General features: G+C 37.3%; 4 protein-coding genes across 7 annotated transcripts; all 4 read right to left on the minus strand.

Moving 5' to 3' along the window:
* Positions 1-11161: 11161 nt before the first annotated feature.
* Positions 11162-16764, minus strand: LOC112043131 (uncharacterized). Its single transcript, XM_024078411.2, has 4 exons — positions 16239-16764; positions 15444-15792; positions 14707-14956; positions 11162-13617 (listed from the first exon to the last, which is right to left on the minus strand). The coding sequence occupies exons 1-4, from the start codon at positions 16762-16764 to the stop codon at positions 13312-13314; spliced, it is 1431 nt and encodes a 476-aa protein (XP_023934179.2). The 3' UTR covers positions 11162-13311.
* A 10-nt stretch (positions 16765-16774) lies between these two features.
* On the minus strand, positions 16775-17456 carry LOC112043132 (protein cornichon homolog 4). The gene has a single exon (XM_024078412.2). It carries the CDS (start codon positions 17246-17248, stop codon positions 16775-16777), a length of 474 nt encoding a protein of 157 aa, XP_023934180.1. The 5' UTR covers positions 17249-17456.
* Positions 17457-19115: 1659 nt separating this feature from the next.
* On the minus strand, positions 19116-93986 carry LOC112043133 (proline-rich protein 36). Of its 2 annotated transcripts, none has more exons than XM_052885764.1 (6): positions 93614-93986; positions 33725-33974; positions 32661-32803; positions 28481-28546; positions 26883-27016; positions 19116-26674 (listed from the first exon to the last, which is right to left on the minus strand). In XM_052885764.1, exons 3-6 carry the CDS (start codon positions 32785-32787, stop codon positions 24581-24583), a joined length of 2421 nt encoding a protein of 806 aa, XP_052741724.1. In that variant the 5' UTR covers positions 32788-32803; positions 33725-33974; positions 93614-93986; the 3' UTR covers positions 19116-24580. The 2 variants fall into 2 exon arrangements, with proteins under 2 accessions (XP_052741724.1, XP_023934181.2); XM_024078413.2 differs by lacking the exon at positions 93614-93986 and adding an exon at positions 90419-90597.
* A 1080-nt stretch (positions 93987-95066) lies between these two features.
* On the minus strand, positions 95067-113235 carry LOC112043134 (ethanolamine-phosphate cytidylyltransferase). 3 transcript variants are annotated; one of them, XM_024078414.2, is made up of 9 exons: positions 112991-113235; positions 110819-111069; positions 109177-109243; positions 107084-107161; positions 106223-106300; positions 105223-105382; positions 103616-103804; positions 102496-102654; positions 95067-102098 (listed from the first exon to the last, which is right to left on the minus strand). In XM_024078414.2, exons 1-9 carry the CDS (start codon positions 113041-113043, stop codon positions 101913-101915), a joined length of 1221 nt encoding a protein of 406 aa, XP_023934182.1. In that variant the 5' UTR covers positions 113044-113235; the 3' UTR covers positions 95067-101912. The 3 variants fall into 3 exon arrangements, with proteins under 3 accessions (XP_023934182.1, XP_023934184.1, XP_023934183.1); XM_024078416.2 differs by lacking the exon at positions 106223-106300 and having other exon boundaries at positions 105223-105379; positions 112991-113233; XM_024078415.2 differs by lacking the exon at positions 106223-106300 and having other exon boundaries at positions 112991-113230.
* Between the last annotated feature and the right edge of the window lie 3037 nt (positions 113236-116272).

The raw sequence follows: 116272 nt of genomic DNA on the forward strand, positions 1-116272 counted from the left end.
ACCTCAATCGGGCCAGCTGGGGATCGAACCCAGAACCTCCGTCTTGTAATTCCATCGCGCATACTGCGCCACGGAGGCCGGCAAAATTCTGACTAAGAATTTGGTTAGGCTTCTCGGTATATAAATTCATAGTTTTCAGAAAAGTATATAATATAGGTACAATAAAAAGATAAAGTAAACTTAATTAAATCTGTTCTAAGATTAAATGAAAGCTCGCTCTTTAATGATGCTTCGTGTACAGCCGATCAAACTTTATAACTTGTACCTATAGGTTTATTACAAAACGGTACCTAGGTAGTTGATAGCCTGTCGCACTTTACAATTGAGCACGAGTCTTCTCTCAGAAAGCGAGGGGTTAGGCTAATAGTCCACCACGCTGGCCCAATGCGGATTGGCAGACTTCACACACCTAGAGAATTAACAGCACTAAACAAAAGTCCTAGAACGCGTCGCGCGACCACTTTTATTTAGTGCCCCATATAAATTCATACTACGCAGTGGGTCGCGCGGTCGCAGGTTGCTGTCGGGCGTCGCGGTCACGGTCGCTAAGAACGGAAAGCTACCTTTAGTAATTTTTAAATCACGCGATTCACTATTTATTTATTACTAACTGACCAAAATTTAAATTATAGTTAAAAAATGTCACCCGGTGCCTACTGACAACCCATGGATATCATAGAGTAGGTAGATAACATTGCCCAGTTGACATTGTGATTTTTGTTAACAATGGAACTTTACGGAATACGAAAAATGCGGTTGTTATTATTTTGATGTTAATTATATTAAATAGCTACTAAATACCTACGTCAAAGTTAGTGAATTGATTAGCAGGAGTACATTGACATTTACTTTTTAAGTCTCAATGTATCAAATGCACAGATAAATATACATTTTTTTATTCTCTACAGGTTAGCCCATAACTACAATCTCACCTGATGGTAAGTGATGATGCAATCTAAGGTGGAAGCGAGCTAACTTGTTAGGAATAGGATAAAATCCACACTCCTTTCATCCAGTTACATAGTCTGGAATAACACGTTTTTTCCTGACATACCCACTGAAGCGGGAACTACAGATGAAACCGCAGGGCACTGCCAGTAACAGATAATTTTCATAGAGTTAATAGACACTTGTCATCGCTCTATTCATAAACACAATCGCGTGCGGCCGAAAACGTACCTTCAGCAAAATGACAAAGACCTCCCACATCAGATAAAACCTAATGAGGCGCGCTAAAGTAATTATGGAGATATTAGGCTTAATTAGGCATCATGTTTGGCTGCGAACAATCGCAGGGAATCGCCGTTGTCGAAAGGAAACTCAACCTAACACCTGTATTCATAGAAGACAATCACATTGCCGAGGCAAAATGCACCGTCCAAAGGTTGTTCCGTGATAACAAAAAGATCAATTTATGAGTACTGAGCCCACATCGATTTAGCGCAACGCAGTCGTAACTGTTTATTAATTATCCAATTTATCCAATTTATATCCAGATTTATTTTATTTTCATTATTGTTTAGGGTTCTGTTCAAAAAGAAAATACTGAATCCTTACTTTTCTCCGTCCGTTAAAATCCTAAAGAACGCATGAAGGTATCGAATTTAAAAAAGCATCTTGTCTGTAGCCATGAGGCATGTCGATTATCTTTCTACAAACGCTAACTTCTTCAAAAACTAAAAAAAATATGGGAATGATAGACTCGATAGATAAATAATTGATCACGTAACCTGTCGATAGCAAATGTCATTCATGGGAATCATCGCAAACGCATCGAAAATTAAGAAATGTATAGACATTTCTTAATTTTCGATGCGTTTGCGATTGTACTAAGAGAATGGACGTGCCACATGGCTATAGGCCCAGATTTATACCACTGAAAGTGTTGCAATTTATAATCAACCAGCTGACGCCGCACGGTTTTACCCGCGTGGATCCCGTTCCAGTAGGAATACGGGGATAATATATAGTCTAAAGCCTTCCTCGATAAATGGGCTATCTAACACTAAAATATTTTTTCAAAACGGACCAGTAGTTCGTGAGTATTCGTATACTAATATTATGAAGCTGAAGAGTTTGTTTATTTGTTTGTAAGCTGACTTCGAACGTGGCTACTTACCTAACTAACCACAGCATTAACCCAGGGCATAGAATAAACGATAACGAGTAAACTGCACCATCACTAAACATTAGATTAGACAGTAGTCTAGCGCTAAATTGTGGTGAAATATATAAAATAAACAAAAGATAAAGCAAGGCCTATCGATTTACTCGTAGTAGTTAATGCTATAACCGTAAATACAAAACCGACGTTTACAACAATGATAAAACGGGATCGGATCATTAAACTTTCTAGGTTGGTTTTCTACGGAGGCCCAGTTTTCCCTGCTCTGTGCGGTTTCTTTACGGATAATGCAGCTTAGTCGGGCATGCGACTCTTGTTTGCACTGAATCTCATTGTTATGACGGACGTCAATAGGTTGTGTGTTTATATCTACATGATACCAAGAAATGGAATCGAAGTGTATCCGTAATTCAAAAATAGTGCCAACATTTAAATGAAAACTAAGTAATCGTTCATAGATTTGTGTAAAACGAAAACTTAAAATTAAAGTTACGAGGGTTCCAAACGCGCCTTGGTTCGAGAAGAGCCCAAAACAAACTCAGCCAGGTTTATCCTTTTTTAGTTTATCACCATTTAACAATAGGTATATAAGTAGTCTGTCATGTAATACATTTATTTCATTTCCAAGCAATTTTGTCGTTTACGTAATCATTGACACTATAATACGACTTTTCTATAAGCTTACGTTTAATAAAAACTTTGAACTTATTGAGAGACATACCAGTGGTTTTACCTACAGAATCCTAAAGTGCGCGTGGCCCGACGCGCACTTGGCCAGTTTTTTATTTTTTTTTTGTCGCGTTTTTGAGCAAAAACCCCTTTATACACAAGAATACAAACATAGGTAAACATACCAAACGTCCTTTTATTGAAGTTGGTTAAAAATAAACGAACCGTTAGTTAAGAGTAACATAGCAACGTGCGTGGATGTCAGGTAAAATATGCACGTTTTTATATTGCCGCTCGCTAATGTGGGATACTTAAATATCCCTTCACGACCGATGTTCGCGCAATAAACATACCGGAACGTTAGCGAAATTAACATTAACTAAACGCACCTTCCTGGTTAAGCTAATTGGTCGTGTACAACCTTATACGATGACCGTATATGAAAATCGAACACAAACACATAGACATGTCGTTAGCGGATTTTGTGAGGATTCTCAGATTGAATTTTTACCAATTTAAACCTCCCCAGTTGTCGTTCCGTTGCTTCGAGATCTCCCGAACGCACGGTATCTTCTTTGTACTATATAAGACTCGTCTCTTAAAGTGGTTTTACAGACAGCGTGACTGTCGCGCCTGTATGACGTTCATAATACTTACTATTATCGAGAATCGCGGAAACTTTCAAGAGTAGAACGAACTGTCACCCGCATTTACATGAAACGAACTGTAGCAAATAAGATAACATTCTGTTTTTTTTTTTGTATTTTAAAGTGGCGTATAGTGGCAAGTTTTTAACTATAGGAGGCATTATAAAAATAGTAAAATGTATAGAATTCCTGCTCGTTTTGAGTAGTCAGGGTATTCTTTTGAGTCACAATGAGAGAAGGTCATCATCAAGCCTCTTCCAAGCATAACGGTCTCGAGCCGCCAGCATCCAGCGGTTTCCTGCGATCCGCTTGATGTCCTCGGTCCACCTAGTGGGGGGTCGACCAACACTGTGCTTTCCGGTGCGGGGTCGCCATTCCAGCACTTTGGGACCCCAACGTCCATCGGTATCGGAGAAAGTATTTGGATTAAAAAAAAAACATACATACAGCCGAACGTAGAACCTCCTCCTTTTTGGAGGTCGGTTAAAAACTACATAGTACCGCTTACACAAGAACTAGTATAATTATTGACTTCTCATTTGAAACCCTTGACCGCTCTGTAGCCGGCTGAAGACAATATTTCCCACGTTGTAAACGAGTCGCATTTCCATACTTGAGAAAAAAATTGTAATATCCACACGAGCAGTATTCTTGGGAAGTTTTTCTGATTGTGTGCCTATTTTCTGGATACTTTATGGGACCGCAGCAAAGTCAACGGTTTGTGCTAACGCAAAATCTCTGCCGGAGTGATACCCGAGGGATAGAAGAACGTAGCGTAAGGGACATCTATATGGATATCTATTATGACTCAGAATTCAGCATAGAGGAACTGATGGACTGCAAATTAAATTTTGACTTTAGATACAACGACTTCGTGGTGGAAATCTACGTTTTATGACGTAAGAAACCAGAAATCAGGGCGAAGCTGTGCATGAGGTTAATTTGGTCTTGGCAAGGGATTTTAAGCATAAAAATTCAGAAACTTAAAGTGCAACGTGCGTTTAATCCATGTTGTCAACCTCTCGATGTTGATTCATACCATATATCCCTATACTGAGGCTTTCTATAAGTTAGGATAATATAATTAAAAATGTAGGTACTTATGTAATTTACTGAATGTATTTAAATGCCAAGATTGTTTTGTAATATTACGTTTATTTCCTAGAATTTTTCATAGACATTTGAGACTATCAAATGCAAGTTCCTAAAACTTGTTTGATAGCTTTTAAAAAGTTGTCACTTTGTTACGTAAAATCATTATTTCTAAATAATCTTTGTTCCGGCATTATAAATATATATTTTTTATGCCGGATCTGGTACAAGAAACACCTAATACCTGTGTACAAAAATACATACTAGATATTAGAATCCAGAGAGATAGAACCATTAGTACATAAAACATAGGCAACGGAACACATGATGAGCGTATGTTAATAACATGAGGCATGAGGCATGAGGCACAGTTATGAGGCAGCGGTGGCCACAGCTGGTAATTATCGGGAGATGGAGCCGTGGCGAGCCGGTGAGGCGTGGGACTGGACCGAGCTAACTGTCCCCGACTCATCATAGTGTAAGAGACAGATACTGTAGTTTAGCAGTTAGAAAATGGTAGATTACTTAATGTTATACATATATCATAGAATACAATTTAAGAAAACGCTCGCAATTTCGTAGTTGAAATGAAATTTTTCTTTTTAGGGATTTGTGGAAATCTGAACCTATCCGGGTTGTATTACAACTTTAAAAGTATAATATGTTGCGCGATAACCTCCTCTTTTTTTCAGCTAAAATACCATCAAAATCGATTAAGCCGTTTCAGAGACAATCAAACTCGTCACGTTATCAACCCATATTCGGCTCACTGCTGAGCTCGAGTCTCCTCTCAGAATGAGAAGGGTTAGGCCAATAGTCCACCACGCTGGCCCAATGCGGATTGGCAGACTTCACACACGCAGAGAATTAAGGTAAATTCTCTGGTATGCAGGTTTCCTTGCGATGTTTTCATTCACCGTTTGAAACACGTGATATTTAATTTCTTAATATGCACAAAACTGAAAAGTTGGAGGTGCATGCCCCTATTTTGAACATACCGTACGTCGATTCGTATAGTAGACCTTACAGGCCTATAGTTGTTTTAGTAGTCACTATACCTAGTTATTCGATATTTCTAGCCTTTTGCGCAATTTATTTTGAACAATGGGTGACGAAAATAATTAAAGTTGCAAGAAATGACCTACTGCGTACTATAATAGTTAAATTGTCCTTTGGTATCTCTATAGGTAGGTAGGTATTGCACGCTACGCTTCTTCTGTCCATCAAACGCTGCTGCAAGAATAGTGGTAACCTTGGATTTAAGTATTACGAGAAATTAACACATAATAGATATAAAAATAATATTTATTACATAATAAACTGTGTGTCGCGAATCAAAACAATTAAAATCGATGACGAGAGTTTCTTTAACGCAATTCCTGCGAGTCGCTTGATGTCGTCAGTCCACCTGGTGGGGGGTAGACTAACACTGCGCTTTCTAGTGCGGGCTCGCCATTCCAGCACTTTGGAACCCCAACGTGCAGCAATCGAATATACGATATTTATAGTATAAAATATCGTAACTTTTTCCTATCAAATTAAAGTTAGCAGGTATTTGGAGAACTTTCATGATGAAAATTTTATAGAAAAAATGTTCAACAAAATTGAAAAATAATAACTTGATAAATAATAAAATTTCGATTTGAGATTAATCGATTAACTGTAGGTAATGTGAATATATACCTAATGTGTGTCTTGAGTTATAATTAATTACTAAATTAAACTAATACTATACCATAATATATGAAAAATGAGTCAATAGATTAGGAGATTAACCTCAAACTACAAAATATATAAACGGCTTTCACAAACCGTGCTAACCAGAGCTTTGAAAATAAACGAACCTTACACAGTTATAAATAATTAAAGAAATACAAACAATAAATAAATATGTAATACAATATAGAGGAAAAGAAAATGAGGCCTTAAAACAATCATAGATACTATGACAATAATAACTTGGAACACCCAGATTGTAATGTAGATACTTAAAAGATTTCGTATGCAGAAAATGTACAAAGGTTGGTATAAAGGAGGTATTTTTCTTTATCTTAAAATAATAAATAAATAAAATATATTGATGTTTGTTTAGAAAAAAATGCTAGTCAAGCTTCATGCCCTAGCCCTACGTACTCGTAGTAGAGGTAAGATACACATATCTATATAGTTTTAATTTATATTCCAAGAAACGGCAGCTTTCTACGATAACGGACGATACTTGCAAGTCGATACTACGAGTGTGAAATCTCTATCTATACAAAAGTGTGAAAATCACGAATATATATTTATGAAACTTTTTGTATGATTTTTAATCAGTATCGTATCGGGGTCAATTTAAATTGTATTTTGTCAGAAACTTCATCTGCGAAACTTATTAACTTATTTCAAGTGGAACAGGCACAGCGATGAATTAACGGGATTTTTTACAAATTAAAAAAATAAAAATATGTAGTTACTTAAAATAAATAATTTAAACCATGGTTTAGCTTTGAAACGTTCAATGTTCTTTAGAAAAGTATAATTTAAATGTCTTTTAGTTAACAAATAAGGATAAAATCACTTAAATATATTAAGTGATTATTTCAATCCCTAAGTATATTATGATCCGATTATGTTTAAAAAAATGTATCTACCTGTATATGAACTAAAACCATCTACGTAATTCTACATTTTTGGACTATTTATAAACATAGTTTGAAAATTTAGACCTCAATTTTCTTCAAAATAAACATTAAATTCAACATATCTAAGTACCTATCTCACGTTAAATTATTAATTAATCACTAACTATATTTATTTATTTTTTTGTATAAATTTATTTATATATAAAAAAAATACATTCGTTTCGATAAATATTAGTATAATACAATCCTCACCAGTAACAAAAAATATTCAAACTGATATGATAACTTTTCTATGAAAATTGTCGCGATAGTAAACGGACGATTTGCCGCGTGCGTTCGATCGAGCGGATCCACTGAAGCGAAAAGCTCGAGAAAAGCGTGCAATCGACGGAACGTACAAGCGAGCACTGCCGCACAAACTTGCGGAGAGATGGACTACGGAGAATGGCTCCGCAATTTGGAGAGAGTAGATATCATCCGTGAAATATGCAGGAAATATCGCTTAGCTACGTAAATTGTTACGCGATGGAACTTTTTTGAGCTTATTTTCATAGTTTTAGTATCAAGTATATTTATTTTGACGGCCTCCGTGGCGCAGTAGCATGCGCGGTGGATTTACAAAACGTATGTCCTGGGTTCGATTGAGATTTTTTTTATTACTTTAGGTCTGGCTGGTGGGAGGCTTCGGCCGTGGCTAGTTACCATACCGGCAAAGACGTACCGCCAAGCGATTTAGCGCTCCGGTACGATGCCGTGTAAAAACCGAAAGGGGTGTGGATTTTCATCCTCTTCCTAACAAGTTAGCCCGTTTCCATGTTAAACTGCATCATCACTTACCATCAGGTGTGATTGTAGTCAAGGGCTAACTGGTAAATAAAAAAAAATTTAAAAAGAAATAATAACCTCCGACGCAAAAAGAGGGGGGTTTTATGTTTGACGTGTCCGTCTCTGGCACCATAGTTCCTGAACGTATGAAGCGATTTCAATTTAGGTAAGTTCTTTTTGTATGAAAGGTGACTTATGCGCGAGTGTTCTTAAATATGTTTGATAAAATCGGTTGAGCCGTTTAAAAGTTCTGGGGGTTGAAAGTGGGGAAGTATGACCGAATGTCTGCAAAAATATTCAAGATCCCAAATGAAAGCGCACTGAAAGAGAATATTGATGACTTGATCGAGTGTGTAATTAATAATGTCATGACCTTTTGGGGGTTTTTCAAAATTTTCAATTATAATATTCATTTAGCTACTATCTAGGCTAGGTTTCACTGGCGTATATAAATTATCGCGTAGGTACGGCGATTTTAGCCGTAAGCTATAGTGCTAGTAAAATGGTGATAAAAAAATCCCTGGCTGAGTTTGTGGGGCCGAACGGTTGGTGTAGTGCTGGTGGTTTAGTGTAAACTCTTCTCGGACCTTGGCGCATTTGGAACCCTTGAAACTTAAATTTTAAGTTTTCGACTTTAATTATCACCATTATCTAATAACATTACCTGAAGACTCAAAAGTGCTTTTAATTTTGATTTCACAATACTAAATTAACGTTAAGAACAAAATTAAGTACTTTTGTAAGTAGGTACTGCAATATATTTCTGAATTAATTATTAAGTAATAGCGTCGTTGGTATTGTGGTTGGAAAGTGCGGCTGCGAATTATGATGTTCTGGGTTCAAGAAGCAGATCAAGATTTAAGATACTTACATACAAAAAAAAATCTTACTCCCGAGAAATTTTCCTATTAGTCCACGAGTTGCCATGTTGGTGTTTCTTCACCTCATGTCGCAGAAAACAAGTCGACGGTAACGGTCATTCATCATCATCATCATTATCAACCCTTATTCGGCTCGTTGCTGAGCTCGAGTCTCCTCTCAGAATGAGAGGAGTCCACCACGCTGCCCCACGCTGCATGAGCCTTCTTTGTAGATGGACCAACAAAATAAACGTTTAGATATAATATGCCTACCTAATATAGTGCTGCTAAATATCATTCAAATCCGTTCAGCCGTTTTCGCGTGATAGAGTAATAAACATCCAGACAGACTTTCACATTAATAGTATTACTAGAATGAAAGCATTAATTAACATCGTACTACATATACCAAGCAACGAATGAATATACCTAATTAATTATTAGGGAGATGAACATTTCAAACGGCAATTACAGTCATGCAAGAAATTTTCTCATGAAGTCATGATGTCGATAAGATACACATACCACATAGGCAAAGAGCCCAACAACTTAACTACTAGGCTCAGCAATGAGACGCTCCCACCTACAATGGACGGCGAACAAACATTCGATTAGAGTGTGGTGATCGCTGGCAAGACGGGGTCACACTTCATAGCCGCTCTGGCGGGTAATTTTTTCTGTGCGTATTCCTTATTTTTATAAATTGATTACAAAAGTAATTCTAAGTATTATTATTTAGAATTACTTTAGAAGAAACGCACACTTTCTATAAAGTTTTAGAGCGCTTAAAACGTGAATGTCCCCGTCTTGCCCCCTTCCCCATAATGCGTATGAAGCGCCGCACTGATGGCAAGCCAGCGAGGGTGTCAGTTTCGCACGGCCCTCTAAGCCGAGGCTCGAGTCTCAGAGAAGACGCCCTTAGAAAGTCGTTCCGCCCATCTAATCTGCTACTGCCTTCGGATCTCATCAGGCGATGCTTCTGCGCACGCCCAAACCTCCCGCTGAGGATCCATTAAAGAGCCTACAAAAAGAAAAATAAATATGCCAGTTTCGCTATTTGCTAAGGATACCTAGCTACATTCCAAGACAGCTGTGAAACCAACTGGAATGTTAGCGCTCTGTGCTTTCTCTATATAGGTAGGTATGATCCCCCAAGGAATGACCGAATCGTCACGACAGTTCAAGTGGAATGGTGGAAAGTCAATCACTCAGGAATTATAACGAATTGGTATTTATTACTAACTGACAGACAAAAAATTTTTAGATTTTTCCAGCCACTATTTAGTAGGCCCGTAATGAAACAATTTAGTCAAGTATTAGATGCGACTATAAAGATCAACTTTATATTCTCATCTGGGCTCTTGGACTTAAAAACTTTATCTATCTCGACCATGAATGCATTGAATGTCATAATGTGCACGCTATTCCATACACACGTTAGTATGTGATCCAAAAACAAGTTCAAGACTTGGAAAATTGCACTAACTCGTGATAGCCCAGTGGATATTACCTCTGCCTCTGATTCCGGAGGGTGTAAGTTCGAATCTGGTTCGGGGTATACACCTCCAACTTTTCAGTTGTGTGCATTTTAAAGACTTAAATATCACGTGTCTCAAATGGTGAAGGAAAGATTCGTTCATCGTGTGAAAACCTGCATACCAGATAATTTTTCTGCGTATGTGAAGTCTGCCAATCCACATCGGGCCAGCGTGGTGGACTATCGGCCTAGCCCCTCTCATTCTGAGAGAAGATCGAGCTCAGCAGTGAGCCGATTATGGTTTATAGTGACTGACACCTAACTAGGTAATAAGTATAGATATGCAAACTTTGACTTTGTATAGGCGTGGTTTCCTAGATTTCGTCTCTTCTAGGGAAGCTAGAATTTTTGTAACCAAGGCCATGGAACTTTTTAAAAATAAAAATAAATCATTGTAGGACGGTTTACCCGTGTGGTAATGAGCATTACCAAACGACCTGTAGGAATTAATAGCTTTTTTTTCCTGTTGAGTAAAAGTAAGTTAGCATTAAGTTGGGAGTGTAATTACAGGCCTCAACCACTAGTTGCTTGGGATGGATGGCAGCTCTGTCGAAATAGTTTCGAGAGAGCTGTTTCATGTAGTATGGAGGTCGTTATTACGTACAAACCACGGTGCGCCCGTGATTTGCCGCAGGAATCGATTTTGCAGAGTTTGAAGCGGCTTAAGGGACGCTTTGGGACGATAGGCAAACACTACACTAGCGTAGGTGAATAGCTTTTGTTAAGGTTTAAGGTTTTATATTGAGTACATTACGAAATGGGAGTAGAAAAAAATACTTCCATAACAGTTTTTGGTTATAATTAATGAAATGACATATGTATAAACTAAAACAATGCAATACATTGAAGTATTATGTATGTCACGGTCCGTACAAAATCAGTTGATTGTGCAGGGGTTGCATTTGATGCAACAGTACCTACAGTATATCTATACTTATAATAAATCTGTAGTGAGGTCAATTCTGTACATGAAATATATTTCCAAAATAACTATCAGGGGGTTTAGTGATCGATACTGATGCCAAAAATGCAATCAGTAAATTTTTTGTCTGTCTGTATGTATGTTCGATAAAGAAACAAAAACTACTAGACGGATTTAATGAAACTTACAATTGTTCTTCATACTCCTGGGCAGGTTGTAGTATACTTTTCATCACTACGATCAATAGGAGCAGAGCAATGAAAGGAAATATTGGGAAAACGGGAGAAGTTACTCCATCGTTAAGCTTCCGTCGCGAGTGCAGCCTTAATGGGTAGGTTAGGGATAGAGTAGGGTAGGGTAGGGTAGGGTAGGGGTAGGGTAAGGGTAGTTGAAAGTTTACATCGACTTTCACGCGGATGATGTCGCGGGCGTCCGCTGGTTGATACTATACTAAACTTAATTTCTACTACACCTCAGATCCAATAAATTCGCACATCTCTACAATTATATGTATGATAAAAAAGTTTTACAAAGCTAATTATAATCTACACTTGCAAAATAATTATCAATTTTGTTCAATTTCGGCTATATGCAACTTAACCTAACTTAAATCTACCCATATAAAAAACTTTTTATTAAGAATAAGTATATCTACCTATAATAATGACTTAAATCTATAAACTTATAGTTCACTTAAGTGTAACATCAATAAATATTGTACCTGGATTCCAATGCAATATGTTACTCTTAGAATTATTTATGACAAAGGAAAAACGGACGTCGAATGTTGTGAAATTAAAAGTAATATGCAGTTTTCAAAACTAAGCAAAAGACATTTCTTTGGTATTTACAATAGTTTTCATTTGGAAGTAAATTCCATATCACGGTTACGAAACTACACGATGTTTCAAGCGATTTTAACATGCGCCGCTAACCGACAAGCGGACTTTCAAGCGTCTGACATGACGCACTGTAACTGTAAGCTAAGTAAAGTCCGGCCGCTCAGAGATTGCGTTTCTGATCGGTCGAATGGGCGATTTAACATGAGATGATTGATTGATGAGAGAGAGTGAGAGAAATATATAGATAGACAAAAACACGAGGTAATTGTAATTGAAAATGTTTGTCCCATTCGCACGACTTGGCAGAACCGCAATCGGCCGGACTTTAACGTCTCGTATTTTAAATCTGCAAGGCTCTCAATATTTACAATGTATTGCACCAATAAAGTATATTAGGAATTATATAATATATTTTGAATTCAGAAGTTTTTGCTATTTTTATTATATAAAAATTTATACAAAAATTGTAAATAAAAATATTTTTGCCCCCATTCCATTATCGGCAGTATATAAACTGACGAACGATCTGCTTTCTAAAGAAAGATTTAGTTAGGTCTTTTAAAATGACTCGACTCTGGGAGCAAAAACCACTGAATTAGAAGCAGTGAATCACTCTCTTTAGTTCGTTATCTCAGTAGCTAACTTCTTAGTTAGCTACTGAAAAAACTACTAAATGGCGGTACAGACCTTCAGTTTTCACTGCGCAATTTTAACTGTACAGTTTTATTCCATCGCTAGTTAATAGTTAAAACTGCAGGTCTAATAGGATATTACTAACACAAATGATGTCTACGCGTATACCTACTATGAATATGCACTTCAGCAGCGATTAATTGTGGACACAAACACTAGACGAGAGAAAATATAAATGCAGAGAGTAAGAGAGCTAAATGATTCCACGAAAGTGACAACAAGAGTGAATATAAAAATAGTATTGCAAATAAGCACTTTGTATAGTGCGTGTAAACACACATACTTGACTATATTGGTATTCTTTTGACGATTTCAGTGTTTTATTTTATTTTGTTTGCTGTTTGTACATTTTTGGAGAGCAGCAAAATGATATAAACAACATTTATTTCGTGTTAAAACTGAAAATACATACACACATGAAATAACACACAACAAAAATTGGTTCTTTTCAATATTATATCTATGATTCTCTAGTTTAAGGTGGTCCATTGGACAATATCTTCCCCCACCCCATGTAAACAAAAACAGTAGAGTACGAATAGACTAAGCCATGTCGAGGGTTTGGTGCTGGACAAGGTTTTTTCACTTGTGGATATGGTGACGCGTCGGGTTTCGGTGGGTGGTCAACGCCTAACTCTCCGTTTCCATAGCAACCGACGAGTCTCGTATTCGGGAACACGGCACGGAAGCAATCTTGCTCCCATTTGTGTTTCTTGTCCCGACCCACGCATGACAGTTTGACTACTACACTGTATTCAAACTGTGGCACTCTCTTGGAAAACTGCAATCAATGAAAAGAAAATATGTAATGTTGAATATTGAAGGTTGACATTTAACTTAGGTTACATATTTTTATGTTTAGTAAAAATACAGTTTACTTAGTTGTACCTACTAGAAGTCATCATCATCATTATCAACCTATATTCGGCTCACTGTTGAGCACGAGTCTCCTCTCATAATGAGAGTTAGGCCAGGGTACCAGAAGTATGGTTCATTTACACATAAGATTTGTATTAGAAACGACCTTCACCCATCTGTTTAATGGATGAAAGTGTTTTATATCATATTTATGTTGAAAATACAGGAAGAAATTTTTTTTAGTGCGGATATTTTTATATTTTGTACATAAACAAAATTTAATGATCACGTATTTTTTCTTTTTTTTTTTAACTCAAAAATAACAAAATTATCGTTAGCTAAAGTTATTTACTTTTGAACAGAATTTTAGGGTCACCCTATTGTGCGTTTATTTTATTTTCGTTTGATACCTAAAGGACGTCACCAGATCACTTTTAAGCTGAATATATCTTGTTTAGTAATAATATGTACATTATTTTGTTATTTTAGAGACATAAATTAAAAAAAAAATTACATAAAATGTATCGAACTGTTTGTAGATTTATATTCTATTATTGATACAGAACCACGAAAAAAAATATCCGCACTAAAGACCGAATCACCCTGTATATTACGAGTAAATATGTTGTCTCAAAAACTCCTGGCTAAACTATCATTAATACTAATGCACTTGACAGAAATGGCAGTGTCATAGTCAACTAACCACGGTGGAAGCCTACTGACAGAACTATGCCAACTTGAAAAATGTAGAATTTATATCAGATTTTTAAATACACTCCAGTCCTAAAATGCGCCCAACGACATATCTCGTGAAGGGAAATAGACAAATATCAACCAACAACAGTACCCTGAAATATCACAATCTCTTTCAGGCCTGACACACTTCTCGATTTAGCAAAAACATACAAGTATATGATCAAACCACTTTAAAGCGGCCAATTTGATTATGAACAATTTAAGACCATTTAAAAAAAAGTGTCAAATAGCCTATTCTCATCTTTCTATTACTTACATCATTAATAGTTTGCTGTATCTTCACTTTTGACCACACTGATGATTCAAGGACAACAGAATACATATTGAAGTTACACTCATTGCTCTGTGGGTTCTTAGGTATAGTGAACATGCTGATAGAGACCAAATTGCCACTGATGAAGTCCCGGTGTTTGTCAACCCGTTTGACCACTCCTTCAAGATCACTGTGTTTGAATAATGTGTCCTCTATTATACAGCCTCCTAAGGCATATGGTATGTCTGGTTGCCTGAAAAATAATTTTTAATTAATGCTAACTGACCATAGTAATGACATCAGCTGGCTTATTTCCTATTTTGGTCTTATTATCAACCTTATTTAAATATAAAATTTTTCTTATTAAAATGATAATAAAAATCAATTCACAAAAGGTCATCTACACAGTATGATACAAAATACAAATGTCATCCGGTGCTTACTGGTGGATATCATATAATATGGAGATTTTTTATTTTAATAAGTTGATAATAAAGACCAAAATATCATCATCAATCATCTACATATTCACATACATGTTTAAACGGGCTATGATGTTAAATTCATTAACTTCCCAACTCTGGGCTGAGAATAAATTTTTTTGTGATTATACACAATATCTTTACAACTTCATGAATTGGGAGATTCATAATAACAGGAAGACACGTAATAAAAGGTCTGGGAAAACATTATATATGAGTAAATATAAAGAAAACTCTACAGTTATAAAAAATACTTACACTTCTTTAAAACGGTTCAAGAAAAAGATGTCTTGTCCAGAGTGTAGAAGGTACCTGTCAGTTACATAAACAAATATACCTTTAAAAATTCTATCCTCTGATATATTTTGGACAACTTCATAAAAATCTTGTTGTATATTTGTTTTAGATCTTATGTTGATAGTATGAAACTTAACATCTGGTATGACTGGTATGGACAGGCCCACCAAGTAAGGTTTGGTACTCAGGTGATCGATGATCAGTTTGTAGGTCACTGAGGTTGGTACTGGCATGTATGAGATGTAGTCCGATCGTATAATATTTACACATTCTTTAGGTGCACATGTGTATTTTTGTATTGCATCAAGCACTGAAACAGACAAAAAAAGCAATTATTCTACTAATATCTACATTTATATGATGCATTTTGAATAATATTGTCTCAACAGTACAATACTATAGTCTGGCAAGTTTGTTGATGACACTCCCATGTTAAGCAGCCGAGGGGGGGAAATACTGCGCAGGTGTGAAATCGTGCATGAGGGGAAGTGAGGTGCATCCCCAACCCGTGCAGACCATCGGGAGGGTTACGAATGAAGTTGCCAAGCTATGGATGGCACTGTATTGGCCGAAAAGGCTGAGTCCAAAATCATAATTATTAATTACATGCATAGATTTTGTACTAATGGATTTTCTAAACTTTGGTTTCTTTATATCTGAGAGCAATATTCATCACCATGAAAAGAAACATACAAATAATAGCTGATTTTATTTAAGTGCGCTATAACTAAATTTGATAAATAAAACAACACTTACAGTTATGAACATCAAAACATGGCACAGAGCAAGGTGGGGGATAAATTGATTGACACAATCTTATCATGCTTAACCCAGCACCGTTGACAAACGTCATAACTACCAACGGCTCATTTACAAGATCACTAGACGTCGCCCAAATGCTAGATGACAATAGGGAGTCCATAGAGAAGTCCATAGGTGCCAACTGCTCCCTCCTCAAAGCCTGCACTGCAGAGTGCCATGTTGTGCATACTTGTTTACACAATAACTTATCTCGCCAATGCATATTACTCATAATCTGCTTAACAATAAGATAATTTGAAACCACTTTGTCCATAAGTTCGCTGCTACAGTTTAGACATTCAAACTGTCGGTCCAAATTCTCTTTCTTTAAAAATGCTCTAATATGGTCATCCAGAGACAGTTTAACACACCCAGCCGATCTCGGTGAACCATTGGTGGATAGTACCGGTATGATTTCATTGTTCATGGGCTCACTGTCCTCCGAAGAGGTATCGCTCTGGGATGTTAGTTCGTCTGACATTATAGCTTTGCTATATTTCTGTCACAATATCGTCATCACTTCCGCGTCGGATAGGGTCGCCTTTCAATAGCGCTAATATGAAAGAGTAAAGATAAATGAAGAAAAATATTAAATAGTATCCAATGTAAATCATAACATCCCTCAGGTGCTTCTTCAGTTGGCCTCTGTTATTAATTTCAGTTGGATCGTAAGCGCCCAGGTTACCTCTCGGCACTGTGAAATACTCAAAAGTTGTCCATATAAACATGGGCAGGTTTAACATGAAGAGTAAAATCTGGCCATGGAATAACAATAAAAAAGTTATAAACGAATGGGCGATATACTTCGGGAGCAACCAGTAGTTCAGTTTCTCGCAACACTCCTGGGCGTTCAAGTAGTCACATTCCAGATCAGATAGTGTAATGATGTAGTAAATTAATAAGAACAATATAGCGCCACAATCGATCAGAGCCAGAGCAAACAACAGCGTTTCAGCTAATATCATCACTAGAGTTGCGGACTTGCGGTGTCCTGCTCGAATCTACCTATGTTTATATAAATATTGATGTACTTCGATTAAATCATACCGAAATTACAGAATAGATTATTAATTATTTAATATGAAATAATTGATAAATCACAATTCGCAATTTCACACCAATAATTGTTTTTTGAAGTCTGACAGTTGACTTGACAGTGACACTCATAGAGTACATTGAATATAGGGTAGACACTGAAAGAAATGGGGAACGATTACCACAAACAAAGCACAAACGTCAAAATTTATTACACAGATTCACTATGAATCAAGGAACATATTTAATGAATGTATTAAAAATATCCTATGGAGGAGGGTAGAGTAACAAAGTTGTTTCTAGCCAGATGTTTTTCTTTCTGTTGATTAATTAATATATATACAACTTACCAGCCACAATCTATATCTATATCTATACTAATCTATACTAATATTATAAAGAGGTAAAGTTTGTAAGTTTGTAAGTTTGTCACATTTTTTAAATGGGGTAATCTTCGGAACTACTGGTCCGATTTTAAAAATTCTTTCACCAGTAGAATGCTACATTATCGGAGAGTGCTATAGGCTATATTTTATATTGGTATCATATTTATTAGCCGAGTTATCACAGTTTTTGTCATACAGGTCGGACTAAAAACCTTTTAAACAGACTTATTCGCATGCGCTGCCTTAACCATTGTGTAAAATTGAAATTAATGTATAGAGACTTTATGTATCTTTAAAAGTTCTACAAAAAAGTCCGCGACGTCATATATCTATCTTCTATATATTAGCAGATATAGTACCTTTTGTATTTTAAAAATTATTAATTTTATATACATAGGTTTACTTCACTATTTATACAACTAAACTTTAATCCTTATTAAAATAAATTATTTAATAATCACAAGGATATTATGGAGATAAGATTTGCCCTTTACAGTATGTTAATTACTTAAATAGTTTCGGAGATAATACAAAATTTCTAAAAGACGCAGAAATTCCGCTATATGACGCCCGGCGCTTTCATTTACGTAGTTCCCGTTCCCGTGTGAATATGGGGATCAAACATAGCCTATGACACTCGCAAATAACGTAGCTTTCTATTGGTAAAACAATTTTCCAAATCGGTCCAGTAGATCCAGAGATTACCTCCTACAACCACACGAACTTTACCTCTTTATATTATTAGCATAGAAGTCTCTATTTCTCTTGGTCATACCACCACTCTCGAAGGACTGGACCGATTTTGCTAAGGGTAGGAGTAAGATAGAGAATTTATAGAGTAGGGTAGGGTACGGGTAGGGAAGAGTAGGAGTAGTGTAGGGGTAGGGTAGGGGTAGGGTAGAGGTACGGGTAGGATAGGGAAGTGGTAGGGTAGGGGTAGGATAGGCGTGAGATAGGGGTACGGGTGGGATAGGGGTAGGAAAGGGATAGGGTACGGGGAGAATAGGGGTAGGATGGGGGTAGGGTAGGGTAGGGGTAATTGGGGTAGGGTAGGGGTAGGATGGGGGTAGGGGTAGGGTAGGGTAGGGATTGGGTAGGGTAGGGTTCGGGTAGTGGTAGGGGTAGGGTAGGGGTAGTAGTAAAGTTGACATCGAAATTTACGCGGACGAAGTCGCGGGCGTCCGCTAGTATAATACAAATTGCGTGGTACATTATCTCGTTCTGACGCTCTGAAATTTTTATTTCCTGGTAACTCAGTAAGCTACCAGAATCAAAAATTCTCGTAAATTAAAAAGTTTATCATCTCATCAGGATGAAGCTACTCACGAAAAATTAGCTTGTTAGTAATCAGGTGTACAAAATGTTCTAGGGATCCCCGTCTATAAGGTTTAGGTAAATAAATAAAACAACATTTATCTCAAAAGTTTTGTTCAACAATTCCTTATACATACTAGTAAAGGCTTGGTAATTATTTACAAGGCTTCATTATATGCAAGGTAAAAAAACTATTAAATTTACAGGGAATTGCAATTGTGAATTTCTGGTTCAGATATAAATAGTTTTTACACAATTACCTATTGTTTGCCTTTGATTAATACAAGTATATTATTACACTATGTGTTGCAATGATATTAACATCAAAAATAATTTAAAACGGTAGACATATGAGTACAATACAAGAATACTTGGTTAATATACAAGCAATATAACGAAGCCTATCGATATGCTATCCTATCTAGCCTATCAATATACTAGTATTTACTGTAAACAGCTTAAATTATTCAAATTCAGCACTGTATATCACTTCCAAATATAAACTACTAGAAAACAAATATTAAAACTCTCCTACAATAATTTACAACAATAACAAATATGCAGATACATACATACATAGGTACACTATAATCAAACTTTAATCTCACTTCATATTTCCTTGTGTTAAATTATAAATTTAAACTAACCCTCAAAATTGGTATACCAAGCTTACAACACACTCAATTAAGGAAATCTTCAAAGATATACCTGCAAAATATGTCTTGCATAGGTTTTATATATCTTTAAAGAATTAGTATAATTGGCTAGAATGGATAGGTACAATTTGGCTGAGCAATTAGAAAATTAATTAGTTTTAATTTACTTAGATAATGGAATATTACTTAATTTTAGTAAAGCGAAAACAAAACGAAACAATCTTATAATAATTATACTCAGTGATATATCACTTAATCATTATGATGACAATATGGGAAATTAAAACTTTTTAGCATCAACTGACGAACACTTCATCAAGTTAATGTTTACATGTTTAATAATAATGACTGTTAAGTTTTATGCTGTTAATTATATTATAATTATATAAATGTATTTCAATATATTTTACTTACACATATATAGCACCAAACCATATGTGAATGTACTTTGGGATTATGTTATATCCCAAAGTACTAGCACATATCTATCAACATTAGTAACATTCAGACCACTGGCAAAAGAAACCTTATCAAATATAACAATAAAGTACTTATGGAAATATGTATTTGAATTTTTTTTATGTATGTATTGTAACATTGGCACATTGGGGCAGTGAGGCCACATTCGTTGTCGCAAAAGGTATTTTATAAATTAAAAAATATAAATGCAAATAATGGCATACACATTTTGATTTTGCAGTTTTATCAGCCAAGATGAACGCAACAAAACACATCCCAACTAATATGAGAATACTAATCAATACACTCGAACAAAATCAAGTAGGTACTATAAGGAAAAATAAATATATATTTTTTTTAAATTACCTAACAAACAATTATGCAAACAATCTTTCATTGTTGAGAAAAAAAAATATCCATAAAGGTGCACCTATCCTAAGCTTTAGACAATATACTGGAATGATACATTTTCAAGAATGTTACGTTTATGCAATATTTATGATAATTTATTATGATTAAAATAAATATTAAACAAATTAGTAAAACATTGTGTTGAATCATTTACACCACACTAACACCAAACTTTACGAAGGGTCTACAGACTTAAACAATAAGTGGAAGATGTAGGTACAAATTACAAACAATGGAGTAAGGGTGCTTGCATAATTGTTTGTATTCATGGAGCCTGCTCCCTACGTTAACTAAATGAACCATATTAATTTATTATGAAACACAGCTAAAACTCATGTAATACAACGTCACAGCATGCCCAACAAGTTTGTTTGGATCGTGCCGCGTTGCAAGAACCAGCTCATGACTAAGGGCATACTCTGACATTGTATTGTGTGAGTTTTAGTCGTGTTTCTTAATAAATTAATATGTATAACACTCACGATAGTTTAAATTCTAAATGAATCATATCTAATATTGTTCCCGAGCTGGTCCCACCCATGACGATGGCTTGTGAACGTGCACTTTGCTCTCCCTCAACAACATATGCTTTACGAGCTTAAATAAACATATTTTTAATGGAAATATTTTATCATGAAGAGGGTACAGATGTGTCACAAGTTGCACTTCAACAAGACTGGAATGTCATTTATTGATTTGGGAAACTTTGCAGAATTTGCAGAGATAGACTGTCAACAACATTTTATAGTACAAGATCCGACATAAGAAATTTATACCCTCATCTGTTTTTTAATTGGCAAAAGAAAAAAAAGATGGAAAATATTCACATTGACACATTGCACATAGCTTGTCTAGTTAAATTGCGGTTGAACAGTATTAATTTATTTTTTTTAATTTTTTTAATCTTCTTCGCTCATTTTTTAATCAAAAAAATCGTACACTATAGTATGCGCGTTATCATCTGAGTCGTCCGGTCATAAAAGTCAAAAAAGATAGGAATGTGCAGCGCGCCTACCTGCGCACCCTAATTATCGATAAACGGCTACCTGCGCACGTGCTAATGATGAGTCAATAATGATTTGGACGATTCTGATTGGTCGGTTTCTAATGTAATTGCATTGCGTATTTTTTTTGCTATAAATGTGTTTACTGCAATTAAATAAATACATTCATGTGTTACTCGTTGCGCACTATGGATACTTTATTTTCTAACGTTGATCTGAAGAAATTACATGGCGATATTAGCCCTCAAGCTCGAACACTGATTCACAACGTATTCCTGTTTCTCAATGAATTGAAAAGTGATCCGAATAAAGTGGCTTCTCTAAATTTCAACAAACCACGTGAAATGGCCGCATTTGTTTGTGGTGTGAGCAGAGCGACAGTGGACCGAATCAAGACGGAAGTATCACAATCAGGCAGTACCTGTATACCAAGAACAAATTTTAAGAAACCACAAACCGTCACTAATATTGACGATTTTGATAAAAGTGTGTTGAAGCGAACTGTAGCTTCATTTTATGAGAATGGAGAGTATCCATCCGTGGCGAAAATTTTAGAAAAATTCCGTGAACAATTACCCGATTTTAAATGCGGCAACACTTCAATGAGAATACTACTGAAGGAGGTTGGGTTCCAGTATAAGAAAAATAGCGAAGGACGTAAATATTTAATGGAAAGAACTGATATTGTTTGTGCTAGAATGGACTTTTTAAGGAAATTGGATTTACTTAGAAGAACTAACGATCAGCGACCACGTTTCTATCTAGACGAAACATGGATTAATCAAAACCATGCAAGAAAGAGGATGTGGCTTGGAAGCAACGATGAAGGAGGTTTCAAGAATCAGCCTGTGGGAAAAGGCCAAAGATTAATAGTTTGCCATGCGGGTTCTGCAAGGACTGGCTTCGTTCCAGATGCGAAGCTAATATTTAAAGCGGTGAAATCAAAGGATGCTGATTACCACACAGAAATGGATGGCGAAACATATATGGCATGGTTTTCCGAATTCCTGAATCTACTTGAAGAGCCCTCAGTTATAATTGTCGATAACGCAAGCTATCATTCGATACAGTTGGAAAAGATACCCACAAGAAACACGAGGAAAGCTGAAATTCAAGAATGGTTGACAAAGAAAAAGATTCCATATTCCAGCAACGAAATTATTGAAGAATTAATAAGAAAAGTAAAAGCCAGTAACCCGCAGAAGGTCTACGCTTTAGACCATCTGGCAAATGAACGAGGTCATGAAGTAATAAGGCTCCCTCCATATCACTGTCAATATAACCCAATAGAATTAATTTGGGCACAAGTAAAGGGAGAAGTTGCGAAGAATAATAATACCTTCAAGATAGCAGATGTCGAAAATCACCTCCACCGAGCCATAGAAAATGTCACACGAGAAGACTGGGCCAAATGTGTTAGGCATGCCGAAGAACTTCAAAACAAAGATTTACAAAAAGCTCTAATTAGAGATCACGCGCCGCTTATAATAAATTTGGCAGAAGACGAAGATTCTGATGATGAAGACTCAGATGAAGATTAATTTTATTTAGTTAATAATTATATAATATGAAATATGTATTATATTAAATCAAATATTGTTAATTTTTTTAATTTTGTGAACAAGATACGATAATAAACTTTACTTATCGATAATATGTCTTTCATTGTTACACCCTTCACTAGACGGCTCCATAAGACCCATAAGTGCAAGCGAGATAGATATAGAGAAATGATTTATGGCCCTAAGACTCAGTTGTTAACGCGCGTACTATAGTTATTAGAATATACCCAAAAGTAAAGGTTGCCTGCTTTCACACTGCAACTGTGGGGTTGCCAGATATAAAACATGTTATTTTTAAACCCACATCAGTTATTCCAATGAAAGCTTATTTTATGCTTAATTTAACTGTATTAGGTTGCCTTTTTAGTCATGGTTTCCTAGATTTTGTATGAAAAATGTATGAAAAATTTGCAATGCATCACTGTGAACATTACCTATCATTAATATCATAGTACTAATGAATAAAAGATGAGAGTATATATTTCTAATGCCGTATCTTAGATCATTACCACTGTGCATAGACACAGCCGCCACACTGTTTCAAAGATGGTTCCATCTCCTCAAACACGAGTATCCCTTACGATATTTTTCCCCTCAGTTTTTAGTCATCGGGCGGAATGCAGTTAATCCACAACTATGTTGAGTATTTTTTCATAACACATTCATTATATACATAAGTAGATATGCCTCAGTAAATAATATGGATTTATCATAAATACGTGAGCCGAGTGTGTCACTGTCACTCGACGCTAATAAATAGAACACAAATCACTTAAGCTACATTAACATCTAGCGATACAAACATACGTATCATATATTAAGTACCAAATAATATCCATCCGGTCCACACATCACTTCAAACACTATGTGTTTTAATTTTTATCTAATATTACGTCTAGTCTTCACTAACTGTGGAATTCATAGATGTTATAAAGGCACCCTCAGGGTATCATTCACCCGCTGAAGTATCAAATTCACAAACAGAGGTTAAACTAGACAATCAGCGGCTGAATGAGCCCCTGGGGGTGCCCCTACAATGTCTATGAATTCCACTGTAAGTCACCAACATGGAAGAACGCGAAATCGAGACTAGCGTCACATCATTTAACTATTTCACTTTAAAACTAACTCCGCTATGTTATTCCATTCCGGTGGCACTGAATAGTTTTCCGAGCGGGTAACACTGGCGACGTGATGTACTAAGAGATCATGGTATGGGCAAAGATTTTCTACTATTAGATATGTTACGTGCCTACAAAATCACCGCAAAATGATCCAAATACAGCGATCAGCTACTCCACCGAGCGCAGGCATGCATAAATTTTGTATTCACTTTCACAATATACTTATGTATATATAGTTTTTACACTTCCTGAACACACTGCCTCAGTTTTGACATATCTATAGTATAAAATCTTTGGGTGTGGGTGTAGTCAGAGAGCTTCAGTGTCTGGCACGAGCGCGGGCGGGTCAGGTGGCGTCGTACTCGATCTTGTCCCAGGAGTAGTGCTTGCGCGCGGGGCGCGGCGCCGGCAGCAGCACGCCGCCCAGCACCGGGTCGCACTGCGGCACGTGCCCACGCCCAAACAGGTTCGGGATCAGCTCCGCGTTCATGTAGTCGTAGCTGTCCCCGTCCACGTTCATGTTCATGTTCGCGCCGAGGTCGAAGTCCTTGAAGTCGAACTCGCACGGCCGAGGCTCGAAGTCGTCGTGGCGCGACTCCTCGTGGAACGACGGCAGCGACAGCTCGTTCATGTCTACGAACCCGGGCCGCGAGTGGTCCAGGATGTCGCCGGCGAGCGGGGTCATGCTCATCCTCTCGGGCGCGTCCTCGTCTACGTCCATCGCGCCGGGGGCGGTTTCACCGAGGAATCTGCCGAAAAAGTCGTCGTGATTCGCCGAAGTGGAGTCCGAGCCGCCGAAGTTGGCGTTGAACTCGTCGTTGGCGAGCAGATCGACGTTCAGTTCGTGGTCCACGTCGGTCGCCGACGAGTCGACGCAGCGGTCGCCGATCGCGTTCAAGTCGGCGTGGCTCATGATCTCGTTCTGAATGTCGTCCAGCTCCCGTTGCAGCTCGTCCGCGGCGAGCGAGTCGCGCACGTGCGAGTCGCCGAGGATGTCGTCGCTCAGCACGTCCGTCGGGCTGAACTCGCCCGAGCCGGCGGTGAGGTAGCCCGCGTCCACCGATCTGTTCGGCGTCACGTCGCCAACCGCAGAAGCCGGCAGCTCGCCGTTTTCCACCAGAATCTCGAGGACGTCGTCCATGATCTGACTGTCGTCGGTCTCGTCGTGCAGCATCGCGGGCAGGTGCGCGACGGGCGGCGGGGGCGGCGGCGGCGGCGGGGGTGGCGCGCGCTCCGGCTCGTAGTGCGTCGTGGGGAGGATGGCTATGGGCACGACCTTGACGCCGTTGAGGATGTACGCCTGGTTGGACTTGGCGCCCGTCGCGTCCGCGTCGGCACCCTGCGCGGAGGGCGGCGTGACGGTGAAGAGGCGCACGAGGCGGTCGGGCGCGGCGTCGGGCGCCGCCAGCACGTAGCGCGGCGGCGCGGCGGGCGGCTGCTGCAGCGCGTCGAGCTTGGCGCGCAGCTGCGTGACGCACAGGTGCGCCTGCAGCAGGCGCCGGCTCTGGTCGCTGGCCGCCGCGCCCGCCGCGTCGCGCCTCACCGCCTCCAGCTGCTGTCGCGACTCCTCCAGCTGCCGCTCCAGCTCCTCTATGAGGCGCCGCTGCGACTGCACGATGTCCTCGGACGGCTCCGAGTCCGCCTTGGACTCGGGCGAGGCGAGCGAGACGGGCGAGCGCGGCGCCTCCTCCTGCATCTCGAGGTAGGGGCGCAGGCGGTCGATCAGCTGCGGCTTGGGGCCGGACACGCGCAGGTTGCGCCGCTTGCACTCGGCGCGCAGGTCCGACACCTTCATGTCCTCGAAGCGCGCGGCGGCCAGCGACACCGGCGTGGCGGCGGGCGTCGGCGGCAGCGGCGGCGGCGGCGGCGCCGACAGCGCGCACAGCACGTCCGACGTGTCCGACGCGACGGAGGCGGCCGACGAGCCGGCGGGCGACGCGGGCAGCATCAGCTGGAGCAGCAGCTGCTGTTGTTGCAGGAGTAACTCGTACGGGGTCTCCGCGGAGCCCGGGGGCGAGGAGGCTTTCTGAGCGTTCGGGGGGCCTTTGTACTCGTGGAACTTGAACCGCGACTTCGGCTTCTGCTTGCACTTCTTGCGGTACTTGTCCTTGCCGGGCGCGGGGTGCTGCGGGCTGGCGGCGTGCGGCGCGACGGGCGAGGGCGCGGCGGGCGGGGAGGGCGAGGGCGAGAGCTCCTCGGGCGGGCCGCAGTAGGCGGAGGGGTGCTGCGGGCGCCCCGACGCGCCCTCGCTGGTGGCCTTGAACGCGAGCACGCCGCTCTTGACGGCCGTCTCGATGTCCTCCTCCGTGTGCAAGATGTTCTTCTTGATGAGCTCGAGCGGCCCGGGTCGGTGCGACAGCTGGTCGTTGAGCTGGTCGGCCAGCCGCGCCTTCTTCAGCATTCGCTGCTTCTCGGCCAAACTGGGATCCACATGGCTTTCCTGGAATTTCATATGTCAATATAAGACTTTTTATTTATTTATTATAATATGGCGTGTTTTAAACTTGTCTAATAACTAAATGTGATATTTTTTCATTGTTGCAGTCACCACACCGAACCCACACCCTCCGAAATCGGGGGCAGAGGTCATATCCACTGGGCTATCATGGCTCTAAAAATATAATGCAAATAAATATAATTGTACACACTTGTTCCAGTATATGTCTTCGCTCCAGTTCCTGGCGATCTGGGCGACTTTGTATTTTTGCTTTGAGCAAATCTCCTGTTTTTGCTCTCTCCAACTGCACCCGTTGCTTGAAATACGCTGGTGGGGTTTTCAAAGCTGTAAAACGTACATAAAAAATAGTTGTAAATATATTTTTTTTTCAAACTTAATGTCATTTAAATTTAATTTTACTAATTAACATTGGTATCAACAATCAACATTAATATATAAAGCTGAAGAGTTTGTTTGTTTGTTTGTTTGTTTGATTGAACGCGCTAATCTCAGGAACTACCGGTCAGATTTGAAAAATTCTTTCACTGTTAGATAGCCCATTTATCGAGGAAGGCTATAGGCTACATTTTATCCCCGTATTACCACGGGAACGGGAACCAAGCGGGTGAAACCGCGCGGCGACTACTAGTTTGTTAATAAAATTAGTTTATAAGTTTTTTTTAATGTTACAGTGTCTAACCAACCGACTTAAAAGTGTCACTATAAATTGCAAATGCAAAGGAATGAGCACGATTAGAAAATCTCATTAACCGCGGCGTTTGGACCGTAAATAAAATTCCTGCGCCCACGCGCGCGGCGCTCTTGCGCAGGCGGTTGGGCGCCTCACCAACATTACATTTACATGATTGGCTCATTGCTAATTGTTCTGCTTATAGTCATATTAGTTATATATAGTTAGTTAGTCATTTATTCATAAACTAGCAGACCCGGTCAAGCTTTGCTTTGGCTCATTCAATACTACCCTCCCACTACCATACACCTACCCTACCATACTCTCACCATACACCTATCCTACCATACCCTTACTCAACCCTACCCCTACCCTACCCCTTCCCTACTTCCACCTAACACCTACCCTACCATACCCTACTCAACTCCTTTTCTTGAGTTATAAGTGTTGTAACAAACCCGACTTTTAATTTTTTACATTTTACAATTAAGTAATTAAATATCATAAAATGTAATTTTCTAGGAATTCGAACTTGACTTTAAAAAGCCTTCTCGACAAGCCACGCTTTCAGTTTGTTTTTAAATGTGTTAATACTTGTTGTATTTTTTATACTTTCAGGAATATGATTAAAAACTGCTGCCATCTCTGTCTTCTCTGTCACTGCCATCATGACATTTTTTAGTCTGTGCTATTTGTTAAAAAGTCTATTGTGGTACCTCAAATTACAGTTCGTTCGTATGGAACCCTTCTTGCGCGAGTCCAACTCGCACTTGGTTAGTTATTTTTCTCTTACGCTCTAGTATAATTTAATAACACGATCTAATTTGAAGTGGTTTAATTTATATAAAAAAAACTAAATGAAATAAGCGATTAAGGTGCTATTTTGGATTTTCAACAGGAACAGACTAGCCAACGCCCCACGATTTCACCCGCGTAGTTCCCGTTCCCGTGAGAATACCGGAAAAATATATAACCGGTTACATCCACAAACAACATGGCTTTTAGTGGTCAAAGAGTTCTAAAAATCGGTTCAGTAGATCCAGAGATTAAAACCAAACAACACCACAAACTTTACCTCTTTATTATATTAAGTATAGAAGACGTCAGTAAATACTTACGCGGCATGATTCCCTGCGCCACCAACTGATTGAAGGGTCGTCGCATCATGAGTTTCACCTTCAGCGCTGCGGAACAAACAACACAGTGTAAAACAGCGAAAACATTGATATGTCAATTCAAATATTTCATTAAATCAAATAACTCTCTGTAACACGTTTAAGGAAACTAAGGAATTATTGCAACGCATTAAAAAGATATATATAATAATAATTTTCCGCATCCAATTGTTGTTCGAGTCGCATATCAAAATCGAAAACGATCATACACAATTGAATGCCATATGGGATACAACAATAAGAATTTATTAGAACGTTATGACGTAGTAGCGTAGCTTGCTTTGGAAGGGCCCTTTATCAAAGTTAGTTGAGGGAGCAAATTCCCGAAAATCTCTTGTTTTATTTCCTCCGCGAAGCACCAATTAAGTGAGATTGTGATTTAAATATTACTAATTTTGCACTGTTACATCTGGCCCATACTTGTATACGTATGTGAAGCCTGTACAGTAAAAGAGGACATCAGGAAACGTATAGAAGCGTTCGAAATGTGGGCGTTTAGACGCATGCTAGCTATCAGTTGGACTCACAAAGTGACGAATGCCGAAGTTCTGCGACGCGTCAATCAGAAGCGTGAACTTTTGCAGACCGTCAAGACGAGAAAAGTCGCGTATCTAGAGCACGTGCTACGACACGAGAGATATGAGCTTCTACAGCTCATCTTGATGGGAAAGGTTGCTGGTAGAAGAAGCGTTGGTCGCAGGAAGAAGTCTTGGCTGAGAAACATCAGAGAGTGGACCGGGATCGCGAGCGCCGCACAATTATTTCGCCTCGCGAAGGATAGAGACGAGTTCAAGAAACTGACTGCCAACCTTTGCTAGTCGGAGAGCCACCTTAAGAAGAAGAAGAATTCTTTGGCTTTCCCACTTAAGGCGCCCCTGGAGCCCAGGGTGCCCTTAATATTTATATGGCCGATGCGGTGATAGCTACGCCCCTGTTATGACGGCAGTGGAAGTTTAAAGTTGTTATGACGGCAGGTGACGAATTTTGACGTAACTCGCCGAGTAATTCAGACATCTACGTGATCGATACGTCGATCGATACACTATAGTACACAGGGTAGGCAGAAGGGCGTAGGCGAATAGAGAATATAATATATTCTATGTTAGTAGACGAGGGAGCCGGGAGCGACGGGCGGACAACGCTGGCGCGGCGCCAACACAAATAAACACTGCACAAGGAAACTAGTGTTATGCCTCGACCGTATTCCAGACGAAACATTCACTACCACTGGGCCGAATATTGTGGGTTACTAGGCGTAATGAGCTTTATATCAATTTCCCTTTATAAATCTCATATATTAGATGCAACTGACCCGATGTCAAATTGTACGAAATGTTATAGGTATGATCAAAGATTTTATACTAGAGATATGTCACTAGCGTTAGCACTAGATAATATGCCTACGTCGTATTCCATAAAGCCCATTGTTAACAAAAATCACAGTGTAAGTGGCCAATTTCTACCTACTATATGATATCCACGAATTGTTGTCAGTAGGCACCGGATAATTTTTTCTTTATAAACAGTAAATATGAAATTACATGACTTCAAAATTACTAATAATGCTGGTTACAATAATCCACTAACATACGTCTACTAACATAAGTTAGTGAATTGGCCTGCTGGCCCTGTAGCACAACGTGTCGCGAAGCTAAGTGGCAATGATCGAAGCATAAAGCAGGTGGGCTGACGACACCAAGCGAGTCCCAGGGATTCGCTAGATGCAGGCGGCTCATGATGTTTGGAAGTGTCCCTACAAAAGGCCTATGTCATGCAGTGGACGTCCAACAGCTGATATGATGAATACTGTCCTCAGCGTAGACAGCGCATTATTGCATCTATGGAATGCAAGCCACTGATATGATTAACATTTTAGAGGCGCCTTAACTGTATCCGCGTGCTAGTGTGACGCGGGGACGCAATCAAAAAATATATTCTATTTTAACGATGTCGTTTGTCGACTATATTTTCTCGTGTATATTCCCGTAATGTGTTTCACGAACTTTACAAACATTTTTATCGTCTTTCGTATAAACTGACGTTGTTAGTGTGTAAGTGAATATTTTAAGAACAGGATGGCAATTTTAACCAGATTACGAGCATGTTTATATTATTTCGCACGTCTTGGGATTATAATGATGAGATAATCTGTATTACTGTGAAAATCTCAAGACGATTGCAAGGGACTTAGCTATCTAAACTTTTCTTTAAGGAGGGTGATGGCCCCTGTAGCGTTAAAATGGGCTGATAATGATTATTAAGAATTAGGTTAGTTTAGAATTTTTGTTTTCACCCGGAAATCCAATGATATTAAATACTGTTAGATGTGTTACTAGCACATGAAAAATGAGGCGCTCAAAAGAGGAAATTTATACACAACTAAATGTTAGTTGTGGTCAACAACGAACGTTATTTAAAGAAATAATACCTAAATATCGTCTACAATCTCGAGTTATGTGTTCAGGGAGTGTAAAAACTATATATACATAAATATATAATGGAATTAAAGACAAAATTGTGCATGTATGTGTTGCAGTCATGTTTAGTATTGCAGCCTATTATTCGGATCACTTTTTGCGGTGATTTTGTAGGGACGTAACCGATCTATTGTATACAATTATCATTGCTGAAAACTGTGTATTGCGAGCTGATTGTGTGTATTGCGAGTCAAATTTATAGTTGTGTGTAGTGTATGGACATAGAATATTTTTAATGGTGTTAAATATTTTCGATGTGTAAGTTTACCTCGTCCGCCTCAAAAAACGATAGACAATTTTGTTAGTGAATTTTAGTGCGATGCATGTCCATTTTCTAATTCCTCTATGTTTATTGGCGACGCATGCGCAACTCGCAAGTACCGCCGGATGTGAACATTGCGCGCCGCATTCTGATGCGCGTATCATACGAGATCTGACAGTTACTATGTGAAAATAAACAAGTGAGCACAACTTCTCGCTAACTGTAAATCATTTCGAGCTCATATACGACGCGATCTATCGACTGCCCATGCGGATAGTTAAACTCGTTGGAGTGAACAACATTGAATTTTACGACTGGGAATAAGGATAACTTGGAACCGCGTAAGAAATCTTAAAGATTTCATTCTTAAAAAAGTAACCATTTACTAATAAAAGTATTATTTGAGTATTTGATGGCAGAACGTTGATGTATTGTCGGCCTAAGGGATTTGTTTGGCAGCCTCTTAAATAATCCCATATTATAACTTTGGACTCTGCAAAAGGAAGTTGGTTTCAGAACTTGCTGAAAGGTACTATACTAGTCGTTTTAACGGCATCCGTGGCGCAGTAATATGCGCAGTGGATATACAAGACGGAGGTCCTGGGTCCGATCACCGGCTGGGCCGATTGAGATTTTATTAATTGGTCCAGGTCTGGTTGGCTGGCCGTTTCTAGATACCACCCTACCGCCAAGCAATTTAGATGTCGTGTAGAAACCGAAAGGGGTGTAGATTATCATCGTACTCCTAACAAGATCAAGGCCCGCTTCCATCTCAGATTGCATCATCACTTACCATCAGGTGAGATTGTAGTCAAGGGTTAATTTGTAAAGAATAAAAAAAAAGGTTAATCAAAGAGATGTGGAATCAGCCATCAAAGTGATATAGAAATTATAGTCTGCGGGCGACAGAGGGAAAGACTGCGCGGGTGTGAAATTGTGCATGCGGGGAAGTGACATGCATCAGTCGTGGGGGTTTTCATTCTTCGCTGCCCGCCCGGCTTGCGCGCTACATCGGGAGAGTTACGAACGAAGTTGCCAAGCTAGTTTTTCTGGTGCATAGTACGTTCACAGTAAGACGAAGTGAATATGTATGCAGTAACACTGACGGCCGCGTGGCGCAGTGGGCAGTGACCCTGCTTTCTGAATCCACGGCCGTGGGTTCAATTCCCACAACTGGAAAATATTTGTGTGATGAGCATGAGTGTTTTCCAGTGTCTGTGTGTATTTATAAATTATATAAGTATTTATATGTAGTATATAATTGTATATTAATATTATAATATCAACTATCTTAGCACCCATAACACAAGCTACTCTGTATGCTTACTTTGGGGCTAGATAGTGATGTGTATTGTTTAAGTATATTTATTTATTTAACACTTACACTCCTTGTGTTTGCCCATGGCGGGCTGTAGGGGGCTGTCGTCGACGACCACCTTGGGCGGCGAGACGCGCGGCGGCGAGCTCGGCGGCTCGCTCGCGCCGCTGCTGCTCGCTTGTCGGCCGGCCATCTCCTCGGCACCAGAACTGTAATACAAACAAATCATAACAATTACAACTTCGACAGGTAATTTCATTGAGCCAGAAGTAAGCATATTTTTGACGGCCTCCGTGGCGCAGTGGTATGCGCGGTGGATTTACAAGACGGAGGTCCTGGGTTCGATCCCCGGCTGGGCAGATTGAGATTTTCTTAATTTGTCCAGGTCTGGCTGGTGGGAGGCTTCGGCCGTGGCTAGTTACCACCCTACCGGCAAAGACGTACCGCCAAGCAATTTAGCGTTCCGGTACGATGCCGTGTAGAAATCGAAAGGGGTGTAGATTTTCATCCTCCTCCTAACAAGTTAGCCCGCTTCCATCTTAGACTGCATCATCACTTACCATCAGATGAGATTGTAGTCAAGGGCTAACTTGTAAAGAATAAAAAAAAAAGTATTTAGTGGGTCATCATCATCATCATCATCAACAACAGCCGATCGACGTTCACACGTGGTTATTCAATTGTCTCTTGCATAGACTTCCAAAACGCCACCATTTAGTGTTTACGGATCATAAAGTCGTATAGGTCATTTCCTTTATACATCAGTTCGTTGAGTTGGAAATTACAATTCCCATAAAGTCTTTGGTTGTTATCAGGGCTACCTACTAATGTAGCATGTTCATGAACATTGTCTCTTTGACACACTAAATAATCCAATTCTGTTCATTGGTAAATGATTCACGAATGGCGGTTTTGGGATCATAATCTTGGACCATATATCCTTGCATTCAATCATAGTTGAATCATTGATATGATCGAATTATAAGGAAATGAATGTAACACAGCAGAGCAGGCTTCTCCTCGCGAACGATCAAGCGAGGAGTACAGGCTTCGAGGCATTACCTCCCTGCCTGGGTAGACGCGGGACATTGTATAGCAGAAGTTGTAGAATGTAGAGGTTTAATAAAGACCTGAAGTTGTCGTCCTCGGGCGGCGTGGCGGGTGAGGCGGGCGTGCGCGGCGAGGCGGGCGTGCGCGCCGGCGAGTGCGCGGGCGAGTGCGCGGGCGAGTGCGCGCTACGTTCGCGGCGCGGCTGCTTGAACCACTCGGGGTATATGGCGCTGAGCGTCTCCACCAGGTCGTGGTCCAGCGTCACGCGCCACGACGCGCGCCCCGCGGAGCCCTCCGACCCACCACCTCCGCCGCACACAGAACGACTCTCTGCAACCACAATATACTAATATTAAAATAAAAACTTTGAAAAATTCCCAAAGGTACCTAATAAATAGTTATTAAAAACCAACCATAATAACATTATAAATGCGAAAGTAAGTCTATAATAGTCCTTATTTTTAATTCTTTACAAATTATCCTATGACTATAATCTCACCTGCCCCCCTAGCCAAGTAGCTCTTTATACGATCGCTAACGCTTCGATAACTAGAAAGATGTATGGGAATGACATTTGCTATCGACAGGTCACGTGATCAAGATCTGTCATGATGAGACTACTGCCTATATCATGAAAGTTCTTCGACTGACTATGTACCGTTTATACCTTTTGCAAATGCTTCATTTATTCATGTTAGGTGTACAGACAGACATTTCAATGTTATTTATTGAATAGCACACCTAGCTATTTATTTTGGAATATCTAGTATAATTATTATAGACATGAAAAACACTGTCGGAAGAACGCATGTTCTATAGATCACTATAGGTGTGGCTGGGTGGGGCAGAGTGATTGATTTGTTGGGAACCATTGATTCGAAGGTCCCTAATGTCATAAAAAAAACCCACACGAAATACCGGAAACGTTATTTTAAAATCAGACAATACGAAGTCCCTTATAATAGTGCTTAAATAATTTAAAACTCAGACAATAGTTTTAAAAAATGCCTTTTTAAACAATTACCTCCGCGCTGACAAATTTCATGACGAGTTCTTAGATAGAGAAAAGCTCATTATTTCATAGTCTGACCCAAGACTCGAACCCAGGACATTGTGATCCAAATAACTGCCTCGTTGGTCCAGTAGTTAGTATATACTTAATGTGTGGCAAAATTATATACTTAATCTATACTAATATTATAAAGCTGAAGAGTTTGTTTGTTTGTTTGATTGAACGTGCTAATCTCAGGAACTACTGGTCCGATTTGAGAAATTCTTTTAGTGTTAGATAGTCCATTTATCGAGGAAGGCTATAGGCTATATATTATCCCGGTATTCCCACGGGAACGGGAACCACGCGGGTGAAACCGCGCGGCATCAGCTAGTTATTTATATTAATGATATTAATTCTAAATTAAATTAAGTTAGCCCGCTTACATCTTAGATTTCATCATCACTTACCATCAGTTGAGGTTGTAGTAATACATACAAAGTAATAATTTGCAGTACAGCTGTATGGCAACTGTTTGTGGGTTGTTTGGGAAGCAATTTAAAAATCCATTTAGCTGTTATTTTGGCAAGAAGTGCAACATTGCAATAGCTCTAATGATTCACTGTCACACTGACTGACTGGGCGCCATTTTTTGTAGCCAGCTATTTCTATTTTCGGATGTATAATTACCGACTAGTTGACAGCCAAACTGGTGCATTCAGCCAAAGTTAAGTGAGAAAATTAATTAAAAGCGATGTATGCAAACTAAAATAGTAAGTAAAGATGACACCTCTTCAATTAGTTAACAAAAAATATTTATTCAGTAGAAACGTAAACATGTTTACTTTTCTTTAAATCAAATAGAAGAAAAATACTAGCGTGTGTGACTAGGGCAGAGCATAGTCAAAATTTATATTTTAAGTGCAGAAAATGGCACAAAAGAAGGAGAAATACAAAAAGACCAATAGTACAAATATTCAAATTAATAATATTGGTTAAAAACAAAAAAATAATATTGAAAGCGTCTATACCTAAATAACTTGGGCCTTTAGTCTTTACATAGAAAACGGACCTGGAAAATTCAACACACAACAGAGCTGTTGAACTGTGCGAGATAAATATCTTTTACTGATAATGTTAAAGGATTGCTAACTAAATCATTATTTACCACAACTCTAAGCGATAAGAGTCCAAGACTCTAAGCAATAAGAGAACAAGGCACCCAATATTACAACCACTGTATTGCTAATAGACTTTCAGTCTGTCTATGAGCTCACTTTACAAAAGAGTATTTTTTTGACATTTTCGTATACTTAGTTTAGTTTCCATCGAAGCGATACCAAAATCTATGAGCCACAAAAACAGCTTTTCTGAAGTACTTTTAAGCATCACCGCTAATGTAAACGCAGCCTTAGTCCGCCGTAGCTACGAGCATATCTAAGCTCACATTCCGTAGTGCAGTGCAGTGCATTCCATATAGTTGAATTGATAACAGCTAATTAATATAACCCACATTAGTTGCCGTCTGTCCGGGTCATCTATGCCCGTGTATTTGCTCATGAAAATGGCACAGAATAAGGAAAAAACTAAAAAATATCAATAGATCTTCTTTCATTCTTTTTTAATTTGATTATTTGTATTTATTCAAATTAAAAAGAATAAAATCTAAAAAAAAATATAATTAATTTACTTAAAGTGTCTGTACTAACATTAAGCGTACCCTTTACATAGAAAAACATGTAAAACGTACCCGGAAATTTTAAACACGTTCCAGCCATGGAGACCAGTTGAACTGTGCGAGAAAAATATCTTTTACTAATGATGTTAATAGCTAGATAGCTAAATAATTACCACGGCTCCAAGCAATAAGGGAGCAAAGCAGCCCAATATTACAACCACTGTATTTATTTTTTGTAAATACCGTAGTTGTATATAGACTTTCTTTCTTTCTTTATTTATTCTAGGTTACAAAAACAGTATTCTAAAGTAGTTTTAAGCATCACCCGCTAATGTAAACGCAGCCTTAGTCCGCCGTAGCTACGAGCATATCTACGGTTACACTCCGTAGTCTGTCACGCATTGTACAGTTCTACAGTAGAACGCAAATTGACATTACGATTAACAACTGGGTACACGAGACACGCATTCCATATGATTGGATTGATAACAGCTAATTAACCCACATTAGTTGCTGTCTGTCCGAGTCTATGCTCGTGAACTTGGTATTTTAGGGTAGGCTCAGGATCGTGATGTTTGGAAGTCCCTACAAAAGGCCTACGTCCTGCAGTGGACGTCCATCGGCTGATATGATGATGATAATAAGGGCATTCACGTTTTCTCACGATGTTTCTCCTTAATCGATTCGGACACGTGATATTTAATTTCTTAAAATGCACATAACTAAAAACCCGGACCGGATTCGAACTTACGCCCTCAGAATCGTAAGCAGAGAATTCTTTAATTCATTCATTATCAACCCATATTCACTACAGAGCTCGAGTCTCCTCTCAGAATGAGAGGGGTTAGGCCAATTGCCCACCACGCTGGCCAATGCGGATTGGCAGACTTCACACACGCAGAGAATTAAGAAAAATTCTCTGGTATACAGATTTCCTCACGATGTTTTTCCTTCACCGTTTGAGACACGTGATATTTAATTTCTTAAAACGCACACAACTGAAAAGTTGAAGGTGCATGCCCCAGACCGCATTCGAACCCACCCTTTGAAATCGGAGGCAGAGGTCATATCCACTGGGCTATCACGGCTCTTGTATTACTTTACCATATTTTCCCTATCACCGACTGGATGCGGCCTTGACAGTCGTTACACAAGACCGTTATAACATAAATCATATGTTACACTTCTTAAAATGTTACAGAATCCAATTTTGTAAACAAACAGGCACGTGCGTACCGCGGCTGAGTCATACGGTTGGTGCAAATTACGACGGCAGATGTATGTACTTCGGGCCAACCAATTAAAACTGAAATGTTGGTCAAATTATGCGTGTTGGTCGCATGATATATTATTATCATAGCATTTATAATGTTCATATTTTAATCACATATATCTGAAAAAGTCGTAAAGATTATAAAATACTTGCGACCCGTCACTGTTTCGGCCTGGTTGAGAAATGTTGGATATTAAAAAAAACAATATTTGCTGACGCCCGCGACTTCGTATTCGTAAAATTCAGTTTGTAAACTGTAACTGTAAAATGTAAACAATTTCCGCGGGAATTCTCTCCGGGACAAAAAGCAACCTATTTGTTGCTGTATTACCTCTGTATTTTAGTGTAAGTTTTAACAAAATAGATTCAGCCGTTCTAGAGATTAGCTGGACAAATAGACAGACATAATAAGTTTTAAAAATGTTTGATTGTGTTTTAGTATCGTGTAAAAACTATGAACACTTGAGAAAACAAAGTTCTACAATGCGGATTGTCAGACTTCACACACGAAGATAATTCAAAAAATTCTCAAGTAGGTATGCAGGTTTCCTCACGATGTTTTTCCTTTACCGTTGGAGTCACGTGATATTTAATTTCTTAAAATGTACATAAATGTAAAGGTGCATGCCGTGGACCGGATTAGAACCTACGCCCTCCGTGTCGGAGGCAGAAGTGATATCCACTGGGCTATCACCGTGTACCGTATGTGTTGAGTATGAATAATATTGATACGAGTATAGAACTCATACAGTATCAAGTGTTATTTTGGTTGGTATTTCGTTGCATTACGTGGCACTTTGTCACTTGTGTATGCATCACAATGTCCTGACTGTAGCATTGTTCATAGTGAGGAAATGGTGCCAATTTTAAAACAATGAAAGTAAGCATTTGAGAAATCTTCCAGTATAATACGTCAACGTCTACAATGAAATTACCTATGTGGTGCTACTATGGAATTAAAGTACGACCCTTCTCAAATTGTTACCCAACTGCGACAGAAGGAGGGTAATGTTTTTGTACCAATTACTCAATTGAAATGCATATTTCGTTGTACGTAATCGTAATCGAGTATATTTCAACTTTATACAAAATGCGACACTGATTGTTCGATTTCTTTGATTTGTTCTTGCTTTTCCAGGCTAAAACTTCACAAAATGATGGTGACCGTAAGCTTAATTCGTCAATTATTATTAGTATAAAAAAGAATAAACAAAAATTGTATGTAGAAAGAAAGAAAAAAGCTTTATTAGTGAATTTCGCCACACAACACAATTTGTTCTTTATGTCTATACTAACATTATGAGAGCCGTGATAGCCTAGTGGATATGACCCCTGCTTCCGATTCCGGAGGGTGTGGGTTCGAATCCGGTCCGGGGCATGCACCTCCAACTTTTCGGTTGTATGCATTTTAAGAAATTAGATATCACGTGTCTCGAACGGTGAAGGAAAACATCGTGAGGAAACCTGCATACCAGAGAATTTTCTTAATTCTCTGCGTGTGTGAAGTCTGCCAATCCGCATTGGGCCAGCGTGGTGGACTATTGGCCTAACCCCTCTCATTCTGAGAGGAGATTCGAACTTCGAGCTCAGCAGTGAGCCGAATATGGGTTGATAACAACGACTAATATTATAAAAAGAAAAGATTTGGAACTGAAACTACTGAAACAAGTTGAAAAATTCTTTCACTGTCGGGAAACTACACTATCCCCGGGTGATATAACTTTTTTCCCATATACCTAATGAAACCGCGTAACCTCTGCTAGTACCTAATAAAATATGTGGGGTTTGGCAGATATATCGCATATCTATCGTAGAGATTTATCGTTTTCGTAGAGCATTTGAAACAAGGTTTGATTTTCGCAGTATGGCTTTTACGAATGAATGATAAATGGACATTATTAGATCAATAAACTTCTTTACGAACGAATGATCCATTCGTTCAGGAAGTAGACAGCACACACACACACACACGCACACAGCAACACTGATGTCTACCATAAAGCAGCGAGGATATCTTTTTTCACATCGCTCATCACCTCTATTTTAAAATACGACGTTAGCAAATTCTTCAGTGGTCAGTCAGTGAGTGCGTTTCTAGAATAGCATTGAATAAATCCACATCTACGGAGTGGCCTTCGATTCACTTACCTACTTAAAAGCATAGCTTTTAACGATGCCAAATCTATTTTTCCTCCGTTTTTCTAATCGTTCATACGCATTATTCTTACATATCGTAGAACATCTACGCATTCTAGTCACGCGTTTACGTATTTTTTAACTACCTACATAATAAGCTTTTGCTATTCTTATAACCATTAGGTATAAGAATATCAAATACTTCAGCAATATTTGCAACAGTACGTATATACCTACTTCTTATATTTGATTTAAAACTTATTATTTCTTGTTAGTATTTCATTTAATAAGAAATGTTAAAACAAATATATTATAGTAAATTAAAATTACAAAATAATTAATTTTATTTGTATAGAGACTCATAATTTAACTTGTCAACTCTCATAAAATTCATGAGTTAGTTAGCCCTTGACTACAATCTCACCTGATAGTCGGCAAGTGATGATGCAATCTAAAATGGAAGCGGAACTTGTTAGGAGTAGGATGAAAATCCACACTCCTTTCGATTTCTACACGACATTGTACCGGAACGCTAAATCGCTTGGCGATACGTCTTTGTTGGTAGGGTGGTAACCGCAGCCGAAGCCTTCCACCAGCCAGACCTGGATCAATTAAGAAAACCTCAATCGGCCTAACCAGGGATCGATCCCAGGACCTCCCCGTCCATTACTTTGCTCTGACATATTATTTGTAGCGTTTATTTATAACGAGCGTACGGATAAGAAACAAGGAGTGCTATGACGTTGTAATTGATAAGCTTGTAATTTAATTTGCTACACAGTTCGAACGCACAGACGATAATATCCATTATTAGATATACATAGATAACAACTTGGCGCCAGTTTGCACCTTATTCTCGAACTGATGGCGAACTATGTGATTTATTTTTCAATTATAAACTGAGCATTTGCTAGTGTTAATAGGCTAATTATGGGCGCTGATAGTGGCGCGATGGATATAAAAGTCGGAGATCCTGGGTTCGATCCCCGGCTGCGCCGATTGAGGTTTTTTTTAATATTGGTCCAGGTCTGGCTAGTAAGACGCTTCGGCCATGGTTAGTTACCGCCCTACCAACAAAGACGTACCGCCAAGCGATTTAGCGTTCCGATACGATGTCGTGTAGAAACCGAAAGGAGTGTGGATTTTCATCCTCCTCCTAACAAGTTAGCCCGCTTCCATATTAGATTACATCATCACTAACCATCAGGTGAGATTGTAGTCAAGGGCTAACTTGTAAAGAATAAAAAAAAAAATTAAATAAAATAGAATTGAAGTGTTCATTTGTGATTAATAAGCAGCTCTGTAAAGAAATCGCCAACGCTTCCTGTGGTCTTTGCATTATGTATTTTTGTATTATGTAGGTATATTGTATTGCGAAGGTAATAAACTAGATGCTATTACGAAAATGTTGAATTTGCACGTGAAAGCACAAAACGAACAATATCAAAGAAGAGACGTTAAAAGCGTTTTCTGTTCTGTACAGGGAGTGTATGAAAGAGAATATGTATAAGAAATAGCCTGAAGAAGTAGATTACTTACTACACTTATGAAAAAGTAAAAAAAGCAAGATTTGTGACAATCGCACTTGTCGTAGGCTAAGAAAAGTGAAAAAGTTAAAAATTATTGGACTGCATTATGAACTGGACCTCAATATCCGTCGCCGAAAAACGAACTAGCTGAATGAATGATGCATTTAACAATGAAGTAAATGATGGTCACTATCAAAGGGCGTAACGGAGCTTTGTAGTTGTTGACATCAATACTAGACATTTTAGTAGCGGCGACCTCTAGTTACAGATGGTAGATCTCTTATCAAACCAGCACTAAACGAAATGGTAGTAAAAATAGTTTATTTTTATGTTACATACATTGTTGGTCTATTACTACAATGGTTGGTCAATATGTAAATTAACTTATAAAGATGAAAATACAATCTAAGTCACTATGAAAAGTATTGAACATAAATATGGAAACTGAACAGATTTTGAAAATTCTTTTACCACTAGAAAGCCACTTTATTTGCGAGTGTCATATTTTAAGAGAGGCTATATTTTATCCTCTTATTCTCACGGGAGCGGTAACCGCAGGGCGTCGGCTTAATAAAATCTATTTTGATTGTGCTAACGACATTCTTAAAAGCGGTCTATCCCCAGACAACCTTAAGTCTGCTTTTGTTCGGTTACTTGCTCGTCTATTTGTACTAAATGATAATTAATACAAAACTCCATTTGCGCATCAGGAATGTACCTTTTAACCAGTCTAAAGTTCAGATCAGCCTGTCTGGATTAGATAATTATGTTATGATTTATGGGCACCAATCATCCACTGTAGTTTACAATATTTATAGCCAACCTTGATTGCATATGCAACCGTGCGGCTGATATGAGATAAAATCTTGCACAAGTCTCCATCCCAGTTAAGGCCGTGAAATGAGCCAATAAACTTTATAGTCTAAAAGCCGGTGAACCCCAGACCTTCGTAATTTAATAAAAGCTGAAAGTTTGCAGCTCATGCTCCTATCATAAGTAAGTAGGGTAGCTTATTATGGAGTTTGGACCGTGGTGGCTTTGAGAGGTAGCAGGTTTTAAGGATCCAGACCCTCAACCGTCTAAGTATAAAGTGAAATTTTTTCATGGTTTCCCTTGCATAATATGAGAAGTGATATCCCTGTCGCCAGTCACTTAGCTTCGCGGCAACCCTTTCGAAAAACACTATTTAATTTGAAACTTCAAGGGTCTTAAGCGAAAGGTTGCCATCAAGCAAAGTGTCTGGCGAATGGGGATATAATTTTTTTTATATTATGCCGATAATATAAAAAAAATTATACTTGGGTGGTTGATGGTCTGGATCACTGAAACCGGCTATCTCCAAAGCCACCACGGTCTTAATTCCAAAGTTGGTTACGGTACTTATCTATAGTAGGATCATAAGCTGACAAACATTCAGCTTTTATAAAATGATAATCTCTTTCAATCAATTTAAATTTCAGTTTAAAACGCCACAGTTCGTAATATTTGTACGAGCTAAAAACAGATTTTAAAACACAAAATGATATTTCTCGAACGCCAAATATAATTAATGAAAGTAAAATTACGAAAGTATGGCGAAAAACACTCATCCGTTCACCGTCGGGCCCGTCAATCAAAATGTCATCGTCAAAAACACAAGACGCCGTACCACCGTACTATACGGGTTACCTATCTCAATTCAACATCGTATTTTTTTAGGGATCCGTCGTAAAACTTAGAACACAATTTTACCACACATCTATCGGTAATACAGAAAAGCTGACAATCACTTAATATTATTCATCATCATCATCATCATTATCAGCCGATGGACATCTACTGCTGGACATGTCTATGTCCATCAGTGGACGCAGAGGCCTTGTATAGTCTTCCAAACACCACGGTCTCGGGCCGCCAGTATCCAGCGGCTCCCTGCAACCCACTTTATGTCCGCGGTCCATCTAGTAGGGGATCCACCAACACTTTCCGGTGCGGGGTCACCATTCCAGCACAATGGGACTACAACGTCCAATAGTATTATTATAGTATATTATATCACACATATTTTGCTGTTATTTTATATACATTTATATATTATACGAGTACATCTGGTACTTTACTCCCAGAAATATTATCCTAAAACTAAAACTTTGCTTGCACACGCCATTTTGGCTTTAGAAGTAATATTAGTAAGATGACAGCACAAACACGAAAATGTGTGTGAACATCTTACATCAGAATAGCATAAATTATCTGTCAACTAATTTGTAAGTGACGGATGTGTCAACGGAACCCTTCGGACTAGTGGGCCGAAACACACTTAGCCTTTCTTTTTATTTCAACACTCGCTGTTGTAAACAATGTTTACGCAATCGCAGCCCTAGTCATCCAAACATTTAGTTTACATTCATGGCCAGCGCAGACTGATTTTAAACTTCACAACTAAATAAATAAAATAGCGGACGCTTGACGCCTGACTTCGAGTGATTCGCGAATTTTTTTTCATTTTAAGGAGAACTTTAACCGTTTACGCAGCTCATGAAACGGTAGGTAATAGTAAAGGAATCCTTCTTGATAAATGGACTATCCCGCATTCAAAGCTCTTCAGCTTTATATTGGGCATTATCCAGCATCGACACAGCACCGTATATAACATGTTGGGAGGTTACCGAGGCAGTATGAAAAGAGTGCTTTGGAGGATATCGAGGTAGCATTGATGAGCCTGTTTTTTATCAAGGCGGTAACGGCGGCATATGCGCTGGAGTTAGGTTGAACTTGTTTCAAAAGCAAATTAAGTTTTTCGTAATTGTAAATATTTTTGACAATGCGTTTTATCAAGTTGAATCTCTAGAGGCACCAAAGTGTCATCGTCATCTCCTTTCCCTTATCCCACCAGTGGGGTCGGCAAAATATGTCAATCTTCTCCATTCGTCTCTATTACTTGTCAACTCATCATCCTCTCCCTTTGCACACATGTCCTCTTCCACACACTCCATCTTCTTTGGCCTTCCTCTCCTAGAGGTAGGTACCTAAGTATCCATTAATATTGATGGCATACAAACGAAACGGAACTTATTAACTTCCTTATCACAATGACGTTATAGTAGGTGACTGGGTGAGTGGGATATGCTAATTCGAAGTACGTCTAATAAACAACCTAGCGTGGCAGTGGGCGGGCAGGTGGCGCCCACGTGGCCAGTGCCGCGTGCACTACTGACATCACCCGCACAACCTTCTAATAAACCATTAGGCTTCGGATATATTAGATCACGGTTGAATTGTTGAGATCCTGTCATCAGGTGTTGTGTCAGATTACTTAACAATAAGACCGCATTTGCATACATAAGCATTTTTCTTTACTGTATCTTTTACTGTATTTGTATTTATTTACTGTATATTGTGTTTTATAAATAACCTTGTTATTTGATACAAGTTGGGAGGAGGGGAGTTTACCAATAGTTGTTACTTTTTTACAAACCAGACGCTTTTTTTTACTGTAGCTTAATTAATAATTATACAACCTTAACAGCTACAATTACCTACAAATTGCGTGGTACATTATCTCGTTCCGACGCTCAGAATTTTTATTACCTGGTAACCCAGTTAGCTACCAGAATCAAGAATTTTCGTAAATAATAAAAGTTGAGTGTCTCATCAAGATAAAGATCACGGAAAATTAACTTGATAGTAATAATTTTTTTTAAATATTCCACGGATATTGGGCTATTGTTTTTATGTAGTATGCCTTATTATTTTTCTTAAAACCTATACCTATAACAAGACTGTTTAAAAAATTCCGTTTCCAACAGGTGCCAACTAAACTAATTGTTTGTCTATCCAACCGTTCATCAGCGTACAGTTTCTCATTACCCAGAAGTCAGTTGAAAATTATAAGGCAACGCAAACACAACTTCGAAATCGGCGCTTTGCTATTGGTGGAATTACGAGAATGCATCAGTGTGGTCGACGCTTTACGTCGCGGATCTTGCTCAATGTGTGTAACTGACCTAGACTTTGTGTTGTCGATATTATAGCCAAGATGTACGAAGGAAACTTATTATAATCTCATTGTTGTGATAAACAAAAAGATTAGTAAAGTTAAGTTGGTACATGTCACGCTTTTAGTATAATGTTTTGCAAAATGTCGACCTCCGTGATGTCAGCCACTGACGATCAAGTAATCCCACATGCCTGCAGCGCTGACGGTTTGACAGCCAATAAAACTGATCGGGTATTGGTCGCGATGTGCATGACATCATCCAAATCGCGACTAACACACAATCAGTTTTATCAGACGTCAAGCTGCAGGCATATGAGACTACTTGTTCTTCAGTAGATTACATAACGTCTTGTCATTTTGGATACACTATAACTAGATTTCATACAAAAAAGAAAATTATCTAGTGATACAATACCGTTGCTTAGCAAAGCTTTCCCAGACGCGTGATAATTTATAAACTTGTTTCTGTTTAGCTAAGCCCTCATTCGCACGAGAGTTTTTTTAACGGGCGTAAAAAAAGCGTTCAAATCTAGTATGAAGTTAAATGAATGTCTATTTCCAACGCCCAAAATTAGAAATGCAACACTGCTCGAAAGAAAGCGTTGTATTTTTTTAAAAACGCTGTCGTGTTAACGTATACTTTGGAATGCATTTTTTGTATTTGGACGCTTTTTTAACGTCTGTTAAAAAACTCTCGTGCGAATTACTAACGCTTCTTCAGTTTCGGTTTCACACACAAACGCGCCCGTCAAAAACCTTTCTGTACACCGCACTTACAAATACATTCAAAGCTAAAGCGTCTTCCGAATAACAGAAGATATATACTACGTTTATGTACATACTTTGTATGTAGGTAGGTACTTGTGTTTTGTTCATTTGGAAATGTGTCAAGAATTGTTAATATCTCAATAATCAGTTCGCACCGTTTCCGGGAAGGAACATGATGGATGTCATTTGTTAAACGCACACGTACTTACACAAAACAAAATGAATGCTTTCATTAAGAAAACTTTTCCAAGACAAACAACAATATTCTCATTTATTCTAAAGGCTAGGCTAAATATGATTTGTGGGACGTATCTCGAAAACGGGTACCTGACCCCGTTTCCAGACACGCCCGTCACCGTCGCGTACAGTTGTCGCTACACTACGCTACGCGAGTGGAATCCTTACTGCGAAACGAAAACAGCTCTTGAAATAGTTCGTGATTAATATAAAAAAATATTTAATGACCTACCTTTGAAGCGAAATGAGAGGAGGACAGCTTTATTCATATTCGTATAGCAGTATAGAGATGGACAGTGTAACGTAAATTAGCGAGAAAATCTATATACTTCAAAACAGAGTGTCTGAACGCTTCGATTTTTGAATCTATGCATCGAATTTTAATGCGGTTTTCATCTTTAGATAAAATCAAAACAGCTATTGAAATAGTTCGTCATTAATATAAAAAAAATAATGACCTATCTTTCTTTTTATCTTCTGATCATCATCAGACCAGCACCATGTTACCGAATTATTGAATTGTCATTGAAGATAGACAAGTTAGTATTCAGAATTCGAGATCAATAGAATGAACCGTCTCCCAAGCCGTCTCCCAACCTTCCTTTTGAATTATCTATTATCCATTATCTACTGGGGAAACCGCTTTGTTATTTATTTACTGAGAATACATCATCCTCATGGACGGCCACTGCAGGACATAGGCCTTTCGTAGGGACTCCAAACATCACGATCCTGAGCCGCCTGCATCAAGCAAATCCCTGCGACTCGCTTGATGTCATCAGTCCACCTGGTGGGGTGTCGACCAATACAGCACTTTCTAGCGACGGGTCGCCACTCTAGCACCTTAGAACCCCAACGACCTTCGGCTCTTCGAACAATGTGCCGCGCCCATTGCCACTTCAGCTTCGCGACTCATTGAGCTATGTGACTCTGGTTCTTCAGCGGATCTCCTAATTTCTGATTCGATCACGCATAGATACTCCGAGCGTAGCTCGTGCGTGACTTCTTATGAGGCCCATAGTTAGAGACCAAGTCTCGTTGAGAGTACAAAACCGCAAAAACCACGTAACGAAACCATATGTGCCTTTGTCGCAAATGTAGCAGCACATTCCATCGGCGCGCGATAAACAACACAGAGTTCATAAGTGTACACAGGAATGTAGACGTCGGAGGATGCATCTTCAAGTGATAAATTACCTACATCGCATGTATCGACATTCGGAATAGTATGAGCTGTTCAGATATGCCCGTTGCACAACGCGTATAGTTTTGGCTTTCTGCGCTAGGCTAAATTCGGATCTCAATTGACTTTGTAACGCGATGAATGAATCGACGGCAGCGGTGAACGTGCGCGCATATTTCATCCACTTTTGCTCACTGATGACATATACAACTCATATATGGTTGTACGAAGGGCGGACTTATTGTACAAGCTTTTACTTACAAACTTATAGGTATTTCTGATTGTGAATATTTTAATTAACCTTTTAAACAGTTATACAGTATGGCATGCGAGTTATTTTGGTTATATTGCAGTCGCATTCTCAAAAATCTTGCGAGATGAACTCGTAATTATGAGTAGGGTGGAAATAGAATACAGGGCCCATCGACTAGCCGCTGCGCTGTTTTGACCAGATGACCAAATATTAATATACATAGATGCGTCAAAGTGCGGCGGAATTGAAAATATCGCTTTCTCTTTCGTTGTGATGGGACAAAAGAGAGTGCGATATATTTAATGTCGTCGCTATTGGTCGACAATATCTAGTCTTTTTCTCTTCGCGAGATGTCTCGAGTTTTTAATAACGCAAAGACGATGAAGTGCGGACATGACCTTCAGTAAAAAGAATTAGGCCAAGAACAGAGATACCGTGTTAGTTTACTTAAGTTAGATCAAAAGTAGGAATACATCAAACAAACAAAGTCGAAAAAATCACGGGTGTCCGCTAGTTAATATATTAATTATGACATTATATTATGATGAGTATAATATAATCATGTTAATAATGTATTTGTGTACGTACAACGTAAAATTGACGTAAGCGAATTATAATTTCCAGTGAGCTTACGTTAATGCGATATTGAAAATTTCATGGGCCATAACATCGAGGTATTTGTATACAAGACGTTCGGCGCTATGTAATATAGCCGGCGCATTGTCTTGTCGGCTAGTCCATAGTGTAATTCGCGGTGGGAATCATAATAGTACAAGATCCGGCATAAGAATATATACCCTCATCTGTTATTTATTACAGATACTATAGTGTTTTTCAGATAGCATGGGTACGGTGAGAGTTCGTTTCACTATTGAAAGTTTGTCGCGATTTACGTTAATAATACGTATTATGAACGTCATAAGGCAACTGTCACCGTACCTGAATCTGAAAAACGCTTTAGTACGAGATCCGGCATAAGGAAAATATAACCTGTTGTATAACAATGTGCCAATGTGAATATATGTAGCCTACTTAGTAAAATTTCGGCCGGAGAGTATTAAATGAATAATTTACTTTATTAAATTTATTTAATTCCTTCCCTCATTGGCAAATTTAAAAAATAAACATAGGTACCCTAATTAAAAAATGTACCGAAGAGAATTGGAAACGTAAATGTTGCCTGCTTTCACACTGCAACTGCGGGGTTGTCACATATTAAACACTTGTGTAATGATATTTATATACCCTCATCAGTTATTTAGTAGTTATAATATGACAAATGAAAGTTTATTTCTATGCTTAATTTAACTGTATTAAGTTTCGTTCGATCTAGTTCATGGTTTCTAGATTTTATATAAAAATATGTCTTCAATGTGTATAAGTGAATATCATCTATCATTTATTTCTTATCACAGATGGGGGTATACATTTCTAATGCCGGATCTTAGACCATAACGGATTGATGACGTAAAAGGATGTTTTCAGCGAGCCGGCAACAGCCGTCTGTTTATCGTCGGAGCACAGTTAGAGCTATACCCAGATTTGCCTATACCGTAATGCAGCTGTAAAAACACACAGAATTACTCCACTTCTAGCATTCGCAATAAATGTACATACAATGTGATAGCTCGCTCGTTACGTAACCCCGGCACGCGCCGCCCACGTAAATGGAAACATAACAACAGATTATAAACAAAGAAAACCGGCTACGTGCGGCTCGGCCCGAATGCATGGTATGGTTCCGTACTTTATTGTCACAATGTGTACTTGTTGCAATGGAAATTGTTTATACTATGAGCATATTACTAGTAGAGTCAGTACTTAGTATTTTCTGCCTCTTCAAAATTGCTTATACATACTTATAAAATTAATAATCTTTTATGTAAATAAAAAATCAGCATCATCATTAAGAACCTATATTTAGTTCACTGTTGAGCACGAATTTCGTCACAACATCAGAGAGGTTAGGCTAAGTCCACCACGCTGACCCATTGCGGAATGGCAGACTTCACGCACTTTTATGTTTACTCATCTATATCGAACAGCTGAGCTGATATCGATAAAATTTTCGTGTGTGATTTATATCGTAATCTGGTAGGTGGTATGACAATCGGGTTTTTTTTTATTCTCTTTATCACCCCAATATTTTGAAAGCCTATGCAATGAAGTGCAAGGTCGTCTCGCCTAGACATACCTTACATGTAATTGGGACCAAAACTAAAATAGAAGTTAAGTTTCTTTTTACCAATTCCACAACAATGTATATCAATAAAGACTTTTCTCATAAAAAAACCTTTCTAAAATTAAATTTTCAGAACAAAAAGGCGTACGTAAGGACAAGTTAACGGACAGAAATCTTGGTCCATACACTACGGAACCCTAAAAAGCTCAACATATTTTCGTAATTTATCTCAGGGTACGATTTATAACTCGCGATATAAATCCGCTTTAAAGGCGCAGCTACCAACACTGTAACGATTATTACTAAGGGATATGCTTTGCACCTGCGCGGCATTGTGCTCTTTGCATTCAAACGTTTATTGTTAGCGGACGCCGCGTGGTTCCCGTTCCCGTAGGCATACGGTAATAATATATAGCCTATAGCATTCTTCAATAAATGGACTATCTAACACTGACAGAATCTTTCAAATCGGACCAGTAGTTCATGAGATTAGCGCGGTCAAGCAAATAAACAAACAAACTCTTCAGCTTTATAATATTAAGTATAGATTTACGAACGCAACGTTACCCCGTTAGACCCGATTACTGAGAGAATACGCGGATAAAATATAGGACTATGACACTCATAGATAATGGTAAGAGTTTTCAAAATCGGTTAAGTAAATCCAGAGATTAACCCCTGCAACACCACAAACTTTACCGTTACTTTTATAATATTAGTATAGACCGCGACTCTATTTGCGTGAATTTCTGTTTTTCACAAAGCCCGCGAAACCGTGGATTTTATACTGTATAGCCTGTGTTAATCCGAGTATGATCTATATTCAATCCAACAAACACAAACTTACACAAACACACTTACAGACGAACATTCAGTATAGTAATAGTCTGATGATTCATAAAAATGCTTCTAAATAAAAAATATAACATTTTGCACCACTATTCCAAAATAAATAAGCCTCAAAGAATTTGTCTTGTATCCTCTTCTGAGAGCTTATAAAAATATCACAAGTATAAGTGTTGCATCACTAGTTTTATACCTGCTTTTATTTAATTACAAGACTGTCAATTAAGGCCCGTATTGTTCTTGTTATACGGCTGTTCAGACTGCCAACAGCGTCACAATCTTTGCCAATTCAATTAAGGCTATGAATATGCTCTCAGTTCATTCATTTCATACTTAGATTTAGTTTAATCGCCTCTTTGTGATCTACAGACGCAAAACGCCATTCTGTTATAGTATCTGTCTCATGACATGAAGGGCCAATTCCGGAGTTAATTAGGTACGGGGCATGCATCTCCAACTTTTCAGTTATGTGCATTTTAAGAAATTAAATATCACGTGTCTCAAAACGGTTAAGGAAAAACATCGTGAGGAAACCTGCATACCAGAGAATTTTCTTGATTCTCTACGTGTGTGAAGTCTGCCAATCCGCATTGGGTCAGCGTGGTGGACTAATGGCCTAACCCTTCTCATTCTGAGAGGAAACTCGAGCTCAGCAGTGAATGGGATGATGAATGATAAGAAAGTACGGAAGTTTATATGTATTAGGAAGTATGTATAAGGAGAAAGGCGTAGCCCTTTTGTGCGCCATTACAAATATACAGAAGATGATGATTACAGACACGTGTAATTCGTTTGGCGCAATTTTTCATACAATTTTATTCGATTCTCGTATGCCAACAATGTTAGAATCTCGCAAAAATTGATGTTCCAATCTAAGAAAAAAAAAAGTTATTATGTAACAGTGGGTGAAAATCAGAAATAACTTCCCGACACCTCATAATATTATCTAATTCTGTAATATTTTCAGTATAACGACATACTAATGGTTCGCCCACATAACTAAATTTACTTTCGCTTTTATAAAGCTTTTGCTCGGGTCGTTTTATCTGCATGTAACAGGTGAAGAGTTAATCTAAACTAATATTTTGAAAAGGTAAGAATTGATTTTTTTTATTTTTTAACTCAAATACTACCGGATCGACTTTAAAATTTTTTTCACTATTATAAAGCTACATCTTTACTGAGTAAGACAGGCTGTATATTATTCCCACATTCCTACGAGTGAATGCTAGTTATATCAGGATAAGTTCAGTTGAAGAATTGAATAATACTAAAACATTATTAATAAAGAAAAGGCTTTCAACCTTATTTTTAAAAATACACTTATTTTGTATGATTGATAGCAACGTTTGATCAACGTTGAACGGCAATAAAATTTTACGAACTCCACGCACGGTATGAAAGGATTTATAATTTCATCGCGATTTATGTGTATAAATGGAATGCAAAGAAGCAGTGGCAAATCCTTTAAAACTCCCGCCCGCATAGTTTACACCTTGTATAGTTCCCGTCCCCGTGGGAATACGGTAATAAAAATATCCTATCTGACATTTGCAAATAATGTGGCTTCCGTGTAAGTACTTGAATTTTCAAAATCGGTTTAGTAGATCCAGAGATTAGGTACCCCATAAACTTCATCATTATCAACCCATATTCGGCTCACTGCTGAGCTCTAGTCTCCTCTCTTAATGAGAGGGATTAGGCCAATAGTCCGCCAAGCTGGCCCAATGCGAATTGGCAGACTTCACACACGCAGAGAATTAAGAAAATTCTCTGATGTGCGGGTTTCCTCACGATGTTTTCCTTCACCGTTTGAGACACGTGATATTTAATTTCTTAAAATGCACACAACTGAAAAGATGGAGGTGCATGCCCCGGACCGGATTCGAACCTACGCCCTCAAGAAACTGAGGCAGAGGTCATATCCATTGGGCTATCTCTTACCCCATAAACTTAACCTATTTATAATATTAAGTAAAGTTTATATAAGAGGAATTAACACGATAAATGCAATACGATTTAAATAATTTAAAAAATACACGACACACAATGTCGCAGGCCAAAAGTTATTTATTGAATAATTAGGAATGTCAACATTATTACTGGTTACTCTCCAAGCGAACACCGACGTAAATTGGTAAAAATACTAACATATTTCCTGGTCGTAAGCTACCTCTATCTATTTCTACTGAATAATGTACTAGTGCAATAAAAAGTAATTTATAGCTTGGCTTATTTATAAGAATACACAACAAGAATTTATTTTATAAAAACCGTGAGCTTTTAAAATAGTGGACTCCAAGCGATAACACAGTTATAAGCGTAACATACTGGCTGAGCCCCTCGGTTTTACCTGTGTACCTACCTTTAAATATTATTAGGAATATATATTTAATAGTCCTGATAAAGATCCTTATTAGAAACGAGCTTCACCCATATGTTTATTGGATCAAAGTGATTTATATCAAATTTAGTACGTTAAAAAATATATTGCGAGTATGTTGCCTCGAAAACTTCTGGCCAAACTATCGTTAATGATAGTTAGTAATGGTTAATAATAGTAAGGCCAGGATTTTTAAAGTAACCTACTCGCAATATATTTTTGATGTACTAAATTTGATATAAAACAATTTTCATCCAATAAACAGATGGGTGAAGGTCGTCTCTAATACGGATCTTGTACTATAATGTCAAAATAATTGAGTTTTCTTATTTAATAAAAAGTTATTTTTCCTTTATGTAGGTATGCATAGGTATATAAAATACAATGTTTATGTCAGTAAACTAATTTAAATTATTTAGTTTTAAGTTTTATTATTTTTTTAACCATTTCATTATAATATAGGAAGAGATATACATAAAATTACTAATATAATAAAGTTAGAAATACAAGTATGAATAAAATGTCGTAATAATCATGTAAATAATATTTCATGACCGACGCAACTAATCATTTTAATTATTTTATTAATAGTTAACTCCATCTTGTTTATTATTAAGTATTTTTCTTAAGAAATCATAAGGCGTGGTTGAGGAAATGAGGCCATGAAAGTGGATCATATAAACAAACAACACTGAACAGAAATTTAATATATGTATACCTAATTAAGAAAAACATTTTATAGTTATTAGATATGTGTTAATACATAAAATAGCTGTCCGTTTCCTATGGTTGAACCTCAAAACGGCTATACTATTTTAAATAGGTAAAATTCATTTGTTTTTTTTTTGTTTAGAGAATATAAGGTTAGGTAATTAGGAGAACCTCAAAGGAACTGCGAAGATTTAAATATCGAAGTAAGTAACATGTATTTTTATTATTTATGTTGTATGGGAATGTTATGATGGTGTTTGTTTTAACTTGACAAGCAAAATAAGGGGTGTTATCAGTTTGATGTATGAATGTTGTACCTTTTATTTTTGAAAACTGACGTGATGGTTCTTAGCTATATACTTACGATGAAAATTCGATTGGAGAATCCGAAGATATCGGCGTTTTTTTACATTATGTTGGAAATAATACTTGACATGAAAATCTTTATTAAAGCCATGACTATCTTTGGAACATTTGTAACTTATAGCAAGTCAATTAGTCTACTAGAGCAAACATATCATAAACTGTACATACCTAGTACAGAAATTATTCAGACTGCACCATTTCTCAGATTTAAGCGTAACGCTGACCTTCATGTACTGGCACCAAGGCGATCAGGGCTTAACTGAATTACCTATTGGCAAGCGAACGGAACTAGCAACACACGCTATTGTTGCAATTTTCGAATATCTTATTCTCGCACAAACACATACATACAAAACTACGAATATTTTATTCTCGTACTAACACACATACGTACAAATTTCGTAAATTACATTCTCGCACAAACAGAGCAAAATCTCTCGCCCGTGACAATTAAATACATTTCCTTGGCAACGACCGAGATGTCGCGGATGCTAGAACAAACTGCAAAATTAACATAAATAATGAAAGAGTTTCTTTTTGTAAATAATTAAGTTTTCAGGTAATTTATTTCACATATATGTATCACATGATCACGCTGTGACGATACGTTTAATAGGCAGACATTACGTACATTACTTATTATTCAAAATATTTTCAATATTCGTACTCAAAAAGTCCAGCATACACACAGTACCTAAGCGAGGATAAAACAGCACATGGAGATTTTTTTTAATTATTGTCTGTCATCAACGAGCCCACAAACAAAAAAGTTTTACTCTTAAGTAGTATCGCCGAATCTCCAGAACTGTACAAACTAATAAAACAAACTATTTTATCGCATATTACTAGCGGACCCGGTCAAGCTCCACTGACTCATTCCCTACCCCTATCCTATTCTACTCCCACCCTACACCTATCCTGCCCTACCTCTACCTACCCAAACGAACCCGACCGAACCCTACCCCTAACCTACCCCGACCCTAGAAATATAGAGTGTAGATCACGGCGCTAACAACCCATTCTGCAATGAGACAAAGGGCTATTACAATATACAACACAATTGATACTGTTCTTATATGCATTATACCTACTATGGCCAATGATTTCTACCTAATATAGAACGAAAGCATTCGCAATGATCCGGTTTAAATAATAATTTATTATTAACATGATAAGTAGCATAAATACTTGCGTACGCGAAAGGCACTGTAATTGCATAACGAACGTCACCGGCCCATTATGTTGGCGCCTTATAAAACGGCAATGGTGAAGCAGGTACACTATCTACATACTGCAGACTGCTACAAAACATAAGAGAACAACTATAATTACACATTTTTACGGCGTGAAGTCAGAGAACATCACGTCAATAATTAAACTGATACCATGTTCAACAGGAGAAATTCTCTTCCTCGTTTTTTAACCCCCGACACAAAAAGAGGGTGAACGAACGGATGAAGCGATTTAAATTTTGTTTTTATTTTATTAAAGGTGACATTTATGTGCGAGTGTTCTTAGACAGTTGAAAACTCAGTTGAGCCGTTTAAAAAATGAAAGATGTTGGGGGGGGGGGGTTTGAATGTAGGGAAGAATAACCGAATGTCTGCAGATATACTCAAATGAGAGAATATTGATAACTAACTAGCTTTGTTGGTTGACAAAATTGGTGGTGGAAAAATTAGAGCATGGACATCCGATTGTTTAAAATGAAATAACAATAAACAAATTTCTTTGATCCGGCTCACATATGATACAAAGGATTACTGGTATAAAAGTCTTTATTCTAGATAATTGCATGAACGGAGGTTTTTCAGAATTTTAAATTTTATTTATTTAAAGCATTACTTGTAGCGTACCTACTTGACGAAAACTGGAAGAAACTATCGCTTATGACAAAGTAACACTTCGCAAGGGATGCAAGTGAAAAGCCTTCCTATTTTTAGTCGCTTCTCTTACTTGCGGATAGCTCAGTATACTTATTCAAGCGGATATATCTCACTAATGCTTATGTATTCAATTCTCTTTCTAGTCCAGTTTAGATGAATTTGCTACTTGATTGTCATACACCAATCATAAAAAAAATACAACCGACTTCAAAACCTAAAAACGTACCCACTAAACTAAAAATCGAAAAATAACATCATAATGTTATGTCATGTTCTAAGCCGGTGATATATTAATTCAAGCCATGTTATAGATTAAAATTTTGCAGACAGTGTTGTTTCATGTAGTCCTGTCAGAAATGGCTCAGGATTCCATCATCAGATCTTGACATGATGACAATGGGACCAAATGGGGACTATACCGTTTCAAATAAAAAAAGAATTTTTGAAATCGGTCCAGGCGTCTTTGAGTAATCAGTGTACATACATAAAAAAAAAATACCGACCGAATTGAGAACCTCCTCCTTTTTGAAGTCGGTTAAAAACATCTGAATCATATACTGCTAAGAATAGTATACAATTTAGATGAATACAGTAATGGTTTCACCCAATCTAGTGGATGGTTGTGCACGTGATGCGTTCCATTCATCCGTCATTGTACGGTCCACGGCTGTCCGTCTCCACGCATTGGCATAATGCCTCACACGACTATTTGTATTGGCGTAAATTACAATTGTTTTCAAATAAACAATTTTTACGGCCAAATTTATTATTGTTCAATAACACAATTTCTGAACCGTTGTGTGAAATACACGAGATTAGGCTAATAGTCCACCACGCTTGCCCAATGCGGATTGGCAGACTTCTATTAAGATTTTTCTTCTTTTTTAAGCAAGTTAGGCAAGTTAAACCTACTAGTAACGAACTACTAGTAGGTTAGGCTTACACGAGAAGTGATGATTGTGCAGCTACTATGTCGAAGTTTTACTGCTAATGCTATTGAAACTAAAGCCGACGCCAACGACTTTGTCTGGAATGACTTTTACAATACAATGTACATTTAATGCTCAAATCTCAAACTAAGCCTAATGTCCTTATTCGTACATTTGAATATCGTAAGGAAACGACCAAGCGAATAAGCGTACCTATTATTAATCGTTTAAAAAAACAGACTTTTGGTTTTGGATAAGAAGTACGTATCCTCGAGGAAACTGGGAACCAGTACGATGCGAATTTGGAAGTAACAGAGCCGTGATAGCCCAATTGATGTGATCTCTGCCTTCAATTCCGGAAGGTGGAAGTTCGAATTCGGTCCACGGCATGCATCTTTAACTTTTCAGTTATGTGCATTTTAAGAAATTAAATATCACGGGTCTCAAACGGTGAAGGAAAAATATCGTGAGGAAACTTGCATGCCTGGGAATTTTCTTAATTCTCTTCGTATGTGAAATCTGCCAATCCCCTCTAATTCTGAGAGGAGACTCGTGCTCAGCAGTGAGCCGAATATGGGTTGATAATGAAGATGATGATGATGATGACGATGACGATGACGATGACGATGACGATGACGATGACGATGACGATGACGATGACGATGACGATGACGATGACGATGACGATGACGATGACGATGACGATGACGATGACGATGACGATGACGATGACGATGACGATGACGATGACGATGACGATGACGATGACGATGACGATGACGATGATGATGATGATGATGATGATGATGATGATGATGATGATGATGATGATGATGCACAAATGACTGCGAACTATAGCAATTCGCAAGTTTTTACGTACACCGTGGATTCGGCACCGCATCATTTGTGAACGTGTTCTTAATAAAATAAAATGAACTTCTATCAATAGAAGCAGGCGGTACTTCGCGGATGTAGATCATAAAATAATAATTATAATTGATTTACTTTGCTCTTTGCAAAAAAAAAAGGTCCTGCACTCGTCAAATGAGGTCAGTACACCTCGTGGGCGGGACCAATACTAAGCTTTCTGTACATTTTAGAATTTAGTATTAGTTAGTAAAGGGGCATAAGTCACCGACGTAGCTCAACGAGTCGCGAAGCTGAAGTAGCATTGGGCGGAGCACATAGTTTGAAGAGCCGATGGAAGTTCCCAAGGTGCTGGAATGGCGACCCCGCACTAGAAAGCGCAGTGTTGGTTGACCACCCACCAGGTGGACTGGCGACAACTGGTATGCAGAACATACAGTTTTTTCCTGCCCTCGATTCCGAGCTGAAAGAGAGGAAGTAACGAAGGACCTAGGACAAGAGATGACAGCAGATAATGTAATAAATATAATGCTGGAATGCAGTGAGAAATGGAATATAGTTAAGAATTATCTGGACAATATAATGAAGATCAAGGAAAAGGATGAAAGAGAGAATGGGAAGTAAAATAAGACTCGCGACGTTGGTGGTAGGCTTTATGGCAGGAACACCAAACGTCTAGAAGGTAGGAGGGGTTTTTAGCCGGTAAGAGTCCGGCACTACCCAACATGGGTGTTCATAAGGATTTTCCCCCCTACGAAAAAAAAAAAAAGGTGGACTGGCGACATCAAGCGAGTCGCAGGGATTCGCTGGATAGGTACAGGCTGCTCAGGATCGTGATGTTTTGAAGTCCCTACAAAAGGCCTGCAGTGGACGTAAATCGGCTGATATGTTGATGATAGTAAAGGGAAAAATAAAAAGCACGGTCACATGGGCCGCTAGTCGGGCGGGCGGGAGACGCGCGAATAACAAACGACCAAAGCGAGTTCTGTTTTAGGTCAACGTTGAACAAATACCAAACGGGTCGTTCGGACGCTTCCGGGGTTCTATTTCTGAACTTCATCTAAACGACGCGAGTATTGCACTGTCGGGTTTCGCGACTGTTGGCTATCATAAATCTTTTATTTTCTACTAGCCTTCTATCAAACGATCACAACTAGGCTTATGTGTACCAACAGCCAGTGGCATACCTACACATGGTTTTTCATCAATAACAACCCATATTCAGCTCACTGTTCAGCACGAGTATCCTCTCATAATGAGTGGGGTTTAGGCTAAATAGTCTACCACGCTGGCCTAATGCGGATTGGCAAACTTCACACACGTAGAGAATTATAAAATTCTCAGTTTTCCTCACAATGTTATCCTTCACCGTTTGAGACACGTGATATTTAATTTCTTAAAAAGTCACATAACTGAAAATTTGGAGGCACAAGCCTTGGACCGTATTCGAACCTACGCCCTCCGAATCGAAGAGAGAGATCGGCAGAGGTCATATCCACTGGGCTGTCACATCTCTCACATAGAGACGTGATAACACATGGTTTTTAACTTCCTTCCTTCCTTGTCTATAAAAATTCCTTGTCTAACAAAGGTTTGCAATAACACAAAGGTAAGCAGTGATTTTTTGCATCTATGAAGTGCACACCAACTACACAAAACCCTTATATATACCCTTATATTGTAACCTAAATATTCAGGGTTAAAAGGCCCGACTCAATTACCTATTACTATATTTTGTAGGTTGAATAATTTTCACAGATAAGGAGTTGGACTCTGAGATAAGCTTTTCGATTAGTTGCATAGTAGATATTAGTTTAGACAGTTTTCTCGAAATCGGGTAAGTCGCGAGAACGAGCAAATTAGTATAAAGAACAAGAATAAATTAATTTATTGTAAGTTGTAACGTTTTTAGGTTAACATGTTTTTAGATCTCATAATAATTATACTCGTAAAATATACTTGCATAAGTGTTTTGTATGAATTAAAGCAAAAAATGTTTACAAACTATTCTTAAAATTGTATTAATTTGAAATGGCTTTTTGTTCACGTAAAGTCAGGCATTGTCGGTCAATAATTCTCACGTTTCTGCAGCGCAAACGGCAGCGAAGACGTTTCATAAGTCGAGCCGTCATGCACGCAGCGCCCAATACACGATCAGTTATAGTCGTGGGTGCTGCAGAAACGTGAGAATAGTTGATCGTCAATGGCGTGCATAAACTATTTAAGTGCCAATGATATTAAATGTGCACATTTAATATTATACTTATTAGTGTAGGTGTAAATGAAATTATGTGAAATGAGGTGTAACGATTCTGAGCAGATTGCGGAAGCTATCATTTGGATTTCGCAGAGCGGGTACGGTGAGATTGCGTCGGTCGTCGTTCCCGACTTCTATAATAATCTAAATAAGGAGCAAAAGTTCGATGACCCCATTCCATTGGTCAGGAAGCCAAAAGACATCACTTTTTTGACGATCTTTCTTACGCAGTTACTAGAGCAGTTGTTCTCAACAGAGGTCTTAAGTTCAACTCACAGCTCTGGTCAATTTAGGATTTTCAAATTGGCTCAAGCTGGTATGGTGGTAGGCATCGGTCGTGGCTAGTTACCACCCTACCTGCGAAGACGTACCGCCAAGCGACTTAGCATACCGGTATACGATGCCGCGTAGAAACCATCAAAAGTAAACCCGGTTCCATTTTGGACTACATCGTCAATTAACGTCAAGTGAAACTACATGGGCTAACTTGTCTATACTAATATTATAAAGAGGAAAGATTTTATTGTATGTTTGTTTGTTTGAACAATTCTTGTCGAGTCCAACTGTTGGAAAGCTACACTATCCCCGAGTGATATAAGCTATATTTTACCCCGCATTCCTACAGGAACGGGAACCACGCGGGTGAAACCGCGCGGCGTCTGCTAGTTATAACATAAAACCCCCTCCATAATCCACCAGCGGAATAGTTGCTTCGATGCAACAAAATCCAAATATAGATGAATATGTTGTATGGGACGTGGAACCCTTCCCAGTCGGCACGTCGCTCGTGATTAGTGTAACAAATCGGTTCACAAAACTAAAACAGAAATAATTCACGGGGCAATTAGCCCTCCGTCGCGGTGCTTCTCGTAACACGTGCGACAAAACGAGTACGCCATGAAATAGGTCAGTATACCTGTCATCTGTGGTGTTTTCGCGATGTGTATTTAATTTTCTGAGAAAATTAGATACACATCGTCTTGTAGTCTAGGATCCGGGGAGCATTTTTACAATAGGGTAGTTGACTCGCCAAATGTAATATCATCATCATCATCATCATGATCAACCCATATTCGGCTCACTGCTGAGCTCGAGTCTCCTCTCAGAATGAGAGGGATTAGGCCAATAGTCCACCACGCTGGCCCAATGCAGATTGGCAAACTTCACACACGCAGAGAATTAAGAAAAATCTCTGGTATGCAGGTTTCCTCACGATGTTTTCCTTCACCGTTTGAGACACGTGATATTTAATTTCTTAAAATGCACACAACTGAAAAGTTGGAGGTGCATGCCCCGGACTGGATTTGACCCCATACCCTCCGGAATTAAAGGCAGAGGTCATATCCACTGGGCTATCACGGACTCTTAAATGTAATATAAACAATATTAATTTTGCACATGGAGTAAGGGTCCGAAATATATCGATATTAATTAATAAAAGTTAAGGATTTCTTATAAAACTTAAATCATTAATTTTTCAAATTTTCCAAACGTCAAAAACGCTGTCGTCCATTTTGTGACATCACAAGGTTACTTGATGTACCTACTAAACGTCAAACTAATTGTTAACTAATTTTGTCAGACGCTGAGTTTGTAAGGGATTTGTTATAGTGGAGTCATGAAACAGTTGAAATATAGACCATTATGGCCAACAGGCGTTTTTGGCTCGTATCATCTCAAAAAAATATGTTTTTTTTTTAATCTAGTAAAACTATAATGAACCATTTAAGACCATTTCAAAACAAGTGTCAATTAGCCTATTGATTACTATTAAGTTAATTTTCCGGGAGTGGCTTCGTCTTCATGAGTCGCTCAACTTTTATATTTACGAAAATTCTTAGATTTTGTAACTAGCATGAAATAAAAAAATCTGAGAGTAAGCCCGGGATAAAGTACCTATATGTGTAGGACAATATAGCTTTTAAATTATATAACTATCATTTAGGCAATAGGAAAATAATCAGCTGGGTCGTAAACATTTTTGATGACGTCCCCTCCTCCCAATTCTTCAATATCAAAGCGTTTTTTTCCTGTTGCATAATTAATAGTTATAGGTACTATAATTTAACTGATACATTGTCCTCCAAATATGATGCTACGTTATCTAAGTCTTACTTATAAATTTTTGTTAAACGTCTCATCAAATGACACACAGAAACTTTGCTTGACAGTTTTCTTTGTAAAAATGTTCCTCGGATCCTGGACTATAAATATCAAAAGGCGGGAGGAATACTTTCGCCTGGCCGAAGGATCGCGGTGACGTAGTACTTGGCAAGCGCAAGGCGTGAGACAGGAATTGCGTAAAGGTGTCGTGAACACTTCATCCAAATGTCTCACAACTTTTCATGACATCGATAATACATAAATACCATTAGAGACTTTCGACGACATTAAATATAGATAAGTAACAGGCAGAACTTGATCATTCATCTACATAGATATATTCTATATTTCCTATTAGATGTCCATTTTAGGTGGTTTTCTGTACTTTCGAGCATAAGCGGAATATACGTTGTTTAAATATATAACTCTAATACGAGCTGAGAGACCTTTTTTTCATTGAAAATTATTAGAAAAACTGTACAGCTAAAACTGTACACTACACACGGGCGTTTTCACTGTACAGTTAAAACGTTCGTGTGTAGTGTCCGTCAGTTTTAACTGTACAGTTTTGCTAATGACTTTGAATGAAATTTGGATTAGATAAAACTGTACAGTTAAAACTGCGCAGTTAAAATTGAAGGTCAGTAGGTCGATTAAATTTACAGCGCTGTAAAGTGTAATGTGTTTTTTTCTAAATATATTAATAACCTATTATTTTAAGTTATGAGTAATCCCAAATATTCTATAAAGATTAAAATCACACGAGGATATTCTCGGGTAAGAACGAATAAAGATAGGGATTTAAATAGCCTTGCGTTAGTAAGACATTTTACTCCATTTAAATGGATTAATGACTTACGTATAAAGCTTAATGCAGTTTGATGTTTAATTTTATCTATACATATATTCATCTAATTTAAAGTGAACCAAAAGTAAAGATTAAACTAAGATATCAATCTCTAACATACCACCGTCACCATAAATAGGTTCTATAACTCACAGAGATAAATAAGACAATGTGTTAATAAAAAAAAAATATTATCTATGCGAGGGCGACAAGCGCTTGTGGAATTATTGAACTAAACTACGAAACCTAAACGTGGAAAAAATCTTGGACTCATTCCAAGCGGCTGATTGATGAGGATGGTCATTTCGTACACGGCCAATCCTGAGCTTTTTTCTTATTATTTAGCAAAGTAGTGGACGGGTCTATTTCTGAGACGCGAAAAACAAGCACCTACGCCACCGACCTGTACACAGGACTACGAATAGAAATGTTTTGGATGGTTACAACAACAACAAGAATGAGTGTTTTGGGGGTTTATGAAGTCAGTAGTACTTTACAAGGCAACAGTATGAGTTTATTTATTTATTGAATAAAGTAACGAGACGCAATATAATGTGTAATCAGCTTCATCAGAGTGTTCAAACGAGGGCAAAAGCTCTGCAAGAGCGTAACGTAAGGGGAGTCTACACATTAAGTGTCCTGTGTGATTTGTTTCTCCGGCGGCTTTGAATAGGATTTGAGCAAACTCTTACCAAGCTTGGCTAAGCAAGGAGAACAACTCGAGCGGAGAATGGGAGTATTAAACGATTGTCAAGGAATTCCTTAACCCTACATCCACTGGTCATAAGCCCAGCACTCTACTCGGAGATTTTCTAAAAATCTCCTAGCATGCGAGCGAGCGATGGACGCGGCGCCCGCACGGTGAATCCAGGGATTGCGAAGATATTCGTCTCTAGTTCTTCTACTCTACTTTTATCATATGTACATACGAGTAGTGCCTCCCTGAATGGGGATGACTAGGTTTGAATATATTGATTTTTATGATACATTCGGGTAAATAAGGTCAATGTTAACTAATTTATACATAAAAAGCAATGATTGTCTGGATATTTGCAAAATAAATAAGATTATAAAATTTCAAAATCTATTAAATTTTTTTTATCGTAATTAGATGAAAATTCATACAGTTTTAGCTTCCTTACATTAAATGTGACATTTTTCAATAAATGAACTATAAACATTTTTTGTTTGAGTTTGAACGCACATACAAATCTAACGATCATTACATTACCTACGACGTCATTAGTTCGTGCCATTTTGTATGGGGCGTTTTTCAGGGATCCGCGGCAGGGCCGCAAATATGACTCTTTAAATCCCTGTAGCTCCGAAAGTAATGATCGTAGATACCCTGTTCCTTTTACAAAATTGTTTTACTATAAGCATACTCTTAATTTACATACAATTTAAAAAACAGTTATCATCCCTATTAACCGCTCATTAACTTGACGATTTGTAAAATTGTTCAAAGCAAGTTATATAATTGATATGGAAGCCAACAGAAAATGAGTTAAAAATGGTTAAAACACAAGTGTGAAATATAGAACACAATCAAAAAGTTACTGCCTCGACACCAATACGAATACCACAAAGAATTACCGACCAGTTTATAGTCTAGCATTAGAGCGTAGCTAATAAAACGCATTACGTTAGAAGACTACAATTTTTCAACCATTTTCAAAAATAGTTCACATGTAAAAGCTGATTTTGGTGTTCGGGCGTAGGCGTCAAACGAATCGCACTGATGTTACGTAGCAACTAGAGGAATAAAAATCTTATTAAATTCACAACACGACCATTTACTTACTTCAGCTCTATTTTTGTTAATATGTAAAAGAGTTTTATGACACCGCTCACGATACATACACAATTGTCAACATATTTATGCATTTACACGCCTACAACTTCGTCCACGTAGGATTCTAAAATAAAGGATTTGCGTACATAAATATGGCGGACAAAATTCGTGAGAAAATTGGACCGTTAGCCTAAACCCTCTCATTCTGGGAGGAGACTCGTGCTCAATAGTGAGCTGAATATGGGTTGTTAATGTATATAGATACAGATATATGTCATCAATGTCAGCCTATTTAATTTGCTCACAAGAAGGTGAACAAATCCTCTCCTCTTTATAGGAGAGGAGATCTGGAGCTTAAGCTTACCTCGCAGCGGCGAGCGGCGAGCGACGACTATCAGATGTTAATGGACCGAGGACTTAACGTGCTCAAAGTACGAAAGTTTAACATAAAGTACACTAGACTTTCAACTCTTTGCTGCCACTCGGAAGAAGAAAAACTTCATATTTCATAACCCGACCCAGGAGTCGATACCAGTGATTTATGATCCGAAGCCACAAGTCCAATCACTGGACCAACAAATCAACCCCCCCTAGCTCTTAAGTGGAATTGACTTAAATTTTTCCTTGTTGCTAACCTGCTATGAAACAACGCGTGCCTACGCAAATTTTGAAGGTGGTAGTAAAACGTGATTATTATGTCAGTCAATCATTTTATATGTATACTATAAGATCTCATAAATTAATCAATGAGCCACCCGAACAAAAAAGGAGGTCGAGAAGAATATTTAGACAAACTCCGAATGCCTATTCGGAGTTTGTCGTAGAACTGTTTGTTAATAGAAAAAAATAAATAAAGTAAGCTAATAATGTTTGTCCTTTAACTCACCAATCTGTTGTTGCCAAGCGTTTAGCTGTTCGAGTAAAGAGAACTTGAAGGTTAATTACCTGAAAGCATAAAACAATACAGTTAGAGCGCGTGTAGCATTAACTACAGCGTTCAGCAGAGTAAAACATTGCCAAAATATAATATTTACACGATGCAAACGCGTGTAATCCATACTTTTAAGCAAATATTATTATATGTAAAGAATTAACAACAATAGCAAATTAGATTACAAACATCGCTTCGCCGGATGTGAGATCGTTAACCCTAAACATCTAGATTTAGATAAGATTGCATCTTGATTGCATAGTTTTTGAAACCATCATATCAACAGCCGATGGAAGTCCACTGCTCGATATAGGTCTCTTGGATAGACTCTTGCAAACACCACGGTCTCGAGTCGCCAACATCCAGCGGCTCCCTGCAAATGCTCACATTGGGGGTTTGAAATAAAATTAATAAACTTTCCACCTGATGGGAAATGGAATGATGATGATGGGCACAAAACTATCTGTTTTCTACTGATTATTATTAAGTCTTATCTAAGACCATTAGGAGTTGGGTCAGGTGAGTAATAAACATGAAAACCGGTGTAGTATTTTTTGTAAAGTAAACCAATGCAGATGAATAAATTCGCGTGAACAAATTGCGAAAAACTCTCATGGCTTTAGTTTTAAACTAAAGTTATCACTATGACGCAGGAAATAGACAATCGCAGAATATTTATTCGACTGTATAAAAGCGTAGATAGATTATATCAATTTATGGTCGAATTGTTCAATATGTATGGAAAAACAGTAAACTGTGTAACGTCGGCTTACAATAAACAACTGACTTTTCATCAGATGTGCGAGTGGTACCGGTATTAGCGGATAAACAAGTTTGACAGCGGCGTAGGCAAGTAGGTACACTATAGCTGCTATAGCCAGCATTACCTCATTTTATGAAGGCTGAAAGTTTGTCTGCCCGTGGTTCTACCATAGGTGAGTACGGTAGCTTGGACCGTGGTGACTTTGGAAGGTTCAGATCCTCAATTGCCTAAGTATAAATAGATTTTTTTTGTCATTTTATACGGGATGTCATGAGGAATTATGTCTAAGATTCTTGGTAATCCTTCGCTTTAACATTAGATCTTAAAATTTTTAACCGACTTTCAAAAAGGAGGAGGTTCTACGTTCGGCTGTATGTTTGTTTTTTTTTTATATTTAAAGGTGTTTTCGAAGGGTTGCTGCGAAGCTAAGTGGCTGACAAATAGGGACCTGGGCATGTAGCCATGTGGCTCTTTCCACAAACAGTTCGAAAACTAAAAAAATGTATAGGGATGACAGATCCGATCGATTACTGGATCACGTGCCCTGTCGATAACAAATGTCATTCCCTTACAATACAATTTTTTATTTTCGAAGCGTGCCACATGGCTACAGGCCCTGACTTCTTATACTATGCCGAGGAAATTAATTAAAAAAAATTATATTTAAATGTTTGAGGTCTGAATTCTTAAAACCTGTTACGTTCCAACGACACCGCAGTTTAACTCTATAATTGGCTACCGTACTCACTTATAGTACATGGAGAGAAAAATTGACAGCCTTCATAAAATGAGGAATGTCTGGCTATGGCAGGCTCTTGTCCACTACGGGTGCGCCGACGTCGACAGAACGGCCGCGGCCCACGCGTGCTACGTCGTAAACTTTACAAACCCTCGTAATCACTGAGGCGGTCGTAACATCCACAGTCTAAATCTATACTATACTATTGACTCCAGAGACATTGTCATAGACCACTTTTTATTAGCACCATTTAATTAGAAAAAAAGTCCGGTGACAAACTGGAGTTAAAAGAAAATTACGAGTAAATTAGTATAAAATTGCAAAGTTTTATCTATAAATCTAGTCTGCTTACAACACTCTTCTAAGTATCGGTTACGTATAGACAACATAGAAATACGGCTTCATTTGATATACTCATAGATCTCGTCACTTAGGAACAAACTGTGTACGAAATTACAATACTCCTATTTTAGAATATAAACTACTGTGAGTGTTATTCATATTAAATTATTATAAAACACGGCTCAAACATCGTCGAGCGTACCTTGACGTTGTGTCACGTGAGTTTAAGCCGTGTTTTATAATAATTTAATCCATTTTACACCTAAATGGCTAACATTTTCACAGACAGATACGTCGCTAGTTAGGCAAGCCACGAATATATTATCGTAAGTCAGAGATAGAAAAACCTGTTTATTACACTTACATTTATTTAATAGGTCATGCGACTCAAGTTCGTTAATCTCTGAACTGACATTATTTCGGCGTCTAGCTATACCGGCGTATCGACAAGCCAAAAGGATCGCTCATTCTGGCGGTGTACCAAGGAACGCGAACTCAGGTCTAACTAATGTGCATTACGAGCCCCAAGTTGGCATTTTGAACGGTGGCGTCGCACCAACGTGCAAATGCAACTGTGTAGTAACGAGCGTATACATGCTGCTAAAGAAAGATCGAAAACTCTAGAATAATTATAACTAATGCGGGCTATAGACCTTCAGTTTTATCTAACCGAAATTTCAATCAGAATCATTACAAAGAAACTGTACAGATAAAACGGACGGACACATTTCGAACGTACAATCAAAACTGCACAGGTAAAACTGCAGTTCTGTAGCCCGGGTAATAAAAAAGATTTATGCATTTCAACGTAACCAAACCGTTTGTAATTAATATAAACATACACACATCATGTGATCTGCAAATCAAAACGATCCATGAAATATCTTATTCAACGTCGATTAATTAACGTTTTATCTTCACCAAGGCGTAATATCATCAAATGTATCATTGAAGCTAGCTCAAACAACAAAAGTCTGCAGCATTTAAGAAAAGATGTGACAAAGTGTTTTGATCGAGTCACAGCTTTTCATCGCGCTGAAAATAATATAGCATTATTTCTTCTTTGTCTAGTTTCAAAATATTACGATCGTTGGGAAATAATTTACACCAGAACCATATATCTTCGTTGTCAAATGTCACTTGCACATCTTTGAACACTCTAAAAGCATTATTTTATAAGCAGATCAGACTAGTTCTTTTGGCAACCAATCAAACCAATCAACGCTAAGTGAATCGCACCTATGCGTTAATTCAAAAGTACTTCGAAAAGAGTTTATTTGTAATTTTGTTTGTATCGGTCCATGTATTCGCGGTACAGACAATAAGGGGTTTACACTGGTCGATTTTCGCCGCACGGCAAAAGTCGATTACTTCGGTTACGGTTATCAACCCATATTCGGCTCACTGCTGAGCTCGAGTCTCCTCCCAGAATGAGAGGGGTTAGGCCTTAGTCCACCACGCTGGCCCAATGCGGATTGGCAGACTTCACACACGCAGAGAATTAAGAAAATTCTCTGGTATGAAGGTTTCCTCACGATGTTTTCCTTCACCGTTTGAGACACGTGATATTTAATTTCTTAAAATGCACACAACTGAAAAGTTGGAGGTGCATGCCCCAAAAAAAAAAAACGATTACTTACTTGTAGTTATTTAATTAATTGATTGTGCTGTAAGTGGATGTGGAGTGGATGACAAAAGGTAAAATTGTCCAGGAAAAAAGTTATTTGAGTCAACTTGAATTTTTGATATCTACTCACAGCACAAGGAAGCGATCAATTTACAAATTATTATATTAATTTAGTAAACTCCCCATTCGGTATGAAACCTGATAAATTTTCGTGGACCTCCGCTTACGAATCGTGAACCCTCTTTTATATGTCACGTTAACGTAGACCCCCGCTGAGTCTTCTGTAAACCTGGGGTCCACCTAACTGATAATTTAACAACATCGCAAGTGATTAAAATCGCAAGCTCCAAAGTCGGATGCCATTCGACTTTAGCCGTGCGGCGACGAGTCGCATGCGACGGGTGACTAAATTCGACCGAATCATAGTACAGAAAACTCTACAGCTAACGATTTTTAAATGCTAATAACAGGCGATCGCCCATCGCATGAAATGTTTTGCGCTTGTCAATCATAAATAACATAGGTGCTAACATGCGACCAATTGAAGAGAAATTGATATATTCGTCCAATAGCGGCGTAGTTGTTCCAGTCCCATCGCTTTCGTCCCAACGCAATGAAAGAGATAGTGGTATTTTCGGTTGCATCGCCATTGATTGTGAGTCTATTTCTCTTCACGAGATTATATCATCGGTTGCATGGTTAGCGCCACTGGTACAATATTTTCTTTAGAAATTGACAATGCATGCTGATTTTGTCGACCAGTGTAAATGGGGTGGCAATTCAATTACAAGCGATGCGACTGGTGATTAGCGCACGGAGAATATCGACCCGTGTAGACCCATCATAAGAGATTGCGAAATCCACGTCATTAAGAGCCAAACGCCCCCTCTTTCGCCGGTATGACCGAAGAGGATGACGCTCCGAGATGACAACGTCGTGCAGACAGAAATAAATCTGCAAGCTAAACAAACCCCAGCATTTCCGGCAGACACGTGTGCGCTGACACAATTAAGATGACTCCTTAAACCTGCTGCGGAATTAAACCCCTTTTATGCTTAATTTTACTGCGCGAATAATTTTGTATACTGTATCTTTTACATTTTAGTACCTGCTGTATTACATACACATTATATACCATAATGATATAGAAGAAAATGAAAATCTTTATTGCGCAAAAAAACAAATGATAACAGAAGAACTCTTACAGGCAACTCCTGATGACAGAAAAATATAGAATATGTAAGCTGGAAGGACGGCAGTAAGAGTCTTGATGGTAAGACTATATCATTTTATAAAAGCTGAAAGTTTATCAGCTCATGCTTCTATCATAGACAAGTGTTTAATGAAGTTGGACCATTAAATTCTCTGGGATATCTTGAGAAATTATATCCCCAGTCGCCCCAGAAAAACATGTCAACTCTTCGGTAAATATATAAAGATTGATTATTTATGGTGCTTTTCGTAGCGTTACCAGGAAAATAAGTGACTGACGACTTGGGATACGATTTCTTATATTATGCTGAAGATAATTTAAAAAAATCGCTTTGTATTTGGACGGTAGAGGGTCTGGGCCGTTAAATTTGGGATCATACATGCTCAAGGTCAAAATCCGTAGTTACCTACCGTACAAACTCGTAGATACGATCAATCTAAGATAAAATTTAGGATGATTTTGCAAAACAGTTTACTTTTTTATTGCGTAATAATTTTGATCACAGCCTTGGAATTATTAGTTCAAATATTGGAATTATTAGCTACATTCTTGCCATGCTATTATTTATTATTATTATCATGAATACACCCTAAATGCCTGTAGAAATAACACTATTGACCTATTTTGAACATAATGTATATTGCAACCCGATGACGCTATTGACACTTATGTCTGGTATTTATTATAATATTACGTACATGCTCGGTTAGTCTACTAACCTGAGTCAGATGTCTGAAATTATCGTATCTAAATTGGTCAGATTTCTCACACCTGCTTATATCTTACATTCATAATATTTATAGGTACGCGCGATACGTAATATATCTTTTATACGTGTGATATTTAAGAATATTTAGTAGGGCATTATATTTGTCATGCATTGCCGTTAGCTATGTTTATAAACTTGGATATGACATATTGTTTTCAGAGCAAAAGACATCTGTACCGATGTTATAAGCAAGGGCTACAGGCTTTAGTTTTAACTGCACAGTTTTAACGGTACAGTTTTATCTTATCGAAATTTTAATCAAAATCATTAGAAAAACTGTACAGCTAAAACTGACGGACACAACACACGGGCGATTTAACTAAACAGTTTGATTGTACAGTTCAGACTGCAGGTCTGTAGCTCGCATTAGTAACTATAAATTTAAGAACGACCTTAGTATCTTTAAAAAGAGCGTTTATGCTCTCTAAACGATTACACTTGACTCATTTTAGGTTTAACTTTTGCACAATCTTTACAATCTTTTAATATAAGATACTGAAGCCGAGAAACTTTTATTACTCGGCTTTCATGAACATGAAGAAAATATAAACTCGAGGCAAATAATATTATTACTATTGCTTCTGTGACTCGTGGATAAGCGGAGCATCAGTAAAAAATATGGTGAAATCAGAAAATATATCCCATTCCAGAGCTTCCGTTGCGTGCGCTGCGTAAACGATTACTCAAAGAACATATATGAAGGAGTTGTTCCTTTATAAAACGTATATGTTTATTTTATGGAATATAATCAGGAATTTCCACGTCGACGCTAGGGAACAATAACCAGTCTGCAGGCTAATTCACTATCTTTGACGTATGCTAGTTGACATATACGAAATTGAGATTCTATGTAACAAATATCACCCGGTGCCTACTAGTGGATTTCTAGGTAGATGACATTTTGTCAATTGATTTCATTTGTTTATTTTAATAGGTTGATAATAAAGACCAAAATTGTGAATAGACCAGATGATCATGACAATAAGAATAAAATAGAAGTACATACACAGTGTACAACAATGATAACGTACACAATGCAGCCGTCAAATAGCACAAGCGGACTATTTAAAAAACAATTAATCGTCAAATCAACATTGTAACAGGTACATCGAGCCGCATCGAGAGTGAGACGCCAATAATTGGCATCAATGCATGAATATGTTAACGTGTAAATTATTATCACTAGATACTACGTTATGAATAATATACTACGGAGGCATTGCGATTGCCAGAATGAGGATTACGTGTGATCAATGGAGCCTGTCGTCAACTGCACATCATTGATGTGGCATAACATTTTCATATTAGGCTAAGGGACAGAGAATAAATCGCCTATGCGATCATAAATTAATCTATTCATTAAATAAATCTGGGAAAAGGGAACACAACCTAAAACTAAAACTTGAATTGGAAGAAATGGCGGATGAAATTAAAATAGACACATTCAGATTTAAGACTCTTTTTCACAAAAAAAAAAACACGTGAACGTTGTCGTAAAAAAGCTTGTCTATATAAAAATAACTTCGAAAAGGTGTTTATGCTGAAACATAAACAGCCTTACCCAATGGATCAATACGACAACTAAAAATACGATCTACTGATAGTTACCGCGCAACCTTGATTGCAATTTTATTACTCATAATACTTTCAAAATACGTAATAAACTATAAAAGTTTTTAAAAGCAAACTTATTATATATGAAATAGTTTATTATCAGTTCATAAAGTCATCCGTTATAGTAACAACGAAGTAAAATATCTATTCTGATATCTATTCTGATTGTCTCCCATAGTTAACACTTATCCCCATTTCAATGTCACAGCAATAATATTTATTTTAGAACTCGAGTGTATAAATATTTGAGAGCTTAACGAAGAAGCTTAACTACGAGTTATAATGACAGTTTCAGTTAATGAAATATACTAAAAGGTGGTGGTAATGAAATATACTAAAATTATAAATTATTGTTAGTACTAGTATATATATTTTTTTCAAAATAAAAAAATAAAGTATTACATTTACTCTTCGAGTAATATTTTTGCTCTCTCTATTATCGCTTTTATAAAAGTTAATTGATATTTTCATGATTGATCACGGTAGCCAATTCGGATTGAGATTTCTTATCATCATCATCATCATCATCATCACTCGTACTATATAACCATTAAAACATGATTAGAATTACTAAACTTTAACAATTATTTATATGTTAAAACTATAAAACGCTTATAGCATCCTCTTAACAAGTCACTCCAAAAATTTACGGTTACAAATAGTTAGAAGACAATTACGAAATTTCAAATGTAGCTAAATAATAAAATTCAAAGGAATTTTGTTTATTTCCTCTCGTGGTTCAAAAATTAGCCTACGATGTTGAAACTTTGCTACTATTTATATTTTTAATGGTGACCCAATAGTGGCCGTGTAACATTGTTAATGGATGTCATAACAAAATCTTGTCCTAATTCAAAATTTTCCACTTCAATAATCTCAAACATTTTGTACTCATTATATTGTATGGGGTTTAATAAATTGAAATGGTGAAATAAATTTAAAAGCATTTAAAGTTTCTGTTATACTGAAAATTAAACATATTTCTCTAGCAACGGAATCCTCTAATAGCACTAAAGTTTTAGGCCCTTCGTTACATTTTTAAAACTAGATTATTTGTCATCCCATGCTCCTACTATAGGAAAGTATTGTATGCATTTATGAAGCTTGAAACATGATGACTTTAGAGATTTTCGAGTCACTCAGCTTCGTGGTTTTTAGCATAATGTAAGACGGTACAAAAAAAATAGTTTACATAAGTAATTACTGTAATATTTCTAAAATTAAGTCCTTTATGCGAGTAGAACGATATTAGTCAACAAATAATACTTCCAAATACATTTATTTCTATCAGTTTGCGCCTAAGGTCACAATAATTAAATGTCTAGACGTATTTGACAGTAATATAGGAGTAACTAGATGGGACACGACTAGAAACTGAAAGTGTTTAGTTAGTCAGTGGCCAGTTGACACAGGTCCAAGATGCTGTCGCCGATAACGGTAAACGGTGTGTATATGGTCACAACTCGAATGCACTACGTTAAAACCTGGCAGAGTTTGTTTAGGGGTTTTCTCGGACCAAGGCGTCTTGGGACCCTCGTACCTTTAATTTCAAGTTTTCGATCAATTGTGACATGGCACCAGTTAAAGGTTTAATAAGAACTTTAACCAAGTTCGTCACATAGCTAATACTCTCCTTTCCTGTACAACTCTACCTCGCTACGCCAATGCAAGGGTTGAAAATCAAACCCGATAGCTTTCAGCCTATAGAATATCATTCAGTCTGTTAATCGATAAGCTATTGAGGCCTATTCTAGTAGAATTTTGCGGTAAGGCCAGAAAATTCTCGGAAAGGCCCTTTGGCCTTTAGCTATTACTGCTTTGTGTAATGACGGCATTTTGAAACATTTTCAAACCATTCCAAGTTTTCCTACCCATCATCAGACTATAAATCTATATCCACTACAAAAATCGAAACTAGAGAACTCATAACACGTTTAGTAATATGCAGAGTCATAAATCAAGTGCTCTAGGTTGTCATACGAATTCTTTCTAATCATACAAATTTTAAGACACCATAACGACTCCATTGTTACCATCAATGTCGTATAATATTTTGTTTATGAAGATTTATTATGTTCCGGCCAAACTACCACCTGTCGTTTTATGAGTTGCGTTTAGAAAGAAAAGTATAAAACTGTGTAGCACATCGTAAAGCGACGCAGCGCAACGAGGTCAAGGTGGATATAGAATGAGGACAACTCCACTAATTACACTTCCACGTTCAAAACAACTAAGATATGTATGGCTGGGAAACATTCGCAAAACCCGGACCAACTAAAAATAATGCTTGTTGCTATCTGCATCGATATATCAGCCCGCAGCCCGATACATTCCCACTTCCCCCCCAACATTCCATGAGGCATGGCAACCTGAGTGGCCTGCTAAGCCTCTGGAAAAAGCTCGTCTAGCTGGAGTGACTCTAGCGAGGGACCATCTAAAAGGGACCTCAGCAACAGCCAACCTATTGGCCAAGTGCGGGGAACATCTAAAATGGACGCAGCCAACATAATGGCCAAGTGTGGAAAAGGCCCAGGAAAGAAGATGAAGAAGATCAGCCGATAGATGTCCATTGCTAGATATAGGACTTTTGCAGGGACTTCAAAACATAACGGTCCTGTCGGCTAATTCACTAACTTTGACGTATGTTAGTTTTTTTTCATGCAATATAGGCTTGCGCTCGACTACAATTAAGCCTGATGGAAAGCATTAATGCGGTCTAAGTTAGAGCGAAGATGCCTATTCACTCTTGCTTTGAAGGTATGTTAGTTGATATAATATACGAAACTTAGATTATATGTAACAAATGTCAGCCCTTCGTGGATATTATACCGTAGGTAGATGACATGTTAGTTAATTTGATGTCTATTTTAACAAGTTGTTATTAAATACCAAATTAGCGAATAGGCCAGCTGAGCATATAACCGAAATATTGTTTTAATCGATGCTTGGTCTATTTGACAGTACGTAAACAAATATTAGAGTAACAGAAGCTTAGCAACAAGCGGACATCTATTACCGATACGCTTAATGTGTTGTTGCCGGTAGTTATAATAATAAATTAATTATCTATAAAAACACGCAGCTTGATTGAGCCAAGATATTACATTGTATGAGATAGTATGAGTCATTCAATAATATTAGGTTTAAGGGGCAAACAGATCATCATCTGTCAACAGACAGTCATCAATTTCGACCTAGGTATCCAATAAATTCGTTCTACCCTCCAATTTGTGGTTTAACGCATATTATTTTACCAATGTGAAGTGTTACGCACTGCACGGGCACATAATATCAATATAATAAACATCGATAATATGAGTAAATCCAAATCCAAATTTCGATATTACTAGCAGACACTATACGGCTTCACTCGCGTAGTTCATAAATTTCAACCAGGAAATTCGTAGATGACAAGAACACTCGTACAATTTTGGTGCACATTGCAAGTCACGTTTTATTTTTCGGAACTTCTGAAATATCCTAATTGGTCGGATTGGTGTAGAATATAACCTACATAGAAATGTTTTCTGTCTGTTTTGGTTTGTGGTGTGTTAAAAATTCAATAAATTCTAACTTTATAAATCATCGATCCACTGTGAACTTATTAATAATAAAATAAAAAGAGGTTAAGTAACGTGAGAAAAGATCCCTTTATCTGTTTTCGATTTCTTTATATTTATACACACACTTATTAGACAATTAAAAGAATCTTTAAATTAAAAATATACTAAAAGCACTCATCGCGGTAGTGGTAATAAACCAATATACGAGTAGAAAGTCATTTTATATTTTTTATTACAGAAAATGTAGGTTATTTTTCTATGTATACTACAAAGGCCGCTTTGATAAATAATGTAGTTAACGTCTCGAACAATACACGATATGCATGTTAACTGGTGTAAATTATGTAAATTAGTAAAGTACACCTGTTGTTTGATGAAGACCTATCCGCATATACTATTAATTAACTAGCTATGTAGTATGTACATGGGCAATATACGAGCAGAGTGTTTTTTGACAGAACAGTAGAAGCATTTAGGTAGGTACAATGTGTACATACTTAGAAACATTCGTTAAAACTGATGAGAGATAATACGAAGGTCCTGGGTTCGAACCCCGGCGGGGCCGATTGAGTTTTTCTTAATTGGTCCAGGTCTGGCTGGTGGGAGGCTTCGGCCGTGGCTAGTTACCACGCTACCGACAAAGACGTCCGCCAAGTGATTTAGCGTTCCGGTATGATGTCGTGTAGAAACCGAAACGGGGGTGGATTTTCATCATCCTGCTAATAAGTTAGCCCGGTGAATTTTTAGATTGAATCATCACTTACCGTCAGGTGAGATTGTAGTCAAGGGCTAACTTGTAAAGAATATATAAAAAAAAATGTAATTTAAAAATACTAAACGGTAACCAGGAGTAGTAAGATCGCCAGCAGTATGAAAATGCTTGATCAATTCTACTGCAATTTGCTCTAAAATTACGCCTTATCTTGGACGGTGGACGATTACGTGCATTTTAATAATATACCTGAGAATTTTCTTAATACGTGTGTGAAGTTAGCCAAAACCCTTCTCATTCTGAGAGGAGACTCGTACTCAACAGTGAGCCGAATATGGGTTGTTGATGATTGATGGGTATAATGATGATTAGTAGTTATTGAGTTGATCGCGTACAGACATACAGACGCAGCGGAGAACTCTGTATCATAATTATTAAATAGAACGCAAGCCTTATTAATCACAGCAATGGAATGTGGACAAAAACATAGTTAAAATTCTACAAGTGGTTTACATATGAATTACACAACAACAGACAGTCAGTGCCAAAATTCTATTTGTGACAAACCGAGACGGGTATATTTAACTGCCGCCCATAAACTGCTCAACACTGTCCCGAACAGCGGAGAGACACAACAACATTGTTTGACGTATAAACCCATAATACATCGCACCATCATCATCAGTTTGTTTTTTAATCATCATCATCATCATCATCATCATCATATCAGCCGACGGACATCCACTGCAGAACATAGTCCTTTAGTAGGCACTTCCAAACATCACGATCCTGAGCCGCCTGCAACCAGCGAATACCTGCGACTCGCTTGATGTCGTCAGTCCACCTGGTTGGTGGGGAGTCGACCAACACTGCGCTTTCTTGTGCGGGTTCACCATTCCAGTACATTGGGACCCGTCGATAGGCTCTTCTGTTTTTTAACAATACAACTCTAATGCTAGCCACTCACCATCTAATAAGTCCATGTGCTTCCAGCGCTAACAGCAGGACATCCGATAAAAGTGATCGCGACCAAAACACGATCACGTTTACAGCAGGCACGTGAATAAATTGGATGGAATTTTGCAATGGGGCTATAAAAGTGAAATGTTCGACACTAACGATTCGGCCTCTGCATTCTGTTAAGTATTAACACTGTGACATCGTTCGTTTCCATGGCAACTTCGTTGTTAGTGACCTTTTAATTTTGACATCATTTAAACATAATTAATTCAAATAAGACGTGTTATTGGCGAAAGATTCAACGAAGTCACTGACAATAGCTAGTTGGTAATTTTCGTGTAATTATCTACTCAAAGTTAGAGAATATGTTCCAAGTAAAGGCAAGTCAATTTCTTAAAAAAAAAAAATTATGTTTCGCCTATAAAATAAAAAAAATACACCGTAATTGTTGACTACTTTCCAAAATCTTTATTTTTACCCTCTGGCAGTGTACATAGGAAATTAAAAAACGTCTTTTGATAAACCACAAAACAAATTGGTGGTCTACATAGTAATGTCATCGTACTGAACGTCTCCCACACATACAAAGCGAGTTCAAACGAGGGATAGTTACAGATCGTATTTCTAAAACATGGCCGATTTAATTACACAATGTGCACCACCGGCCTTTACTGAGAATAATAATGAGTTTGTTTGCGATTCCTCAAAACAAACATTCCGTTCTTATGTACGACAGAATTACCTACATGCCTACACAATACACATAGCACGCCAACGCCCATTGCATAAATAGATTCGTTTTCTCGGATGGGAAATTCACTACTTTTAATACATAGTTATCTAAGAGCCAAGTCCAACTCGACCATTTTATAAAAGTTTTGTCAGCCCGTACTACATTAATAACAAAGAAAAACGATGTCTTAACAGACTAGACACTTAAATACACTTGAAGTCTAATCTTTAACTATGATAAAGACCTCCCCTAAGTTCAATCCTTAACGATTATTGAAGGGTTGCCATATTATGTTTACACGATTTCTCAAAGGAGACCGATCTGATTGATGAAGATTCCGATGAGCTGAAATTCTGCATGCATGTATAAATCAGATGACAATGCAATATTATTATAACATAGAGCTGATCTGATGATGGAGCTGGAAGGTGGCCATAGGAACTCCGTAATTAAACAACGAAACACCATCGAGTTTGGGCTCGTTTGATTCGTCTTAAATATTACTTTCATGCTAGATGGTAACCAGTTTTAACTTTTTAGTTCATTTCATTAACAAATAACAAAAGCCTGTTTTTAAAAAAGGTTTTTTAATAGTAAACTTGTTTCATATATTGCTAGGGCTAGATATTACGATAAACATACCGTCCAAATTAGTGTAATTTATTAAATAATATCAGTTTTATTCTGGTTTAATTTCAATTTCATCGACTGAGTTGTATATTTCTTAAAGTCTCCTTTAATATGCCCAAGAAAATGAAAAATTTTACTTTACTAACTACTTAACGTTAACACAGTCCAAACTCTATAGTTATAGTTAATCTGGGAAAAATGAGGAAGATCTGACTACCACTGGCTCTCAAAGTATAACACGCCAACGCCATTGCATAAATAGAATCATTTTCTCGAATGGAAATTCGCTACTTTTAACACATAGGGGCGTCATCAAAACCGTGAAAATGTACGCAGTCACGGCCTATTTATGATCTGACAAAACATGATGTCAATGAAGAAACATGTTGTTGCGCTGAACAGTGGCTACTGTTGTTGCGTATTTCATTCCGTAAACGAGAAGGGAAAACATTCGCGTTTCTAGTAACAGATTACTGTCAGTGCGGGGTAGTAAAGCTTCACGTGAAACCAAACAAAACCTGACGAGAGCGAAAAACAAATATTAGCATAAAAGCTTTGGAATTTTGTGTAGGGGAAATAATGTATTACACAATGTGCTCAGTGATAGGACTGTTTTTGACGTGACAACGTCTTATTATTCGATGGAGCTGCAAACTCGAAAAAAGATGACGTCATGCGTCGTTCCCTCGCTCTTGTTGTTGGGTTGCCAACTTTTTTTTACAAGAAATAAAGTATATTCTGATATATGAAGATTATTATACAGTATTTTAGAAAAACAAACATTTTCTTTTGAAAAACGCAACCATTCCATAAGTATTTTCTTATGACGTTGTCACGTTCAAGTATCATCGATTAACCGACTTTATAGACAACCGTTTTTTTTTTGTTAGCAAATATCTATTTTTTTTTATAGTAAAGGATTCATTGAGCCAGAACCTGTCTGGAAAATTTCTGTCATTGGGAGCATCGCTGAATGTCACCTGCCACAACATTGCTTAGCGCCGTCATTGAACAATGTATGCATATAGAAGTCTGAATTTTTATAGCCAATGCCATGGAATTATTAAAATTTAAAAAAAATACATTATAGGAATAATTTTACCCGTATAGTTATGAACATTACCAAACGACAAGCTCGCCTATTCACTATTTTGGTCTTTATTATCAACGTATTGAAGTGGACAACATAGTGTCATCTACATACTAAATGATATCCACAGTCAGCACCGGATGACATTTGTTATTTGTATCATAGTATATGGATGACATTTTGTCAATGGATTTGTTTTTTATTTTGATGGGTTGATAATAAAAACCAAAATAGGAAATAGGCCACCAGTAGTATTGAATAGCTTTGTAATATGGTTTGAGGTTTTATATTGAGTAGATTACGAAATAGGAATAGTAAAACAGTATAGAAGCTGCATCGCACGGGGCGGTCAGGTCATTATCGGCTCCAACAGCGCCTGACATTGGGAGCGTCGCGGACTGCCACCTGCCACAACATTGCTTCGCGCCGTCACAACAACTCGACTGAAGTGCAATGTAACACACGTAAAAAATAGTAGATACTCGTAACTGAACAATATGTATCTATACATTACCTCTAACGGGTTTACTGACTGAAACGCTTTAGCCCAAACTACCCAGTACTTCCCCAAAAAAGTTAATTTGATTATATGGTACACGCATGTCAGTTAGAACTGAATATTTGCTTACAATTACAACCTAACACGGTTGTAATGAATATTTTAAACTACTAGTAGCCGATCCGGTGAACTTTGTTATAGCTAATAAATCAAAAGATTTTTTTGGTGGTTTCCTCATTTATTTTTCACCTCAATAATAGATCACAGAAACTAAAAACGGGGTGGTAATCGAGTTTCAGAAAACTTGAGAAATGTTTGTATTATCCTTTAAATTAAATAAGCCACCGAAAATAAATTGTTTTTATTGCCATCTAAATAAGGTTACGTTCACCGCGACACTAGTATTTGGGACCTCTGGGAAATTAAGGGTGAGTCACGATTATAGCCACAAAATATGTAACAGTACTTAAAATAGTTATTACTTAAAATATAGTTATAGTTAGTTATACGAGCAACTTTGGAGTGCGGAGTTTATAGTATACTAGCAGATGCCGCGCAGATTTACCTGCGTGATTCCCATTCCCGAAGGAATACGGGGATAATATATAGCCTTCAGCGATAAATGGCTTATTTAACACTGAAAGAACTTTTCAAATCGGACCATTAGTTCCTGAGATTAGCGCGTTCAATCAATCAAACAAACAAACTCTTCAGTTTTATAATAAAAGTATAGATAGATAGTACTCAAAACGTTACCGTATTGCAGAGCAGACTTCGCGACTAGAATCTGGGTATTGTTTGCAAGTCCGTTTTATAATTGAGATGAATGATTACATCAAATGCGTTCACCCAGCTAGCTCGTAAATAAAGCTGTTTTAACCCAATGACAAATTACCAGACAAATGTCTGGATTAGAATTAAAATAACTATCATGTTATGAAAATATTCTGTGGTCGACAAACTCGACCAAGGTCCTTACAAACTTACGAGGAGACCTTCAATGACGCAACTGTAACCGCCTGTTGGGTCGTTCGTTTTGAATTAACGAATATTCGTTACTAATCCCGTACATTTGGGGATTCTTCAGCGTTGCTTTATATTAAAGTGTTATGGAATTACAAAATACTAAACGACTCTTTGAACAATCTAAAATTGATTTCATTTGAAATACTTCATAATCTATACTAATATAATAAAGCTGAAGAGTTTGTTTGTTGGTTTGTTTGATTGAACGCGCTAATCTCAGGAACTACTGGTCCGATTTGAAAAATTCTTTCAGTGTTAGATAGCCCATTTATCGAGGAAGGCTATAGGCTATATATTATCCCGGTATTCCTACGGGAACGAAAACCACGCAGGTGAAACCGCGCGGCATCAGCTAGTCAATTATATTATTGTCATTTATGATTTAGCAGTCATTATGATTTAACAGTGTGTGCCGGAAGTATTTTATTTTTAGACTAAATTAGATATTAAAAATTGGATTTTTTATTTTATTTTGGTTTGTATAACTTGAATGTTTTAAAATTTTCATTATCATCATTATCAATCCATATTCGGCTTACTGCTCAGAATGAAAAGGGTTAGGCCAATAGTTCGCCACGCTGGCCCAATTCGGAATTGAATTCTAATCACCCCTAAAGTGAGGTAAAATGAACTTTAAAAAATCGAATCTGTCGATACATGCGTTAGGTTTTAGTGTTGTTTGTTCTGTGGTCGATTCATATTGTTTTTCTCCAATACGAGGTACGAGGTCTGTACCGTAAAAACGATATACTTATGCTTGATAAATGACTAGCAGACACCACGCGGTTTCACCCGCCTAGTTTCCGTTCCCGTGGGCATACGGGAATAAAATAATTTATGTTTATAAGGGTAATGTAGGATTCTAATGGTGAAAGAATTTTTCGAATCGATCCGGTAAGTACTTTAAGAGGCTGTTCAATGCAAACAAACATAAACAATCAAATATTAGTATAAGTAGATATTTTCTTAACGCAAAACTATATCAGCCGATACGCAACAAAAAGGTATTTATACTCGTAGGTATCTAACAATCCCCAGTCAAATAACCAAGTAGACTAGACTAAAGAGGCGTCCTACCGATCAATACTACCCGCGCAGACCAATTAAACAACATCTCTTTGAAGTGAATGAAGCACCTACTACGAAACGATACGAAAATTATAACCAAATGGTCATAATTCAAAACGAGTGTGCAAGAGGTGAATCGCGGTGGCCTAATTATGCAAGAGACAAGTATGCGATGCGAGGAAATGCCCGGCATTTGTTTACGATCCTTCGGTTACATAAGGCGTCCGAGATTGGAGCGTCCTGCACTCCTCTATTTATATTCACTTTCATCCTATGCCCCGCTGCGTGCATTCCGTGCGAACAATGAGACACTGGTGACCTAAAGAAATTAATACATTGCAGACACATTTCACATGAACTATCGAGTGTAACATCATTACACTACAATGATGTATTGTAGTAGGGGAATTTTATTACTTCGGCTAACTGAAATCGTCAGAAAATATTAGCGATTATTTGGGAGATCATTTCCTTCCTTCGCTCGGGAGTAGAAACACAAGGGTTGTAATTTTTAACTTTGGAAATCATTTAGTTAACTACTATAACCTTATCTGACGTGCTGGTTGAGTATTTCTGAAGTTATTTTTTTTGGTTGCCCTAAACGTACCCACCAATATTGAGGGCTCATACTTGGAGGAAGTACTCAACAACGTGCAAGGTATAGTCACATAAGTTCATCTGCCGCGCTTGGATAACTCCAAAAGTGTCTTTTCGGCTCCCTTAATTGTGCGTGTATGTTTTTTTTTTATTAATTAATTGTATGCAAAAGATTTACATAATATTATGATTTACATTAAAAGCTCTTCTACCGACAGGCTGGCAATAAGATAGCCCTAAGAATATCTTGAAAAATTAGAAACTTTTCTAAAACTTGAACCCCTATTTCACCCTCTTCATTTTTATTTTGGCAAAAAATCCTTACCATGTTCTTCATCACTGATTATTTAAAAATTAACAGCGAATGTTCTTAAATTAATTTAAAGTTTAATCTCATCATGAGGCGTGTATTTTATTATTTTCTACGCTAATCGTATTGGAACACAAAATTGGTTAAAGATAAGTAGTGTAGTATCTAGCCTCTATGTCTACCATCAAAACAGTTGGTAAAAGTTCTTAAACGAGCCCTAACTGAAAAACGAACCCAGAACCAAAATTCTGAGATTACACTCTTAGTACAACTGTACTGTATGCGTTACCAGAAGGCCATCAAACTTAAAAAATAATAAACTACTAAACTTTGAACGACTTATTTATTTACTTATAATACGCACCCTTTTCTCCGTGACTTAATTATATCACTTACTTCAGTGAGTAAGGCGGCCATTATGGTAAAAAAAATAACACTTGTAAAAAATTAACACGCACCTAATGCTCCGCACTATCCGAAGCAAGACCAAGGTCAGAGATGTGGCAATAACAATTAAGAAGCTTAAGTGGAAGTGGACAGGACACTTCATGCGGGATAAAAGAGATAAGACAAAGTGGTAGGGATAGGAAAAAGGAAAAAAGGTCGCCCGTGCCAAAGAGGGAGGACTTCAGACAGACAGCAGGAGGCACATGGAGAAGCAAGCAGCAAGCAAGAGATAGAAAACTATGGAAGTTGGAGAAGTTGAAGAAGCTGAAGAAAGGATAATCAGTGTCAATGATATATTACAGTAATATAATGTATACAAAAATTCCGTATTTAAAGGCTTTTATTATTATATTAATGCTCCGTGACATAATTATAACCCTTACTCCAATGAGTAAGGGCGGTCTAAAGATAATTTTGCTGCTAATCTAAGCCGTTAGCCGGATTCGACGCCCGTCAAATTAACATTTCATTGTACCTACTTTTCACGGTTACTAGCTTGTTCCCGTTAACAGATTACCGTAATGTAATTAAAAATAGCTTAAGTAGGTGTTTTTAATTTCACTATATCACAGTAAAGATATTACAACCAGTATAGTAACTCGGCCGTATTTTTGAAATAAATACCTACAGCCGCGCGGTACGTAAACATGTCATAGGGCTGCCCGCCTGCAGCATTTTAATTACATTTGCTAACTTTGTGTTTCCACTTAGTTTTGTGATTGTAAATAAACTTTTTTAAAATTAAAATGGGAAGTGATAAATAAAAATGCGTGTTTTTTGATTGGTGTATTTAATTAAGGCTGATACTACGTCAATGATCTTGAAGGATTGGTCGTATTCTTAAACATATTTATTTCCGTGATGCCATCTAGGTATTACCTCCACACTACGTGAACAAATAAAAAAAAGATAAAGCTAAAAAATATAGACTCCCAGAAGTAAATGTAAAGTAAATTTATATGTAAAATGACTAGTGATTTATACCCTCATTTTTAATTTATTTGTTGGTAAAAAGTACTCATCAAGAAAGGCTGTAGTATAGGTAGAAATTTCTCATGAATACAAATTTATCAAGCCCAAACACGAGGTAGCTAGCTAATGTGGACCGTCCTTTATTCCTCTTAATTGCCCTTCGTCTTCATCACTAGACCCCTTATGCAGTCGTTGTGACTCCCTATAGGTGGAAAGTTCTCATCAATACAAATTAAACAAGCCCAACAAAAAATAACTGCTCTAAATCGTTGACGAGTTCCATAGTTCATGTTTCGGCACCATCATCAGACCGACTCCTCATACCTTCATGAAATTGTAGTGATTTATATATATATAGCTAATGAAACAAAGAACAAACGCACTAATTGTCTTTACGATACGATAGTTCCCCTAGATTTCTCTAGGATGCCATTATCAGATCCTGACATGAAAAAAATGGGACTAACCTGAAAGAATACTCATCCAAACAAAAAAGAAACGGTTTACAAATGACGGAAATATCGCTGTAAATACGATACGATCCTTTTTGGAAGTCGGTTAAAATTCTTGTCACCAATGCCAAGCTGAGCAAAAGTTTCATGAGCTTGCACATTAAAGCGCATAAAATCCGCCATTTTGATTTTTTAAGAACTAAGTTACCCAGTGACACTCGGCCTATCTGGATGAGTCTAATGACATATCATTTATCAGTATGTGTGCTTGGCAAATTTGTTCGTAACACTCACGAAGGTCGGCGCGGTCCGGGAGGGGGGTAACCATGCCCAGCGCGTACGACTTCACACCCGCGCAGTCCTTTCTTCCCGTCGCCCGCATACAACAACAAGTCATAACATTGAAACACATACTCCTCATTTGGGCTTCGCCGCAGTCGGGTAACAAAACACAAATGCTCCGAGCACAGTCACACAAAACATTGTACAAGCAGTCGAGGTTTTAACACAAGCTTATCGTACCTACTGTATCGTGATTCATGAACCGCGTATAACTACCTATTTCAATCGTGTCAATCACTTTCCTTTACTCTATTCACTTTATTTACTAATCCAGATACCTACCTTTATTCTGGAGATAAAAGGAAATACCTTATCCATTCAAAAATACAAGATTATGTACCTACCTACTAATAAGTAAATTTATTTTAAAGTCTTACCTTTCAGAGTTTCCAGGTAACTTAAAAAAAGTTATCTCTGGATGGGATAATTTTGAATTCATGCATCCAAAAACACAGTACTTACTTCCTACTGGTCATAATTAAAAAAATCTAATACTATTAATACACTTTACTCTGTTAATACACCGTGCGTTCGTTCGTCACCGCGGCACAGTCGCGACTGTCTTCACCCTACGATCACCCCATGTTCGAGGTGCGTAGGTATAGCTCGCGTTTCGACCTCTAGTATGAAGTCCAACTACTGCTTGTAATATATCTACTGTGACTATATTGTGTTGGCTGCACATTTTAATCTGTACCAACATTAATTATATGCCGCGGCTTTGCTCGCCTGAACTACGTCAGAGCTTCGGCAAATGGTAATTGTTTTCCACCTGCTTTTTGTTTCATATAGATTACTAGCGGATGCCAGCGACTTCGTCCGCGTGAAACTCGATGTAAACTTTCAACTACCGCTACCCTACCCCTACCCTACCCCTACCCTACCCCTACCCTACCCCTACCCTACCCCTACCCTACCCCTACCCTACCCCTACCCCGTTTTCTAATTATTATTAATATGAACTTTATACAATAACAATAAAGCTCAAATTGACTACGTTTTAGTTACAAATCATTTGTATGGGAAAAAGAAAAGGGCTATTTTAGGGTTTTTGGCAAAAAATTAAAGTTTATAATTAACAAATAAAAAATAGGGGTTGATCGTAGAGGGGTGAAAAATTGAAAGTATTATGAGATTTTTTATTGTAAGTCATCAAAAAATAAAAAAAAAATTACCAAAAAAAATTATAGTTTATAATTAACAAATAAAATATAAGGGTTGATCGTAGAGGAGTGAAAATTTAGGGTAGTATGTATTTTTGTATGCTGTGTCATAAAAAAATAAAAACAAAAAATTTTGCCTAAAAAATAAAAAAAAAATTTAGGGGTGGACTACCCTTAACATTTAGGCGGATGAAAAATAGATGTTGGCCGATTCTCCACCCTGGCCGACAATCACGCTAAGGATCACAACAATCGGTCGAGCCGTTTCGGAGGAGTTCAAGTTCGAACACCGCAACACGAGAATTTTATATATTAGATTTTTACTGAGTAAAGAGTGAATTTCTTAAAAACTTTTAACCCTCTTTGAAAACCTTACAGGTTTGAAAATAAATAGGTAAGTAAGTACTTAATTTATCCATCCCTAAAAAATCCCTTTGGTTCCGGACTTTTATTTTCATTATTATCATCTCCAAACCAAGCAAATTCTCATCAGCCAATAATACTATCTTCAAACCAAGCAAATTCCCATCAGCCGGACTGTCTCTGATATAAAAACAATCAAACAATACTATAACGATATGATTTTTTTTTGATGGACTTTAGACATGTAAAACTGGACTATCAACATGCGTTGACGCATATAAAACTTTTCCTTAAAACGTTATGTGTGTCAAGGGCAACACTTACGATTCCTATAACAAACTGCTTGGAAGTAAAACGTTATACCTACTCTCGTCGTTAACAACCCATATACGGCTCACTGCTGAGCTCGAGTCTCCTCTCAGAATGAGAGGGGTTAGGCCAATAGTCCACCACGCTGGCCCAATGCGGATTGGCAGACTTCACACGCAGAGAATTAAGAAATTCTCTAGTGTGCAGGTTTCCTCACGATGTTTTCCTTCACCGATTGAGACACGTGACATTTAATTTCTTAAAATGCACACAACTGAAAAGTTGGAGGTGCATGCCCCGGACCGGATTCGAACCCACACCCTCCGAAATCGGAGGCAGAGGTCATATCCACTGGGCTATCACGGTTCTTGATACCTACTCTAGTAGACTTTAAACCGTTTCAAATACTTATTTGTCTTATAAAATACTTAGCCCGCCGGTTTCACACGCGTAGTTCCCGTTCCCATTAGAATACGGGGATATAATATAGCCTATGACACTCACAAATAACGTGGCTTTCTATTAATAAAATAATTATAATAATCGGTTTATTAAATCCAGAGCTATATACAACCTCACAAACTTTACCTCTATAATTTAGGTATTAAAGTATAATAGTATAATAGTTTGATAATAGTTTTATTAAATAAATAGTATAATAGTTTGATGCTAGACTTCAAGCGCTTACAAGCCTTTTTGAAAACAGCTTTTTCTGATGAAAAGCAGAAATTTGATTTTCATTAAACTAGACACTACTTTTTAATGCCTCCTAAGAAAGTCTTGTTTTGTGGGTACATTATCATTAATTGATATTTTGTTTATATTTATTATCTTTGATTATAGAGATTACATTTTACGTTCCTCCAAAACATACGCCGGATGCGATTTGTTGAAAGAAAATTTAATTAAAGACAATGCCCGCTATGCTTAGCTGCTTTCACTATTTAGATAATCCACTTTAAATCTACCTACTTTCAAGATATTTCAAGTGCTAGGTTATTACGATAATAAATAACAATTTTTTTTAATTACAAGACATATTCTTATATTTTTTCAAAGCATAAGAACCACTAGACGGCATGGTTTTAGGTAATTACTCATATCTAGCGGTGCATTTTCAGTTCGGGTCCATTTAGAAACAAAATTAAATATCAATTAGTTGGAAATACTTAGGCCTTAGGCCTGGGTGCGACAATGGTCCGACGGGGTTCGAACCCACGACCTCACGGGTGTTGAGCCTGACCCCTTTACCGTGGAGATATTGGGCTGCGCTGGCTCATTTGCAATATCCCAGGGATTGCTAATACATTGCCTCCGTAGAAGGATACAAAACTTTCGTTAAATTTAAAAATCAGTGCAAACTTCTTAGATGCTTATAGTAAACATAGTTTACCCGACAGAATGAAACTCGGTGAAGGCTACTAACGAAAATTATCATTAACCGCTAATGTGTTTAATGGTCATTAGTTAAAGCAAAGAGATTTGTCAACGTCGTGCTCTTTGATTAATATAATTTACCCCGTCTTGAGATTTTCTTAAAATACACACTGCCTGCAACTTTGTAAACTAAATAGTATATACTTTAGTTATACTTGAAATATGGTCACGCCTACGGCATTTTCCCTGTTTTTAAAAAATAATACGCATTATTCTTTTACAGTAAGCAAGTAGGTACAATTATTGTATTTTATTTATAAAATGCGTTTAAAAGAATACACCAGAAATAACAATAAAATGTCGTTCACTATTTAGAAGTATGCAATTTATTATGCTTACTTACCGTTTTATCAAACAGATAAACTATTTTTCGCTAAAGAAATTCTCCGTCGGACTATCTTGCGAGATGTGAAATTCTTTCAGTTAATTTTAAAGATTTCCCAAATATACCTACGAGCTTTTAAATAACAGAGAAGTATTTGTATAATATCAAAAATACGTTAATAAACAATACGTTATGGATTCTCTACACACAGCGGATTGTTAAACAGGTATTCCGTGTAAACATAGGTGCACGTGGCTTATACCGGCGCGGCGTGCAAACATATAGAGTACCAATGGATCACATACCTTACAAATCGAGTCAAATTATTGCATTACTCGATATTGTTTATGAAATAATAAAAAAACGCTACGCCAAATTTTTATCATAGTTAAATTTTTAGCAACAAAAATTAACAATTTAGAAATTCGTAACACTTCAAACATCTATGCTGTGTATGTTAGGTGATTTTAGCAACGCTTCATAGTTAGATCGTCAATATTTTTTTTTATTTTTTTATTAGAAAAAGACAGCCGATAAAGGATCATACGGTAACCACAAACGAACAAATGTGCACCGTACCGTCGCAGTGCCTGCAGCGCTTGGGCTCCGGGGCTGCGAGGTCGTCGCTGAGGTCGCGGTGTCGTACCGGCATGGCGGCGCATCCCGCGCCGGCGCCGCCACCGAGTCAGTGCGGGCTCGCGACCGTCGACCGCTTCCCTAGCGGCTCCGTAGCCACTGAGCCTGATCAATCCGCCCGCCCCGGCCGGTAGGCGGCGCCCATTTGCAAGTTATTTTCGGCGCCCGTGACTCACAGCTCGGACTGCAGTGTTCACGAGCGGCGCCCGCGCATCGCAGCCTTTACTATGCTACCCCGCCTTAACGACCGGCCACACTGCTGTTTCTACCCGTAAAAATACCGCCTTATTGGAATTACGTTGAAATCATTTGGTAATGTTTATGAAGAGTGGCGTCTGCGCATCCCGGCCTTTACTATGCTACCCCACCTTAACGATTGGCCACACTGCTGTTACTATAACATAACATAAAGTCGATAACAGCTTGACGACGTAACTTTTGCAGCACGTGTACGTACTGACATCTAAATTAAGTCGTCAAGCTGTTATCGACTTTATGTTATGACTGTTATGAAATTGTTTCGCATCTGTCAGTTGAAACGTCATAGGGATCATCATTCGGCGTGCGAACTATACCCGTAAAAATACCGCCTTATTGGAATTACGTTGAAAACATTTGGTAATGTTTATGAAGGGTGGCGCCCGTGTGTCACGGCCTTTACTATGCCACCCCGCTGATCGGCCACGCTGCTGTTTCTACCCGTAAAATACCACCATAAAGCAATGACATAAACCTTTGGTAATTTATAACGAGCGGCGCCCGCGCATCCCAACCTTTACTATGCCACCCTGTTTTATGTGGGGAAATCCTAATAAATACTTTCTCCCCACAGGGAGACATATCTGACTCATACTGACAAAAACTCAATGTCATCGCCCGTTGAATGAGCTATAAGAACGCTGTCTCACTCAAAATCCCTGCCACTGGCAGCTCTCGCAAAAGCAAATCCTCTTTTACTATCCCCTGCCTTATCAAACAACCGCCTTATTGGAATCATATTGGACATTCGCAATTAAAGATCTTATTTGAATATTACCTGCTAATATAAAATATGTGGGTATAATGCCTCACAAACATAATGTTTGTGACCAAAGGTCACAAATAAAAAGTGAGTTCTCGATCTGATTTATTTTTATATTCTCTGAAAACCGAGGAATCCACAATCTCACTTTAAAACAGAGCATCCTATGGAAATTATGATTCTAGAAAGTATCTAATGTTGTCAACAGTCAACATCTTGTTAGGGTGCTTTGTTTTCAGAATGCAAACATAATCTCCATAATATCTTTGTGATTATTAAATAATTTATTTTGATAAGGATTTAAGTTAAGTAGCATAAATAATGACGCAAACCTAAGTACATAAAATTAATAATTTTTAAACCACAAAAGGTACTATATCTGCTAATATATAGAAAATAGATATATGGTATTGCAGACTTTTTATAGAACTTTTAAAGATACATAAAGGCTCCATACATTAATTTCAATTTAACAATGGTTAAGGCAGCGCATGCGAATAAGTCTGCTTAAGAGAATTTTCGGTCCAACCTGTATGACAAAAACTGTGTTAACTCAGCTAATATATGTGATACCAATATAAAATATAGCCTATAGCACTCCCCGATGTAGCATTCTACTGGTGAAAGAATTTTTGAAATCGGACCAGTAGTTCCGAAGATTACCCCATTTAAAGAATGTTACAAACTTTACCTCTTTATAATATTAGTATAGATTAAATTTAGCAACAACAATACTACACAGACATTAATTACCAATTCACTAATCAACAATGTAATTACATACATGTTTATGATATCAGAAGCTTAAATTAAAGCTTATCCTAAATAGTTGGGGCAATGTCATAACCTTGCAGAAGCTTATTGAAATAAGATTCAAGATTCACAACTTGTATAATATATTGAGCAACAATGTACTGAATGAGTGATTAATATAATTTCTTAATATTTTTTTTTAAAAAGAATATTTGCCATGTCTTAAAAATGCCCAATATTCCCATTTCCCTCCGACTACTCGGAAAAGACTGTATTTAGAGTGGGTACAACAATAGACCAACAGGGCAGAGATCAAACTAGCATTTCTTGATAATGAGTCTGACTGCTCTTACCATTGAGCTATTGAGGCTTCTTTATTACTTATTATGATAGTAAAATCTGAGTATATTACTAAAATTGCAGGGAGTCTGCAAAATTCTTATAAAAATGTACCTCAATAATCAGCATGAAGTATTATTAAGAAGAAGCTTCATATTAAATTATCCTATATTCTCATAAATATTGTGTAACTAGCAGACACCACATGGTTTCAGCAGAGTAGTTTCTGCTCCCATAGGAATACAGGAATATATATCAAGTATAGCTTAGAGGATCCAGGGACTGTGACTAGCTTCCAAATAGTGAAAGAATTTTTCAAATCAGTTTAGTAGTTTTGGACCTTAATCAATGCAAACAAACAATGAAATCTTTCTTCTTTATAATATTATAGAAAACTTATACATGACAATCAACATCATCCTTTCCACTTCCACAATAATTGGGTTGCTTTAAAAGTAAGTGGTAATGAAGTATTTTTCAAGACTTTCAAAAATAAATAAAAATACAGTCAATCATATCATACCTGTAACATTTTAAAACAAGAAACATGACGGTTAAAGTTAAACCTACATTTGCAAGCTTACAGAACTGGTCAGAATTTTGCGATTGCTTTTTTTAATTAGCTTACCTACTTTAATCGGTAAGCAATAGCGAAGCGAAGAATAAATTTAGATAATGTTTTGAAAGTAATAACGACCGGCGGGATAATTGAAAAACATTTTTCACAATGTGAGTACAAGCCAATTAGTGTAGCAAACTGCCAATAATATACAAATATTGTATTAAACGCTAAACAGTAGCAAGAATTACTCAAGACGTTAATAATAACTTGCGCTAATACGCAGTCAGGGCGCCGATCAAAATATGACAGATGATTCAAAGTACTTTAGATAACATATTTCCTATTAATTCATTTATTGATTAGCTATATATTCCACGATTTTGTTTTAGAATGCATCGTTCTTACACAAAAATATTTTGATAAAATTCAGCAGACTGTAGTACGCGGCTTAAAAATAACTTACCTGTTACTGGGATATCCAATATATTTTCCGTGTCTGAACAATAACATTTAAATTCGTAGTTTTTAGTTGCAATTTCACTGAAATTCCGTTACACCACGTCACTCACAATTTTATTGTCTCGTAAAGATAGAATGGATAGGTATTCTTTTTAACATTTCTGCCATTTTGAATTTTTGTTTCGTTGTTGCCATACAATAACTTTCTCATGTGATATATGTTGCCGTATGAAAAAAAAACAGCTGTTTTTCTTGCGCAAGGTAAAAAAAGGATATTAAAAATCACGTAAGTAATAGAAAAATTCAAACAAACTTTTGAGATGTTTTTGTTAAATTTATTAATTACTAATTTAAACACGTGCCACAATTTGCTTCGTAACAGTGCAGTGGCGTAGCTTAAAGCTATACCTGCCTTCTGCTTTCCGAGGCGCGTGAATTAACACTTATGGCTATAGGAGTAAGAATAGATTTACGAGTCGGTACAAGAAGTAAAAAAATTAAGGAGATCTTATGGACATTCATTCTACACGCACACTACATGGACATGCACATACACTCTTCTCTTTAAAGCGTTCTGCGAGAATCCTAGTTTTAAGTACTCTACATACACTATATTTTAGTCACAATGTAGGTTGGTATGACTTGGGCAATTCCTTCATTTGCAACTCGTTGCACCTCAACAATGTTCAGCATGCGTGGACCTATAATTACAGGCACTAAAGCTGTGAGCTTTCTAATGGATGTTTTATTCAATGACACGTTAGCCCTTGACTAAAATCACATCTGGATGATTTTATTTTGACGATTTTGATTAAATTGACGATGCAGTCAGGCGTGACGTATTCTACGCGGCGTCGTACTCAAATACCATTTTTTTTTTAATCTCTACATGTTAGCCCTTGATTAAAATCTCACCTGATAGTAAGTGATGATGTAATCTAAGATGCAAACGGACTAACTTGTTAGGAGTAGGGTGAAAATCCACACGGTTTCGACACGACATCGTACAGGAACGCTAAATCGCTTGGCGATATATCTTTGTCGGTAGGGTGGTAACTATCTATATATTAATTTACTCTTTGGTGGTAACTAGACACGGCCGAAGCCTTCCACCAACCAGACCTGGACCAACTAAGAAAACCTCAATCGGCCTACCCGGGTATCAAACCTCAATCTTCTAAATCCACCGCGCACACCACTAGAAACTAATCTGGCAGGTTCGTTGATGACACTCCCATGATATGCGGGTCACGGAGGGGAAAGAACGAGGTGTACCAGTCCTGGGTTTTTCATTCATCGCGCGGGCGCACGCCCCCCGGCCCGTGCGCCCCATTGGGAGTGTTACGAAGGAAGTTGCCACTAACTTTTTAGTGCAAACAAAATGCTTTCAAATTCTCATTACTTGGTATGAAAATGTTTTTGGCGGGATGGGATACATTTTATAAAAAAAAAAGCAATTTTCATCTTTACAATCATAATTTATTATATTAGGTATATTTTAACGCACAAAACTATTACATATTATTTATTATTTATTTGATTCACAGGGTAAATATAATAATTTCTAAAATAAATAAAAAAAATACGTAAACTTTGTACACAAAATTAAACAACTACCTATTATACAATTTTGTAAATGTTTAATAATGCTGAGAATAATTTATAGACATTTAAGTTTCAACAAACATGGTTTTTATACAGTAAAAATAATGAGACTGTTAAATTTTTAAATCTATATCTATACTAATATTATAAAGAGGTAAAGTTTGTAAGTTTGTCACATTTTTTAAATGGGGTAATCTTCGGAACTACTGGTCCGATTTTAAAAATTCTTTCACCAGTAGAATGCTACATTATCGGGGAGTGCTATAGGCTATATTTTATATTGGTATCATATATATTAGCCGAGTTATCACAGTTTTTGTCATACAGGTCGGACTGAAAATCCTCTTAAACAGACTTATTCGCATGCGTTGCCTTAACTATTGTGTAAAATTGAAATTAATGTATGGAGACTTTATGTATCTTTAAAAGTTCTACAAAAAAGTCCGCGACACCATATATCTATCTTCTATATATTAGCAGATATAGTACCTTTTGTGTTTTAAAAATTATTAATTTTATATACTTAGGTTTACGTCATTATTTATACTACTAAACTTTAATCCTTATTAAAATAAATTATTTAATAATCACAAGGATATTATGGAGATAAGATTTGCCCTTTACAGTATGTTAATTACTTAAATATTTTCGGAGATAATACAAAATTTCTAAAAGACGCAGAAATTCCGCTATATGACGCCCGGCGCTTTCATTTACGTAGTTCCCGTTCCTATGTGAATATGGGGATCAAACATAGCCTATGACACTCGCAAATAACGTAGCTTTCTATTGGTAAAACAATTTTCCAAATCGGTCCAGTAGTCCACACGAACTTTACCTCTTTATATTATTAGCATAGAAGTCTCTATTGCTCTTGGTCATACCACTACTCTCGAAGGACTGGACCGATTTTGCTAAGGGTAGGAGTAAGATAGAGAAGTTACAGGGTAGGGTAGGGTACGGGTAGGGAAGCGTAGGGGTAGTGTAGGTTTAGGGCCGGGTTTAGGGTAGGGGTAGAGGTAGGGTAGTGGTAGGGTAGAGGTACGGGTAGGATAGGGAAGTGGTAGGGTAGGGGTAGGATAGGCGTGAGATAGGGGTACGGGTGTGATAGGGGTAGGAAAGGATAGGGTACGGGGAGGGTAGGGGTAGGATGGGGGTAGGGTGTAGGTAAGGTAGGGGTAGGGTAGGAGTAGGTTTGGGGTAGGGTAGGGGTAGGGTGGGAGGTAGGGGTAGGGAAGGGGTAGGGTAGATGTAGTGGTAGGGTAGGGTTGGGGTTGGGGTAGTGGTAGGGTAGGGGTAGGGTAGGGTAGGGGTAGGGTAGGGTAGGGGTAGGGTAGGGTAGGGGTAGGGTAGGGTAGGGGTAGTAGTAAAGTTGACATCGAAATTTACGCGGACGAAGTCGCGGGCGTCCGCTAGTATAAAACAAAAAGAATACAGAAATTACAAAATAATAATGATAAGAAAATTAGAAAATACTAAATTACTTGTAATTATTAAAAAATTTGAATGATAGCTGCATCTATTTTGGAATGAAAATTATAATGTCTATGAAATGCATTTAAATACAAGAATTTAAATTAACTATACATAATACATATACATATATTGTTTGTTTTAAGTATGTAACTGTACAAGAATTTCACAAAAATAATCAAATAAATAAATGAATAAGAATTGGGTCAAACAATATTCAAGATTTACATGGCTTCAAAAATCTATAAACTACATATAAATAAACTATTTGCAAAGTCATGAATCTTTGAATATTATTATTTTTTATTATTCGTTTTTCGTTTTGATTATATTAATATTATTTACATAGTTATTTTAAATTTATTTTTTTGATAAAATTCACGTTAAATTATGTTATATTAAACCCCGACGCAAAAGAGGAGTTTTGTAAGTGCCATGAGTAATGTACGGTGTATGTTAATCTATTTATGACATCGGATGTATCGATTTAGACACGGTTTTTTTAATTAAAAATTGATTTTGGGGCAAAGTTTTTAGCTATACAATAAAAATGGATTAAGCCAAAAATGGGGTATTTCTATAAATATTATTTACTGTCGGGGATTGTTCAAATTTTTTTATTTTAAATATGTTCAAGTCAAAATATTTTAATTTTAACTTTCATTATCATTTTAACTTTTAGTATGTATACGTCAAAATATTTTAATTTTCATTATGTTATGTGATGTATGAGTAATTTTTTTAATATTATTAACTTTTCTCATGTAATGTGATGCTTAAATATGAGGATGTGATAATTGTACTCGTAACTTACAATGTGTTTATCCTACAGCCTGTCCAAAGGAGTCTCTTCAGCATAGGTGTTCATTGCGACTGGCCACGCGACGCCTGTTCAGTTGGCCTAACATTCGACCCATGACATGTCAACCAATAGCGACGAACCAACGCCGACAATATGACTTATTATTACAAAGATAATAGTGCTCCTACACGAACTGGAATCAGAAAGCACTCCTTCACTGTTGACAGGTTGTACTGTGAGATCTGAACAACTGCCATTTTAGGTACATGCTTAAAAAGCTCTGAAAACTCTCTACAGCTAGCTAGCTAACTTTAGAATTTGAAAATGAAGAAGGCAACAACTTGTTGCATATTCACGTTAGGCAGAACAAAGCGACAAACGGCATTATACGGATATCTATTACGTTGAATAAGCGCAATATTCCACTACATGTATTGAAATATATTGATATGAGTGAGGAAGATGAAATCTACACATGTGGCTCGTGCTCAGAGTAAGGGCATAAGGACTAGTATCGCACTCAACATCACAAACAAAATTGTGTCATTTTTTGAGAAAAATGGGCTCAGATCAGGTAGTTGTTGATCGTTTTGTTAGATCATTCAATTCAACTACACAAACAGGTATTTTTAGGAGCTCTTTAACCGACGAAAACGATTACAACTATGAAACATCGATTCTAGACACTATATATAATCGCATTACATCGTTGATCATACACTTTGGCAGAACAGTAGCCTCTAGCGAGGCAGGTCCTTATGCAATTAGTCTGAGGGTTCGTGCGTTGATTTTTGATACAGCGGAATTGGAAATATCGCTCTCTCGTTCGTTGCGATAGGACGCCGAAAGAGAGCCGCCGCTCATTCGACATTTTGTCTTTACGTGGCATGGCGTCGGTTGCATTTTAGATCTGCAAAGTGTTACGTCACAACGCAATTCATGCGCCACATTTAATATGCGTCAAATTTCGAAGCCTCTCAGAACATAAGCCAGGTTATGTACATCCCATCGGGGCTACAATATAATCTTCTTCTTCTTTGTCGCTGCGCTCTTGACAGAGCGGTCGTGGTCTTTAGGACGTGTTGGAGGCAGATGTAATACGCCTCACGAGCATTCGCCACTTCTCCCTTTGTGTAGTGAGTCGCGTACATTCATGCAAGGGACCGCCTACAGCAGATTTAATCTGGTCGGTCCATTGCATGGGTGACCTTCCGCGTGGCCTAGTTCCCTCCACCTTCCCACAATATAATAGTTGTGCAGTTTAGCGTGTTGCAATATCAGATCGGAATCGAAGTTTGTCGCATACTTTACTACACGTGGTCGACGAACACCTATGCTATTGTAAATGGGCTTTCATATCAATTGCACATCTAGGAAAGCACAGCACATAACACATCGTCAACAACGATTTCAAAAAAACTTAATATAATAATATGTCGTTCATTGTAAAAATAAATTATCTCTATGTATATTGTTTTTATTAAACATGTTTTTGCATAATAATATGTTTATGAATTGGTTAACGGTTTATTATCCATTAACAGAAGTAACAAACATCAATGAAATTTGGCTAGTACAATTAAGAAAAAAATATTTGCTCCACTTTAACAATGAATGACCAAATATCATCAAATGACACAACAGAAACCCTTAAACTGAAATTTCAACATCGCAGCGCCGATTAATTATGTTACTTGCTACCTACTGTGCCTACCAGTTGAGTTCTTATAAAGGCCCTGAAACTTCCCTGAGGCTAGAATAATATTGTTTTTGGAATGTTTGCATGGGGACTCACCACAACCTTTTACAAAATCATCTTATTCAAGGGCGTAAGTAATGTTATCTAAGTGAGTGAATCAAATAGTTGGTGACGTCCAAAATCGCTATACCAAACAATCCTGCAATAACCTTAATGGTAGTCGAAACATTATGGAATCGCTACGGATTTAAGAGCTTGTGGTAAGGCCCCTGTTATGATATGACTAGGACTAGGGAGAGAGATGCCTGCCAATGCGTAGCTTTAAGCAATGTGTTTAAAAACATTTACTCTGTCGAGGTTACTACACCATCAGTAATAATAAAGATGCTTGGAGGCCGTTGGAGCAGCTTCCACCTTCACACAGGAAATAAAACTATCAGAAATTGTAACGTTGTCATGAATTTGTATATTGTATGATATTTTTTAAAAGAGCAACTGTTGAGTTTCTTGCCGGTTTCTTCTCAGCAGAATCTGCCTTCCGAACCGGTGGTAGAATCTTTACAAATAGTCATCTGACGTATCAAAAGTGCTTGTAAACTGAGCCTACTTGAAATAAATGAATTTTGAATTTTGAGATTACATCAAAGGTCGCTGCATATGGAACGGGGACGATATGTGAATACCACTTTGCCGACCCGTCCATCCTAACTCGTCAATGTTAACTAAGCAACTAAATCACCAGGCCAGCCTGGTACGCTTAATTATATTTACGGCTATTTCACATGTAATATATGACAATACATATTACATTGTATGAATGAATAAATGAGTGATTTATAAGAAATTTATCTACACATTTATTTCACGATATTAATAATATTACATTTTGACTATTAAAATTATGATTGCCATTATTTATTATTAATACAATAGGTGCAAATTCGGTTGCATTTTAATAAATAAACATATTAAGAGTCAACATTGTTAAAAGAACATTCTTTTTTATATGCGTCTGAGATTAGTAGAGCTCTCGTCTACTCATTGGTAGGCCTAGTAAACAACTAACGACATATCTCATGAAAATAAATAAAGAAATGTCGACCAATGGCAGCTGTGTACTCCCAGTCTCTTACTTTATATTTGTATATTTATCTCACAAAATAAATCGTTGGTTGAATGTTAAGCCTACTGGGAAACCGCTATTTCAGTTTGAAAGGTATGGGATATTTGATTGACACTATAACAACTTTGTCTCAAGCAGACACATTAGTAGGATGTGTGATGTGATGTGATAAGTGTACCCTCAGAGTAAATAAAAATGCTTTAGTTAAAATGTTACTATACCGCCGAATAAGCACCATTGTTTATAATAGAAATCACTTTAAACTACTTTATAGCTAGATCACATTATTCCAATAGCATTGCAATCTAACCATTCAAAAAATAACATCAATGTTTTTCTGTCTGTATTTAGTTTAAAAATTACCTGAATAATATATTAAATGATATTTGTTACGAAGTTAATACAAACGAAACAACAGAGTCCAGTTACTAGAACAATGTGAACAAGCCTTAACGACTAATAGTGCCAGAGTATCCGAATATCCGGAAATAATCTATTCTATGTAACAGTAAAGTCTCAATGACACGACAACAATACACAATATTCACAATAATATTTATAAATAACATTTACGACAAACATGTACTATATCATGATAAGACGAAAAATTGTAATTATAACCTGACCAGAGAAAACCACGCCATCTTGCTTAATTTCTTACTAGCATACTAAGGTTGTAATGCAAGTCTGTGGCGACCCCAGACAAGGAGTTTATATTTCTCGTCAGGCTATTAGTCTGAGATCCGGAGAACAGATTTACAATTGATTGAAGTTAATTTTCCGTGAGTACATTCATCTTAATAAGAAGCCCAACTCCTTTACCAAAAATATTTTGTGCTAGATCCATTGATATCCTATTTTTTAATAGGAGATCGATGGATGGATGTATTCACTTTTTAGTGGATGCCCAATCAGCAACCAAAAAACATCCCCACTCAATGAGTGCCAAGCACAATTTCACTCAATTCAAATAGTCGCATTTGCAAATTCAACCTTAAAATTAAACCTTAATTTTGCTAAATTTTATATATAAAAAAAAAAAAATTAAAAGTTGATTTTGCTCTGAATTTGAGATTTTATTGAATAAAATTATTGGATTGGATTATATTTAAAGGCCTTTAGGTATAATTTTCTTTACTAATATTTCTAAAACTGTCAAAGCAAAATTGGCCAGTTCTAAGTGAAATTTTCTACATCCTTTTATTATAAGAGGTCAATGGCTAGCTCTATCAATAACATACCACAAAGTAATTCTAAGAGATTATGACTTACTTATTCATGTATGTATTAAACCAGTAAGAATGATACACACATTTTGTTTATGCTCTTATCTCTGTAGTGCTATCGAGATTTTTTGTGAAGAAAAAAGTTGGGGAAAAATCTCACCAAGACAAAGATATTCAAGGAACATATGCTTTAAAGTTTTCATTTGATTTTGAGTTGATTGTAAAAATGTTCCCCAGATCCTGGATTATTTTATATTATGTTTAAAACACAGACCGACTGGGTTTATTTAATTCAATGAACACTTTTTTTTTTTGCGAGGTCCATCCATCTTTTTCCATAAGTCTGTGGTTTTATATTATTTAAAAAAAAATCGACTAAGCCGCGTACCCTTTGACACCTTCACAGTTGCCATTTTGTTTGATATGCTCCTTCTGTAGCGCTTTCAAAACGATCCGTTCCTTTTGCTCTTTGCGCGTATTCCGCTCTTCGAATTCTAGTCTGTGGCGAATTATTCGCTGTACTATATCCTCTGTGGTCATGGTGTTGCCAGAATTCAATGCCTGTAACAAACGCTCGTTTGAATAAAATAATAGAGATTAGAGTACATTATAAGCAGTAGATATTCTACGAGAAGAAGAAATTTGTGGGGGTTGTTCGGAAAGCATTGTCGGTCTTTGTGTACTCGTCAGGATCATCACTGCGTTTGGCGGTCATGGGTAGAAAACTCTAAAATTTTTTGGAATATTTTCATGCCGTGTGTAGATTAACTTGGTCCACTCTTTAACATCATCCATCCAGTTTCTTCGCTGTCTTCCTGGAGCACGTACCTTACCTTCAGGATCAACCTAGGAAACTCAGAGGGATCCACTTTGCAGATGCCCGAAAAATGCATTGTTCCTCCTCATGATGATTGTCATGGTGCTAGAGACGTGTGTTTTCAGGATCGTAAAGGCTTACCTTAAAGCAGCCTCGTTGTTTGGGCACTTGGTAGGGGTCCGAGCCGTCGGCGTCGCGCGGTATGGGCGTGACCCCATGGCACACCACCTGCACCTTGAAGTGCTCCATGAGATCAGCTGTCACACTGTACGGCGCGCCAATCACTACCTCATGGACATACTGGAAATTTAAACAAAATCATCATCATCATCACCTGCCTATTATATAGAGGATATGCTTAAAGTGATGTTTGACTATAAAAATTCTGATTTTATAGTGAAACATCACTTTAAATTTCACTTTGACTCGGAATCCGAAGCTACATGTGCTAAATAGTGGACTAACGGGGCATTAATATGAAGTGTGATTATTAAAATTAAAACGGTTCATTGTCATCATCAATACAAATTAAATGACTGTAAATAACGAAACCTCCTAATTAAAAATATAGATTTCAATTATTTGAATCTATAGCAATATAATATGTATCACCTTTGTTATAGTCGGATGCAATCTTTATCACGTATCCGAAATGAGCTGCGGTAGTCGTTACTAGCAGATCATACATAAAGTCAAGTCGCGAGAGGGGACGGCGGGTGGGTGGTAGGCACGCGTGAAATGATACCCTGCTGCCGCCCCTTGACATTGCGGCTGGCACCTAAAATCTTGTATTGCGCAGCTTAACGTGATGTTCGGAAACGTCATAATTTTTTTTTCCAACTATATCTCTTAAGGCTGCTAACCCGTGTTGTGAATCTTGTATTTTATATGCCTATCTTTTGGTAGAATCCTGCATGAACAGCTAAAAAAACAGCTATCCAAATCCAGTTTTTAAGAGTCAAAAAAACGTTTTATTAAAAAACTAGCGGAAGCGTTCAAGCTTCGCATTGACTTATGTGCTCGTCTATCCCTACTCTAACCTACCCTTCCACCCCCCCATTTTAGGAAAGTGGGGGGTTAAAAAAAGACAAAAGTAGCCTTAATTATGTCACTCCATCCTTTAAACTATCTCCACTTGTCAATTCACGCCAATTCGTCGCTCCGTTTTGCCGTGAAAAACGGACAAACAATCTGACAGACACACACATTTTCACATTCATAATACTAGTACGGAAGTATGGATAGTGTATTATTAGCATACCTTGCAAGCAAGTACAGACAGCACCCGCTCGTGGAGGTTCATGATGGGGTAGTTGGAGCCCTTGTACCGGTTCACTTCCAGGTCAGTGTGTAGACCCACGATCAGGAAATCGCCCTGCGCGTGCGCCGCCTCCAGGAAGTCTAAGTGCCCCACGTGGAAGAGATCGAACGCCCCCGCTACGTAAACCACCTGAAATTAAAAATTATAATCACACTTAGACTAATAATGTATAGACCCACACCTAACAATTTTTCACTCCAAAGTTCCAATCGCAAACCACGCAAGCGTAGCGTCAAGGGCTCTCATTTCGGGGTTCATAAAATGGCTTACGCGATTTAGGGTCCGCGTAGGATCCTGCGACGACACACTATCTATGTGTTATAAATCTATGTTATCACACTTATATTATAAAAGCGAAAGCTTGTGTGTAAGTATGTTTGTTCCTCCTTTACGCCGTAGCTACAAAACCGATTTGGATAAAATTTGGGATGGATATAGATTATATCAAGGATTAACACATAGGCTACTTTTTATCCCGTAAACACCCATGTTACCTGTGGGATATGTAAAAAAAAAATAATTACGCGAACGACGTCGCGGGTGTCGTTCGCGTAATTAATACACAAAGAAAAAAAACTAAATCGGGTCAGAAATTTTTTTTTAAATCATGATATACAAACATACACACAATGAGGGACCTTCTTTTTAAAGTTGGTTAATATATAAATATACCTATTGACGTGCGTTTTTTTCGTGTGCTGCACCTTAATTATTTCCCATTACCGTTAGAAGAATTAAAGTCCAACAAAACATTGTAAGAATTTTACACAAGGTTAATATTCAAAAACAGGAAATATCAAGATAAAATCTTTTACAAATACATATTTAAATATTAAATGTTTGACGAAGCGTGAAAAAACTTAAACGTAATACATTTGACCTCTGTGAATATTAAAATCACGATTTAACCATGATGAATAACCAAAGTAAAATAATTATTATAACTACATGTATAGTGCCTTATTTACTACGGAAGTATGTAGTGCGGGTTCTCTAACTTCTGCCTTATGAATATATTGGGCATATTTTTTTTTTTTATATAATTTTTCGCCAATTTTATGACTCTACAATTTTTGTCATAACATTCAGAACACTAAAATAAAAGGGTATAAGAGTTTACAGCTAATTCTTAAGTAAAATCCGTTTTTGACTAGCCTAAAAGATTAACTATACGAAGTCCGTCGAATCTGTTTTGTACTTAAAACAAACAAATAAGAAAGTTTACAAAATAGCAAATAGAATATGTGCGTGTGTGCATACGCGCGTGCGTATGCATACGTACGGGCGTGTGGTGTGTGCATATGTGCGTGCGTGCATACGTGCGTGCGTGCTTCTGTGCGTGTGCGGGCGTACGTTCGTGTGGTGTGTACATTCGTGCATGCCTGCGTGTGCGAGCGTGCGGGCGTGCGGTCGTACGTGCGTTTGCGGGCGTGCGGGGGTACGTGCGTGTGATGTGTGCATACGTGCGTGCGTGGTTGCGTGCGTGTGCGGGCGTACTTGCGTTCGTACGTACGTACATGAGTGTGTGTAGTTTATGTGATACTTACTCTGTCCGAAGGTTTAGGTGAGAGCCCACTGCTGAACTGTATGATCTTCTGTGTGGTGGGCAAGAACTGCGAGCACCCTGTGTAAGGCGACCGAGCGGTGGAATCGGTGCCGAGATTTGACGAGTGCTCCAGTGCAACTGTGTACTCTTTGTCACCTCTCCTGAAAATTATAGCACGCCTTAAGTCTTACCAGTATCGCTAGATTTTTTGATTGATACTTGACAACGTCTAACAATTTAAGCATCAGCCTAGAATCTAGGCTAAGTACTCAAGCACTGGACCAACGAGATAGCTATTATTTACTAGCAGACGCCTCGCGGTTTCATCCGCCTTGTTTCTGTGACAATACGGGGGTAACTATGAACTACCTAATATTATAATAAATAAGCTGAAGCGTTTGTATGTTTGAACGCGCTAATCTCAGGAACCACTGGTATAATTTGAAAAATTATTTCAGTATTAGATAGCTCATTTATCGAGGAAGGCTTTTCCCATTTACATTTTTTAATATGTATTCCTACGGGAACGGGAACCACGCGGGTGAAACCACGCAGCGTCAGCTTGTTATTTATGAAACATGCGAAAATATCAATAGAAAGGGGTGAAATAGGGTTAAAAGTTCACATCGATTTCCACGCGAAGTCGCGGGCGTCCGCTAGTAGCAAAATAAAAACAATAAAATTACCTTTCGTATTCGTTTATTTTTATTCTACTCGTTTTAAACGTCTTAATATTCTGTTGCATTTATACATCAAGAGACTACGGAATTACGCTTATTACGTTACAGGTTAATTATCTTTTAGTGCCTGTAATTAACGTATTTAATTCTCGTAATAAATATAGTAATGTCCTATTATTCTACAATTTATCTTATTTTGCAAAGTAATTTTGAACACACGGGGGTAATATTTTAGTTAAAATATCCTTAATAAGGTTTCTTTTTTTTTTCAAATATAAAATTTCAAAATAATATATAGGTATATTGATATTAATTATATACTTATTCAACGTGGTTCCATTTGAGATGATAGATAAAAGTTTCTTTTTCGTCTCGCATTTTCCACGTTCGTGAAGTAACCTAAAAATTTTATTATTTTTTAATCTTTCTTTGGTTTATGGTTAATATGATTTTTTTTATGGCCAATAGGGTTGACAAAAACATGACAATCATGCCTGATGAAATGCAATGATGTAATCTAGAGACGCGCTTGCCTAGAAAGTGCCTATTCACTGTTACCTTAAAGGTGTTTTTATTGTAGGTGGAATCGTAAGGGCATTCCACACTTTAGCACTTCGAATATGAAACGCCGAAGCATAACGTTTAAACGTTTATATCTACAGACACAGTGCGTCACAGACAAGTATCGTGGCAGACACCCACAGACACCGTCTATTCACACTGCCCAGCAGGTAGCTAGAGACAAAGTCCTTTTCATGAAAGAAGTCCCCCAGACGTGGCGCTAAAGTCCTAATGGCTCATTGTCATGGTAATGGCGGTCTTATTGTCATTTGTGAAAAGGATACTACAGACATGAACCGCACAGACAAAATATTCTTTCCGCAAATACTGGCCGGGCGCGGCCTATGTCTGTCAACGTCTGAGCAGTGTAAGCGCAGTGTTGGCCGAAAACCAGGTGGTCTGACGACATCAAGCGAGTCGCAGGGATTCGCTGGATGCAGGTGGCTCAGTATCGTGATGTTCGGAAGTCCCTACAAAAGGCCTATGTCCTGCAGTGGACGTGCATCGGCTGATTTGATAATGATGATGATTTATTCAGGTTTGTTCCCCAAAATGTTTTACAAGTTAATCATTTATTGTTTGTTTAGAGGAAATAGCTATATTTATGTGCAAAGATATTACTTGAAATGCTCCCGTGTCAGTAGCAACATCCTCCCAACCAGATCTGTGGTCGACACGCCGGCGGTCCGCATCACTTCTCTGAAACAGACAATATGTTAGTTAATAATATGCAAGCGGCCTCCGTGGCGCAGTGGTATGCGCGGTGGATTTACAAGAAGGTCCTGGATTCGATCCTTGGCTGGGTCGATTGAGGTTTTCTTAATTGGTCCAGTTCTGGCTGGTGGGAAGGCTTCGGCCGTTGCTAGTTACTACCCTACCTGCAAAGATGTAACGCCAAGCGATTTAGCGTTCCGGTATATGATGTCGTGTAGAAACCGAACTATCGCGTCGAACTATCGTAACGAAGTGTCGTGTAGAATAAATATCACGTGTCTCAAACGGTGAAGGAAAACATCGTGAGGTAACCTGCATACCAGAGAATTTTCTTAATTCTCTGCGTGTGTGAAGGCTGCCAATACGCATTGGGCCAGCACGGTGGACTATTCGCCTAACCGCTCTCATTCTGAGAGGAGACTTAACTCAGCAGTGAGCTGAATATGGGTTGATAACGAGAAACCGAAAGGGGTGTGGGCTGTTACGTTCATCTCAGAAGTAACACAAAGACACAGAAAAGTACAAAGTTTAAGGTCACACGTGCAAGGTATATAATTAACGCAAACGCTTACACCTTTTTTATTACTTAATCTGTAATCAATGCAATTGCACATGTAAACCCTCCTATCCAGGTATATCTAACTACACTATCTAAGACCCGTAACGAATATTTTTTTTTATTTGCCCATATTTAAAATAAAATAATCGATTGATCATTTAAATGACTTTGTCCTTATCCATATTAACAATTTGAATTGACAGGGATAATTTTTAATTGACGAAATAATCCTGATGTTCCGTGGTCTATAACAGACCAACATATTATAGGGGCCTACATGGAATTTATGCATACAATGGGCTACATGTTGACCTCAGGCATAGATAAATGAGTAAGCCTGTTACTTCACTGGCAACTACTGGTAGGTTGGTACTTTTCGAGACCAGTTGTCACAAACAGTTCTGCTACCACACAAATCTATGCACAGCTTAAATCACTGGAAGTAACATGAACAATATACATATTTATGTAGATTAGGGATTACTTTAACAGCTAAAGCAGCTGCTTAGGTAGGTTATGTAGTAGATATATAAGGGTCAGGTTTTATGTTAGAAGGAACGACAGTCGCCAAACGCTCCTGCTGCGAGTTTATCAAATAGCTACTTATTTGGGGTAAAGGTGAATCTACTAAACTTAAAACACAGTTCCGCATAGAGCAGGATTTATGACACCGTTAAGGGTAGTGCACACTATGCAGATATTTAAAATAACTGTCGGAATTTTAAATAAATAAATCTTAAATAGAATATTGTCCAATGGAGAAAAAAATGTATATGATTTTTTTTAAAGAAATGCAAATTCAGGCTTCCATGGCTAATATCAACCGCCCATGCCAGGTGAGTGTATAGGGGCTTTTACATTCAAAATATTCATTATTCAAAGAGGCCAACTTCAGACACCTTTGACACGTTCATACGTTATTTGTGTAACTCTGTGAGTAGTGATGGTAATCAAAGATATATATAATGATAAGTATAGATAAATTGTACACCATTAAGTAAAGTTATAGGACTTTTAGGGAATATAACTTTTTTTCTAAATGATCCTAATATGATGGTGATAATGGAACATACTGAGCCGTGATAGCCCAGTGGACCTCTGCCTCCAATTTCGGAGGGTGTGGATTCAAATCCAGTAAAGGACATGCACCTCCAACTTTTCACTTGTGTGCATTTTAAGAAATAAAATATCACGTGTCTCAAACGTTGAAGAAAAACATCGTGAGGAAACCTGCATACCAGAGAATCTTCTTAATTCTGTGCGTGTGTGAAGTCTGCCAATCTGCATAGGGCTGGACATGTGGACTATTGGCCTAACCCATCTCACTCTGAGAGGAAACTAGAGCTCTGCAGCAAGCCGAATATGGAACATACTACATTTTGGAGCCAAGCTGAGTGAAACTGTTAGTTAAAAATACCTACTAATTATTAATAACACTTACTTGTATCTGCCTGCCTCCTTGACTAAATGATATGTGTCAATTCCGTCTGCTGTAACTGTGATGTCATCTGCAATATGAAATTAATTTTTAATCAAAATCAAACATATGTGATAACACATATTTACAACAAACTTCAAAATAGAAATAATAAATTCTGATTGTTTATTACAGGGGTTTTGGTCAAATACAGAAGCTTTAAGTGAATGCACCTAGGGCTCAAAAATCAGAGGTAAAGCAAAAAGCTCAACTGAACGATACACAAAAACAATGAAACACTGATTGTGAGCCGTTTATGTTAATACATATTAAAATTTGGCCAACATTAGATGAGTGTAAGTTTATACTCTTACTAGAAAACAAATTTAGTGATTTTTTAATGCTAAAAAATGTAATCAATATAATTTTTACCAATCTACTTTCTGAGTTAATATTAACGGAGCAAACAGAGAGTTTTTATGTTAAGTAAGTTACTACCTACACTAAATTAAGTTTAATTAATTGTTATTTCCTTTTTTATTTAAGCAAAAACTAATACCATATCACCTTACCACTAAAACTATTTTATTTTTAAATTTAAAAAGCATTTTTTAAATTTAAAAAGCATTTTTTAAATTAAATGTTATTATTTCTGATTGTACCTAAGCAGTCTACCAAATAGCTACTAATTTTACTTAAAAAATGTAATTACATAATACTCTAAAATATAAAATAATATCATGCATTATTAATCACCTCTACATAATTATTATGAAAACTGTAATCAAATTACATTTATATCCTGTTAATTTATATGAATTGCTGTATTAATAACAACTCATTCAATCTTTCATTCAAGAACAATTGAATGAAAGATTATTATTGGGCTTCTATTGTTAGCAACTCTATACATTTTTTTGTTATGAAAAATAATATTTTATATTTTTTACAAATTTTTATAAAAAAAATATTTTATATTTTTTACATTGTTGTAAGTTTTAGATATATAAACTACTAGCTGACGTCGCGCGGTTTCACCCGCGTGGTTCCCGTTCCCGTAGGAATATGGGGAAATAATATAGCCTATAGCCTTCCTCGATAAATGGGCTATCTAGCACTGAAAGAATTTTTCAAATCGGACCAGTAGTTCCTGAGATTAGCGCGTTCAACCAAACAAACAAACTCTCCAGCTTTATATATTAGTACAGAGTATAGATTTCAGTAATGTTTTTAAAACTTTTTTTATTTTTCTTTATCAAAAATTTATTAATCTCGTATCAAATTGAAATATTTTAGAGATACATTTTAATACGAATAAACAATGATGTAACACATAATTTTTTTGTTTGATTTTTTCTTTATAATAAATGTAAAATGAAATGTTAAGCTTTGAATTAAATTATATTTCAAAGGCTACAGACCTGCAGTTTTCTGTATGTTGTTCACACCATACAGTGTGTCTGTCAGCTTTTTCTAATAATTTTGATTGAAATTAGATTACATAAAACTGTAGTTAAAATTGAAAGTCTGTAGTATTTCTAAGTTTTGAACATGTAACAATAAATTAATTAATCAACCACTATCTACTATTACTATGATAAGCATCTAACCCAAATAGGTCTGACCATGCTTTAACAATAAATAGTTTTAAAAAACCATATCCCACCTCCATGCACACAAAAATCACACTGGTATTTGTCTAATGTCTCTAACGTTGTGACGTAGGGTGCTCCCTCCACCACTTGGTCCACCCATTTTATTGCACGAACCATTTTGTATCTCTCCTCCTGAGTAAACACCGGTGGACCCTTGTGTTTTGAAATTTCCTCGTCTGTGTGTACACCCACTATTAAGACGTCACCGAGAGCTTTGGCTTGTCTTAGTGAATTGGCATGACCAAAGTGGACCATGTCGTAACTGAAAAAAAAATTGTCTATTATTTCCTGCTAGGAATATCTTATTTATAGCTTTAATGTAGTACTTTTAGTGCAACTTAAAGAAAGGGAAAGTTGAAGCACTAAGCTACAAAAAGAAGCATCAGAAAGATCTGATGCTAAGGACATGGCTGGATTCCAACCTCTAATTTTACCCAACACCATACAATACATGGCAAATGACAGACATTTGAGGCTTAACACCTGTACCTAATCAGTACAGGACATTGCAGGACATATTGTAATCAGTGGCGTGCAGTTTATAGATGCATAAATGCACTGCCTATCCTGATGGCCCATTGTGAACCTATTATATGGGAGAAGAAATTTTATAATTTGTTTATCCAGTGCCTACCCTAGCTAAAAACCTTGTGCACGCCTTTAATTAGATGTATAATTCTTTCACTAAACTAACGCTTTATGTGTAAGTTTTGTTTTGATTAAAAATTGTTTTCAGGCTTGGATTTATTTCCTCAACACTTTCTCTCTCTTGTGAAACTAGGAATTTATATTTAACTAGTGACAAATCCTAGCTTGGAATAAGTACATACCTAATCAGTTAACTGCTCAATAAATAAAATTATGATTCTGTTCATTAAGTAGGTGAGCTATCTAATGCAAAAAAATTAAGGCTATACACAGTGTGGAAGCATTCAAATATTCAGTGTTCTACATTTTCTGTAGAGCTGCTTCATATAACTGGACAGACATCATGAGATTTGCTGGTGGGAGGCTTCGGCCGTGGCTAGTTACCACCCGCAAAGACGTACCGCCAAGTGATTTAGTGTTCCGGTACGATGCCATGTAGAAACCGAAAGGGGTGTGGATTTTCATCCTCCTCCTACCAAGTTAGCCCGCTTCCATCTTAGATTGCATCATCACTTACCATCAGGTGAGATTGTAGTCAAGGGCTAACTTGTAAAGAATAAAAAATAAAAAAAAATGATCAAGCAAATACTGACTGCCTTATATCTGCTTGGAAGTTACAAACATAGAGCAGAACTCAGAACACTCTTAACACAGTCATATCACTGTCTGAGACTAAAACTATAGTAGTTTTTTAATTAAAGCCGGGTTGATACAGTCAAAGTATGCCAGGATCAAGCCCCTGCATTCTGTAAAGTTACAGCAATGTGACATCACTCATTTCCATGGCAACTATGTCCTTAATGACATTTTATTTTTGGCATCTCATAGAAATGAAGTTCAAATTGAACTATAACTTGTTACAGGGGATAGGGGAATCATACCCCAGGACTCAGACTTGGATTTGGTCACATAATCGGACACAATTTGTATTATGGCAATCAATAATAATCTGTGTGAAGTAGGATTAAGATTATCAATAGTTTCATTTAAAAGCTTTAATTTGATTTAAATAGGTAGATATTCTGAGTAAAAAAATTATATAATTACTCCTCTATTTTTAATTATATTTTAATCCAATTACTTAATATTTTACTTACTATACTGTGCTTTTCTAAAAAGGATTTATGTGTTTGCAAAGGCCCTATATGTACATTCTATTTTTTTCTAAATGTGATTAAAAAAATATTTTGGATGTGATCAAATTAAATAAATAAACTGACACGGCCCGGCGTATTAATGAACTATTTATAGCCAGAACAATGTTGGGAAATCAGCCGTAGTATTGTTTCACTCATGAAACATAACGAGAAAATACGAGGAGCAATCAAATCGAACTAAAAAAGATTCACAGCAATTGTTTAAAATCGCGGTCTTTGAAGGTTGGAATTGAAAATTTACACAGTTTTCACACAAGAGTAAGTAGTATTTATTAACATAAAGGTTATTAATATATAGTTCTCGAAATCGTCGCACTGAAATTATTAAATTACAAATTAGAACTGTACTACGTAAAAATTTTAAAATCATTGATTTACCATCCATCACACCACACGCGAATTTGCTTTTTATCTTCCTTATTTTCACTCATGTTCCTGGTATTATTTGATATGGAAACAAAACAGAACTAAAACTGTTTCGATTGTGTTCAATTTTAAATTTTATATTAGAAATATTCACATTTAATGGGTAGGTATTCAAAATGACAACACAATTGACGTTCACACTGACACTCTGTATTTGAAAAACTGAATGAGCCATAGGCAAGGCAAGTGGCAAGTGCACTGGCACTGGCAGCGGTACCGGCGAGTCGGACAAAATTGAATGATTGTCATTGAAGTTCAATCTTCAAGCGTGAATTGGAACTTCGTGAATCGTGTTGATCTTGAAAGTGACTCATCGTATGAGAATCGTATGATTTTATTAGACGAATAAATTAATATATTATTTTATAAAACGAATCGTGTTAAGACTTTTTTTTTGATTTAGTGGGTACTTGTAAATAATAGACAGATTTTACGTAGTGGCAAGTGGTTCGTTGTTCGTTGCTCTCGTCCAGTCAAATACAGGCTCCGGATTCAAATCATGGGTAGGATAAGGTAGGTAATAACAACAACCATTGTTGTTATTACCTACCTTATCCTACCCATGATTTACCTATTGGGTAAAATATTGAGCTTCATTTTCTTAGCCCAGAGTTGGGAACTTAGTTGTATTATACCCCCGTATCTCGGAGATCACATTAAGCCATCAGTCCCGTTCAAAGAATATATTCTTTGATCTCTATCAGATGTTAATTGTCATTAATATCTGATAGAGATCGTTCGTCGTCATCAACCCATATTCGGCTCACTGCTGAGCTCGAGTCTCCTCTCAGAATGAGAGGGGTAAGGCCAACAGTCCACCACGCTGGCCCAATGCGGATTGGCAGACTTAACACACGCAGAGAATTTCCTCACGATGTTTTCCTTCACCGATTGAGACACGTGATATTTGATTTCTTAAAATGCACACAACTGAAAAGTTGGAGGTGCATGCCCCGGGCCGGATTCGAACCCACACCCTCCAGAATCGGAGGCAGAGGTCATATCCACTGGGTTATCACGGCACTAAAGATCGTTACATACTAGATATATTGGATCAGCGTGGTTGGTCTTATGTAACATGTACCCTATCCTAGGAGCGACCGTTATACCTACATCGATGGTTTAAATAGGTTGACATTGATAGTAAGTACCTAGTAATAGCAACGAGAAGTAGTATTTAATTTAAACTGTATTGGGAGTTCAAATCTAGAATCCAGAATCCAGAGCCAGCCCAGACTTTCGAGCAATAACATACCTACATACCTATAAAAGTAGCAACAATATACTTACCTACTAAGCCTTTTCAGTATTTTTTTAGTGCTTGGCGGATAAGTCATGGCAGATAGGTATCCAGCAGCATTTCTATCTGTGTAATTACCTACAAGTTTTAACGTAATATACGCCTGACATTTCTTCATTAAACTTCGTTTATTATACCACTAGCCGACGCCCTGCGGTTTTACCCGCGTAGTTCTGGTTCCCTTAATAATAAGGGGATAAAATATACCCTATGACACTCTCAAATAATGTGGCTTTCTGGAGGTACAGGAATTTTCAAAATCGGTTTTGGTAGATCCAGAGATTACTCCTACAATACCACAAACTTTACCTCTACACAATTAATTATCTATGAATACAAATAGTATAGATTATACCGTGAACATATTATTAAGAGTTCGCAAATAAAAAAGTGTTTTTGTTAAAGCACAAAAACTTTAAAGGCACCTATAGACTTTAGACTCTCGTGCTAGCTAGAGCTTAAACCGGAAAATTTACTGTGCCGGAAATCTCGAGTGTACATACTGGTAGACGTAGAACAGTTTGTCAATGAGTTTGCATTGTAGTATTCTTCGCTGTGTTTGCGCTTTGTTCACAGATTAATTTCAAGACGGCAGAAGCAGAATGGAAATTTAGTTTTCGCTTCAATTCGACTTGTCATGCATACCGCGTGTCACACACCATCAGATAAACTGGATGTTGCTTCAAGTCTGCTGCAAACCTGTGGGTATACCTACCTGACCGTGTGTGAAAGTCGTTAGGGTTAGGGAAGTACTAGTTCTATGGTACATAATAAAAACCTAATTCAAAACAGAGTAAGTAATAGGTAGGTAAGTCTTTTTAGGGTTCTGAACGTACGTAGTACAAAAACGGATCCCTTTATTGACGTGTAGGTAGACAGGTAGGTATATATGTACCTACATATGTATCTACCTATACTAAAGCCATAATCGAGGAATACTGTTTACCAACAAACAAATTAAAAATGGGGGTATAAATCGCTAGTCATTTCACACCTAATAATAATTATAATTTACTTGTCCTTAAATTAATGAAAATAAATTTGATTAATAAGCTTATATAATATTTTGATAAGCTTGAATAATATTTTATAGAAAAACAACACATAATTTTAAATGAAAAAGTTATGAAATGACATGCGTTATCTACTCTCATTTCTAATTTGTTTGTTAGTAAACAGTACTCCTCGAGTATGGCTTTAGTATAATTAAAACATTTCCCGACATTCAATAATTTGTACATTATGTAAAACATTACAAAGATAAAATATTACATAAATCAACCGGATATAAATTATGTACCTACATATTGAATGCGTACAACTTCGTAAAATCAGTTATCACTTTAAATAACATGATACATATTCATTCGACACGATTGATTTATCTAATCGTGAACGACTCATAATTGGCTAAAGCAAGTCACGCCACCCTCTCACGATTAAAGATCTTTCTGATAGTCCCAGAGCCAATGGCGGAATCTCCCTTAGGAAGAGTTCAGCTTTTAGCAATTAGTATAATTATCACGATGTCTATAAAATGTAATCAATTAATTATAAATTACATGAGTTTCAGGCATTCATGTTTAATATTTAATATATTGTAATAAAAATTAAAAGTAGGTACGTATACAAAATAATATTAAAAAAACAAACCTACTACTTTAAAATATTTTATAAGTTTTATCTTAATTCCCATTAGGATAAAAATAAGGATTAATAATAATCAATAAACTCTTTAAAAAAATACGACTTGTCAAATAAACTTTAAAAATCTTGCAAGCTATTTACTCGTACATGTGTCTTAACTATTGTTTCAGCCCCTACATTCTGTAAAGTTACAGCGATGTGACCACGCTAAAATCCATGGCAACTACCTTGTTAGTGACAATTTATTTTAGTATTCCATGGAAATAAAGTTCAAATTGTAATAAAAC

The sequence above is a fragment of the Bicyclus anynana genome, chromosome 15, assembly GCF_947172395.1.
Source record: "Bicyclus anynana chromosome 15, ilBicAnyn1.1, whole genome shotgun sequence".
In the NCBI taxonomy this organism is placed as follows: domain Eukaryota; kingdom Metazoa; phylum Arthropoda; class Insecta; order Lepidoptera; family Nymphalidae; genus Bicyclus; species Bicyclus anynana.

Bases quoted from the DNA above. Each gene is read 5' to 3' on its own strand.
- LOC112043133 (XM_024078413.2), bottom strand. From the start codon at position 90,491: ATGCCGGTACGACACCGCGACCTCAGCGACGACCTCGCAGCCCCGGAG. The intron at 28,547-32,660 runs GTAAGTGTTAAA...TTTGTTCCGCAG, and splicing joins CATGGGCAAACACAAGGAGT to CGCTGAAGGTGAAACTCATG. The intron at 26,675-26,882 runs GTGTGTACAATT...ATGAAATTCCAG, and splicing joins GAAGACATATACTGGAACAA to GAAAGCCATGTGGATCCCAG.
- LOC112043131 (XM_024078411.2), bottom strand. From the start codon at position 16,764: ATGTCAGACGAACTAACATCCCAGAGCGATACCTCTTCGGAGGACAGT. The intron at 15,793-16,238 runs GTAAGTGTTGTT...TGTCTGTTTCAG, and splicing joins ATGTTTTGATGTTCATAACT to TGCTTGATGCAATACAAAAA. The intron at 14,957-15,443 runs GTAAGTATTTTT...ATTATTTTTCAG, and splicing joins TTGAACCGTTTTAAAGAAGT to GCAACCAGACATACCATATG.
- LOC112043132 (XM_024078412.2), bottom strand. From the start codon at position 17,248: ATGATATTAGCTGAAACGCTGTTGTTTGCTCTGGCTCTGATCGATTGT.
- LOC112043134 (XM_024078414.2), bottom strand. From the start codon at position 113,043: ATGAGTGAAAATAAGGAAGATAAAAAGCAAATTCGCGTGTGGTGTGAT. The intron at 109,244-110,818 runs GTGGGATATGGT...TTCATATTGCAG, and splicing joins TGATTTTTGTGTGCATGGAG to ATGACATCACAGTTACAGCA. The intron at 105,383-106,222 runs GTATATAATTAA...TATAATTTTCAG, and splicing joins AATGGAACCACGTTGAATAA to GAGAGGTGACAAAGAGTACA.